This window comes from Sitophilus oryzae, unplaced genomic scaffold (genome assembly GCF_002938485.1).
Source record: "Sitophilus oryzae breed Bouriz unplaced genomic scaffold, Soryzae_2.0 scaffold_1242_pilon_pilon, whole genome shotgun sequence".
Lineage (NCBI taxonomy): Eukaryota > Metazoa > Arthropoda > Insecta > Coleoptera > Curculionidae > Sitophilus > Sitophilus oryzae.
Window position 1 is genome coordinate 360,293 of NW_022145885.1, and position 103,636 is coordinate 463,928.

The window sequence follows — 103,636 nt, forward strand, 5'->3', positions numbered from 1 at the left end:
TAAGCATTCTTTGTCCGTTGGGCAAATTTCTTTAAATCACTGCTGACAAGCTGGTCTTTGTTGGATTAATGCAGCAATGTTTACAAAAAAATAACTATTTTATTTTGTAGATTTTCTTACATTGGCGAAATGCCCATAGGACTTTTTTGAAGAGATGAATCTGTCACAGAGGTATATAATTTTTTACAGTCACAGTATGTGAAATATTGCAGAATATCTTTTGGCAGTATGAAGTCTAGGGTTGGCTCAACTCAATATGTATATACATACTTTTCTCTTGACTCTTGAGGTATGGGGTAAGTGTCCCACCCTGCCCTTAAGGCCAATTCTGAAGTATAAACTGTCTATTTAAATCAGTAATTTTTGTGCCTTTGTGGCGGGTTTATTTCTGGAAAAAAAATCTATGGTAATTAAATTTTGGAAAACCAAAAAGGTACATTTTTTGAAATTCTACGGTATTGGAATTCAAACGAAGTATGATCTGAGACTTGAATACTGGAGACTTCCATTGCCACTAGATGGTTACATTAAGAGAAAATGAAGATCGGAGGAAAAAAAGCGTTGATCAAAGAAGATGGCAGGAAAAAGATGGTATTGATTAATCGTTAAAATCAGTAATAATCCATTACAACGAAGGTATCTGTTTGATTTTAAGCGTGGTTCGAAGATCACAACATCAACGAAAAGGCAGATAAAATGGTTAAACAAGACTCATTAATGCAATTAATCTAACCCGAACTCTTCTTCGGTGCTGCAAAAACAAATACAAGATTGCCCAGAAACTAGTGTGTGGCCATTAATGGTGGGTGTCTCACTGTTGGAATTACATGTACATTTTCTTGGCAGTCGCTGGCAATCGTTGGCATCAGTCGACCGTAATCATATGGCAGACATAGGCAGTCTTATTCGCAGTCATTGACAGTCATTTGGCAGTGCATGCACATTTTTTACCCAAGTGAGACACCCTTCGGGGTAGCCTAATGACTCGAATGGTAGGTAAATTCTTCAGGACAGAATTAGACGATAGGTTATAGTAGAACACGCACCAAAATTTATACAGCTGATAAGCAAAAACAGGAAAACTGTAGTAGATCTAGTAACAGGGCATTGGAAGCTTAATAAGCATTAGTATTTCATCGGATTAACATAGGAAATTATGTGTAGCTTCTGTCATTTAGAAGAAGATATGCAAGACGTATTTTTTCAGTGCGATTCATAAAAACTTATACCGGGTGCGTCTCAAAAGTGGCTCACCCTTATAATTTTTTATTTTTTTAGATAAAAAACGAGATTTGGTATATTAGTATAAGACATAAATTAGGATTGATTGACGTATTCAGTTGTTTTTGGTCACTTCCTGTTTCACTTTCGGAAATTACTACAACTTTTGATTTTTAAATGCCACCCTCGATATAATTTTATTTTATTCGATAGAATGACATATTATCATATGTCAATTTTTGACATTTTCGCTGATAGAAAATGACACTCTGAATAGAATGACATATCATGTGTCAATTTTTGACATTTTCGCTTTAAAAAAAACGTATTTTAAATTTTAATCTAGAGAGCTAGGGCTGTGTTAATAATAGAAAAAGTAAGGAAAAATACATTTGATTTTCGTGTCTTGTTCTAGCCGATTGAAAGATAGCCAAATCGTATTTTTAATCATATCTGCTTTTTTTCAAATGGAACAAGGGTGGCTCATTAGCATATTTGGAAAAAGCATTTTTTACAAATGATTTGATACCACATACTTGGTATTTTGTGAGTCAAATTGTCGTTATGAACCGCATGTTACAATTTCAAATAAACCATATACGAAAATGTCACATACGATATGTCATTCTATTCAGGGTGTCATTTTTTATCGAATAAAGTAAAAAAAAATCCGAGAGTGTCATTTAAAAATAAGAAGTTATAGTCACTTCCGAAAGTGAGACAGGAAGTGCCCAAAAACAATTGAATACGTCACTCAATCCTAATTTATGTGTTATACTAACATACCAAATTTCGTTTTTTCATCTGAAAAAATAAAAAGTTATTAGTGCGTCTCAAAAGTGGCTCACCTCTGACTTTTTGTGACGCACCCGATACGGTCGATTTCCTCTTCCTACTTATTAAACTTTGTGAAAAGGATACTACTGGAGAATATAATTCTAGAGAACCATAAACAGATCTGTAAAGATCGCAGTGGAATTGAAGTAGAATAATATAATATTGGCCAATAACCATCTCACAATCTAAGGTGTTTTAAAATTGGTACAAATATCTCAATCATAAGTTAATTCAGAACGGGCGCCTGTCTTTCTTCCGGCTTCCTAACCTCAGGTGTTACTTCGACTTGCAGGACCCGCGAGAGGAGCACCTTACTGCGATCAAATCCTGCAACACGACCTGGCAACGTTGGCCGAGCAGGTGAAACAGTTTATCGTCGAACGCTAGCGAGAACCGCACGCTTTTTACGTGGGCAAAAATCGAAAAACGAAACGAAAATACGGGCATATGGTGGATTAATCGACGTTGCCGCGGTTGAAGGGTCGTCCCGTGACGTACCTCGGGGTTGCCTAGTAGGGTGCCACCCGGAAATATCACCTGCGGTACTGCCACCAGCCTTTTTTTCCTATCGGTACTCGGCTCGTACCGAAACCAGGTTAGGTTTTGTGTTTGTTGTGCGTCTGCTGAGAGTTGTGTATATTTGTAGAGCTGATTGTCGGAGGAGGCAGTGTTTCGGAGAAAATACAGTTTTTTTCGTAGCTATTTCTCTGCATGATCGTGCTAATAATTAGTATCAAGAAGTACGTGAGTTTACTGAAGGAAAAACTAGTCTATCTAATCACAAAAATACACATTGTATCATTTCTTTAAATAGAATATATAACTTTCGTTTCCAACTTAATTTTTGAAAAGATCGTTTAAATATAATTATTTATCTCTTTTGAGATATAACAAGAAATTTTGGAATGTATCTAAAGACCAAGTCATTATTCTTTCCTATCCCATCTAATCATAAAAACTGTATATCAGGTCACTTTAAATTGGAAAATGAACTTGTTTATAACTTAATTTTTATAATAGGGTAAGGTATAATCTGTTATTCAGTCGAGGTATTAATATAACTACAAAATTTATTTTATTATTTAATTTGTCTAGCTTGTAACTACCAATTTTTTTATTTAACTCATTAACAATTTTTTTTTCTAATCTTAGGAACTTTTCTTTATTATAAGCAAATAACACTAATAGAATTGACGTTGAAACGTTTAATGCTACACAATTGAAAATTACACTAATTACTACAAAACCGGAAGAGACTTTATTTTGAAAAACTCTGGACGCACTAACCATGCTAACCATCATCAATTTTATTGAAATTGAGTTTATAAATATAAATCATTTGATGATACTTACATGATTAGCAAAACGTGCATTCGAATTAAAAATAGGGTTTTGGTATATTATGAGAAATTGGTGTATTTTTAGGGTTCCGTACCCTAAAACGTATAGGGGTAAAAACCAAACCCTATTACTAAGACTTCGCTGTCTATCCGTCCGTCTATCACAAAGGTCTTATGAACCGTTATAGCTAGACAGTTGAAATTTTTACAGATAATGTATCTATGTTGCCGCTATAAGAACAAATTCTAAAAACAGAATTAAGTAAATGTTTATAAATAAAAAAGTACTTTCACTAAACATTATCTTTTAAGTAAGAATTTTACATAGAATCTTTCAAGCCCTCGGTGGCCGCGTGGTTAAAGCGTTCGGACTTTACGCTGCTATGACGTTGGAGCCGTAGTAAGGCAGGTTCGAATCCTAGTCAAGGCGACTTTTTTTAATCCTTTTTTTTTATTTTGTCATATTTATTTTTACTTTTTACATATTTATTATTGATTAATACAATTTTTAGTAATGTGTTTCTTCATTTTTTTAAATTACTTATACGCGTATTCAAAATTTCAGCTAAATCGGAAAAAAAGTTTATAATAATATAGTGTCTAATGTTGTATCGATAATGAATGGTACGGAACCCTTCGTGCGCCAGTCCGACTCGCACTTGACCAATTTTTTTAAATGAAACTTTGTTTAAAATTTTCATTTTAAAAAGATCAATAAACAAAATTTGCAGATCGGACCTTTGAACAATTTCTTTATGAAAAAAATGTCTATACCTATGTGGCGGATTCATCTTTTCAAAAACATCCTTATGGGTATTTCGCCATTGCACTGCAAGAAAATCTACAAAATAAAATAATTATTTTTTGTAAACACTTCTGCGTTAAACCTAAACGGACGCTGCTTGTCAGAAGTTATGTTGATAGTAATGCAAATTTGCCTAACAAAGAAAAAAAATATAATGCTCAACGTTTCGGAAAGTTATCTCTTTCCGTCGTCGGAAGCAAAAAAATACAAAGAATAAAGAAAAAAACTATTTAAAATATTGAAATTCAACTATTCGAGAACACTTTACTTTTTTAAAACAGATACGTCTACAAGAAACCGTTGACCTTCTGTTAAAATGACATTTTTAACTGATATTTAAACTTCAAAATTAACCAATTACTACCTGATAACAATTACTTAATAAGGTAAAACCAAAAAGCCCCAAACTTTCTGTATGATTATTTCTAAATTTTACGTATGTTATGTTTATTTATCTTGTTTCTATAAATATAATATAATATATATAATAATATAATATTTCTATAATATATATTATTGTTCTTTAAAATCAAAGAAGCGATTGCCATACATTACTAACATCTACAGATGCATGAGCAATACATTTATTTTTATTAGAATGAATTAAAAAAGCCTCTTAATACAGAAAGTTTGGTGCTAAAAATGTCAATTTAACAGAACGTCAACGGTTTCTTGTAGACGTATCTGTTTTAAAAAAGTAAAGTGTTTTCGAATAGTTGAATTTAAATATTTTAAATAGTTTTTTTCTTTATTCTTTGTATTTTTTTGCTTCCGACGACGGAAAGAGATAACTTTCCGAAACGTTAAGCATTATTTTTTTTTCTTTGCTAAGCAAATTTGTATTACTATAAACATAACTTCTGACAAGCAGCGTCCGTTTAGGTTTAACGCAGAAGTGTTTACAAAAAATAATTATTTTATTTTGTAGATTTTCTTGCAGTGCAGTGGCGAAATACCCATAAAGGATTTTTTTGGAAAGAATTTCTTTATGTATGCAAGATAAATTTTATATCTAAAAGTTTTAGATGGTTCAGATTATCATCAAATATATCTAGTTCAATACAAACTGTTTTAAATAGTAGTATTTCTCTAGTTTTAAATAGTAGTAATATTTTTTTACTGAGAAATATTAAAATATCTACTTATAACCAAATTAAATTAGTAATTAAGTAAAGGTGTCTAGACATCAAAAACTCTTGGAACTAAGTAGGTAATTTACCCAATCGCAGAAATTGAATATTTACGTCATTTCTTTAAATAGAGAAACTTGTTATTTAAATATGATAATATTTGGAATCTAAACCTGATTTTCAAACAAATGACATTGCTTGGGATTTACTTTTATTGTATTTATTCCTATATTTATAATATGAAATATGGAATTATTATATCATTATTTATTTATTTTAGTCTGGATTTAAGTAAATTACAGTAAACATTTTTTATATATCCTAGAAGTACTGCAATAATGCGGTATATTTATTTATTGATAATATCATTATTATAATAGGACCTCTTATATAAAGCAAATAAATTTGTGTTAATTGCTTAATAATTAGTCACTCTTAATTGATTTACTTATCTTGTGTTAAAGTTCAGGCCTCGGTTCGGGCACATAAAATTCTTTTTTTTCAATTTTATATAAATAAAGTTTTAATGAACCAACTTTAATAATATGTACCAGGCTGGTTAAATTTAGGATCATATCAGTAAATTGAGTTGTGCCTCAATATTGAAAATTCGTTTATTGGTGATTTTACAATAATCATCTATTAAAATAAAAGGGACAATACAATATATTATAATAATATGCCCAGCGAGATGATCGTTGACTGTCGGCAAATTGCATTTTCTATAATTTTTTGGATGTCGTTTGTCAAAATTTTAACTGATTCGTTGGACAGACTCTACCTAAGCTCAATATGATAAAAATCTGAATAAAAAATTCACTAAAATAGTGAATAAATTTGAAGTTAAAACAATAATTAATAAACAAAACTCAAGTATAACGAAATCTGTTCAATATATAATATGTATTATTTATAAAAATGTATCTTTTTCGGAATTATCACGTCACATATCTAATTTGAATATAAACTTTAATATCACTTATAACGTCTTGTCATGTTTTTTTTTCTTTTAATTGTAATCATTAACGTAACACTATTTTCTTTATCTATGTACTGTATACTGTTGTCTTACTGTTATTTACTTGGTATATAATATCATTTGTTTTTAAATATACGGATTTACTATTGTTTTGAAAATTAACTTGTCATTGAACCAGAATAATACTTTAACTTAAGCGTTAAGTAACTTAACGTTCCTAATTCATTCAGTTGTATTTAGTTATTTACTAAAAAGAAATAAATAAATTTTTTTTTCATAGAGAACTTTTTTATTTTTGGAGAGAGAACAGTCATTTAAAATGAAGTTTTGTTATGTAGTACCAAAATGTCATAATATGCTGTCATACTATACTTTTTAAATGGGACACTCTGTATATTAGAAGTGTATTAGACTACACATTTTTTTTCTGATTTCAAAAATATAGTAAGTCTCCGGAAGGCCTTTACAAGGGCAAACACTTTTTTGAACTAACCATCTGAGATGAGTGCATTCTTTTTAAATTTGTGGCTTGCTTCCCGTTTATACTTTTCCAAATTTCCATACCGTTTTATAAAAAAAATATTAATTTTGATTAACGTCATTTTTTTTGCTGATAAGTAATTAAAAATGTTGAAGGAGCATAAAATAATAAAAAATCAATACAATTTACTTCAGTGCTACAAAAAAGGTGATATTAGTTATCGGAAAAGGTGGTACTTTACCAACAGCAAAATATGACATTAGTAGATATTAATAATAACCAGCCCTCAAATGATGAAACGAAATTATGTTACTTAAATATTAAAAAAGTTTTTCATCTTGTAAAGACAATCCGGGGTCATACTGTATATCACACATTATGTGCACAAAAAATGTTGATTTTCGTGACGTATTTGCAGAATACTTATTGCTGCTAATCATCCAATTTAAAAAAAAACTTAGTTGCCAAAGAAAAATCTTATTAGCTTTAAATAGATTTGTAACGAGATTATTTTTTACTATATTTATATGAAAATATTGAGTTTTACATCATAAATTATATCTATGAACTTAAGAAAATCTTTAGTTAAAGTTCAGTAATATTTTTTTAAATACATATTTATATCATACTGTAATTTTTTGATGGATTATAAATATATATTTTCAAATTTTAATTACATTTTTCCATTTTGAAAAGAATGGCTTATTATTATTTCGATACAAAACTGTTTTATTATTGTTAATCTCATATGGAGGGAAATATTTCAGTATAAAAATTTTAGATTACGTCATTTTGACAGTTTTGAATATAATGACGTATTGTTTTTAAGTGTCAGATAGTTTGTTAAATCGATACTTATCAATATAAAGTCATTATTATTTTTAATCTAATCCAATATTTTTTCACTTTATGACTAATAATATTAGAAAAACAGTTCAATTATTATTTTTGTATCGATAGTTTCTTGTTAAGATAGTAAAATTCAATTGACACAATCTTATAAATTTATAGAGATGATAATATCAAAAATACATTGTTTTTTGGCAGATTAAGTTTAAAGATCTATCTTTATTCACCAGCATCTATCGAAGTTTACCAGCTTAATTTTATAAATATTTTTAAAGAAATTATGTTAAAGTTTGGTCTAAGCAATTTCGTATGCCCTGTATAAACATCCTAAATCCTGATTGAATAACAGACTATATGAGAAAATATGAACGTATTTGTATTTGGTGACCAGTTTTTTCACTCATATATAACGTAATACCAGTATGGAAGTTGATATATTCAATAGGACTGAGCCACACAAACTTTGGAACATGAATAACCAGTTATGGGAGGTTTTTGGCAAGCTGTATCTGCTTTAAAATGTATTGATTTTTACGTCCTTGTCTCGGTCCTTATACACATTGGAAGCTAAACAGCTAAAGTCCTACAAATATGGGAAAATTATGTTATAAACCAAGCAAAACAAGTTTCATTTGCCAATTTCGGGTAAACATACAAATGATATTTATATTACAGTTGGTGGTTGGAACCTTTGGTGTTCAACACGAAATAAAATACTAATTCACCACAATACACCAGTTAATCATGTTACCATTTACCATCATCAGTAGATGATTAAAACTGAGTTTTAACATGGTTAGCGAAACGCTCGTCCAGTGCAAAAGTAACAGTGTTTTGGTGTATTGTGGTGAATTAGTGTTTTATTTTGCTGATACAGTTATATTTTATATTGTTATCGAGATTTTTATATTAATAAAAAACAATATATTTTCTACTAGTTTACTAAATATTTCTTATTATGAGAAATTAATATATTTATGACGACATAATACCATATTGTTCATATGTTTAGTGTACAAAGTTGCATTAGAATTAAAAATAATACTCCAAACTCTATTTGTTCTTAATTTATTCTATTACCACGGATCTTGAATTGCCTTTCCAAAATGCAAAATAGTTCCAAGAGGTACTGTGTTTTATCATTTGGAACCGAGAGAGAACTAGCTAGAATGCACAAAGAACTGTATTTTTTTTTCGATTAATCTTGATGAACACAATCTCGAAACACTGCCTTTTTCCTTACAATTAGCGTCATGTAGGTTTTTAATTATATTTATTTACTCGGTGATGACTGTCAGTGATGGAAAAAGAACGTATATTTACCGTGGGAAGAAAATTCAATGAGTTTTTTGGATTTTTGTTTGTTAAGGTTTTTGCGGGATCTTTAATAATATAGTTTGTTTTTTGAATTTTGAGGTTAAAAAATAGATGGGAAGACTATAAAATGTATAGTGAAAGTAAAATACTTTTGTATTTGGTATTAAAATTATATTTTTTGGAAATATATGTATATTGCTTGTGGAAGTTACTATATCTATATATAATGCCTTCTTTGACATAAATAAACCTTAAAATGACTTGTTAGTCATCTACGTTTTCAGAGGTGGATGGAATTTCGGCAAATACGACGGTTAAAATGCCAGCGGATGTACAAAAAAACATCATGTCTTTAGATGAGGTTGTAAAATGCCATCAGAAGCACTATTGTACCTCGAGAGTTGCCTGTAAAAAGGAAATATTATGTGACGATAAATATTTGATCTCTTTAAGTTTTTTAGTGGTAGTTTACTTTGTGCTGAAATTATTTAAAATAAGAAAACTGTCGAATATGTTCTAATTTATTCATCACGCATATTGCTTTTTGTACTCGAAAATAACTGGATATATGTATGTTAAATCAATTTCTATATCTAACTTACGATGTTCTAACACGAGACCGTAATTATACCTTATAGAACTACAATTAACTATGCTTTACGACCGCTATGCTTTATTTATACATGTACATACTTACGTTTATCTGTATTATGTATATGTATAACGATCTAACGACTAATTAGAATCGAGAGTTTAACGACATGCTCCTAAATCTGGAATGGCCCCAGTATTATCTGAAATGATAAATGAGTCTGAAAGAACGGTAGAAAATAAAGCAAAGAAGGCTGTAGACGGGTCTGGTCTTTTCGGCTATCCGCTTTGTTTTTCAAATTCTGGTGACCTTCTCAAGGTTATTCGCGATGTGTTATTATGTAGGCTAACACGCAAAGGGTCATCCTATGTTGGGACTTAACTAAAAACTGTTTTAATGCTAATAGTAATAATTTTTGGGAGGGTATAAAACCAGTTATTAGAAAAATAAATACAAGACCAAAGAACTGTTTCTCTAAGTGAAGATCGGGTTATACGAATATTTTAAATTTTATCAAGACTGGTTTTGGTGTCCTTGAGAATTTGCCTGTTCAAATTAGACATCGCTGCCTTAAGGCCATTCTGGGTTTAATAGAATTCTTGGTCAGAACCAGGTCAGAAGATTTACATTCGAACTTGAAAATAGTTTATGCTTTTGCAATTTGATTTCTGGTGCGAATATCTACTTATTTTTTTATCAGTAAAGAGAATGTAATGGAGAAGCTACATACATATTCTTCAGTTCATTCACTTAATGGAGTTAAGGAATAATCTAAAGATTGAATTTCGAAGCAGTAAAGAAAAGAGGTTTAAATACAATTTCCCATACAATTTCATTTACATTTCCAGCTTTAACCAAAAAAGGATATACACATTATTTTATTTGGGAAATAAAAAATCTCGGAAAAAAGGTCTATCTAAACTAAATATATATTTTTTTATAAATTCTTGTTCGTTCTTTTGAACGTATGTAGCAAAGACAACTAAAATGTTGTCAGAAAGTGATGATAAAAAATAGTATCAGTATTTTGATATTGGTATGGTACCCTACTAGAACTTCAAGAAGCCACAAAAAGTTCAGAAGCATAAGAAATTAAAAGGCAGAAGACAGGAAAGTCGCAGTGAGGGATGTAAAGATAGATAATGTGATTTTAAAAATTTTCAAAGTTTTAAATAGTCAGTAACGTCAACATTACATATATGGTTGTAAATAAAAAGTATTTGTAAAATAAACTTTGATTGTTTTAAATAAGTTAAATTTTGACTATTTATTACAAAAAACAAAAATACAGTTAAGGTTTGTTTACTTTGTCTTTTGCGAAATGTGATTTTTGTTGTTAAAATTAAAGGGCGAATTTCTATTATGAGAATTTAGTATTAAGTGTTATTGTATTGTAGTGCTTACAAGTTATTTCTAGTAATTTTATCACAAAGGTCGAATCTTATCAACATTTGTTAGGTTGTTTAAATACTAGAGAAAATATTTGTTATATCTTATCATATATTGTAGATGATATGATTATGTTCTTTAGAGAATTTACAAAATTTTCGTGATTGTGCTTCTGGTAGTCGTCAATGACTATTTTGTTCCTGTTCCTTTCCTATGAGTGATTCCATATTCAAATTATGTCTGTTAATTTATACATAATAATTTAGACGATTTTTTAATGCTATATTTAAAAAAGAATGACAAAGAACTGTCATAATAACTGGTCACTAGAATCGTAAATAAAATTAAATATTACCCAATATAATTACAGCCCATATACCTAACGTATGAATAAGAGAGAAATAGTTATATCTCTAGCTAGGTATATTCTTTGTTTATATCTAAATTAAAATGTCATTTAAATTTCTTGACAGTTGTGTGAAAGGAACATTATTATATTAAAAAATGGCATCAAATTCCACGACACAATTATCACTTGGTAAATATTGTTAATCAAAAAAAAAAAACAAATCAGGGATAGTCTCAGAATATTACCGTAACCTTACAGATCTATTGTGTCCCCTTTTCTTCAGTTATAACGTATTAGAGAGACGGTTTTACAGAATGTGATTTAGGAGGGGAGTTAATCACCGCGACCTTATAGATCTATTGTGTGTTCCCCTTTCTTGCGTTATAACGAGTTATAATTCATCATACAGTCTCAGGGCTTTAACAAAAGCCAGTATCTGAGACGGCTCTACAGAGGCCAGCTCTCCATCCTCGACATCAGTTGTATCAAAGTTCATGGCACGAATGGTGGTCATCTCGGCGCACTCAGTGATAAGGTGTTCTGGTGTTTCCCCATTTTCCCCACAAAATCTGCAATCGCCGTTGTTTCTCAACTTCAGCCTACTGAGGTGTTCGTTGAGGAGACAGTGTCCTGTTAGAAACCTTATTTACTACTTGTCAAAGATTGGATGTTAAAGAATTTAGATACGTCAATTTGACTAACCTGCTTCAGTAGCGTATCGGATGTTTGTGTTATTAAATCATTATTTTAACTTATCTGTTTTAATTAGAATGACCGTGACAATCCGAAGATTGTTTTTACTTAAATCAAAGAAAACCTTTGATTTTTCCCGGTCGTAAGTGCTGAGGAACTTTTTCGAGTGTCTTAGACCGTTGGAGGACACCCATTCCAAGTTACGGATGGAGTCTTCCAGATTCTTCAGTTCCGCTTTCAGTTGGTTCCCGTTTGGAAAACAGAACGGTTCTGGTCCAGTTAGTAGAGTGTTCGCTACTTTCCTAGATAGATCATTTGCTTTTTCATTGCCTTCTATCTCTTGTTGAGCAGGCACCCAGAGTAGGAGGACTTTATTTTCTTTGCCTAATTTGTTGAGCTTCTCTAGGCATTCTTTGACTAACTTCGAATTGATGGTTACTGAGTTGATCGTGTTAAGTGCTGCTTAGGATAGGATGGCAATTTCCTGTTTTTGATAGTTCCTAACTAAGATAAATTGTACGCATCTGTCGATAGCGTAAATTTCTGCCTGAAGTATACTGGGGTAGGTGCCTATTGGTTCGGAGTATTTAGTTTTCGGCCCAAATACTTGTATCCCAGGGACAGGGATAGGAGTACTTGGTTTTGGAAGCATCATTTACAGAAGTTAGTTCTCCATCTCCGATATCAGTCGTACCAAACTTCATGGTTGTCGTCTCGCGGGTGTTTCCCCATGTTTCCCACAGAATTTATCTGCATTCGCAGTTGTTTCTTAGCTTCAACCTACTGACCTTTTCGTTGAGGTGAGATTGTTTTGTCACAAGCCCCGTGACAATCCGAAGATAGGTCGTACCTTAACCATAACCTTAACATTCTTCGAGTGTGGTAAAAAAATTCTTCGACCGTTGGAGGATTTCCATTACCTACAGGTTATGGATGGTATCTTCCAGATTCTTGAGTTCCGCTTTAAGTTGATTTCCACTTGGGAAGCAGAACAGCTCTGGTCTAGTTATTGAAGTGTTCGCTCCTTTTCTAGCTAGATCAGCTAGAAAGATAGCTCTGGGTGAGATGGCACCCAGAGTAGGCGGACTTATTTCTAAATGTTTAAATTAGCAATTTAATTTGTAGATCATAAGCTAGGGGGGACGGGGCTGGGGACCGGCTGGCAAATGCCCAGACTATATGGCTAGTCCGCTTCTGACCCTATTAATTAAATTAATGGTGTGGTTGTAAATAAAATAGTATTCAAAGCTTGCAGGGAAATGTTTATTAATATATCTCAAGATTTAGTTAATCTCTCAACAGTTACTACTACTCCCTTTGTAATATATTATTGACTAATCGATATAAGAGCATATTCTAAACATAATAATATTATATCGATTGGCAGACTGAATAGCAGGAAACGCATTTATTTTGCCGCTAATTTTCTAATTTAATCAGCAAAATGCAGTTACCGTTCTCCTTGGGAAACTAATTAATCGAATACTCTGACGCCTAACCGATAAGGTTGTTAATTACTCTTGCTCAAACATGTAATTACTGCACCCACGCCAATAAAATTCCTATTGTTTCAATCATTTTAATTCTATAGAGATGTGGAAGAAAAACACATTTAGGAAAAAAATTGATCCCAACTGCTTTTTAGTTTGGTAAAATTGGTCGGTAGTGAAAAATGTTGCGATCTGCCAAGGAGATTGTCGTTATTCGCAAGAAAGTTACTTTTTGTAAGTAAATTTTTGTATTTGTTTCTTAATTTTATGATCCGTTTTGAAGTGCTAACCTTCGTGAAAGTTTTGTCAATTTTGAATTTCCGTTTCTTGCTTTGAATTTATGTTACAAAAAAAGAACAACAAAATGTGAGAATTACAGTTGGGGGTTGAAAGCTTTGGTGTTACAACAGCAAAATAAAACACTAATTTATCACAAAATACCAAAACACTTTGCTTTTAAATACTGGATATATGTTAGCATCATCAGCACTATTAGCAGGTGATTAAAACTGAGTTTAAATCATCTGCTGATGTTGTTAAAACGGATAGCGAAACGCGCGTCCATTGTAAGTGTAATAAGCGTATTTTGGTGTATTGTGGTGAATTAGTGATTTATTTTGCTGCTGTGAGAACGTGATGATAATACACATATTTTAACTTTGGTACCACTCTAGAACTTAGAGAATCTGCAGAAAGAGCAGATGCTAAAGAAATGTGAGAAGATGGATGAGGGAAATTGAAGAGGGACGTTAATGTAGATTAGAGATGGGTAGAGGCGGTATTTTAAAAGAGTCGGGTTCGGAGTTGCATTAAGCTTCATGGACCTACATCCAGGGTCTAGTTCTGCTGGATCTATACCATTCTAACCTTTAATTTTAATTTAACTAAATTTTGTTTTTCATGAAGCAATCCGGGTTCAAAAATGTTGTAGTCCGTTAGGGAAATCTGATGTTTGCCTTCATTAGGTTTTCAGAATTTTTTTCAGAACGGGTTTCAGAAATTTAGGTAACGGAAACAGCTATCTGTTCTATTTATTTGGTAGAGGTACCTTAAGGTTAAAATTTATGGCTACGCAAGTAGCTTTTCTGGACAACTTTTAGGTAATGTTTATAATAATCGTGTCTGTTTCTTGACACAAAATGGAAACGGTATGCCACATATAGGAAACATTTTCAAAACATATATATTTTATATGGCGTTATTTATCCTTTATTTATTTTATTATTATATATTTATTCCATGTGTTTCCAATGTGGTGGCACTAGCCGAATCAAAACTTTAGAGGAAATGTTTCGAAACACTTCCTGCAGTTTGTGTCCAAAATGTTCTTGTTTTCAGCAGCTACTGTTTCTAAATGTGAAGAAACAAAATACCAAACCAAATAGTCTACGTCTGTGTGTGGATTTAAAAAGGAAAACAACCATCAACGATGTCGACCTCCGCCATACTTTTTTTGTCTTAAGATTTTTGTTTTCAGGTTTTTTCGCACAAAAAATGTTTGGAAAAAGCAAATTCATCGTTTAATTTAATAATGTACTTTCATATTTTTTTAATGCCTCTATATCATTATTTGTTGCTACAAAATATTTTCGTTTGAAATATATATTTTTATTTTTATTTCTATATGATAGTTCTGAAAATAAAAATATATAAATTAATGTAAGTAGAACGCGTTCTTATGAGTTTAAAAGCTCAACAACCGATAAAAACATAAATTTTTAGTTAAAAACACCTATCACTAGCCAACATGGCGGAATTTTAATTCATTATTTTATAAAATTGACATGGAGTCGGACTCAAATCATCTGCATTATATCATATTGTTGTCTAAAAAGAGAGAAACTCGTGTTTCGAAAATCTTTCTATTTAATTTCGATGAACGCAGCGAAAGTAAAGAGCGTTATCTGTGTAGAAATTTCCAACTAGTCACCTGTCAACAACGCGAAACTGTTTTGCAGTGTTTCTCAGCAGAGATTTTGTTTCGATTTTGTGGCTAAAAATGCTACTTGGGTACAGTCTTCCATCAAAACTGCCGCATAGAAATTATTTCATGCTAGAAGTAAAATGATCGGTATTTAACAGATAATATTTTAAGAAATAAATGGCATCTTTTTTAGAAAAAAAAATTAAATTTGAACGTAGTCTTTGTCTGCTGATTTCTTTGGCGAACCTTGTACAATTATAACATATTCCATAATTTCTTAAATTTACCAATAAAGGTAACACGAGACACAAATTTCAAATAATACAAAATAATTTAGAATACGGTTACGGTTCAGCGAAAGTCAACTTAAAAAACAGTAAATACAACTCAGCAGCAGTTACAATTCCCTCTTTATTCCGATATTCTCCAGTACTGATTTATTTCGCTGCATATTGCTATATTTTTTGGACGTGACCGGTTGGCTGTCAGCAATGCAGTTCCGCGAATAGAGGTCGATATTCAGCAGGATCTACATCCGTCAGTACCGGCATCGGAGAGGGGTCCGTGGATTCGTATTCATCCGGATATAATCATCTCTAATGTAGATAATGTCACATTTTCAAAATTGAGTGTTTCCACATCATTTAGGTCCGAAAAAACGTCATTAACATCAAACATCAAATATTTATAACGCTGCTATTAATATTTAATTAACGATATCGTCGCATACATGCATTTATAAGATATAGTCATCCAAAAAAAGGCATTCCTCACTAACCGCTTTCATATAAGCTCCTCCATTGCGTTTTTAACACCTTTTGGAAAGTTGTTTATTTCTCGTGGCCGGGCAATTGTCATACTTTCCACGCCTGCTTCGTTTGTATGGGCTTATTTATCGTGTACGAGCGGCAGCAGGTATTTAAATATATTCCTAATAAATTCATATCGGACTCATTAACGAGAAAACCCACGCGCCATTCGACGTCACCGCTTGTGTCACCGCGGCATTAAATATACTTTTGCAATGCATTCTCGCCTTTTTTGAGTCGGTCTTGTCTCCGATATTGCCTCATAAGTCATTTAAATTGGTTCGATTAGATAGTGTTTTAATGCTCTGTTAAGGGTAATATTTTCTGCTATAGTAACAACATAGTGACCGCCAAGTAGTTCTTGACAAATGGAAATAAAGTTTTATGGATTTATCGAAAAGTATTGTATGAAGAATATTTCAGAAACCATTAAAATAGGACTAAGGAAATAGTACATCAACAAAACTGGAGAGACTGCTGGAGGTTTCAATTTTCAATGTGGCTGACTTGAATTTTAGTTTATCAGCAGAGTTATCTCATTCATATACCGGGTGGTGTATCGTCGTTGGACACATAGGAAATCCTGTGCAAATTGTCCAAATATTTGGTCCCCTATTCATTTTACAGCTAAGTCGTGAATAGGTTTTTAAAGGTCTACGTATTCTATACACATGCCAAATTGAAACAATTTTGGGCAAGCTGATTTTAAGTAAATTAAGAAAAACTGCATCTATGTTCAAATTAAAACTGAACAACCTGCCAAAACAATGTCAAACCAGTAAAATATCAACATACCTTAAGTTGTCAACTTATGATTTTATTATTGTCAAAAGTCATTTCTTTTACTATCTACACTACTACGTTATAATACCCACGGTATACCGAAATACATATACCCCGAAATACATTTTTGTAATTTAAAAGTGGTTTGAATGAGGCAAAAATCTAATGTTTAGAAAATATAATTAGACATTGAGAGAATTATAGGATGACATCTTAAGGTAGGGCTAGTTGGGGTAATGGTAAACAGGTCCAATAACTTTTGAATTTGGAATGTAGGGAATAAGTCGACTGGCTACAGTGGCGCCCACATCTTCGATGTGTATTGACTTGATTAAATGAGTTTCTAGTACTATTTGTTTTGGTGCAAAAACATTTTGTTTGGAGAGTTGCTTTAAAACTTGTAAAACGTTTTATACCTTAGCGAAATTTTGTTTAAAAATTTCAATTTATGAATAATGTAAGATAATTTATATACATAGTAGTTTCATTTAGAGTTGTATTAGTAAAATTCATGTTACAATTTCAGATTAACTTTTACGGGAAATGAAGTATAGAGGTGTTTATAAATACCCCAGTAAAACAGGATTGCGGGGCAACTTGATTTTGGGGTAATAGTAAATACTGATAAACTCCAAGACAGATATGAAAAGGACCAAAAAAAGAGAAACGTTTAAAATGTATTGGTTAGCTTTGTAGGAAAGAGGATAATATATATTCGTTTTCCGGAAAAATACATGTTTTTGAAAAACCTCAATATTTTTTGTACACTTTTGATGAAACAGTACTACATAATTTGTCTTTATAATAAAATGTTTTATTTTGTTCCATGGGGAAAATTGTAAACATTTAATCACATTGATATACTTGCCAAACCCAACTAAAAACAAACTTGTATTGTATAGTTCTTGGTTCATTATTACCCCATTTAAAGAATATATTTACATTTACTCCAAAATAGGACAATATTTGATTTTCCTATGGGGTAAATGTAAACATTTTTTTTTGGAATCTATTGCAAATTTCTAGGTATCCATGAAAGCACCTATTAAGCAAAGTGTCTTAAAATATACCTTTTTAGAATTTTCAGTGCAAACGTCAATATTTCAAAGTTATACAAACCATAGATAAAAGAAAATAATCTACTATTAAGATAGATATGAAACTTAATAGTAAAATTTTGGGTCACAGCGCCCCTCCGTGTTTTTAGTAGAGACTACGTTTAACCCAGCGCCTTTGCCTTTTCTGCTGTAAATGTTTTTTATATTTATATTTGAATTCAAAAGATTTATTTTTAAAATTACACTGATATATTAGTAATCAGAGTAACTTTAATAAAACATAAGAATATACTATATATTTTACAGTTTATTAAAAATAAATTTTGACTACAAGGTAGAAAGTAAATCACAATATTTGATAAAACTTATAAGTATATCATTTTTACATTTAATAAATAATAAAACTATTTCTGACTATGATATTTAAAATTTAGATAGATAGAAAATTAAAAAACATACCGGTATTTGCAGACGCAGGCCCAAATTCAATAAAAACCAAAATTTTTCCTTTTTTTGGGCTTTTTTCACTGAACAGGTATTTTTTGATTTATCAGCAGTCATTGTCAAGTTGACAATATACAGGGTGTTTTCTAATTAGTCTAAAAAAATTGTGGTGTGATTCCTCATGTGTTCTTAAAACAATTTTTATATAACCATTGGGTCTAAAGTACTTCCTTTCTGATCTACAGGGTGTTAAAAATTTAAAAAAATCAATTTTTTGCTTATCATAAATGATACACCACTGCTTTTTTAAAGAAAATATATTTTTTTCTTGACTGGCCATCCTTTTTCAACAAAATTGATCTTTTGAGTTTTTCTTGTTCATCAAACGGTTGTCGAGAAACAAATAAATATACTTATTAAAAGCCCGCCTTAAGCCGTTTTCTAACGATTTTTTATTTTTGAGATTAATTAGGAAACACCCTGTATATGCATATCACAGGCAACCAAATAAACTAACCTCTAAAAATTATTTTTCCCGCCACTAGCGACATACCGTGTTTTTAGTGAGTACTAAATTATTTTATCAAAATTTCACCATATAAGTTTCCAGGCAATGATACAAACTTGGTTATACCTTGTTAAAATATTTTTGTGATTAAATCGTTTACCATTATCCCAACTAACCCTACGTTGGTACTTTCCTGGTTTTGCATTGTTAGGTACCTGTTCAGTTTTAATTTAAAAATAGATTCAGTTTTTCTTAAATTACTTAAAATCGACTTGTCCAAAATTGTTCAAATTTGGCATGTGTATTCAGCCATACGCAGATCTTTAAAAAACCTATTACGACTTAGCTGAAAAATTAATAGGGGAGCCAGTGTTTGACCAGTTCAAAATTTGCATGAGATTTCCTATGTTTCCAACAACTATGCACCACACGGTATAAAATAAGATTGTAAATGTTGTAATAATTAAAATTCATTATATTATACTGGAACATAACCATTGCCTGGAAACTTATATGGTGAAATTTTGATAAAATAATTTAGTACTCACTAAAAACACGGTACGTCGCTAGTGGTAGGAAAAATAATTTTTAGAGGTTACTAGTTTATTTGGTTGCCTGTGATATGCATATACAGGGTGTTTCCTAATTAATCTAAAAAATAAAAAATCTAAAAAATAAAAAATATAAAAAATAAAAAAAAATAATTTTTTTATCTCGGCAACCGTTTAATGAACAAGAAAAACTCAAAAGATCAATTTTGTTGAAAAAGGATGGCCAGTCAAAAAAAAATATTTTCTTTAAAAAAGCAGTAGTGTACCATTTATGTTAAGCAAAATATCGATTTTTTTTTATTTTTAACACGCCGTAGATTAGAAAGGAAGTACTTTAGACCCAATGGTTATATAAAAAATGTTTTAAGAACACATGAGGAATCACACCACAATTTTTTAGACTAATTAGAAAACACCCTGTATATTGTCAACTTGACAATGATTGTTGATAAATCAATAAATACCTTTTCTGTGAAAAAAGCCCGATATTCGCAGGAAAAATTTTGGTTTTTATTGAATTTGGGCCTGCGTCTGCAAATACCGGTATGTTTTTTAATATTCTATCTATTTAAATTTTAAATATCATAGTCAGAAATAGTTTTATTATTTATTAACTGTAAAAATAGTATACTTATAAGTTTTATCAAATATTGTGATTTACTTTCTACCGTGTAGTCAAAATTTATATTTAGTAAACTGTAAAATATATATATTCTTATGTTTTATTAAAGTTACGCTGATATACTAATATATCAGTGTAACTTTAAAACTAAATCCTTTGAAATCAAATATAAACATAAAAAATATTTACAGCAGGAAAGGCGAAGGCGCTGGGTTAAACGTAGTCTCTACTAAGAACACGGAGGGGCGCTTTGACCCAAAATTTTACTATTAAGTTTCATATCTATCTTAATAGAAGATTATTTTCTTTTATCTATGAACATAACTAAGTAAAATTCATAAAATCGACATGTTCTAATTATTTATTTTTGACAAATAGTAGAAAAAGGGGAAATAAAAACTAGATATGTTTTTATTTGTAAACTCCAAACAAATTTTTATAATTGATTTGTATCTACTGATAAATATACAGAATATGATGTGAAAAGAGTTCCCAACAAATTGGAGAAAACTGAAAATCACAAATACCTCAAAAATGATTTTGAACACTTTGTATAGGACTATTATTGGCTCAATTGATTCTAAGAATCGTCTAAAAGCCCTTTTAGTATGCCGTACTACCTCCCAAACACTATTTTTCATTCCCCTTCCAGGTTACGGATGGAGTCTTCGAGATTGTTGAGTTCCGCTTTAAGTGGGTTTCCACTTGGAAAGCATGTTCTGGTTCAGTTAGTGGTATGTTCGCTCCTTTTCTAGCTATATTGTTCGCTTTTTCATTACCTTCTATCCCTAGGTGGGCTCCCACCCAGAGTAGGAGGACTTTATTTTCATTGCCTAATTTGCTCAGCCCTTCTAGGCATTCTTTGACCAACTTCGAATTGATAGTTTACTGAGTTGATCCGTCTTAAGGCTTAGTTTCGTACTTTAATATTTCAAAAACCAAATAATATTAATTATGTTGTACTTAATGTTAGAACTAATTAATCTTTGTTTGCCTAATAACATTTTCTTTACTTAATAATTCATAAATATATCATTTATGAGAATGTTTAATACATTCTTCGTAACCCGAAATGAGCAATATATTTCTCGCACTTTTGTGTCTCTTTTTATTTATAGTTATTTCAAAATCGGTGTAGGTTTTTCTAGGTATGATAGCGCCATGAAAAATGACCATACATTAACCCATTTATGTAACCACAAACAACAATTCTCATTTTTATGCAGACTGATTATTTAACGAATGATTCATTGCCGAATTCCATGCAATTTTTATTTATATTGCTGCAATCAATTTTGTTTGTATAGACTTATCAATAAAACGGTTTTTGGGAAACTACGTACCTATACGTATTGTGAAATCGAATTAGGTATTTAATCAAATGGTACTTGAAACAATTATGACAACATATATCAAAAATAATATTTGACGTGATTGTTTTGATTATTTAGATACTGTTTATTTATACGATTTTATCTAATTTTCTTTAAATTATGTCAATCCGTTTGTTCCTTAAGCAATGATTCCCATATTTATACAAGGTGGTAAATTTAGAGGAACATATTCAAGAAACTGAAGTAACTAACCGGAAATATATTAGACCATAAATTATTAAAACATGTGGAATAATGTATTGGCATAATATATTATTCAACATCCACCAGAAAAAAATTGAGTTAAATATTATCAACTACTTATTGCCAAATTAAGGTTGATTCTCACTATACCTTCCGTTTCCGTTCTATATGCGTTCCGTATAAATTCATTGTATTCATACTATAAAACGTAGGAACGGCCCAGCTACGTCGAAACACCGGTTCCCATTAGAACACCGAAGTTAAGCGACGTAAGGCGATACTAGTGGACGGGTGACCGGTTCGAAATTCTGTATTGTGCTGTTGTCCAAAGGCACAAGTGTAAAATCTATTGACACACACTGCTCATTCACGCCGGTTCGAGGCTGGATGGGATCGGATATCTCGTGAGTAAGAGTCGATTTACACACTTGCCAAGTCGGTAGGCCATTGACCATGATATGGCCGAGGACCGCGGTTCGGATTCCGCGTAAACAAAGTAGGCCCAGTCCAGATTAGCCCTGGCAGCAAAAAGGAAACGTTAACTGAAATCTTTAGTTTTACTTTACTATAAAACGTAACCATGGAAACGGCACGGAAGCGGAACGCATATTGTCCTATTCATTTAAATGATACAATATTTTACGTAAACGGAAAGGAGCGGATACGGAATGTATAGTGAGAATAAACCTTTAAACGGAATTTAAAAGCGTAGATGTAGATATACACTTAATTCTTAGTTCAGTTTAGGATTGGCAACTTTCAGAATAAAAAATAGACAACAAGAGGGTAAAAAAGCGCCACGGGCGAGAAGTTTTTTGAAGCCTCGTTTCAAATGTCAAGAATTTACCCATAAGTTATGTCTACAAAACTATTTTTATTTCAAATCTAACAGTAAGTAATGTTTATCGTTTGTACAAATATTTATTCTTGTATGTAAAAAAAATTCTTTGCTGTAACGAATGGTAGTAGCAAAAGAGGACTTTTTCAATATGTGAGAGAAAAGATAAAACAGTATGACCACAAAGAGGACTGTTCTCTGGATTAGTGACCGGATTAGTTATTGACAAAGAAGCTATTTTTTTCTGTAAATTTATTATTCACTGGTTTTGGGTGTAAAGTAAAATCTGAATTATATTTAAATCTAGAATGCCACTTTATCTAAAGAAGAAAAGATTCGACCAATATTCATGCGAAACCTGGACACTTAAAACGGATAATAGAAGGAAACTGTAGGTCGCACAACGCTCGCTGGGAATAACCAAAAAAACCGTTAAACAATAGAGTGGATACGACAAAAGGCCCAGGTATTAGATGTCACCCACAGTAATCAAATCCCTCAAGTGGCAATAGGCAGAACACCTGGCACGAGGAATGAAGAGACCTAGAACAAGACCAAACCATGATATTAGGAAACTAGCAGGAATAAGCTAATAATTACTTGGGCCCGCATAGCCAACAATAGACAACAATGGACCTAACTACAAAGAGAGTATATTGTGAAGGAAACTACACGTAAATAAACATAGATAAAAATAAATCACATAGTTTTGTGATTTGTGCCTGGAAACATTCTACTCTTCTAGTCTTTTTATATTAAATTTTCTATTAATTTCTATGTCAATTTTTAGTAATTGACGTTTAGGAGTCGACTTCGCCGAAATTATGATCAATTGCCATACCCCAGCTGTCTCTGATACTTTTCTTTATCGTACGTTTTAATATTCATACCCTGCTGGTGCAAAGAACAATATAAATGACCGGTTGACAGACAGAGAGACAAAATTAAAAGCGGCAAACAGTGTTACCGTTTTTTTTACGTTTGTAGAACAATGTGTGTAGAAAAATATAAGCTATTTTAAAAACTTCCATGTATACTACTGAAATGAAGATAATATACCTAAACTAAATATAATCTATTACAGTTGTAGTAAAATGAGTAATGAATAGTAAAAAATAAAGTTCCAACCCTAGATAGATGCAATATTTTTCGTAAACGCCTACTTGTGCGGTTTGAAATTTTGATGCATAATCCGACAATACCGCATAGAAGAAATGTATGGAGCCGTTTTTTATCTCTTTTTAATACATTTGATTTTCCATTAAGTTGTCTACATTACTGTCTTACACGTTAAAATCCAGACCGCACAGTCTCGAAGACCAAATCGGTATAGGTAGATAATCTTCGTTATTATTGCTAAGTTGTCACTTCTTATCAATAGGTGACAACTTAATATTTTTCTGTTTATATCTGGTTTGTATATCTTGGGTTCTTGTTTTATTTTGGGTACTTGTACGTTTTGTTCAGTAAGATTTCGCTATTTATATTATTTATCTGAGGAAGAAACCAAATAATATATTTTGTAACAGGAAAACATTCCACTCTTGTGAAAAAGAACATTTTAGATTTTATGAATCCTTGGTATTATTCCCAAAGTCACTTGACCATTTCTTCCACGTACTATGTAATTTCTTTGCGGCATGTCCCACATCTTCTTTCGCTGATTGCGCCCGACCGACTTGCCGCGACGTTTCGTCACTTTGCCGGTGCCCGCCATCAGTGCCCCTCATTGTTCTTGCGGTTTAAAATCAAGTGGGCGCAGATCGCCTTGTACGTAATTGTTAATAAGGTCGAGCGAGAAATGGTACAAACGCACACAAACCATATGTTTTCGTGGAAGCCACTTGAAAGTAAAAGTGATTTTGATTTCGTGGTGCATAACACATATCTGACTTCGGAGGATGGTGTTAAATCTAGGGCGATAACCACTGATCTGAGGTTTAAAGCTTGGTTGTGGTATACTGTGGGATGGAAGTTGTGAAAGAAAGTTAACACAAAGATGCTTTAGAAATTACTTAATATTTAAAAGGTCCCATTTTCACATGTTTATTTAATTTAGCTTTTCGAAGTTTACATATTAAATTTTGCAATTACATACATATATATTTTATTATGTAAAGGAACAGAATAGTATAAATTGATGATTTAACAGGAGCGTTTTCTGTTTTTCAGTATGGTCAAGAACAAACGGTTTCATATAGCTCTATACTCGTATGAGCCGTTCACTGTACAACTCAATTAACTCCACTGTTTGAAAAAACTTAAATTGAAGTGTTAAATCAATTGGTATATTCACATAATTTTTTATATTTATACCATTTTCCCAACATCTGAGGTTGCCATTATTTCTCTAATGTTTGAAAAAATGTTATAAATATAAAAAGTATATTTACAACATATATAGTATGAGTGTACGAAGTGGTTTTACACTTAAGATTTGAATGGCAGTTATGAAATTTTAACATAAAACATTGTCAAAAAATGGTATTTAGTTTAGAAAAATAAAGTTTTTATACACAAATCTATTTTGAATGATTGGTATTTCGGGAAACATTTTTTACAAATATTAATCATTTAAAGTTATACCGTATGATACGAAAAAAAAACGGCGTCAAAGACGTCTGGGGAATAACAATCGATACTAATTTTGGCGAGGTCAATCTCTAGACGTCTTTTACTAAAAATTGACATTAAACTTGTCAAAATCAACACTAATTAAAGAAAGATTAAACAGGATAGAACGTTTCCAGACACACAAATTTATTTTCAAAAAAGTACATGCCAAGTCATGATGTCTAGGGCTTGACTTCGCCAAAATTATCATCGATTTTCATTCCCTAGCCGTCTTTGACGCCGTTTTTTTTTTCAATCGTATGATATTTAGGTGTACTCAATTGTCATTTTAAAGACAATTAACGTATTTTTTGGATCGTATGGTATTTATAATAATTAAATGAAATAGTTAGCATGTATGATGTATGTAACTCGTTGCTGTAAAAATAAAAATGTGAGCAAATACAATTTACAGAATAATAAAAATTCTTTTAAACATCTATATTTTAAAAGCATATTTTATTGCATATTTCTGAAAGAGCAAAGATATGAGATCTCAGATCTCAGACAGATAATATGAATAGACAAAACTGTACGCAGAACAAAGTTATCCAATATATATAAATCTGATTAAACAGAAATATGCTATTTGCTACTCAAATTTGCCACTTATTTATTAAACAGGTTTATTAATAAAGATCGTATTTGATTATAATAATTATAGTATTTTATTAAATTATAAGAGACACCAAACTTTTTTTAATTAAAGACTTAAGTATATGTATATTTGTTCTGTTGATATATGTATAATAGTGTCATGGGTTGAGTAAAATATCAAATGAATTGGATAACTATTTACATATCTAATATAGAGGGCGCTGATTCAAAAAATTCGGGAAGAAGTGGAAAAAATATTTGATTTATTCCATTTATTTATTATTTTTTACCAGTTTCTGTTTTAAATTTTTCGTTAATTATACAGGGTGAGTCTTAAATAAGTGCAAATATTTTTAGGGGTAATATATTTCGACCCCAGAAATACGATTATGATTTTTTTTTAATTTAGATTTTTTAAAATATATTTTTTTTTGTTTTTAGTTAAAAGTAATTTCTTGATAATATGGCAACATAGGTAGTATACTAAATTTACAAGAAAGAAAACCCAGAAAAGATCCAGTGGTTCTCAAAATTAAAGGAAAAAATCACTTTTTTCGGAACTTTATTTTGGATTTATTTGAAAAATGGTAAAGAAAAAATGTTTCTTTTATGGAGATCTCACAAGCCTGAAAATATTTGCACTTATTAAATACTCACCCTGTATAGAGGTATATAATATTGTCATTTTGAGAGGCCAGTAGACATACTTTCTTTTGGATAGAATGTGAATCATTGCCGTAAAAATAAAAGTGTTGACAAAATCATTTTACAAAATAATAAAAATGTTTTTAAACGCCTTACGCTAAAAGCCAACTTATTCCACATTTCTGAAAATGCAGAAATATGGAATTCTTGGTATTGTAAAGAAATATTTTTTGTCAAATAACAATTGCTGTATTTTTTTGCCAGTCGACAATCCGGGAAAAGAATGGTCTTAATTGCGTTACACATTTACTTAGCCAATACATTCTTTATTTCCAACTAATAACAAATACTGTTTTGATGACTACAAGAAGCCAAGAATTAAAGTATAAAGTTTTATGACAAGTATTGAATTACTTTATTAATTATTAAAATGTATTTTTTGTATGAAACGAATACATTTATTGGTTACTATGAAAACAGTACATATCTTATTGATGGTTGGTATATTGCTATTTCAGATATTCAATTGCTATAACGGTATCTTACAAAAACATAAAACGTGTTTATTCTGTTTCTTCGGTAAATACAAAGGCGTAGTTATGTAGTTAGTCTTTTATCTTTAGAGGTAATGTATGTCAAAGCTATACGATTAACGTATGTATTCTGTTTGATGATTTACGTTGCCGTAACGTCACAGTTTGTTGAGGAAAGTATTAGTTATTTTTAGTTTTATAATATATTCTAGATATACACACCTAGTTTTAACATTATTTTTTGAGTAAGTAAATATTAGCTTTACTTTTTAAAAATACCTGAGGGGTCATGGTAGTACTATTATAAGTGGAAAGAGATTTATGGTCTTTAGGTTTAAATATCCTCATATAATTTTAAATCTGTACATTTATGTGTGTGTATGTATAAATTTAAATATTTTACATCAGTTCGAAATGATATTGATATTAATTACGTAAAATACCATTGGCTATTCGTGTAAAAGTTTATGGTGTAATAACAATAATTATTAGAGCAGCTAGTTTTTCTAGGTGTTACAGACTTAAACATTGTATAGACAAAATAATATATATTAGAGAGTTAATAATGATTGGGAAATGGTTTCGATAAAAGGATAAAAATATAGGAACAAGTTAATATACCAACACGAATATACAGAATGATCATATATTATTGAATTTTTAATCATCAACATATTGTTAAAACAAGGAATTTTTGTTTGAATTTTGAGATATTGGGATAGGTTTTAATATTTTCATGGCATCATTAATTTATTATTCTTTAACACGAAAAAAAAATGTTGGGTATAATGCTACAATTGTAAAACCCTTTGTTGCAAACTGTAGTGGTATATGGGCCAGATACAAGTTGTAACAATATTTACTATTTTTTTGTAGTTAAAAAGTTGCTGAAGCAGTTGATAGTTTTGTAGAAGGTTTTAATATGGAAGTTTTTAGGGTCATAAACTGCATATCTAGTAATAATTCCTCAAAGATTGTAGTAAAATGTAATCTGCACGTCGGCAATATTTCCGTTCCATTGTAGTAAAAATGACATCTTCGATCTTCACCAGAACTACAAATTGAAGTGAAATCTAAATTGCTTATCGGCAATTCCTAAATACTTTTGTAGTAATAATTACTACAATACGCTCTTAACCAATACCATATATTGCAGAGAAAATGTTCGCATTTAGAAATTGATGCGTCGTAGACGACTTCAAATGATAGTCCCCTAATCTCAGTTTTCTTATACTGTTTACAGTCCCACTTATGAGTTTTATTTTTCCGAAATTCGGCTACAATTTTGTCATACTCCACTTTTCCGAGACCGGAACATGCCCTGTCGACCCAAGCACAACATGTAGCATCTAGCACACTCAATTGATGTTTAATTTGCCTTCACTGCACGATCACAAATTGCACACATACACACGTTCATTTTCTCTCTCCCCTGATGATGTCTTTATAAAATTGTCACAACCGGCCCGACAACGGTTTCAATTACTACACTAACCATAAGAAAATTTTACTACAACTATTCGTAGTACTACTTACTACTTACTTGCAACAAGCAGCAAGAGATGTGGCAATACCGTGAGGACTGCGCTACAGCTCAAAGGCTATGGCTATTGGTAGATAGCAAAATGTCAAAACAACTACTAGAGCACAAAAAGAACCTAGTCCGCATAATTGTAGGTGTCGTCACTGGAATCTGCCCCACGGGGGTAAACCTCATGAGATGGAATTTCCAACGACGACTACTTGAGATAATGCGGAGAGGAAGAAGAAACCATAGAGCACCTGCTATGCCACTATCCGGCACTGGAATACCGACGCTTTAAAACTTTAGGGCAAGGTTTTTTGGAGGGACTAGAGGAAGCAGCAGAGTCCAACATCGACATCGAGAACTTTGCAAAGAGCTGGAAGTGCTTTAACGCAAAGAAAGAATGAGAGGAAGGTTTGGTACAACAATACAGAGGTATCGCAATGGGCATTATCGGGGGATATCGGAAGTTTTGCAATTATTGTTGCAAGAGCTTCTATATAAGACTGATTGCTACAACAAAATCTGAATTTTTGGTTAAACTAAGTAATAGCAGATACCTACATTTATATCAGTTGATAATACATTTACAGTGCTACAATTTTGTATCAAAATTTTCAGTTCCATTTTTTCCGTGAAATTATTATTTTTAGTTTTTTAATCATCTCTCGATGATGCCAAATATGGTTAACGAAAGTGCTGCCCAGAGTTATTATCACTTGTATCACAATAATTCTGCTTAAAGTCTGAAATTAGCTTTTAAGGCTTAACTATTTGTATTTTTTTATTATGTAATAAATTTTAAAATTACAATATATTATTAATGATAAAAATAATTTTATATAACATGTAATACAAAGGATGCATAATACATAAGCACCAGACAAACAGATGAATATATTCAATGGGTACCACCTCCTGGCGCGAACCTATCGTACCATAAACAACACTAAAGTCTCACTTAAGGTTCTTAATCGAGCCATTTGCCAACAGCGACTCCTACTTGTAAATTCGAAATGCTAACAAAAATATGCTAACGCGAACCCAGTGCTTGACACCTACGGTACTCGGAGGAACCAACTATATTTGGCAGCATGTCGTACCAATTTAATGGGATATTGATGATTCTACGATACCCGAAGTATTGCAGTGGGAATTTAAGTTTGGTTTTTATAAAATGGTGCGACTAATTATGGAAAAATTGATTTAATTAGGTGTCACAGATTAAAATAGAAAAAAGAAATATATAAAAATGATAGTTTTAAAAATGTCTCTACCTTTGTGGCAGGTTTATTTCTTGAGAAAGGCTATGCGAATTGATAAAAAGTATTCTCATGAACTAACTTCCCTCTTTTCATTATTTTCATTACGTTTTTCATTCATATCACCATCGTCGCGCGTCGGCGTCGCCGTCGCCACCACCGTCTTCATCAACGTCGTTATCGCTTAAGTAATTTTCATTCCATTTCATTATAATCTCCCTTAAATATTCGCCTTTAAAATTAAATTAAGATCGTTAACTTCGGTCCACAAAGTCTTGACTTCTTCAAGCGAGTCCTCTCCTTTACTTTGGTGTTTTTTTTTCCAAATGCCAAGTGCTGTATTTTCTTCTGGATCTAAGTCAACATTATCTCCATCAAAATTTGAAATGTTTTTCCAGCATTTTCTTATAGTCTAAACTTCAAACCTGTTCCATGCTATCGATATATAATTTTTATCCTTAAAATTTCATTCGAATTAAAGCATCTTTTATTGTTAAATTTTTAAGAAGCATTGAAAGGTAAATTTGATGATAATACGTATACGATCACGTACACGATCTATAGTATAGTTTCAAAGAGCAACATTTTTGAAACACCTTGGGTTTTTTGCTTTGCCTAATCTCTCTCTCTCTCTCTCTCTTCAGTCCTTCCCCCTACGTGAGAGTATGTATTGTATTCCCCTCACTTCCTCGGACCAAGTTGTTCGACACTGTGGCATATGTGAGACTTCAGGTGGCCCACTATTAGGGTTTTGACTTTACCCACCTTTTAGGTGACCTTCCACGTGGTCGCCTTCTCTCTACCTTCCTCTCCACCATCAATCTCTCCAATGATGTGCCACTTCTGGCAATATGACCAAACTATCGCAAGATTGACTGATTTAATTTTGTGACCAGACGTGTCTCAATTTTTAGTTGTTCAATAATGGAAATGTTTGTTCGATGAGGCGTCCATGGTATTCGCAGCAGCCCTGTATATACCCACATCTCCAAGGAGTTTATATTCTTTGCCTAATATTAGAGCTCGTAATACTACTATATAACCATTGCATTTTCGCACCCATGTTTATAGGAACTTTTTTCATATTTTTTGAAGAGGAATCAATGAGTTTTCGACACTTTGACCAGTTAATGATATTAAAAAAAATTAAACGTTGCTATATTAGACTTGGAATAAGGCAAATTAATAAAAATGCGTCTATCTCACCAAGAAGATCGAAATCGATAAAATATTGAGAGACAACTTTTAATCAGCATTGAACAATCTACACAATTTTGCTAACAAGAGAAAATATAAGTCAGTGGCGTGGCGCACGTGTCTTGTTAGAAACATTCTAGTGATAACCCATATGCACGTCCCTGGTAAATATGTCGACACTTTTTTAGCATTAAATATGTCGCGCTTATAGTAACTTTTATCCTTAAAATTTTATTCGAATCGCTAAATGCACTTGGAAGAGAATTATAATAAATCGAAAAAAAAATAAGACCTTAGCCCCCTGTAATTACGCAACAAAGCTGAATCGTACCTATGTTGATATAAAAATTAAATCTTATTTTTATGTGAGGAATCTTCCAACGAGAGATGGTACGTGTTTTTTTTAAACACAATTTTTTACTTGTACTTAATGTTCGTAAAAACATTCATAGAGATAGAACATGAACATTAGTAGCTAATTGAAACATCAAAAAACCTCGTATAATCCTGAGCTCGCCACTGATCGGTAATCTCAGACGTATTGTTAACTTACGTAGGTGTAAAATTATCTCCAATAATGGTCAGTCTCCGAGTGAACGTATTGTGTATTAACCTACTTCTACCGCCATCTCTAACGCTAGTCTTCGTATTCTGAAGAAGGAATGAATCACACACAAATACAAACACAATTTAGCCAATTACACGATTATGGTAAAATGGAGATCGAAGAAAATTGATCACGTTTTTGTGCATTGTGATATAAATGCTTTGTTTCTGTATGGTTTAGTAAAGAATCTTGAAAATAGCTAAAATGTTTTTTTTGTTAGCCCTAGCAGCCAAAAGGAGAACTTAACTTAATTTATGTTTTAGTGGTCTTATACGTTAAGCATGTCAATACAAAAATTTTGTCACACGTACATACAGCCTTAATATTGCAAACCAATGTCGTATGTCTGAAGATTTGGAAAAAATAATAATTACGCATTCTTAATATGCAAGGTATACAGGGTTTGTCAGATAGTTAGTCCGATACCTGCAGGTAGGAGTTGTAAGGTTTTTCCTGAACCGACCAGAAAGTGAAATAAAAATAAATAAAAAACGAAGAAAGTTAAGAAAAAAATTATAACTTCCCTTAACACTCTAAATAATAATGTTTTAAGTTTTCTAAAGATCTTTTTCTTCCGATTTTAAACATATAATTTTGATTTAATCAAAAAACGAAACCGTTTAAAAATACTTAGTATATTTTTCCAGTGTATATTCTCTATATCATCATCATCATCATTTTCAGCTTATTCAATCATTTCAAGTATTTTTTATATATTTAGATACTCTCTTTGCAGTTGGGCCCATTGATGGTTGTTGGCTATGCGGGCACAAGTTATCCCTGCCAATTTCCTAATATCATTGTCCCATCTCAGGTTTGGTCTTCTTCTAGGTCTCTTAATTCCTCGTGAGTAACAGGCTGTAATTTTTGTGGCTCCATCTGTTGTCCATCCTTCTCACCAGGTGTCCTGCCCTCTCTGAATAACATCTATTACCTGGACTTTTGTCGTATCCATTCTATTCTCTTTTTCGTCCACTCATTTTGTCTTTTTGGTTATTCCCAGCATATTTCGTTCCATTGAGTGTCGTGCAACCTGCAGTTTTCTTATAATAAAACATATTTCCTCTCAGTGACACATCAACCGTATAAAATAACAGGCTAGACAGAAAATTTCTTGCTACGGAGCTTACAGAATTCCACTGTAAGTTTCGCTTGCAAAGGTCATAACTGGTATACATTGGTCGAATGTTTTCTTCTTTATATAAAGTGGCATTCAAGATTTGAGCTTCTTCCATAAGTACTGTATGCTAACTTAATTCTCTGTTGATTTTTGGTAGTAAAGATCCCGAGCTGTGTACTAGTTGTTCCAAATATATATATTCTTCTACTATTTCCTCTGCAAGAAATATACCTAGTCAAATGTCATGAATAAGCTAAAAATTTAATAATTGGGCTCAGTAGAAGATTGATCTTGGTCTCTTTTTGGACCTTGTTTTTTGGCGATAAAATTGTGGAAGACTATAATTAAATATCTTGGATACAATCAATTACCTGATCTAGCCATTTATATGTTTTATTTTAGAAGAATTTATGTTATATTATCTTTTTTTTAATTTAATATTATTCCTATTTCAAAGGAATCCAGTGTATCTTATTACAACAATCTCGACAACAACTAATCTCTTTGCCCACATTTCCGACATTTATACGTAAACGATACAACTTTTATTGGTGCTGCAACTTGATCTGTATCGTTCGCACCGCCTTCAGATACCTATCCTCTTGCACGATGGCATACTAAGATAAAAAGAAATTCATTCCGATTCTTGCTCCATCATCCGAATTGATTAATAAAGTTCAATCTATTAGGAGGATGACACAACCATTAATAGCTTGTTTTCATACGAAGAATTTTGAATGCTACTTAGAATAATCAATATTTTGGTATTTACAGTGGTATTTAATTTTTGGCATTGTATCATTTTCATCTTCCAAATGCTACTTTGTTTTTTTGTACAAAATAAAATTTTGTTATCTATGGGATGGACGGAGATCCTATATCTAGGTTATGGATTATTGAGATTTTCTATCTATAATTTTTGGTTAAGATTTTCTTTGCATTCCTTTCCTTTAAAAAAACTTTACATGCGTTTCTTTTCGATATCCTTTTGAAATTTTAATTGATTGTGTTCTTCACCTTGAGTCCTTGAGGTCAATTAATACCTAGTTTACTATCTATTATACTAGTATAGTAGTATATTAAATTTACTAGAAAGAAACAAAATAAAAACACTAAATCACCACAATACACCAAAACACTTTTACTTTTTACACTGGACGCGCGTTTCGCTAACCATGTTAGCATCATCAGCAGATGATTATAAAATTCAGTTTATAAACCAAAGCAAACCAAACCATGTTAGCATCATCAGCAGATGATTATAAAATTCAGTTTATAATCATCTGCTGATGATGCTAACATGGTTAGCGAAACGCGCGTCCAGTGTAAAAAATAAAAGTGTTTTGGTGTATTGTGGTGATTTAGTGTTTTTATTTTGCTGTGTAACACCAAAGGTTCCAACCCTCAACTGTATAAGAAAGAAACCCCAGAAAAGATCCAGTGGTTCTCATTTTTTTTTAATTTTGAAAGTACTCGGTTATTTTGGACTTCTTCGGTTTTGGATTTAAAAAACGGTAAAGAGAAAAAGTGTTTTTTTTTCTAGATCTACCAGCCCTGAAAATGTTTGCAGTTATTTAAGACTCGCCCTGTATAGTATATATAAATTTCTGTAAATTAACGAATCAGTCAGTAGCCTGTTCGATTATGTTCGAAATGTATACCAATCGAGCACTGCTGGGATAGCTTATTATTAAGAAGGTTCGTTTTGTTAAATTATTAAGTTTAATTTAGTATACCCACCTGGCCCCCCAGTATATTTTTTATATTTTACTAAAACTTAAATATTTGATTTGTTAAATTTAATATTTTCTTACATTTTAACCTTTTAACTATTTGCCTTAAGTATAGTTAAATATTTTGTTATGCTTTCGTAATCGATTATTTGGACTTAACATCTATTATGTCAACCTTTTATCACTACAATTTTTGACCTGTAAGGGCACTTTGGGTACCGATTTAAAACTTTTCCCCGTAACTGTATTTAAAAAGAGCATATGAATCTTTTAAATAAGTCAATTAAAATTTAAATATTTATTATGCGAATATAACCAAGACGGTCTCTAATACATTCTTTTATATACAGGGTGCCCCAGAAATAAGTGCAAGTATTTTAAGGGGCTCGATAAAAGAAACATATTTTCTCTTTATCGTTTTTCAAATAAGTCCAGAATAACGGAGTTATTTTACTTTGAAAATTTCTAAAAAAAAATATTTTTATAGGTAAAATTTTGAGAACCACTGGATCTTTTCTGGATTTTCTTTCTTGTAAATTTAATCTAATACCTATGTTGCCATATTATCAAGATGTTTATTAACTAAAAACTAAAAAAAAATCCAAAAAATTTCGAATTTTCAACATTTTTTTTTCGCAAAAAAAAAACATAGGCGTTTCTGGAGCTACTATACTACCAACTATACTACCAGTTAAAATACTTGCACTTATTTCTGGGACACCCTGTATAATAGTTTAAATACTAATTGGAAAAAAAACAATATGATTTTAAGCAAGTTTAAAGGTAGCTTGGAATATATTTCTTCATGTTACTGCACATAAGTAACTGCTGTGCCGAAAGGTACCAAATAATTTCTATTAAGATATAATATTATTTTTTTGGGTATTTGGGTTGTTTAAATGGTTGGTCCACTTTCTTAAAATATTTATTAGCTGTACTAATTTTAGTTTCCATTCAATTAATATACACGCAAATGCAATAAAAACGCAACGGTAAATGTTTTCGTCGTAAAAGTGTTATATTTTTTTACTTTTAGCCCTATTTTCATATTTTTTTAGCAAACTGTGTATATAAATCTATCAACTTTTTTCATAAGCTCAGTTTTTTATAAACTTTAGTATTTGGCTTATTATACAGCGTTAATTCAAGGGTTGTTTTTACCCTAACTTTAAAATACCAATATTGCAATAATTTTGTAACTTTTCTTAAAACATTATTTTTTTGATCAGAATCATGTCTCTTGAGCATTTTGTATTTTGACTCATATCAACGCATGCCTTGGTTAATTTTTAAGAGTGGAATGAACTTGCCACCAACAATTTCTAATTTTTTCAACTATCATTACTTTATGATGTTATTTTTTAATATCACTCGGTAACTGAGTAAAACACTATATTAATGTTGCGTGTGGACTCGACCTAACCTAACTATATGTCCCGCCCTCAGATGACCTGCATTAAAGAATAGACACCGTAATGATTCATTCGCACGTTCGAGAAAAATCGAGTTCCACTGGAATGGAGTAGTACATACGAGAACAATCGAAACCTTCTCTATGCACTTAACGATCTATGGATTATTCTAGAAATCTTTAGCTGTGGGTATAAAAGCCGGCGGCTGGGGCCTAGAGAGGGCAGTTATAAATAGACGAGTACAGTTGACGCGCTAAAATTCAAAATAAATTCTTAGTTATAAATCGTTTGTAAATAGTTCTTTAAGTCTTTATCGTTATTGTTTTTTTTTGTTAATTAGAGTTAAATAAATAGTGTTTAAATAAATTGTGACTTTCTATCCACACGGAACCGACGAAAAACGTAACATTAAAATTTAAAAAACTTTAAGAAGTAATTTTCTTCCTTTAAGAAGTATACATGCTTGGTTTTAATAAATACTAGTAATACTTGTGGTAACTATGTAACTACATTATTCTATGGTAATACTAACTGAACTAAGGATATTAAAAAGATAACTGTAATAACTAAGTAATGTAAGTAAATGTACATACAAACAAGAACTTGTAAAAAATACTCTAATACTGTATTGCCTCTCCCGGCTGCTATAACTGCCGATGCATGCATACTGTTCATACTGTTAATGAGACTGCAAATATATTGTGTTATGTTTTTCTATTCTTCTTCAAGGACCCAGCGAATATTCATAATTTCGGTCATCTTCATCAAGATCAATGACTTTTGCACAATCTTCGACACTAAGAACCATATTTACACTATATAACACAACAATGATCATCAAAGCCACCAAGTTATTATGAAGAATAACATTAAAAAGTAACGATATAATTGAAAAAATTGCGAAATGTTTGTGGCAAGTTCATTTTGCTCTTAAAAATTAACCAAGGCATGTGTGGACATGAGTCAAACAACAAAATATTCAGGAGACATGGTTCTGACTGAAAAGTAATGTTTAGGGAAATTTTCTCACGAAATTATTGCAGAGGGTATTTTAAAGATAGGGTAAAACCAATTCTTTGATTAACCCTGTATAATAAGTCAATTACTAAAGTTTATAATAAACTGGTGGCCGGCCGTAGCTCCAGCGTTAGTGTGTCGGTCTGGGGAGATATTACGAAGGTTTTTTAAGAGTTTTTTCCTCCGATTCTACGGATCTGATTTAAGTAACCAACATATTTATTAAAGTAAAGCACGTCGGCATTGCCTCTATACTCCCAATGCATGTGTGAGCAAAAGCGGAACATGCAGTCCTCGCCCGGTCAATAAAAGAGCTACCTACCTAGGGCAAACACCGGCTCCCCTGTTCACAGGGTTCGCTTAGGTGGTTGAGTACTTCGTCAGAAGAAGAACATACCATCTTATCATGTTATTTTATTTATTGTATATATTGTATATAGCACCTTTTTATTGTATTTAAGGAGACATTCTCAATAAATGCTTTGAAACTTGAAACTTGGTCTGCGGAGCGGAAGGTACTGGGTTCGATCCCCAGCCAGTACGGTCGCTTTATTTATTTAAATAAAAATATTTATTTATCTAAATAGAGCGACTAACGAGCCGCCACCTCAAGGAAGGCAATGGCAAAGCACCTTGAGTATATTTGCCTTGTACAGGGCGGGTCAAATTCGACGCTTTTAAATGGAAACACCCGTTTCTCTAGGAGATAGACGAAAACTAATATCGGTCTCTGGAGCTCAATTTTTGTCAAAAACATGATGGTGAAATCCGCACATCAATATCTGTTCCGTTTCGGAGTTACGGGGTGTTTTTCAAAAATGTGCATTTTTAACAAATCGCTGTAACTTTTTTGCTATGGAAAATTTTGTATTTCTATGAAAACATTTCCAAAGCACCTTTTTACGTAGAATTTAATGGTTTAAGTATAATTTTTTTTAAATTAATAATTTAAGAGTTATCAACAGAAAGAATGATTTTTTATTTGGGACACCCTCTATATTTTTAATTAACTGAAAAGAATTTAAAACTACCTTTCCAAAAATATAGCACACTTGATATTTTGTTATAATCCCCTTCGAAATACAGAATTTTTAAAAGTTCGCCACTTTTAACTAGTAGGCTTTGGACCCCTTATTGATGATATGCCCTTAATGGAACTCGAAAACATATTTTTCCAGCAAAACGACACACCGACTCTGAACGCTGAATTTTTGCAGCCAATTTCAAGAATAATTGGATAGCCAACCAAGATACCAGCCGTTGGCCGTCGAGGCCGCCTGACTTAGTGCCCATCGATCTTATTCCATGGATATATTTGCGGAAGAATAAAGGTTCATTATTCTTCCGTATAATCTAGACAAGAATTAAATATACTTAGCAGTTATAATCTTTCACCACCACTGAGTTTATGAATTCCGCGAGAAATGTTCAAAAACTGCCCCGTCTGTCCATAACAGAAGACGGTCGATATTTCGAACACCTGTAGCAAAATCTCATGTTTTGGTTTGCTATTTATTTTTATTGTATTAGATTTAGTTTAAATGTGTTGATGTTGGTTAAATATATTTTAAATTATTATAAAATTCTGCATCTCTCATAGCAAATATTATTTTCGTTTTAATTGATGCTCACAGCTGAATTTTTGCATTACAGCCGGTGCCGTTCAAAGCCTACTTATGTAAAGCGAGCGAATTTTTATATACGCTATATCTCGAAGAGGAATCGAGCAAAATATCAAGTGTGTTATATTTTTGAAAAGGTGATTTTAAATTCTTTTCAATAAATTAAAAATATACAGGGTGTCCCATATAAAAAATTAAATTTTCTGTTGATAATTCTTAAATTATTAATTTAAACAAAAATTATACTTAAACCATTAAATTCTACGTAAAAAGGTGTACCCCGTAACTCCGAAACGGTAACAAATATCGATATGCGGTTTTCACCATCATGTTTTTGACAAAAATTGAGCTCCAGACACCGATATTAGATTTTTTCTATATCCTATAGAAAAGGGTGTTTCCATTTAAAAGCGTCGAATTTGACCCACCCTGTACAGCCTCTCAAATAGTGCCGTTCGGATTCGGTAATAAACTGTAGGTCCCGTGTACTTGTGAAACACAGATGACACACATTACAAGTACATGCGAGAGGTAGCCGACGCTCTATATAGAGTATGGCACTGTAAGGAGAAGATAATAAACTGAGTTTACGAATTAAAGTTGATATACCTATTTATAAATAGTTTAAGAAAGTAAGACTAATAATAAGAAAATATATCATTTTAGTGTATGTACTTACATTATAAATTTTCTTATTTCACTTTGGACTATAGTTTATAAAGTATCAGCATCTTTTTGAAAAAAGTATGTGGGGTATCATACAGGGTCCGGCAATAGTGCGTCGGGCATCTGTAGCTCCTAGAATAAACAAGTCGAGAATTTTGTTTAAGTGCATACCTGAAGTATGTACCAGGATGTATTTCAGGAAAATATTTTAACTTCTATAGAGTGACTCAAAAAAGTGTGAGTGGACCTGGATGATTTTTTTTAAATGGAACACCCTGTATATTATTACATTTTTAGCTTCCTTTCCGATCACTTTACATAACCCTAAGATATGAATAAATAAATTTTGATAGTTTCAGAGATATTAAAAAATAAATAAAAAATATAGTTTTTTCAGCCCTTCTTAAAAAAATTACTAAAAATACAAGAACTTTTCTTCAAACAAAACTATATTAGGTATTTACTTTAGATGGTCTGTACTTACTTTGCTATAAATATGAAAATCGTAAATTATACGGGATGTTCAAAATTCTACGCCAAACTTTCTAAAATATAAAATAATTTTTCTTCGTTTTTTTAAATGGAACACCATGTATATTATTTTTTCAATATACAGAGAATTAAAAAATGAACATTTTTTGTATTTAGAGTATTTCAAAATTTTTAACGTTTTCGCAGATATTTGCGGTTTTATATTTCATATGGCATTTTCCACAGTAAATTTTTATCAAAGGCACCCAATAATTTTTCTTTCGTATTGAAACCATTGAAAGCGCTATATGAAATAATCCTGCGTGTATCTGCGAAATCGTTAACAATTTTGAAATACTCTAAATACAAAAAATGTTCATTTTTAAACTCTCCATCTAATAAAAAAATAATATACATGGTGTTTGGCGTAGAATATTGAACATTCTGCATGAATTACGATTATTATTATTTATAGCAAAGTAAGAACAGACTATCTAAAGTAAATACCTAATATCGTTTTGATTTCAGAATAGTTCTTGTATTTTTAATAATTTTTTTAAAGAAGGGCTGAAAAATATATATTTTTGATTTATTTTTTAATATCTCTGAAACTATGGAAATATATTTATTCATATCTTAGGGTTATGTAATGTGATCTGAAAGGAAGCCAAAAATGCAGTAATATACAGGGTGTTCCATTTAAAAAAATTATCCAGGTCCGCTCACACTTTTTTGAGCCACCTTATAGAAGTTAAAATATTTTCCTGAAATACATCCTGGTACATACTTTAGGTTTGCACTAAAACAAAATTCTCAAGTTTTTTATTCTAGGAGCTACAGATGCCCGACGCACTATTGCCGGACTCTGTATATTAGCCTAGTGCAGTAGCAAATGCTTGTTTCTATCACCTGCGATAAAAGAGCTGCCGTTCGCAACAACTTGTAACAAATCTTCGTTTTCAAGAAAGTTTCCGATATAGCATTATTATTTTCTTTCTTAAAAAACTTTTAACAATCGATAATTAAACCAGAATCGCCTTCGGTAATAAAAACCATATTCATATCGAAGTGTGGGCTACAACCAACACAAACCTTTTTGGGAGAGACGCCTGGTATATCAACATACTTTACGTCACTTGTCATTAATATTCATACCTCTTATATAAATCTTAAAATCGCGCCTTCTGGTTACTACAGCAACAGTTGCTGAAAAACAATAGAGAGAAAATTGATGTCAATCTGAAAATAGAATTACAGAATTAAATCAGTCATCGTAATGCATATTTCATCATTGTCAGTTGGTTATCAGTGTCTGTTCGATAAGTAGCATGTTTTCTTTTGACGATATCATTTAAATAAAGTGCAGTTGAGGCTATGAAGATTGATGACCGCCTGATGTGATTTATTCAATTGAAACGATAAAGATGCATAAAATATTTTATGCATTTTCAACTTTTTCATTTATTGTAATTTTTACTAAATTTCTCTATGATTTATTTGAATTTACTGGCACTAGACAATAAAAATAAATTAATACCAAAGTTAATAATTATTATTAAATTAATTAATTACTAAATTACAGTTTCATCAGTCAAATCGCTGAAAATATTATTTGCTGCTTTTTTATTGGATTACTACTGTTGTTACTAGTTATTTTATTTTTTTCCGTCATCACTGCGGTGGGTAATAATCTGGATCGGATCAGTTCAAGAGTATTAGGCTGCCTTCTTAGCCATTTCGTCAGCTTTTTTGTTACCACAATATTGTAGTATTAATTCAGTCCAACGTGATCTTATTTGCAAGGGGTTGCAGCGCTTGATGGTATTCCATGTAGAACCAGTAATTCTTGTTTCTGCAGTAGGAATCGGTCCTGTCAATTCTTGTGACATGTCCAGCTCGCATATCAGCATTTTCGAGGTCTACCAACTGGGCATGTTGTTTCTGGTTTTTGTGTTTTGGTCCACTTGGTAATTCTATCTGGACCTATCCTTTCTACGTGGTCTCTCCAATAGCGGCGGCTTGCTCTAATCCAGTACACACTATTCTTGAATGTATACACACTATTGAATTCTTTTTTGTACTTATAACTTCCTTGGAAGTTATAAGTACAATAAAGAACAAATTTATTGATTCTTCTAGCTTCGTTTAGCCTTATAAAGAGATTTATTTATCACTATATATTGCTGCTACTACTTGACTCCAACCATGATATACAACTATGAAATTTGGACCTAACTCCAGATGGTTCAAAGGTTTATGAAACGATGTATACCTAGATTAACAAAAAAATACAGAAGAGGATGGAGAGTGTGGAATGAGTGGGATGTGGGTTAATCACCGCGGCCTTGAAGATCTGTTGTGTCCCTCGTTATTGAGTTATAACTCATCATACAGTCCCAGGGCTTTTACAAAAGCTAGTATCTGGGCCGGTTTTACAGAGGGTAGTTCTCCATCTCCACTATCAGTGGTATCCAAGTTTATGGCACAAATGGTTGTCGTCTCGGCTCATTCAGTGATGAGATGTTCTGATGTTTTCCCATTTTCCTCACAGAATCTGCATTTCCCGTTTTTTCTTAGCTTCAAGCGACTGTGCTGTTCATTGAGTAGATAGTGTCCTGTTAAAAACCCCGTGACAATTCGAAAATTATTCTTACTTAAATCAAGAAAAATCTTTTTTGCAGGATTCCCATTCCAGGTTACGGATGGAGTCCTCCAAGTTCTTCAGTTCCGCTTTTAGTTGGTTTCAACTTGGAAAGCAGAACGGTGTTCTGGTCCAGTTAGTGGATTGTTCGCTTCTTTTCTAGCTACATCATTTGCTTTCTCATTACCTTCTATCCCTTGGTGAGTTGGCACCCAGTGGGAGTGGGAGAACTTTGTTTTCTTTGCCTAATTTGTTCAGCTCCTCTATGCATTCTTTGGCCAACTTCGAATTGATTAATACTGAGTTAATTGCTTTTAATGCTGCTTGACTATCAGATAAGATGGCTATTTCTTGTTTCCGATTGTTCCTATCTAACATAAGTTGTACGCATCTTTCGATAGCGAGATTTGTGCATGTAGGATGCTAAGGTAGGTGCCCATTGGTTCGGAGTATTTACCTCTCGTCCCAAATACTCCAATCCCTGTTCCTGCATTGGTTTTGGAAGCATCAGAAGCAACAGAAAATAATAGATGGTAACAAATAACAAATGAAGGTAACAAATGTGAACTACAGAATAACATTCAAATAGTATTGGACAATAAAAACTGAGGAAATATGTATTTTCAAAATTGCAATTGGTATCTAAGATATGAGAGGCGTAAAAATACCAGGAAGATGCCGCAATCAAATATTTACGATCTATATGACGTTGGAGAACAGGCCGGAAATAGATGTCATCGAGCAGTATAACAAGAACAAGAGGGCATCACTGTATTTATGTGTGGTGTAAAGCTCTATATCATGATGATGGTATTGTTGGTAGTTTAGTCCAAATTTGACAGCTATCGTCATCGTCCTCCGAACCAGCGTCGCGTCCCACGTGACCAGACTGCCCACCGATGACGCGCCTGTCCCATATGTGGTCAAGTCTTGCCGTTGTCGCCCCAAACACAACCACCGATAATGATGGCCATACCGTTTTATTTCTCTCGCTCCGACTATCGGTTCGAGCTATTCTCCGGCTTTAGTTAGTTGCCCGCCGATACTCGAACAGCGTCGTGGTAGAAGTGCGCGACCGCCGACGCCAAATTTGAAATTCCGCGTTGGTTTTTACCTTTCGTGCCATATAATTGACCGTTTTCCTCTTCTCTACGCGTCTTCGTCGCGGTTTTCTTGTTATCTATTGTAAGTGAAAGAGAGTTAGCGTTCTAACGGGAATTGCCGGCGATTGTCGGCTGTCAGTGAGCGGGAATTATCAGCAACGGGTTTGCGTGTTTACAGTCGCGGCCGGCCGTTGTTTTGTCCGGCCCGAGGGGTGTTCTTGGTGGCTGATGCTTTTTTTTGGTCTTGTTCTTTGATTTACAGCTACAGGCAAACTGATTGAGATTTATTGCTTATCGAAGTGCATGTACCGGATGAAGTTTTACTTGATATCACTTATAAAAAAAACAACAAAACGTCCAGTATATAGAAGGCTCCCCAAACAAAATCAAAAAAATTTCTCGCGGAATGCAGCTCTCCTTTTTTCCGACTACAGAATAACTCAGGTCAGTTACATGAAAACGTGTTCCTGCTTTACATTCTAAACACTTTTCTTGTGTAGGTATGAACTGAACCTAGTAGATACTGTACTTTAGACATCAATACCGTACCGAGAATAAACGAAAATAAGTAAAAATGAACCAACAAACCAAACCAAAATAAAACAAACCTAACCAAAGGAATCAAAACACGCCGAAAGCTAAAACCTGTCTGTTTACGAATTCCAATTGCCGAATACTTTTCAAATATTGCTATATTTTACAATATTTTATCAATAAATGAAATGGTACACTTCCCCAAGATGTTTTTTGCGTGTATATGTTTTGAAAAAATTCTAGAATGAAAAACAGAAACGTGTTTCTATGTAACTAGTTTCAGCTATTATAAAGTTGAAAAATTGAAAATGATGTATTTCCGCAGAAAAAAAAATTGAAATACTATTCAACAAGGGTTCCAAATACTCAATAAACAAATATTTCTTACTGTTTCAAATAAACGAAACTTGAGCCCATGTAACTTGTAAGAAAACCTACTACACCAAATAAGTCCTTGTTAATACATAACAATTATATGATCAATTCTTTAAAACTACTTCAAAAATATTTATGATAATAAAAAGTTAAAATTTAATATTTATGATCAAATGTATTTAATAGTTCACGTCATGTATTTGGTTACTATTATTATACCTGGTGTAATTTAATCTCTAGCATGAAGAGCAAATTAACACGTTGATATTTGTTTTATGTCTATTTAAAGCAAACTAAGTGTCATAGATCATATTGTCATACATATTGATAAGTGATGACAATAAAGACACTATTTCTCGACTATGTTACATTATTTCTGATTTAGTATGTTATTCATACGAATAATAATATATAATATGAATGTATAAATTGCAGTTTTTATTAAATATATTAATAAAGTACTTCTATATTTTAAAAATAAGCATTTATAAATAAATTTCCAGTTTTTTGAAACTTCAAATTTGTTTATTGTTAAAAACTAGAATTTATTTTTATCATATGGGAATTTATTCTGTATTACCACAATTTGATAAGCAGTAAACAATACACCATTATATTTATTTATAAAATATATAAAATAGTATGACACTATTACAGTCCATTAACATAGATTAATATAAAGTTATGATTAATAACATTTATTTTGTTTTGTAGGAATTTAATCTAGTATTTTCTTTTAAGTAAATTATTATTTATATAGAATGCAGAAGATTTTGCATTTTTGTATGGAATACTTCACGGTCTAAAATTATATATTTTTTAATATTTCTATTTAATCAATAGCGGCATTGGTGTAATTTTACCTTATACGTACATATTTTAATGTGAGGAGGAATAATTTCCTTATGCAAATTATCTCTCTGCTTTAATATGTTGAAAAGTTGATGAGTTTTTTTAACGAGTTCAGCTAATAGTGAAAAAATATAGAAGTCAATTAGCAATATTAATATTCTAGCCTTGAGAATATTATTTTTCCCCAAAAACAAACAAAATATTTGTGATAGGTATATTCCAAATTGCGTTTTAATCTCGGTTTTAATTTATTTTTTAGGTTTATGCGTCTTTCGTTTATTAATTTCTTATTTGCAATTGAACATCTTCTTACTTGTACAACACGTAAACAGTGATACTCATTCATAAAGAATTGACTAAACATATATTATGTTACAGTGAAAGTATTTATTTGATGGCACATTGGGGGTTATAATATACAGTGAAAAAAGAAAAGGATATATTATTGACTTCAATAGGGGCTTTCTAGGAATTCTTAGTGACAATTGATTTAAGATCGTGGAAAGATACATTGACCATATGTATTGCTTTATTTTGACCCATTTCAGCATTTCAAATAGTATATCTAAAAATATTATTGAACGAAAGGTCATACCGTTGATATGTTGAATAGAGAACCATTACGGCTTTAATTCTTTTTATCAATAAAACTTTTTTAATTAAAAATAGCACCTCTGTATGCTAATATTTTCATCTCTAATGACAACAATAATTAATGAAGCATCCTCAACTTTTCAACATCCGTGAGATGTGCATTCTGAAACCTTTCACATATGTTTTAAATAGTTTTTTGTCGTTTGTAATAAATTACTATCGACACATAAATAACTTTTGACATTTACGATTAAAGAACTGTAGAAAAATGTAGGTTACACTGTTTTTCATTACTAGACCAAAGATCCAGTGTTTACGTAACGGGTTTTTGGTGGTTATTGTTCCATTATTGTATAGCACAATGGCCAAAAACTTGAATGAAAATCGAATATAGCGATGTTGCCGAGTTTTTTCAGCAGAAAGTTAAATTCGTGTATTTTCAGAAAATTGTTATTTATATTATTTTCAATTTGTCACGGACATTACATAAAACACTTAATTATTCACTCAGTAGAGAGGAATATGGAATACCATTTTGGCTTAACAAAAACACAAAATGGTATTCCATATAATACCATTTTGTGTTTTTGTGTTATAGAAAAAAGGTATTGAAAATCAAAAACTTTTATTCTTAGTTTTTATCAGTCATACAGTTGAACATAATAACTGTTTTTATTGTTATTATTAACGTTACATAACTGTTTTTATTATTATTATTAACGTTACATAATTAAAGTATAAAATTTTCTCAAAAACAAAATCAACATAAAGGCTAATTATGAAAGAGGTACCCAAATAACCCAAATATGGACTACTCTCAGGGCTACTACAAAACTATAAATAATAATTTATTTTTATAAAACACTACAGGAACTTTGGTCAAATTTAAAATGTAACTTAAGTTACTTGTGCAAAGATTACGAAATCACGTGTCGAACTCTGCACCTGCGCAATCACCATGTATTCAGAGCCCGCACATGAAGCATTTGATCCATATCTCTCCTTGAGTATCTTTAGAAAATAGAACGTTACAGAACATATACTCTGCATTTTCTGAGTCAGGGTTCCTGTTCTATTACGGCATAAGTTTTACTGGTTGTGTCCAAATATATTTCTTTTTCATGGTCTGAATCTAATGGCCTTTTCCTATTCTATATTTAGGCCAGAGGCTGTCCATATTCGGAAATTTCAAACTAATCAAAACGTTTATCTGATATTTTACTAAACATATTCAGAGAGAAGTTCCGTAAAGTAAAGGTTAAGTAAGTCGAGTATTAGATATGATTAGCTCTACGAAAAAAAAACCTAAATGCTTAACTTTCTCTAAAGAGCCAGTAAAATGCAAACTGGTAGTAGAAAACAATTATTATTGAGCAAGTATCACAGTTTAGATACATAGGAATAGATAATGTCGTACGACCATGATCCAGAGAATGATCTGAGAAGCCAAATAAACAGAGCAACGGCCATGTCAGGATGTCTGATGCAAGTAGTGTGAACAAACCGCTTCATGCGAACAGACAGCAAAATTAAAATTTATAAGATATGCATCAGACCAATAATGACATATGGCATAGAAATCCGAGAGGAAACAAACAAAACCAAAAGCATGTTAAGAGTCGCCGAAATGAAGAACCTAAGAACCATAATAGGAAAGACTATAATAGAAGAGACAGAATTAGAAACACAAATATCAGACGACAATGTGGAACACAGGACGTAGTGAGATGGGGTAGGCAAAGAAAAAGTCAATGGTTCGTACATGTAAAACGCATGGAAGAAAACTGGATACCACCCATAGCTCTTGAAGGGCAACCCATGGGTGAGAGACAGCCGGGAAGACCTCCAAAAAGATGGAAAGACAGTTGGCAGTCGATCTCCCAAGAACTCCTACAGACGAAACCTTAAAACTAACAGATCGACTAGATCTGAAATATAAGTAGAAGAAGAAGAATACATTCAGATACAGAAAGATCTCTGAAACATTCAAACAAACATGTAATCAGTGCACAATGTCGTAATATATAATATTATTTGCAATTACATACAAGAAGTACTTTCTGATCCAAACTTTTCTCATATCCTATGACTGATAAAACAAAACCTACTCATGAGTATAATGATGGAAAAGAGATCACTGTCTTTTGCGATTATGCATATTCGTCTTCGAGAAATATTCCATTTTAGGGATACTATTCCATATTTGGTTGCTTTCCTCTGCCATATTAGAAAAAGAATTTAAAATAAAGACTCAGTATTATTTTATTATGAATTCGCGTATTTGATGATTGAGAAAGAGATAAATCTAAACTTGTAAGGAAAATAATTCCGTGTGATTGAAAAAAGGGCATCCAGTTGGCTTGGAAATAACGATTGATGACATTAATAACTATAACTTTACTTAAAAAATGACAATATTATTGTACTTTCCTTGGCAAAACCAGAATTGGCAACGCCGACATATAGTGACTATACAGAAAAGAAATTTATATTCAAGAATGAAGCTAATGTTTTTGTATAGCGATCAAACTATTCATCTCAGATGAATTTGTAGAATAAATAACCGTAACTAATGGATGAAAAAAAACTGCGATAGAGGTCAGCTGCGAGACGGAAATACTTACATTGTGATAATTTTAAGTAAGGGAACAACAGAAAATAAAACAAATTGAAGGCTTAGCTAAATACAAAATGACATTTTATTGTTTTGAGAAATCAGGTAAAAAGAAAGGTATAAAAAATAAAAATTACCATCGATTTCAGTCTTGATTATACATACAAGATAAAGTTATCTTCACAGTATTTCTTAGAAATCTGTTTTCTTGTAATAAAATATAGTTATGCTTTATTCATACTCCTGGCTATTTGTCTTCTATAATTTATTGCAATCTCTTAAGCACGAATGCATTTGTATTTGTCAAAATATGCATAAATTTGTTTCAAATTATTGTAAATTGGAAAACATAGAATGCTTGGTTAAAATATCGTGTGAATCAATAAAAACCACAATATAATAATATAGTAGTGTGTGGAAAAACAGTAAATATAGAAGTAACATTTTAATTCCTGCTGTACTATGTAAAAATGCATTTTATGTAGAGGGTGTCCCAATATTCTGTGGACATAGGACTATTACATATTTTTGGAATAAAAATAAGTTCATTGGAAACAATTTACCTCTAAACAATAGTGCTTCGTTTGTCCGTTAGAGGGCATCAAACTTTAAAAAAATCACAAACACATTTTTTAGTATATTTTAAGAACGGTTATCCGATTTAATTGAGATTTTGGAAGTCTATGTTCTGCTAAGTGCTTTAACATTTCGAGGGCTAAGAACCATAGAGTTCCAAGTGACATTTTTTTCAAAATTAACTTTTTGTAGGAATCTGTTCTATAGATAATTATCTTTAATTTCCTGCAAAAAATTCTTTAATAGGTTGGCGAATTATTGTTATTATTAAAATTACAATCATTTTTTTTACACAAGATTTCTTTTTTTAATAGAACCATAGAGTTTCAGTACAGCGCTTACGGTGCCACAAGATTCCAAGTACAGTAACAGCGTTTTCCAAAAAAACTAAAAAATACGTAATTCGAATTTTTTACAGCAGCTTTTTGGGTATTTTTTAGTGATTGATAACTCAAGCGAAAATTCGCTCGAGTACTCCATTATTGAAATAACCGACATCGCTCGATTATGAACGAGCGATGCAAGTAACGAGTTACGAGTGTCGAACGCAAGCGATCCTAGAATGAAATAAATTGAAATCCGATTTTAATGTGACATACTGGATAAAAAGCCGAGCGAAGTTTCTACATACATCGCAGGTAGCAAATTTATACGACGTTATCCGTTGCGTATCTGAGGGACAAAATTTTACAACCTGCGACAATGCTTTGAAATCAACTAAATCAAGCGATCAAGCGAATCGCTTGTCGCTTGCTATATACTTGCCATTCATCACCGAAAGAATATGTGCCCTGCGCACGCAACTTACTACTTGGCGCTTGGCATTAACGAGTACTTACAACAATAAGCGACGGACGAAAAACCGTATTTTTAAATACGAGCGATATTTCGCTCGAGCAATCGCTCGGTTATTGCAATCGCTTGAAACTCGAGTACTCGATTATTGAAATTAATCGGTTTTTTCCATCACTATTTTTTTAAAGACAAATCCCTATACAACGTTCCCAAATATATTTCATTTTGATTTCTGTTATCATAATGAATTTATCGAGTATCAAACTTTAAAATTCTAATTTCTCAGCCCTCGATTTGACTTTCACAAAAATTATGGAAAGTTATGGGAATAACATCGGAATAACAGTTCTTGGAATATCTTAAAAAATGTTTTTATTTTTTTAAAGTTTGATGCCCTCTAACGGACAAACGAAGACTTTTGTATAGAGGTAAATTGTGTATCCAATGAACTTATTATATTTCAAAAACTACATAGTAGTTCTATGTCCACGGAATATTGGGATACCCTGTATTATTTATAGTTTCTGATTTTTAATTTTTTGTTTTAGACCTGTTAAGTCTAGGTCTAATGTGACGTCTTTTTTTATTAGATTACACAGTGCTTTTAATATTATTTAAGTAGTTTTTAAAAATCGACTTTTTTCTGTAATCTATATATCTATCTCCTGGTAATATTGTATCATGTCCACTTTTAAAATCCACTTCTGAGAATCAGTGAACAAGGTTTGACGGTAGACCGTTTCCAAATCCATTCTGGTTTTTATTGCTAATGATAATTCATGACGTAATGTTGCAGTCATCCGCGTCGATCAAGGTGCGAAATTGTTTACATTTTTTATTAAAAAATCAATAACGACTGTAACATCTGTTCGACAATATACAGGTATTTGCATTAAAACGTGTAAGTGCTTAGGTATGATTCGTTAAACCATTTTATCTCTTTGTTTGAATATTATTATATAGCTCAATTTTATTGATGTATACATATAGTTTATGTATCTACATTTATACAGAGTGTACGAATTTTGTTATACAGTATGTCCCCGAATTGTCTTTACAAAGAGGAAAAACTTTATTTATTATTAAATTAATTTTGAAAAAATTACATTGTTTATAAAAAAACTGTTGGTTCTAAAATGTTTTAATCATGTTTATACTTTTCCAAATTTCCATACCGTTTTTAGAGAAAAAGAAAAAAAATTAAAATATAGTTGAATTTTTTTCAGTCCTAAAAATTAAAACGCATTTCTACGGTAAATGAAAATTCTAGAGACTCTGACTTGAGTGAGGATGATTTATAATTACATCTTATGTATTTTAATTATTGTAAATACTTAACATTAATTTCGATTTTCTAAAGGCGTGACATTATTTTTGTAGGTATGTTATATATGGTTTGTAACCTGTTACATTCTAAGATTACATTCATGTAACATTCACTAATATGTACGATAATTGAGCGTACTCGTATAATCCAGTGTTACTGAAAATTCCAAATCCAAAACCCAAATTTCCAAATCTTAAAACCCTAATACCCGACATTGGTGACCGCACCAGTGTTGAACCTGCGGTCAGTACCTAAATATTATCTACATATATAAAATGCTAATGTTTATCTGTGTCGTCTCTACTGAAGTAACGACTTGCTCTAGAAAGTTGCCTTTTTTTACTAAAAGATAGCTAATTGGCTCTTCTAAAATCTATCGTTGCCGGATTTTTTGTTTTTCATTTCATACATAGTTTACATTTAGTACATAGTTATTATAGAATTAATAGCTTTGTTTGGGTTCTTGTTATTACCGATTCTGAACCGTCCTAGAACTGTGATGCGTATATGCGCAGAGGGAAATATGAAGACATTATTTCATTTGCGCATGCGATGCAGAGTTCTAGGACGGTTCAGAATCGGTAATAACAAGAACCCGAAAAAAGCTAATGCATTAATAATGTATGCCTAAAGGAAAAGAATATAAAATTAAAATTACAATATGAAGTTTAATATATTAATAAAAAAGATCAAGTTAATACGACTGCGATCATCAAATAAGGTTAAGATTTCATCAGTAACACTTATGAATATTTATATCCATTTTAGATAATGATTCTTGTTAATTTTAGAGGTAACCTCATTTAATTTAATATAAAAGTAAAAAAACTATTAACCTAAAATATAGACCTATTTTTTTAAGTGATGTTATTTTCTTCGGAAAAGATGTTTTTTGTGGGGTATATGAATTAAAACTGAATAAATTTATATTCATTGAAGAAATTTTTGTTTTATAGAATATTTATGAAAATTTAATTTATCACTGTATATTAAGAATTTTGAAATAGAAAACATAAATTAAAATGAATGTGATTTTAATAACAAATATTTATTAACAAATTAATGTAATAAAATTATCATTTTTAGTCTATTATATTTTTATAAATAATTTATAATCGAAATAGTTTTAAAAATTCGGTTATTTAAAAGAACAATTTAGAAATTCCATATATTATCATAGAATTGACTATTTGTTTATAAACACTGCCGTCGAAGTTAATTTATTAATAATGATCATTCATTAATAATAAATTATCATTGAATTATCTAAGTATGATTTATTTTTTTAATATTTTTCTGTTTTAAAATATGTACTTCTAAAGTTACTACATAATATCTTATATTTTATTTTATTTTTCGTATTTTCATTTTAAGTATTTTACTAGTAGAACTAAAGTTCCCATTTTACGCTAGGCGCTCAAACAAGGGTAACAGAAACAACATTCTGACCACAATTTACTGAAAAGGAGAGGTCATCAAGCAAGTCACACAATTTAAATATTTGGGATGCAAGGATGGTTAATCAATCGTGGGATCCAGATCAGGAGATCAAATGCAGGATCGAACAAGCAAGATCAACTTTTCTGAAACTTCGAAGGTTTCTGAAAGATAGGAACTTGAACTTCGGCCTTAGATACAGAGTGGTGAAGTGCTATGTCTGGTCCGTTTTGTTATATGGTGTGGAAGCATGGACACTGAAGGTATAGCAACAATAAACCGAATTTGAAACCTTCGAAATGTGGACCAATGCTAAGAGTGGCCTGGGTCGATCGTGTGAGGAATGGAGATATTCTCAGAAGAGCTGGTTTAGAAGAACGTGAACTCTTCGAAATCATCAAGAAGAGGAAAATAACCCATTTGGGACACGTGGAGAACGTTATCAATTTCAGCGTCTGATTCTCCAGGGTAAAATAGATGGGGGCAAAAGGGGAATAGGCCGAAGGAAGGTATCCTGACTGAGAAATATTCGTCATTGGACAGGACTTTCAAGCACTCCAAGTCGCTGCAATTAACAGAACCATCTGATGAGGAAGAAAAAGATGAACGCCTACGCAGGAATCTGCGCTGCATGCGGCACCTTAAGAAGAAGAAGCTCAAATGTAGTGTCGAGTCGGCCGATTATTTAGTTGCAGAATTGAAGACAAAATATATATTCAAATAGCTGCCCGATCGGCTTCATAAGAATATATTGTTTTCACTTTTACAGACTCACTATGCGCTGATGCGTCGATTTGATTCGTTGACGCGTCCATATTGAGCACGATGCGGTTCGTCGATGCGATTCAATCACAAAAACCGTTATTCTGCCGAACTGTCGCACCACCCATCACGTCGACACATTGGCGCATCGACGAACCGCATCAGCGCATAGTGAGTATGGGTCTTTAGTGGCATTTTGAACTGGTTTATTATATTACTTAACAGACATATTTACTTTATCGAAGCAATTCTTTCCGTATAATTTAATATCTGTCTGCTCAATATATCGAGCATGCCGCAATAAATATTCCCTCAAACAAATAACTTTTTATGTAACTATCAGTAGGAGCTTCTGTAAGCAATAAATCTTTGTCAATAACGAAATTAATGAACGAATCGATTGCAATTTTAACTTTTTTTCGCTGCAAGCACGAACAGTAGTCCAAGGTAAATACATTAACCACTCGTGTTTTAATGAAAATAAATAAATCGTTATAGGTTATGACGATACGTTTTCACGTCAACACACCTTTTTGATCGACTGGTTTAATAACAATAATATAAAAATTAATAACTGGATATCGATATTATTTCGAGCGTTCTTCCATCACTGACAGTCGTTGCTGGTAAATTATTGTATTTATACGCAATTCGTCAAAAAGTTGATATAATATTAGTTTTGTAAACCACATTTTTAGATTTAGTTGTATTTTTTATTCTTTGAAAATAATCAAAATTAATTAGGATTTTAATTTACTGTTTATTTTTATCCTGATTTTGTATTATAATTTAGGTATTCTTGAAATATACCTAAGATGTCCCAAATTTGAGAGTGGCCATAAAGATCTCAGAAACTAAAGATAAGAAATATTAAAGAGATTAAATTATGGCAAAGTTTTGTAATTTTATGTTCAATAAAATTACGATTTGAAAATTTAAAAATTCTGAATACTTCCCGATGCACCTATCATTAATTATTATTTAGATCGAATAAAAAAACGAAATAAGTACATATTTTAAAATTCTTTTTATTTTTTCTTGGCTTTATTTGTAGAGATTATGGTTTCCAAACCTGGATCCTGAAATCCCGGGATCCCGGTGTATGTTTATCGCCGAAATCCCGATATTAAATCCCGGGATCCAAAAAATTAAAAGCTGTTTAGCCGAAAGCACTTTAAGATTAAGAACTTTCTAAGATCATATTTTATTTTTACAAAGCAGGACGTCAATATCTAAAAATTATATTTCCGTGTTTGCTATATTTTATTTTTTTGCAACAAGAATTGTATTTTTTTACTTTCTAAATAACTTAGTTACTTTGTTTTGTCTATTTTCATAAAACTAATTATTAGGCTTGTTCTATGGATACAGCTAACTACACCTAACTCTTGCTAGGATATTCTATTAATTTTAATTGGATTTTTTTTAACATTGTGAATGATAGTAATCTCATAACTATAAAGCTTCATTCAGAACCTCAAAATTAGTGGAATAAATCAATGGTTTCAATAAGCGTAGAAGTTTGTTCCTCTAATATCAATGTAAGCATTCACGTTAAAATTAGTGGTAGTATTAATCTTCAATTAGTGGAAAAAATTAACAAACTTTTAACTTTTCCACTAATTATACTTCAAAAGTTGCGAGGAATGTCATTTTGGCCTTTGATTACCATCCGCCAAGAGAAAGTGTGGTTAGAAATCAAAAGTTTATTGTTTTATAAGCTAAATATTATGATTTCTCTATGGATACAACTGATTACCGCAAGCTCTTGCTAGGATATTCGATTAATTTTAATTGTTTGTTAAACATTGTGAATGATCGTAATCTAAAAAGTATAAATTGTAATTGAAACCACACTAATTTATTCCCCTAATAGCGAGGTTCTGAATGAAGCTTAAAGTATAATTGAAACCACTAATTTTTAGTGCCGATTTTTCATAATATAACCTCCTTTATATCTCTTATGGTTCCGAAATCCCAATGGTCACTTTCGAAATTGGTACACCCTATTTTTTTAGTTTATGAATGAGTGTCTTTGAGTTGAGAGACAAAAAAGAACTCATCACATAAATAAAATAGTATTGAAATCTGATCCTTAGAAATAACTTACTCCGTGATAACTAAAACTAAACTAGGATCATTTTGATCAAATGACACTAGTTGCATTTCAGAATTCTTCTTGACAGTGGCAGATGATGTCATTGTATTTCTTGTATCATCATCATCATCTATTTTCTATGAATATTTCTGCCCGATGAGAGTTTCAGTTGAAAGATTTCAGGACATTAAAAAATCTGTTAAATTGTGCAATAATTTTTACTAAATATCACCTTTTTGACGAATACATATTATGTTAAAAAAATGTTGTAATTTTTGTATTTCTTTATTTTAGATGCTTCACTTTTCCCAAAGTAGAGCCTGTAGAAAATAGTAAAGCAATTGAAACATAACCTACGACAAACTGAAACCAGAAAACGATACATTCCTTCAAAGACTTGAGTTATATTTTTACTAACGAATATATTTTACTGTGTGATTGTCTGGCGAAGTCACACTAGTAATCTAACAAAAACCTAAAAAAGCAAATTAATAGAAGTTTTAACGAAAACACTAATACCTCCTCGTATAAAGTAGTGTCAGTTATAATCTAGTGCGCGATTATTCGATGTGTACACAGTGATGTCGACGCAAAATTACTACAAGGAAAAGCTAGGATTCGATCCTAGGGAGTCCATTTACAACGACGGACCTCCGGAAAAGTACAGGAGGACCGAGGAGGTTCCTCATGGGTACGAAGAGAACCTTACCAAATTTAAAGGTACTATATGGGATTTATTTATTGAGGCTACTTCAGGTACGGTGGTGGGATGATTTAAGTTTTAAGCATGGCAACTACACTCACCGGAACTAAGAACAGGTATTTTAAAATTTTGATATATTTTAAAGTTTACTATATTTTCTTCTGAGGGCCAATATTGATGATTTTTAAGCAATATAAAGCTAAATTATTGGACTTTGTAATGTTTCTTCCTAAATTAAGAATAATAGTTCACATCTGTCAATTATATGAGGAAAAGATATTTCGGTGAAGTTTGAAACATCCTATGGAATATAAATAGCAAGAAATTGCTCGATAGTTTGTTTTTTGGTTCATTTCAAAAGCTATATTTTTGTTGGCTATATTCGCTTTTGAAGAAGACACTAAGATTTTACAAAAAATATCTCCAAAAAAAATAAAGCTATTGAGAAAAGATGCATCTAGATGATAAAATGATTTCAAATTTCTTGCTTTATTAACATATTCCACAGGGTGTTCCAAACTTAAACCTATATAACAACATTTTGTCTTCCCTAGTATAATTGACAGATGGGACCTTTCATTTTTAATTTCCAAAGAGATATTAAAAAGTCAAGTAATTTAACCACAAATTGCTTAAAAGATCATCAAAATTGATCAACTAGAATACAATATATAAAACTTTAAAATACATCAACATTTTAGGGTGTCCGTTTTTCGTGCCGGTGAGTGTATATCGTTGATGTTGTTTTGGAGCTGTCGCTGACGTCTAACGGCTTAATGCGTGGTTTGTATTTTTGGATCGTATGGATTAATATGGATGAATCAAGAGTTTTTTATAAGGATTTTTTTTAAATTATTAATTCTTTTGACGTTTCAAAATATTACATATTATATTTTTGCTTAAAATATACTTAACAGTCAGTTGTTTTGAAATCAGGGATAGATGTGAAGTGTTTAAATATTTTTAATTGCTATCCAAAATATGCCCTATTTTTCTGATTTAAACAAAACCACTTTCTTAATTATATTTTGCTGTTTATTAATTTTGTAACTTGGACTGAGTATTTTACGAAAAATGTTGCTTGTAATATTGATAGATTATAATTTCGGGAGACAAATCATTTTAGTTGACGATTCATCCATTTTAACCAATGCATACGGTCTATTTTTTGCTTATTAATATCGATTTAGTTGGAGGACTTTTTTTATCACTTTCATCAAAATATTTTTTATACACCCTATAGATGCAGATTTTATTATTTATGTTAAAAGTCAAGCTAATTATTCATCAGAGAATACAAAATTCATAGAGAATCAGAATCATGTCATATTATCATGATTCTGATTCTCTGTTGATGATATGAGGATTGTTATTGATACCCCATTAAGAATTTACAGGGGGGATTCATATCATATGGTTCCTTTTATTTGTTGTTTTCGGTGAATTTTGTCTTGGCGATAGTTTAAACTTTAAATTTAATTAAAAATGATATAAAGAACATTAATCCGTTGCTGTCGGAAATTTGACATTTAAAGACAATAATGGAAGAAAATGGATTTCTTCGCTGAATTTTGAAAAAGGTATTTTAAACTGTTGCGTTTCTTTTTGTTAATTTTACATAATTATAACAATTTCAGCTAGGCCATCAGCCATCTCATTACTCATTAGGTACACTCAGTCTCACTAGGTACTCTCAGATACATTGGACTGATACTGGAGAGCAACAGGTTGAATTTTAAGCCATATTTAGTCAATAACAAAGTAAAAACAAACGCCAAAATATTTTTCTAAATCAATTATTGATAAAAAAAAAAATCCCAAAAGTTATGAACTTTTTCTATGACACTGTATTGGTCTAGCGGGATAAAAGGCATTCAGTTTTCTGTGGTATATTTTTTTAATTATTGATATTAATAATAATAGATATACTATTTTTTAGGCTATAAATCTTAATAAATAAGCCTCAAGTAAAAATTTATTTTGGTATATTTAAAGTAAAAAAAATCTTATCCCGACAAATATGTTGGGTCATCCGTTGTGATATTTGGATGAAGAATTGAATAGGATGTTTTTAGGGAAGGTCTAACCCCTAACTTTTTTAGCTACCTGTTTTGTGATAATAAGATTATATAAAATGTCTTAACTACCTTTCTTTTGTGTTTCCAAGAGTTTAAATAATTGCTTTATATTTTCATACTATAAATTGTATTTATCCAGTCGCGTTACTGCAATTAGAAAAAAAAAACATTACAGAACCATACAAGGAACATTGCAAATTACCAGTGTTACACCCTTGTAACTTGTAAATAGTTCCTAAGTGTAATTAGGCGACCGAACTTTTTTGTCGTTTGGTAACAAGGGAATGATAAAAGCGGTACTTGACTTTTGCCATCTGCATAAGTCAATCCGCTAATCTAGTGGATACGGTTTGTTCATCTTTAGTCGTTTACTGAATTAAATTGAAGATAATTCTTTCGCTCTGGTTAATGTAAATAAAATTTAGTGTACGGTTGTCGAAATGTTGGATCAAAACTGTACAGGATTAGTGTTTTAAATATTATGTCTATGGCATTCGTTTGGTAACAAGGGAATGATAAAAAGCGGTACTTGACTTGCCATCTGCATAAGTCAATCCGCTAATCTAGTGGATACGGTTTGTTCATCTTTAGTCGTTTACTGAATTAAATTGAAGATAATTCTTTCGCTCTGGTTAATGTAAATAAAATTTAGTGTACGGTTGTCGAAATGTTGGATCAAAACTTTACAGGATTAGTGTTTTAAATATTATGTCTATGGCTCTTATTTCTTCACTTTGAATAAAAATATTAAGGGGGAGTAAAATGCTATCCATGTACTCATGCAAGGTAGACAAATCATTTTAGTTGTAGTCGAAGGGTCCTAGGGTGGGGATCTTTGACATTTCTGTTTGACGATTTATGTGACACATTTGAATTTGATTTGAAATTTGTGGATTTGTCAGTCTTTACTGAGCTTATTTTATGTCATTTATTATTTATTCTATTTCTGATAGTTGTTTAAAGGTAGAACATCTAGAACGAAATTGTACCAGAACTTAAATTAACAGGGACACTATTGCTATTTATCGAAAAAGACTGTAAAAGAAGTTAGATACGTCAATTTGACTTACCTGCTTCAGTAGCGTATCGGATGTTTGTGTTAATAAATAATTACTATAATTCTCTATTTTTCTAATAATCTATTTTTATTAGAATTGTATATTTTTCTAACAAATTTAATGACTACCAACATTTATTCACAACCTAAAATACAACAACAAATTGAGTCTACTCTACATTATATTTTTACACGTTTTGAATAAAATTAGAACGGCACTAATAAACCGGAATTTAAGTCGGCCATTTTAGGAGCCCGTCGCGGTCGATCTAAGATTTTTTATATGCTTTTCCCTTAATCTTTTTATTCAGTTTTTACCAATTTCAAATAAACGTTACTTACGATTGATAGCGAAACAACCGTACGTATTCATGTCCACTTCAGTGCAAAACATATTGTTGTCATCGTGATGTAATGGAAAACGTTAAAAACACATCGTTCCATTACTAATTACATGCACTTCTTGTGCATAGTAGGGTACCGGTGGCTTTTAAGAATTCATCGATTACGAACGTTTTGGACCCCATCATCTGTGTTTTTCGGGTTGACGACATCTGGATGAAGATTTTTAAGTGGCGGCGATGACAGAATTACGCTCGAAATACAGAGCAAGGGAATTAATATCTGGGATTATGGGGATTTGTTTCGTTTGGAAAGTTTTTTTTTTTTTCATTGCCCGAGGAATGCGGTTCTTGGTGTATTTTCCCAGACAGTCTTAAGAATACAGTTAATCATGTTGAGCTTTAAGATAATGCCTGATTTATCTTTTTATAACAAGCTTAATTCTTTATGCCAATCAAGTTTAGTAATACAGGATAAACCACTGTCCCAAAAATGCTTCATGTTCATACAGGGTACTTTATTTTAAATGACCAATTTACACTTTTCCTATATTTTCTATTTGGAGAAAAGAAAAAAAAATTCAATGTAATTTTACACGAGGATGCTGCATACACAGTGCGTTATGTTTCCCAAACTATAAGTTCTATAGGGTTCATTTGTTGAACATGGGCAGTTCATAGTAGTATATTTATAGTTTACAATAATCACCAAAGCTACCTCATAATATTGAAAAATAACATCAAAAAGAAATGATAATTGAAGAAAATCCAAATCGTTGGGGGCAAGTTTATTTCGCTCTTAAAAATTATCCAAGTCATATATCGACATGCACCAAAAAGCAAAATGCTTAGGAGACATGGCTCTGGCTGAAAAATAATGTTTTAGAACAATTTGCTCACGAAATTATTACACAGGGTGTTCTATAGTTATGTAATTATTGTGTAATTTTAATGTAATTTTACGCGAGGATGCCGATTTTCTCCCTGAATTTTTTTAAAACGTCAAATTTACTAGATACGACGTTATCCTGATTTTTTAATGGTAACCATTACATATTTCATTATAATCCGGTAGACAATTTTAGCTAATTTCAAAAATGTATAGTTTAGTGTACTTTGCATTTACCGTTTTCCATATACAGGGGGTTGAAAATTGAAATATCCTAGAATCATTTTAAACGGCTCACTCAATGTATGTCACGAAGTACATAATACTATGTCACTATGGTACTATTTCCCTATTTCCTATTAATAATAGTAATAGGATTGGCGCGAGGATCGACACCTCGGCATAAAATTTTCTGATTGATCCTTCCTGAAAAATCTTTGTCTTGTTACTTAAATTGATGTCCTTGTAAATTTTCTTGTTTGATAATTTCCCAGATAATTTCATTCAATTCTTATCCTTTTAAAAGTATATCTTAGCAATGATAACGCAAATTTTAAAAATATTTGGTTAGATATACAGGGTGATTTTAATGTATTTTACCGAGTTTTTTTAATAAAATTGTGTATATTTTTCTATTCAGTGGATTTATCTTTTGTTTTCAAAATTATCATAAAGTTGTCATAACCATTTTAGTTTCTATTGGTATTTTTATAACTTTGAATACACTCATCATAATAACATGTAACAAAATAAGGGTAATAAGTTCCAATTCGTTAGGCAAGAAAATCTTATTTAACAGAAAGGCGAAGCGATAATTACCAAACGAGAAAGCACTATGGGATTCTATTTGTTTAAATTTTTTCGAGTCATAACTGTAAAGTCGAAAATGAATTCTTTTGTATGAGAAAGTACGCCTCTATTAAGCAATTTGTTTAAAATAATTATTTAAATGCATTGGTATGTTTATATTTTGGTAAATAGTTTAAAATAATGTGAACTAAAACTATTATTAATGTTTATTTACTGTATTGAATACTTAGTTTGTTGTAATTGACTCTATGCATATTGGACAGGATAAAAGAAATTCTAAATATTTTATTCTTTTATATAAGAGGCATCTGAGCTTCTCATATTGTATATCATGGTTAAGCTCCATACTCACTGAGCGCTGATGATTACGTAGGGATGTGACGTGTATTTGTGAGCACTGTGAGCAGTCCACATGTTTATCAAATATATTGATATTTTAATACAAATTTTGTGACGGTGAATCAAATTATTTATTATTTTATTTATTTTAAGCGTATAAAACTGTTTGTTACACTTAAAAAACTATTTGTTACACGCAAAAAGACATTTTTTACGTATAAAAAACTATTTGTTACACGTAACTTGTTGATTACAAATGAAAAAATGTTCGTACGCATTTTTTAGCAGAGCTATAGTTTGAAAAGCATTTAGAATCATCAATTTCGCACATAAAGCGGGTGTACGGCTGTTAATGCTTTTTGAAAAAACTGTTGTTTACAAAGATGGTATACTTGCCAAGTACGCAAACATTGGTATACTTGCCAAGTACGCAGATATTGGTGTACTTGCCAGATACACGAGTCGTCTGAGTCTGGCTCTACTCAAGCCCCATACTCACTATTCGCTGTTTCGGTTCGTCAGTGCGGCGATTCGGCGGTATGTCCGAATCTGGGCGATTTTGGGCGAACAATCAATAGAAATATCACGAACAGAATGGACGAATTTCCAAATCAATCAACGAACCGAATCAGCGAATAGCTCGATGAATAGCGAGTATGGGGCTTCAGTGGTTTGCAATGACTTTAAACTTTGGCAATGATTTTACGAGTTGTACGAATGTTATTAATCGAAATGATAAAAAAATAAAAATCTTTTTAATTAATTTAACATTTCTGAATTTCAGATGAGAGAGACGCAGTACAAAAGAAGACGTTCACGAAATGGGTCAACAAACATCTGAAAAAGGTAAGGTTCAGTTTTTTATCGCTTGTTTTCGTTGAAATTTAATAATTAATTAAAAAATGATACAACAGAAGGTCAGTGCAAGAAGTGAATTGTCAAAACATTTCATTTTAAGTAATGGCATGCCCATGGGAGTTAAAACATCCTTTAAGACTCATAGTTTCTATGATACGTATAGTATTTTAAGTATGAGTAATGGCTTTAATAATAGAATAATTTAAGCTATAAACATTAGCTAGTCAAGCTAAATAAACAAATACAAACATAGTAGTTATTACGTAAAAGCTTTACAATATTTGCAGTGATTTTTTGATTGATTCTTTTATTTTGCCATTATACTGAGTTATATAACGTAGACTTTATTATATATGACTACGTCATACTTCACAGAAATAATAAACTCTATTTGATAATTATTACAGAGTTTACTTATCTTTTTGATATTTTTTTTACAATATACGTGAAAAACCATTGATAGAACTTGATTGATATATATAACAGATTATTATAAATGATATTTATAAATAGCCTACCAAGAAATATAGGTATGTATGTAATAGTGAAATACATATAGGGACTATATGGGACTAATAGGGACTATTTTTAGAAAAAAATAATAAGGTCGAAAAAAAAAACGGAGTCAAAGACGGCTGGGAATGACAATCGATAATAATTTTGGCGAGTTCAAGTTCAAGCCCTAGACTTCATTTACTTGGCCCATACTCTTCTGTATTTTTTAATGCGCTTAGTGTCAGTTGGCCTTAATAATATAAGAAGGCCGTAATTTATTTTTATATTGAGTCAAAATGGTTTATAAATGGTGTAGTTTAAAATTCGAGGAAAAATATTTTCTGATTTGTATCTGGAAACGTTCTATCTTTTTCTAATTTTTCTATAATTAATGTTAATTTTTGTATAGTTTTAGGTCAATTTTTAGTAAATGACTTCTAGAGATTGACCTCTAAATATAAATTATTATCATCAATTGTCATTTTCCAGCAGTCTTTGACGCCCATTTTTCGATCATACGGTATTTTTATTCATACATCGTTTTATATTTTCTAGTTCAATAAAATCTTCTAAATGCGACCTGATTCATGGACACCCTGTATTTTCGTATGCAGAGATACACTGATAACACTGTTTTCTATAAATTTTCACATAAATTCTAAAGGCCATAATTTAAATGTCAAATTTGTCTTTCCGACTGCAAAGCAGATTCTCGAAATTCTTGTAAAGTCGCCACAAACACTTCCCAATGCAATTTTGTTCTATAAATATTGTCACTGTCCCTCTGAATCGTGGACCAGAACAATGTCATGCTGATTATTTTCGGTGCAGCGGAACTGGGTCATAGGAATTAATCAATGGTTTTAGATTAAATAGCAGCATATAACGACAGTATATAATTTATTTTCAAGCATAATCCGTTATTTACTATTAGTCTCTATAAAAATGGTATTATAAAATTGGTATTATTAATATTTTTAGCAAAATCATGAATTTTATAAAACTTGTAAAAAACTTCGTCAATTAAAGGGAAAGATTTAGTGCATTAGATTATCGGGGTTTTAATATTGGTAATGGATTTAAGGTGGATATTGAGGGTTATTGCATGGTCTGCGCGACCTATTTTTGCAATAATTTATTGATTATATCTATGAGAAAATTACTAGGTTCTTAAAGTAATATGAACTATAAATATTGTATTTATGCTGTATACAGGGTGGTCCGAACTGTATTCCGGAAACTTCGGCAGCATATACTGCAGATAAAAATAAGTAAAAAAGTTCATATAAATGTATGTCCTGAAATGCTCTTGCCTTCGGAGATACAGGTGTAGAAGTTTTGCTTTTTATTTCGATTTTTTTCTTTATAATTTCTGAAGTAACGTCATATTGGATGAAAATTGGAAAGTTTTTGACATAAGAAATTTGATTTTGAAGTTAATATGTTTCCTACTTGTAGAGGGCGCCATCTGCATATTTTTTAACTGGTTTGAAAATTAATAACTTTTCGTCTGTACCTGTATAAAACAACTGAGTAAAAAAATATAGATTTGCAACTTTTTTTACGTAAAAAGGTCTCTTTTTAAAAATCGCTACGAGTAATGGTTCTCGAGATATTTGAATGAAATTATCATCCAAGTCATCATTGACATAATTAAACATGTTGATCACATAGTTATTAGACAGAAATCATAAATTTGAAATGTTTTTTTTGCCAAAAGTTCAACAGAAACTGTTTTATAATATTTTTTTCGCAGAAAAATGTTTGATTCATTTAAAAAAATAAAAATCTCAAATCTATTATTTTAGTCAAATAACTACCTACTCAACGTGTTTACTTTTTGCCAATAATGACATGTATTGATTGAACGGTTGCTCGTAGCGATTTTTACCAAGAGACGCGTTTTACGTGGAAGGTCTTGGAAATGTATATTTTTTTACTCGCTAGTTTTATACAGGTAAGGTAGAAAAGTTATTACTTTTCAAAGCAGTTTAAACACATGTAGGTGGCGCCCCCTACAAATAGGAGTAATACTGACATCAAAATCAAATTTCTCATGCCAAAAAACACCCAGACACCAATTTCCATCGAAATATTGATGTTACTTCATAAATTATTTGAAAAAAATCGAAATAGAAATGAAACTTCTACACCCTGTATGTCCGAAATAAAGCATTTTAGGACATACATTTATACGAACTTTTTTACTTATTTTTATGTGCAGAATATGCTGCCGAAGTTTCCGGAATACAGTTCGGACCACCCTGTATATTAGCTACGAGGGTTGTCTTTTCTTTTATATTTAGAAACAGATTAAGGTGCGTATTCATTATCCGAACGAACGAACGAACGAACGAACGAACGACCGAACGAACGAACGAACGAATGAAAGTGCGGTATATTTGGACGGGGACCGAACGCATGCGGCCGTTCGTTCGTTCGTTCTCTCGACCATCCGTTTCGAGTCGGTACATCAAAGGCGTTCGCCAACAAATGCCTCCGGTCTTCTCGTGCGGTCCCCGTCCATACCACTAGCGAACATTCGTTCGTTCGTTCGTTCGTGCGGATAATGAATACGCACCTTTATGCGCCTGCTAACATATATCAAATGTCAAAATTAACTGTCATTAAAAGCTATATCTAAACTGAAGTTTATAAGTTCACGAGTCAGTCGAAATATGGAATTAAGCCGAGAAAATTTTCGCGCAATAATTTTTTACAATTTTCGAAGACAGTTGTTTCAATAAAAATGCTTTGCCGAGCTGGTGGAAGAACAGAAAGCAATTAGAGTCAATTGGTGTTAAAACGTTACACCGCGGCACCGCACCGGTTTAACGCAGGAAACTAAAAAAATATATACAGTAGTATCAGTGGCAATGGATCCTGGATTTACTCTTATGAACCCGAAAATAAACGTTAATCGGCTGTTTGGGTGTACTGAGATGAACCAAAACCAATGAGAGTTATTCGTTCTGGAAGTGTTTCCACAAAGAGTTTCAAAAAACCAACCCTCAACGACGAATGATCCTCCACCAAAAAATGCAAGTTCCCACAGAGCTCGAAAAACAATTAAGTTTTGAGAGCAAGAAAACATTGAATATTGGACCATATTCCATACAGTCCCGAGCTTATGAAGTCTTAAGGAGTTTTTTACTTTTCCAAAAATTAAGAATGACCTGCGTGGACAAAGGTTCCAGTCCCCAGAAGATGCAGTCAGCACCTTCAAAAAGTCATCTAACTATTTTTTTTCCACCTCTATATGTAAAATATAAAAGACAACCCTCGTAGTGCACTAGTTGATATGGTAAAGGCAGAAAAACTATTAAAACTGCAGTGGGTCTAACAAGGTATTGCAAGCTCAGTAGACATTTAAAGCTACATACATACATAACACATTTAAAGCTATGCGCAGAATGTGTTAATGCAAATCTGCGGTTTTTTTGTATTAGGTAACGATAATCCATTTGCAAAGAGCTATAGAGAAGTTTTTAAAGAGAATACGATTGGAGAACCTAGTGTAACCTAGAACGCTGACTAAAATATACGACACACCTGATAAGCAAAGACAGAAAACTCTGCAGTGACTCTACTAACAGGGCATTGCAATAGGCATTTAAATCTAACGGGATTAACAGACGAATCCATAGTCTGTCAATCAGAAGAAAAAACGGCAAAACACATTCTGTCAGTGCGAGTCAATAATATGGCAAATATACAAATATTTTTATTAGGAGATGAAAAGCCATTAACAAAGAGATGCAAAGTTCATACTCCAACTTATTAGACTTTGTGGAAATAATACGACTGCTGAATGTAACCTAGAAATCAGAATAGGGTCACAATTGATTTGTAAATTTCAAGAAATCTAATCTAAACTATATCGCTAGTATATGACTTGGCGAATATTTAAGAAACCCCTTAGGTATCTTATCTTATGTATCTTAGAAAATTTGCTTGAATTTTTTTTGACATTTACTTACTATATTTAACCAATTACATATCTTAACGAAAATAATAAAGTGTTATTTATAGATCTACACTAAAATTGTAAATATTTGCCTATGTGTGAAGATTTCTAAGTCGAAATTAATATTTATGTAAGAAAGGTCATTCCTTTAGTTTCCGTTATGACATCAGAATTATTTGTATGTTGTGGTATTTTTTAAAATTCTAATACCTGTTTTATTACCAGCATAAATAAACATAAACGTGGAACTACATTCCAATCTTAGGACAATGTTTGTCAGTAAACAAATTTTCTGTCCTATTTGTTGCAGAAAGGTAATGTGTAAACAAAACATATCAAATTTTAACGTAATTTTAATAATGGCTTGGTTAAATATCTGTAGAATATAATTATTACTAATAAAAATGTGACCACGTCGTCGGAGACGTTGTATACCTTTTAAGTTTTAATCATCTGAAGCTGATAATGGGCGAAAGAAAGTCCGATGTTAAATTGGCCTTAATCTTTCTCCACTTGTGACATATATTATTAACTCATACTCAGACAGCTTAATACGTGAGAACCCATCACTTGATTCGTCGTTTATGGCATCATTAGCCGTATCATATAACTTAATGCGTTAATTAACTATTTGACATTATTTAGTACCTTGTTCGTTTAGGGATTTTATCATATTATGTATTGATAAATTTAAACATCATATTATATTTTAACTATTGGTAGATATATGATAATTAACGGTACAACATAATAGTAAGGAATCTGACAAATTCCAAAGCTCTATGGAGCGATGTATGCTTGGAATAACCAAGGGGTACCACAAGAAGATAAAGTGGATAAAATCTAGATAACACACATATACAGAATGGTAAATAGAAAATGGTAGTCATCTAGCGAGCTGGACTGACGAAAGATGGACTACTAAAATTACACAGTTGTACCAAAAAGGCGTAAAAAGCCAGACACCCTAATCTAAGATGGCACTACGACAAACGTTACAAACAAAACAGTACACCAACTAAATACATGGGCGTAAATGGAAGAAGAATGTACAAGGGAGGCATTATCGTAATTAGTGGTAGATGAAAGTTGATGTATACGATAATCCAAAATAAGTCTTAGATTAATGTTCTATTCATAGAAAGAAAATAAAGTAGCTGTTTAAAGTTTTCGGAATCAGGATTGTACGTACAAGATTATGAAATAGGCAAATTTTGTTGTTAAATGCATTATTTTTGTGCCGTTACCGATCGGCACGAAAAACTGGCACCCTAAATTTTTGGTGAATATTTAATGCCAATTTTGATGATCTCTTAAGCAATATGTAGCATTATTATTAAACATTTTTTGACTTTTTAGTCTCCTTTTAAATTAAGAAATGAAGTCCTCATTGTGTTTATTATACATGAAAAAAAAAACCTTGTTTATTTTGGCGAAAATTTGAAACACCCTCTCGAATGGTCTACCAAAGTAAAGAATTTAAAACCACTTTATCAAGATGCACCTTTTCTCAATAGTTTTTTTATCGATTTTTATAGCTTTTTTTTGTTGGAGATGTATACGTTTTTGAAGATGACACTAGAGAGCAAAGGTTAATAATAATCTTCGCATTAAAGGCAGGCTTTTGCTTTTCGTCCTAATGAACATTATTTTTTTTTATTTTGTCCTTTACTCCTACGTGGAGCATAGGGCTTCAATAAACGCTCTCCAGAGGGTTCGGTTGTTGGCAATTGATTTGACATCTCGCCATGATCGGTTTACTGCAGTTTACTGCTGCGATCTGGAATATTTCTGAAGGTAAATTGTCGGAGCCAGAGGCCTTACCTTTCTTTAATGATCTAATGGCTTCTTTTAGCACTTCTAACCACAAACGATAACACATACGGAATAAATATGGCTACACCCACAAAAACTTCCTAACCAACCCACTATTCATTCTTTTTGTAATGTCACTGTCATTAAAAAGTAATATTATTGTTTTTGTTGATAGTTACACTAGCATATGGTTTCAAGTCCAAAAGTTGTATGGGCTATTGCTGCTTTAACTCAATATGATTTGGTAGAGATGGAAGATCAGCTTCTGGTCTTACAACCATAACATTAATAATATTTCTTTTCAAAGAAATTGTCATTACAAAAACAAGGAAACTATTTCATGGGTGCCTTGATACGGGCCAAAAGGAAAGGCATGATGATAAAATTGCTGTAAATCGTTAGCTTCCTCTACAAAAGCGAACAAAGCGAGAAAAATCAATAAACAAACTATAGAGAAAAGATGCATCTTGATAATAAAGTGAAACACAGTGAAAAACAAATAACTTAGCTACATCTTACTTAAAAAATCGGCCTACTAGAACAAAATAGTAATAAATATTGAAGTGTAAAAAACAAGTATCACTATTATTGATATTTGGAGAGTGATACATAACGCAATCCCTTTTATGGCGAGTTCAATTCATACAAACTTCTAGTAACATTGCCACTAAGGCCACTACTTGATCTCCGAAATAAGTTTACTGAATTCTAATCCAAATACGTTTCAAATGTTAATAAAGACGGCCCAATTCCTAAATAAGCTTCTATTAACGGTGATCTCCAGCCGAGTCTTTACACTCAATTAGTAGCAGAGGCCGACAGATCGGTTTTTTCTTCTTATTTGAAACCGAAGAAAAAACGCTCTCACTTCGCGCTCTAGAACGTGTTCTGCACAATTTACCCTGGCGGTTTGCCGTTACGTGCCGACTTCAATCTCGTAACACTAAATCTTCCATCTCGCCGATATTGAGTGACTCAAAATACCTTATATGGGCGGGCTGACTTATATCTGGTGTACCGCGGTAACGTGTAATATATTTTTTATGGTCTCTTTCGCTTAGAAAATATAAATTTTATTAAGACAATTACGAAAAAACTTGTGAAATAGAGAGATTATTATTCTGTACAGGGTGACTCAACGGAGAGCTGCTAAAAGGAAATTGGTTTCAACTATATCTGTTAGGGCTGACTGGGCAGTTTCCGAAAGTCGTGACACATAATAATATGTCGGATTAGTTAAAATCCAAAAATATTTTTCTACATAACATTACTAAAAGTATATTTTTAACATTGTTGTTCATAGTAGAATACTCGCATCGTATTTACTGCAGAACTGAAGAAGAACTGTTAAAAGATCTATATGTCCCCCTTTCTTGAGTTATAAGTCATCATAGAATCTCAGGGCTTTGACAAAAAGCAAGTATCTAAGACAGTTTTACAGAGATTAGTTCTCTGTGCGATATACATTTGTACCAAGTTTATGGCACGAATGGTTGTCGGCTCGGGCCACTCAGTGATGAGGTGATCTGGTGTTTCCTATTTTTTCCCACAGAATCTGCCGTTGTTTCATGATCTTAGTCTACTGAGGAGACAGTGTCCTGTGAAAAACCCGATGATAATCCTGTGATAATAATTATCGTTGATAATAATTATATATATATTTCTTCTATTTAGATAGTCTTTCAGGTTCTTGAGTTCCGCTTTAAGTTGGTTTCCACTTGAGAAGCAGAACGGCGCAGTGATCTCTCCTTTTCTAGCTAGATCGTTTGCTTTTACATTACCTTCTATGCCTTGGTGGACTGGTTCCATAGTAGGAAAACTTGATTTCCTTTCCCTAATTTGATAACAGGATATTGCAATAGGCATTTACATTTGCTGGGATTGACAGAAGAAGAAGCGGCAGAACATATTGTGTCAGTGCGACAACCTGACAAATGTGCAGTTCTTTTTACTAGACGATGGTAATAGGCAAAGAGCAATATGGAAGGTTTAGTCTTCAAGTTCTTAAATTTTTGTGAAAGGACAATATTGGAGAATATAATCTAGAGATCAGAAGACGACAATAGATCTGAAAAATTTGCAGCGGAATAATCCAAAAAGCTGTGTTCAAAAGTTTTTATAAAACCTAAAGGCGGCTCCATTATTCGCTTATTATTTGACAAATACAATTTATATTTGTATATTTGTTTAAATATCTGGGTATATTTCTTTGATATATCATCATCTTCACATTTGGGAGCCACAATAGGCCCTCGGTGGCCACAGTGGAAAGTCCCACCTGGGACCCACTCTAGTCAATACAATCTTCACATTTACCAAATTGTGTCATTACATATTTGAACCGGAAAGTACAAGATGAAGACTTTTAGTGGTTACTGCAGCGGCATTTCTTGGTGCTAGATTTAGTCTTTTTACGGTTATAAAAAAAAGATAAAGACATTCTAAGACAGGGCAGTCGATGGTAGATGTAGAATGTAGAATGCTTAGGAGGAGGGTTAATCACCGCGACTTTACAGATCTATTGTGCGTTCCCTCTCTTGAGTTATAACGAGTTATAACAGAACCCAGTATGGCTCCACAGAGGCCAGCGTTCCATCTCCGACATCAGTCGTAAATTCAAAGTTTATGGCACGCACCGTTGTTGTCTCGGCGCACCCAGTAATAAAGTGTTCTGGTGTTTTTCCCATTTTCCCACATAATCTGCATTCGCCAAGTTGTTTCTAAGCTTAAATCTACTGAGGTGTTCGTTGAGGAGACAGTGCCCTGTTAGAAACCCGTGATAATCCGAAGATTGTTCTTACTAAATCAAGGAAAATCTTTGATTTTTCGCGGTCGTCCGTTCTTAAAAAGCTTTTCTGAGTGTCTTAGACCGTTAGATGATTCCTATTCCAGGTTACGGATGGAGTCTTCTAAGTTCTGGAGTTCCGCTTCTAATGTTGATTTGCGCTTGAAAGCAGAACGGTTCTGGTCCAGTTAGTGGAGTGTTCTCGCTCCTTTCTAGCTAGATTCGTTTACTTTTCATTGCTTTCTATCTCTTTGGTCAACGGGCACCCATAGTATGAAGACTCTATTTTCTTTGCCGAATTTGTTCAGCGATGGTTAATTCTTTTATATTCTGTTCCAAACGTCGCGTCAGAGACTTCGTTGCTGATTTTTGAAGAGAGGATGAGACGCGTTCTAAATAACAACACGAAACGTGGCTATAGCGCACTGCTACTGTCTGATCACACCAAGTACGTGAATATATGGATAGAGAGGTCTTTGCTTGTTTTGCAAATATTTGCTTTCTATTTGTGTGGTCATTTACTGTCTCTCAAGCGGGATGTATTTCTATTTGCCAAATAGTATATCCTTTTGGGCGAATATTTCTTATTACACACCCAATACACATATTCGTGTCTATATACGCCAAATATATGTGAAAAATATCCGAATGTGTAGAGCCGCTTTAATCTAATCCATTTCAAGGATATTTATTGAATTACGACGCTTTTAAAGATGTTTGGTTGGAATTAGACAGCAAATTTATTTCTCCAAAAATTGTTTGGAATATAAAAATATATAAAGTTTGTAATATAAAAATTTACGTTGCGAACTATTTCACTCACCCAAACACATGTTCTTGATTTTTTCTGAAGAAATATTTTACTTGCTTGAATTTGTAATGATAATCTTTGGTAACGATTACAGACGAAAAGCATGTGATTTTTCAGTCAAACTAAGAATGACGTAAACATGTCGCCGGTAAAATATCAGCGGAAGTACTTTCAGAATTTTAATGGGATGGTATAGACCAAGGACATATTTTTTCGTATAGATAATTGACATTAGCGGTGAACACTTTTTCTTCGATGAGTAAGAACGGAAATGTTACAGTGCAATATCCTTAACCAACAAGATATTCCGTATAGCTAAGATAAAAGATTAGTTTAAAGAATTTAAATCAAACATAGAACCAAGAATAAGCTGAATATCTCACTCTACAAGATTGGTTTAAAAAAAAGAAACCAAGTAAAAAACTACAAAAAAGGTTCAACTTACTAGATGTGTATTAATCAGAATAAATACCGTATGGTGCATCGGAAAACGGGATATGGGAAATCCCATGTAAATTTTATTCAAAAGTTGTATTAGACTTGATTAGACTTTTTTGAAGGGGCGTTAAAGTTATACTTTTGTCTAGAATTTTGTTTCATTTGGAACAAGCATTAAAAAGTTATTTGCAAAAATCTACCTTCAAATTAGTAAAATTTATAATACGGCCCAGAGAAAGCTAAATTAAAATACCAGCAAAAATGTGACTTTGTCATTGTCAAATTCGATGTCACATTTTCTTTACAAGAATTTGAGGGTACCGTATAGAGTAATTTTGTATAAAATAATTATGGTTCCTACAGCTTCTTAAAAAATTAGGATGGTTAAATGGCATTTGGCTGGAAATAGTATTCCTGCTGTGTTTAGATATTATATTCGCAGCTCAGTCTCTGGAAAGCTTCTATCGAATAAATCAACAGTTTAGAGATAGCTCATGGGAGCGTGAAGACAAAAATAATGAACAGGAAGAAAACAATGACTTGGAGTGTAGTTTCGCCAAACGACTCCTTCCTGTGAAAAACACTCAAAGACAGTCTTTATCGACATGTGTACACACTATGTAGACAATGTATATGTTACCGTGAAGGTCCGAAATCAAGTCAATCTCAATATTAACCGGTTAATCTCAACCAAAGAACCACCAAAAAGAAAACCTAATCCAAACATTAACGTGTTAATGTCGACATTAACTGATATTAACTCCATTTCGGACTTTAACCAACATAATTATACCCTGTTCTATCTACATAATTTGTAGACATGATTAATATTATTCAAGAAAGGTTATCTTTTATCGTTCTGTCCATCTAAGAAACGCGATCTCTTCCAATGCAATCTAATTTTGGGTCTTTTTGTGCCGACATCCGCATGTCGGATATAATTAGTTATTTCTTTAATTTGCGGAGGTTTTAATGTAAACCCGAGCAAAGAGGGATTTGTTTACTCTAATTCTATAGACGTCGAAGATTAAAATGGACGATGCGTTTGTTTAGTTCTTCTGTCGTATATACTATACAATCCACACATGATTGCTTAAAAAGGGACAACTTGAAATGAAGGAATTTGCATTTACATTTGTTGCTTTAAATTGTCACTTTAAATTGAGTTATATAATGCCATTGTCACACCCAGTAATCGTTCTTAGTTATATTAAGACGCAAACCGTAAGTGATTCGAGAAAGTGATTATGGCAAGATTAAAAGCAGAAGCTAATAGAAAAGTTGAGAAAGACCCGTAATGTAATCTGACTCGTATTTATGTAATGAATAATATACTGGAGACATTAAGTCCTCCAAGCAAATATGTTTAGCACCGCGAATCACTGTTTCCGTATATAAATTTTTGTACATGGGTATACGTAAGTGCCTCATTTAAATGAACCTCCTCACATGCTATTCGCGAATTAAAAAGTCTTTAAGTTTGTTTTCGCAATTAGCCTGTAACGAAAACTACGTTACTGTTGGTTCCTAGTGACATTTAACTGAATGTTATAGCATCTCGAGATTAAACGGTATAAAAATTACTGGCTCTACGATATTAGTTTAAGTGCGATTAAGTAAATAAAGCGTGCTTATACAAACAATTTACCATCTAATCTTAGATTAATACCACACATAAAATATTGCTGAGCGAATGTCTATTTTTGCCTTAAGTGATTATCCAACTTGCCGCTAATACACTGAAACAGCGCAAGCCGCATACACACCAAACGAGACTAGGATCACCTCCCAGAGAATACGTCTTTAAATCTGAGTATTCTTATTATACTTATCATAGAATATTTGCTCGTGTCACACACAGGTCTATTTGAGTCCTATATGATAATTCAATAGCTGACTAACTAGGAAGAGAGCTTGTGTTCGCTCTTCCGTAGAATAGTATTCTATAAACTTAATTGTGTTTTTTAGGACATTGTGAATGATCCGTAAAATCTAAAAGTATAAAGTGTAATAAAACTTAAAAATCATTAAAAACCACTAAAATTTATTCCAACTAATTCTTAGGTATTATTAAAACAAAATAAAAAAAGTTTTATATAAATTTTATTATAAAAACAAAGTAAAACTGTATTATAATTAGGAATGTTAATTTAAGTAGTATTTTGTATTTAGATTTTTGATAAATGTTTTTTTTTTTTTTTTTTTTTATTTAATAAAATGTTCCATTTTTGGGTGAGGAGGGACCATAAAAATACGTCTAAGATTTTATAACAGGAAGCTATAATAAATAGTTGGTTGTGATGTTATTGGTAGTTAATACCTTGTAGACTTAATAACATCGAGTTTTTATTACTTAAGAAACGGCCCGAAATACTAGCATTAGAGGCATAAACATTTTTCAGATTTTACGGCTATGCTAATAGAGAATTACAGATCGACGACTGCTTCAGTGGAAACTGATTTTTAACCAGCTTCTTTTTTATATTCCGATATAACGTAGTAATAAATTAAAGATAATTTGATTGCTAGGTACTGCCAAACTAAAAATGTTTAAAAAATATATTTAGAAAGGAGTACAGGGTATCCCAGGCTGAGCGTGCATTAGAAGTTTCTAGAGAACTACAATAGATCAGTTATTTTGCACATCATTGTTTCACAACAGAGATCTATAAATTTAAAATATTTTCAATATGGCGACACTTCCCGGAAATAGAAGTTAGGTTAGGTTAGGTTGTGGGGTACCCCATTTTTTATTATATACTTATAGTCTACGTAAAATTTATGAATTTTGATGTCAAACACTCTATATCTAACATTAACGTTTTCAGAAAAACAAATATTTAAAATTTTTGGACGAAAAAGTGTTTATACAAATATATCTCGTATTTTTGTTCTTTAGTGATATCAAATAGTTCATATTATTAATGATATACCGAAAGAAAAACAGTTGGTTTGGAAGTACGATCGATGACATTTTTAACAAAAAAGTTATAATATGACATGGTCAGATATATTGTTTTACATCGCCTGAGGTTTACATCACTGAAGTCATAGGGTACTGGTTAAAACCAAGAAAATATACGCTTTAAAACTAAGTAAATAACTTGTTAAAAACATTTATTTTAGGTATAGAACATTAATAGTAAAAAGTAACGAATTGAAAAACCTTTTCACTAGTGAAATAAAAGTAGGTTTCCATTAGGTTAAAATTATTTATGATAATTTTTAGTCGCTCTATTCTATGACAGCCCCCCCCCCCACACTTTTAACAGGCAATTTTATTCCTCCAAAAATGTTAAATATATTTTTTCTCAAAAACGGTTAATGTTAGGTTAGGTATAAAGTGTTTGATTCAAGTATGTAATAAAAATGGGGCATCCGGCGGCATTTCCGGAAGTGCCCATATTGAAGCTATTTATAATCGATAGATCACGTTGTGAAACATTGGCGTAAAAAAATCTCCGATCCAAATATTATAGTTGTTCTCTAGATATTTCTAATGCACGCTCATCCTAGGACACCCTGTATAGCTATTACGTTCTGGATTGTTTATTTTTTCTGAAAATATATATTTGTCTATTTGCCACTACTGATATTTTATATTTTTATTCGAATGTTTATATTGCACTGTTACCAAACAAGCAAAATCAAAATCCCCACTATTTCAATAATTGTGGATCGCTCTCTACTAAAAATGTGCAACAGTTAAAAAAAACCTTTTCATATAAGTTGAAAATTATCGTTGAAATGTTTCATTTCACTACCTGACTTTGTGTCACATGCAGTTTAGATTCTAAGATAACCTCAGTCGTTTTCTTGAAAAGCTAAAGCGGGAAGTTTAACGAGAAGACCGTGTTTTTTCTTGTTTTATTGTCGGCGTTTCCTCAGCCTACTCCAGAAATAGTCGTTAGTTCGAAGCCGTTTCCTCCGCAACAACAAACAAACGCAACTTTGTAAATATCGCAGATGCGGGACCAGGTTGAAGGCGTGTATTCCCGGAATCTCAATAAAGCAAGCTGCAGAGAATTTTAATCTTATAAACATATATGAATATAAGTTTTACTGGCTAAAAGCCAGTTGGTCTCTAACAAGTAAAGTTTAGTATCAATATTATACTTAACCAAGACTGTTCATTACTTTTTGAGAGTAGCGGTTTTTCAATAAGTGCATATGTGCATAAGAACGCCCAAATTTAATGCCATTTCTTGAGAAAAAAAAATTTCATCACGTTTTTTTATTAATTCATTTTATTCCAAAATGCATTCATCATGGACTTGAAATTAATATAAAAACTTCGGCGAATTTAATAACTGGAGTAAGGGTTGATTTACTCGTATCCAATATCTGATGGCGCCAGTTTCACTGGTACGCCAGAACGGGCATGGCAGTAACACCGTGTGCATACTTTTTCGTGCCCAGTGATTGGTACAAAAAAGTGTTTACACGGTGCCACTACCATGCTAGTTTTGGCGTATCAGGGCCAGTGATACTGATGTCGGCAGCTACCGGATAACATGTAATTTTGACTATAAAGCTTCATTCAGAACCTCGCAATTAGTGGAATAAATTAATGGTTTCAATTAGCGTAGAAATGTGTTCCTTTAATTTCAATATAAGCATTTAGAACGTCAACATTAGTGGTAGACATTTTCAATTAGCAGAAAAATTTATCAAACTTTTGACTTTTCCACTAATTATACTTCAAAACAAAATTTGCGATAAATGTCATTTTGGCGTTTGATTATCGTCCGCCAGAAATTGTGGTTAGAAAAGTTCATTGTTTTATAAGCTAAATATTAGGCTTTCTCTATGGATACAACTGACTAACGCAAGTTGTTGCTAGGATATTCTATTAATTTTAATTGTGTTTTTTAAACATTATGAATGATCGTAAACTAAAAAGTATAAAGTGTAATTGAAACATGAAACCACTAATTTATTCCACTAATTGACGAGGTTCTGAATGAAGGTTTCGGCTAAACCTATCTATTTTTTTGGCCTGCAGTGATCTGCGAATACAAATTTTATTGCTTATCGCGATCAAGTCTGTAGCTCTTTTTTTTTCTAAGAAGCAGTTTTGTTTTTATTTAAAAATCTAATCAGCAGACCAAATTGCACAGATCAAAATATGGCAGTTTTGGTAGGGAGACGGAAGGCGGAGTGGACTAAATCCGCAGGTAAATCTTCTGGTGTATGGGGCCTATTGTGCTAAACCCATGCCTAACGCGTCAATTCCGCGTTTTGTTATCTTTTAAATTAGTTTGCATCTGCTGCATCGCGTGATCTATTTCCTCCTCGTCGGAATAATGAGTCTAGTTGATCAAACCTTTGCGCCAGCACTCTGTTCTCCACGACTTTAAAGACGTTCGATCTATTCAATAGCCCGTGTGCACATGTCATCCGTGCACTTTGCAGCACCAGGACAATCCGTCTTTTAAAATCCGTTTGATAAATCGTTATCATCATCCGATTGTGACTTTTAATTTCACGAACTACAAATATGACAGAGTGCTATATTTTATAGAAAGAAGGAACTATCGAAACGGAAATGGCCCACCCATCACAGTCCAAGTAGCACTGAAAACGATCAACTGAGCAACCATCAATTCGAAGTTGGTCCAAAGAATGCATAGAGAAGCTGAACAAATTCAGCAAAGAAAATAAAGTTCTCCCTACTTTGGGCTCCGCTCATCCAAAGAGATATAGAAGGCAATAAAAAATCAAACTATCTAGCTAGAATGGAAGATAACTCACTCGACTCACACTTGTGTCCGTAGAACCGTTCTGCTTTCTAGGTGGAAACCAACTTAAAGACTCAAGAACCCTGAAAGACCATTCATGTAACCTGAAGTAATCCTCCAACGGTGTAGACACTCGAAGAAATTTCTCAGGATTTACAACCGAGAAAAATCAAAGAGATTTGTCTTGATTTAAGTAAGAACAATCTTAGGATTATCACGGTTGTCTTACAGTACATTGTCTCCTCAATGAACACCTCAGTAGATTGAACCTAAGAAACAATGGTTAATGCAGATTCTGTGGGGAAAATCGAAAAATCAGAACACCTAATCACTGAGTGCGCCGAGACGATTGGTGCCATAAACTTTGGTAGGAGTAATATCGGAGATGGAGAACTAGCCTCTGTGAAGCCGTCTCAGATACTGGCTTTTGTTAAAGCTCTGAGACTGTGTGAAAAGTTATAACCCAAGAAAGGGGGACAGACAATAGATCTGTAAGTGATTAATCCCCCTTCAAAACATTCTACATTCTATGTTTATAGAAAATAAATTTTAGTTGACGTGTTTTTATTTATAATATAATTAAAAATAATACTCTAATTTACAGCCTTGGATTGACAATTTATGATTGGTAGCCTATAATATTCTTTTTTAGGCGTTGTTGCGGAACAATTTATTTTCTAAGGTTTTGTACATCTCATGTAATATTGAGCCATGCACCGTCACTACTCTATGATTGCTGTAGTGAGGTATTGGTTTGTTCTCTTGTTAGCATCGGATAGAGTTTGAGTATTTTTTCAGAAGGCAGTAGATTTTATATGGGCATGGTATGTTCAGTTAAAATAATTTGTACGTCACTTTGAACCAGAACCAAGAGAGATAGTGAAATTAATGGGAATGCGCCTATTGCAGCCTGTCGCAGTGAAACCTGTCATAATTGTTTTCTAATGAAAAGAAAACGATTACGGTCGCTTCCTTAATGAGCTTTTTATTTGCTATAGCGGGCATACATTATGATGTCACTGCACACACAGACAACTATAGAAATTCTTCATAACGATGAAATGCCGATTTATTTTATGTTTTTTTTCTACAAGATTTCAATACTCTAATCTTTAGACGTTTTCCATTTAAAAGCATATTTGGTACACAGGGTGTTTATTAAATAAGCGCAAGTATTTTAAGGAGTTGTTGATCTAGACAAAATAAACTAACATTTTATTTATTTATATTTTATTTTAACATTTTATACTTACCATTTGTTTTCTAATAAATTATATTATAATAAGAGTTATTTATCATTGAATTGAATATGCTTTCTAATTTGGTGATAAAAAAATCTGGAATACTTGCTAAGATTTTTAGTTTAAAAATAACTGTAAAAATGTGGTAGATTTGCGTCCTTATGTTATAGATAAAATGGCGTTCGCAGGTTTAGGACCAGGAAATACACAATCTTTTATTTAAAAAATTGCCGACATTTCGACTTGTATTTTCATCTTTATCAAGGCTTAAATATAGAGAAAAACCCTAACTAAAACTTAAACTATAAAAATTATTGTGTCTCAGAATTCTTATATCTAATTTTCTTTTTTAAATTTTTATATAATCAATATCAGCAGTAACACATTAGAAAATACCACAAATGTAAGCAAAAAAGCAAAATAAGGAAGATATTAAAAAAAACATAATTATAAATTCAAATATCCACATATCATCCACAGAATCAAATCCCTGAAATGGCAATAGGCAGGACAACTGGCAAGGACAGTCAACAGATGGATCACAAAATTACAGCACGGTATCCACGAGGAATTAAGAGATCTACAAGAAGACCGAACCTGAGATGGGACCATGATATTAGGAAATTAGCAGGGATAACTTGGGCCGACATAGCCAGAAATAGACAACAATGGGCTCAACTACAAAGAGAGTATGTGAGGGAGGCTACACCATAATTGGAAATTGTTGAATAAGCTGAAAATGATGATGATGAAGTAGGGTCTTTTCTCTGTATTTCAGCCTTGATAAAGACAAAAATACACGTCAAAATGTCGTGTCAAAAAGGTTGTGTATTTTCTTGTCCTAAACCTGCGAACTCCATTTCATTTAACTGTAAAAATTAATTTTTGTAATTTGTTCTATAGAAAATTATTGTGAACTTATTAACGCACTAACATGCAGAATGTTGGTAACACAGGAGGGTAAAATACTGAAAGTCCAACCTACCACTAAAAAACCACTACCAAACCTACAGCACTAAAAGATTTTTATATATGAAGGAAAATTGTTAATTTTGCAAAATGTATCCCCATTTACGTGTTTTAGTCTTCTTCTTCTGCTTCTCCTTCTTGTAATAGGGTGTAAAACAGTTATTTAAGCGTCTTGTGATCTGGATGTCCCACTTTCGTACCATCTTTTTGATGACCTGCCAAGGAGTCTGGGTGTGTTGGGTGTTTGTGTTCGCACCCATTTTGCTATTCTGTCATGGTCCATTCTTTAAGGGCTATAAACAAATATATACACACAACTTCATCTTTATTTGTACTACAATAAACAACAAATTTATTACCTTTTTTAAAAAAAAAAGAGAATTAAACACAAAGGATGTACAGTTTATAGTAATTATTAACTAAGGACTCATTATACTTTCATTGTAATGGTGTAAATTCTGTGGGTATATTAAACACAGAAATTAAAAGCACACCTGTCACTATTCAGAAATTCACTTGGTTTCAGCAATTTCACCACCAGTATAATGCTCATTTTACTACTAACCATAAAACAAGTAATTGATAAATCATTATTACTTGCAGTTTCGTTTATAGTTTGAAAACCTAAGACAAAAGGAGAATTCCAGAAATTATCGTAGATTCGTAGATTTCCAGGTTTTCATCTATATCACAAGTGGTTGTCCAGTTGTGCCAAGTCTCGGTCTAATGACACAAACACGTGCTAAAATCGAAAATGATTTTGGTATATCATATGCTGAATGAAGACTTTACGCAGAGGCATGCAAGAAACCGCAGCGGAACTACATGACAAAAACATAAGATGTTTAAAATGGTGATGGAAATTATGGGCGTTCGATGCCTTGTAGAAGAAGATGACTTATGGAAAGCAGAACAAAGCCAGGAACTGACCATGATGGCTGAAAGTGGGAAGATAAACAGGGCTTTAATTTTCTATTGCCACCTTTTTAATTATATAATGGCGAGAGTAGCAATTTCAAATCCTGGGGGCAAAGGACAGGAGTTTAAAAAGTCTATAGGTATTCAAAATGAGTCTCATTTATTGAGATCCCTCGAAAACCAATAGGACACTGTGCCGAGTTAAATAGATGCAAAGTTACATAAAAAGTAAATGCTGATCGTGCTAAATCTTTGTGAAGTTTAAAATTCCGAACATCCATTTCTTGAAAAATCGAAAACGTTTCGCAACGGCTAAGTTGTTGCTCTCTGGGTATCTCGTAACACTTTAAACTTATAAGCCTTTAAGAACAATTTTGACTTGACGATTTTAAGCTTAAAAAACGTTCGAAAAATAAATAAAACGACAATGCTTCAGAAAAGAAAACACTTAGTAGGGAGTATGAAAACGAGTCCAATATTCAAGATTACGTAGGTACTTCAAAAAGACGCTACTGTTTTTCATAATCTGCCTTGAATGACTAGACGATTGATTCGTATTAAAAAATGCATTCCAGTATGCATTGTTTAGATCTTTTGTGAAATACCGGATTTGATGCCAAAATTTCAAGGTAATTTTAGCAAAAAAAAACAAAAAACAAAACACTAAAAATTAACAATAAAAGATGCTAGCTAAGCTGTAATAAATGAATGTCAATTTGATAAGTATGTCTCAAAATGCATCATAAACCATGAGCTCTTAGATTTTTTGTGAATTTAGAAAACTATTAGTAATTAGTATATATTTAATAGTAGCTATTAAATTAAACATGAAAATAAAAAAAAAAAAAAAAAAAAAAAAAATTTACTTTATTATATAAGTTATATTATGTAGGCCGCTTGTTGTTTATAGAGGTTGAATTATGATTATCAGAGAAATATACCTTTCTGAAATACAAGAAAATTCCCAAATTATGCTATAGTAACCTGAGGTGTCTCACTGTAGGAATTAGATGTATAGATTTAGTTTTTCATCAGTATAGTCTTTCATTGCTTTCTGGCAACATTTTTTCTTGTGTTATTATACAAACTCTAAAGAACTAAAAATCAAAATGATGTTATTATTTATACTGTTTAGCACGTCAAATAAAAATTAACAAGATTTCTAACATTTCTAGTTTTTTTTACCTTAAAATTTTATATTAATTTTTATTTTTTTTTTGATCAGTTATTGTGTTATTTAGTATTTTTATCTATTATCGTCCAAATCCTTGTTAATAGGTAATTATTAAATAATACTGAGAGTATGTTTATGGTTGCTGACAAGTATCAGTGCTCCTATGTGACACCGATTGCTCGTATCTACCAGTTAGGAACTGCACTGCATCAACACATTAGAATCAGCAATAAAAAATAGCGCAAGCTATTGTTTTGCTAGTATGTTTTCTGGTTGGTTCATTTGCTTATTTTCGTTTTTTCTCGATACGATATTAACTACAGTCTAAATACAGTGAGTTCATTGTAAGCTAAGTCTTCACAAATTTACACAAGAAAAGTGCCTGTTAATAAATAAATACGTTTAGCAAGGTTTCCCGCACTTAAGCACCTTTTTTCGTCCTGTCCGATGAGGGATTGGAGTGCACTTTGATGCAGTGCAATTCCTAACTGGTAGAGACTAGCAATCGGTGTCACATAGGCACAGCAGCCCGCCCATTTAAGGTCTGAAATAATGTTACTTCAATGGTTTATCCAAGCCAATCTCGAAAATAACATAAAAACAAACAACCAAAATCCAAACCAAACCAAACCATTAACGTACCTAATTCGGACCTTTAACCTACGATAAATATATAACAGAAATAACCTATTTACAATATGTACCCTCAGCGTAAAATTCATCCTGTTTAACCCACAAACAAAAATCTAATTTTTCATTCATTACCTACTTCAAGTCTTATGCATGATTGCATCTTGTCGGTACTTATTCACTTATTAAAGAGTGGCACAATATCAGAACCACTAACAATAACAATTATATTAACCGACGATTGATTTTCTGACATTTATAATATAAACAACTCCGAGGTTACATTTATTTATTCCATTCAAATTATTTCTGTGAAGTATGATACGGTACATAACCCGCGTAGTGCCATTCGACCTGGTGTGGGTACTGATCCAGCGCAAGCGTACGGTGAAATGTCGTTCGAGATATTATATCAGATGTTATGGAATTCTGATCCAGCGGTTATTGAACGATATTTATGAACGTTGTCGGCTCTATGTCGCGCCGTCGAGTTTTAGCGTGATTATTATTTAGTTTTTATCTTTGTTGCCATTAGTTTTAAATGTTTTGTAAAACAAAAATAAAAAAAAAAAAAACTTTAATATATATATATATATCGTTCGTCCTACGACTATAATGTATCCATTATCGCCGTAAGGATATCTCCTTACGCGACTTAGTTATGAGCTCTCCTGATTTCTTAAGGTCGTATTTGAGCTTCCTGATGGCTGTGCTGCAGGTGGTTAAAGTTTTCCATCATCTACTGTTCGCTATAGACACAAAATGAAGGTAAATGTCTTTATAGTATTGAGGGTAAAACCCCTCATTTACCAGCCAAAGGCCCAATCCTCGCCTTGCAAGTTCATCATTGTTAGTTTCCTTCGATGTTTCTTTGGTCTGGAACCCAAATCAAGGTTATATCCCTACCTACGTAGGATAACTCGGTAAGCGTTTCAATACTTTTGATGATCTGCCCATAAGTGTCATCTCTGTCAGTGATTACTGCATTTCTCCCTCTACTAAGGTGCCTCCTCCCTCAATCATTTGGAGCCTTCCAAATAGCAAGTATCTCTGCCTGGAAAACAATCGATCTATCCGGAAGCCGATAAGACCTTGCGTTGTCAATACCCTTTCAGAAAACTCCCAAACCTACACCTGAATCCATCTTGGATCCATTAGTAAATAGCGCAGTATCAAATTCCTTTACTAGTTTGTGAGTTTCCCACTCCTTTTTGGTTGGAATTCTGAATGGAAAGTTGTTGCCAAGTTCCAACCTAGGTGTCAGATAATCTGATGGTCCAGCAATAATATCCTTCGGCAATCTTCCTAGAATACTGCTGTGACCGTAGTGTTTATCCGTCGACAACCAGTTTCTCTGAGCTATTTCTTACCAGGGATCCATATGTGAGAATTGGTCGTACTATGGCCAGTGTATTTAGTCATACTCGGTTGGAGTCTCCACTTTTTACCTATCATTTTTTACACGGTAATCGTAGGCCCTTTTATTCTTTCTTCTACGTTGATTGGCCAGTTTAGTTTCGTATCAAGGATTGTGGCTAAATACTCAACCTTGTGTGATAATGTTACCATAGTATCGTTGAGTTTTGGTAGCGCAAGAAAAGGCTTAGTTTATATATTCCTCCCTGTGGCATTCCTCTGTTCAAGTGTCTATTTATGCGACTGTTTTCTGCTTGACTAATTCTCGTCTAAAACATGTTTAGGATCCAATAATTAAGAGTTTCCTCTACCCCCGCCTCTCTCATGATTGCCTGGATAGATTCCACATTTACGTTGTTGAAAGCCCCTTCGATATCTAGAAAGGTGGCTAGTGTATATTGTTTGTAATTCAGTGATTTATCAATTGTGCAAACCAATTCATGTAGTGCAGTCTCTGTGGACCTATCTTTACTAGCCACTTGTAAAAATTTGATATTTTTGCATAGCTTCACAAAATAATCTAATTTTACACTAAGTTGTTTAGAGATATTTCATTATTGTTAGCAAACGATACTATCTTCACATTTAGCTTTCCGTTTATAAATAAAATTCAAACTATAAAAATACAATTTTATAGTAAAATTCCATGTTTTTTCGTTTCATCACCACTAAAAACAATGCTGTAATTGATAAAAAACAATGGCTTCTCTATGGCCTTTGCCAAATCCGTCTTACCTACCCTACCCTTTTCATTCACAGGTAAAACGTTATGTCTATAGACAGACGACCTTCAAGTGTCTTCCAGGCAAGACGTAAGATGATAAAACTTTATGTGTAGACGGAGCTTTAACTTATTATATTATACATCTAGACTCTGTATCATGAGTTAACAAGAAATATTTAAATGATCATAAAAACTATTGCAAAATTATAACAATTTTTGCAATAGTTCAAAATAATAACTATCTCAAGTACCATAAATTCCTAGAATATCTATTTAAATTAACCTTCTAAACAAGTCGTTTTATATCTTGCGACATAAAACATGCATTTTCAATCTAAAAAGCCTCGTTTGTATGTATCCCAACCAAAGACTATCCGACATGTAGCCTTGCCTCGGCGTGAATTATAGTAGTACAAGATTAAGTAATCACCTTAACTCAGCCGACTTAAACTCTGATTAATAAGCTAACACCTGCCTTAAATTATGTTTAAACTGTATTTTATTGTTTTTTATGCATCGCAGCATTGGAGATACTCCAAGGTAGGTCGTTGATTGCATCTTACACTGATAAAAATATTCTCCTAAATTAGATAGATTTTTTCGAAATTACCTTTAATTTCGTGTTTCGATAGCGGATATGACTTGAATTATTATCTTTTATTATACTATTTGTGGCCCCGGATAAATAATATAAAGAAGATCATATATGATAATATGATATTAATGCTTGCAGAATTTCATTAAATTATAAAGAATTTTTGGCTATACTTTTTTATTTATTCTTATTTAAACATTTATGGAATTGTTTCTGTGGTTTTATAGATTTTTTTTTCTGAGTTTGTAAATAATACTTATTTGTTTCTGTATCAATAATTTATTGTAATGCGGCCTAGACACATTCAACGGTTGGTTTACCAGTCGGGCCAACAAAAATTGGATGTTGCCTCCACACCAGAACTAGAATTATTGTTTTTCGGAACCGGGATTTCCTGGTTTTCTCGGTCCTAACTAATTTTTATTTAGTGATGGTGGAGTTCGTCAATCAGCAATCAAAGGCATGATTTTCAAAATTAAAATTAAAAAAAATAGTTTTTGATAAATGAATTTCAAAGCGTCATTTACTAGAAATTGACATAAAACTAACACTGTCAAAATTAACACTAATTATAGAAAGATTCGAAAAGGATAGAACGTTTCCAGACACACAAATCTCTTTTAAGAATATTGATTGAAGAATTTGTATAGGTATTGTTTTCAGGATTGTTTTATTAGGAGTAAAAATGATACTTTTTGTGGCGAGGCTGTAGGTTTGACATTGCAGGCGAGGCACATAAAGGCATTTTTAATCCGAATAGAACATGTTATTTTTTTCAAACGACACAATTTTTTTAAACAATTTCAAGCGTTTCAAATAATAAAAAAATATTTAAAAGATTTTTTTATGTAATACCTTGTAAATAATTATACAGTATGTTCCCGGCTTGTTTTTGTTCTTTACAAGAGGAAAAACTTTATATTATTGATGTTTTGAGAAAAATGCGTTCTTCATAAAAAATTTTGGTTGTTCTAAAATAGTTTATCCCGTTTATACCTTTCCAAATGTCCATACTGATTTAGAAATAATTAAGAAAAAACATGAAAATATAGTTGATTTTTTTCCTAAAATTCAACTATATTTTCACAGAAAATCCTAAAAATCAAAACGCGTTTCTATGGTAATATAATTTGGTTTTCATTTCTTGATATAGATTGTTATTTATAGAATTTTAGGCTGTATTCCGTTGCTGAACCAGGCGAACCAGACCGGTAAACTACGGTAAAGAGCGGTTCCTGAAAAACATCGGTTTGATACGGAACGGTTTGGTAAAATATTGGAAACGTCAAATGTTGACGTTTTCTAAATTTCAATACCTCTATTATAAAATTTATCTTTTATGCATTTTTAATGTACCTATTCTCTGCTTTTACCTTTGCTTCTTCTTTTCAATGGAGTTTAATATTGAAAAGTACTTTATTAATAAACTGTTAAACTCGTTAGACAGCTCAAGTGAATATTTGCTGGTCCAATATTAAAACAGATCAATAATAAATAAACAAATGTAATCAATATTTATATTTTTATAGCTTACAAAACATTCACGATTACTTGTTGTCTTGTTTTTCATGTTTTCTTTAAATGTTCCTGACTTTAAGAAACAATGGCTGCATGATAAGTTTAAATGGTCATAAAAAGTCATTCTATTTAGTTTATGAAATTTATTTACCTTTACTGCCTACCTCCATTACTTTTGGATGTATACACAAAATATTATTACAAATTTTAGAAATTAAATGAGAATTTCACTCGAACTCCCAATATTTGCTTGATTTCTGTCACATAAATGACATTGATTGACAAACAAAACCAGAAAAACCAGCCCTCTCGCGCTGTTTAGTTTGGTGACAGTTATATCCGAATTTTTCAGGAACCGTGTTCCGTAATAAGAAAACTTTTAGGAAACCGATAGAAACGGAACATAAAACCACAACCAAGGTAAGCAACGGAATACACCCTTAATTAACTTCATATTTTTTGCTATTTTAAAATGTCAACGCAGCACATAATTTATTATAGTTCAATACTACGGAAAGGGTGATCATAATTATCGCAAAATGAGATATAGCAAGAGCAAAATATATGACGTTAATCAAAATTAACTCTCGGTCTAAGGAAAACCAGAGACTACTTCTCTGAATTCACTTAGGCAATTCTCAGCGGGCGCATCCACGTCGCGGGGGTGGTCCCCCCGAAGTCGGTGGCTGAGTTCTGCTGGGGACCCAGTATTGCGGGGTATAACGCAATCCCCTTACCCTGGGACACGGGTGAAGACCACACCGGCGGTGAAGGCGCAGAAAACGCTTTTTAGATGGCGGATCCGGCGCAAGTGGCAGCCCTGCTTTTATGGAATGTATAAAAGCACAGAAGTGTCTGATTCAGATTGAGCGGATGCAAACAGTGTCTGTCCCAGAATAAGCGGCTGAATAAAACTCACTAACCCGCCTGGCAAGCATGGTGTTTTAATGCCATGCAACGAGCAACGAAATTGATTACATACTAACTACTGAGAAGAAGATCGTTAGGGATATAACAGTCCTAAACAGCTTTGCAACAGGCAGTGATCACAGGATGGTCAGAGCAAAAGTATCTATTGATAGTAATTTCGAAATGAAAAAGAAAATTAATAGCAACCACGAACAACTGGACATGAATAAACTTGCAGAGAATAAAACCACTTATAAAGAAATGCTAAAGGAACAGTTAGAACAAACCTTAAGAAGTGAAAATGGAACTGTAGACGAAATAAACGATACACTGACAAGAGCGATGAAAAAAGTAGGAAAAGAAGTCGCACAAAAGGGCAAAAAGAAAGAAAATTACATCTCAGAAGATATAAAATATATCTTGGATAAAAGGCGTAACCTGAACAGAGAAGGAAAAAGAACATCGATGGAATACACAAAAAAGATAAATAAAACCATAAGAAAAATGATAAAAGAAAATAAAAGAAAGAAACAAGATATACAAATTGATAGAGTAATAGAAAATAATAATGAAATGGGGGTCTAAAACCCACTCTAGGTAGATTCGAAATAAATAAAATAAAAGACAGGAACGGCATAGAAACTAACATTAAAGATGACATTATAAAAATCACAGAGATCTATACGGAACTATACGAAACAAATAGAACCGCCATTGGAGCACCGTAAAGAAACTCCAAACAAAATAAGAAACGTAAACTCAGAACTACAACCTGAAATAAGCAAATTGGAAATAAAGAAAGCATTGAAGAAATGAAAAACAACAAATCACCTGGAAAAAGACGGAATAACAACAGAAATGCTAAAGTACGGCGGAAAAGCTCTAGTTAATACTCTTTATATTCTCCTGAATAAAAATCCTCATAGAAAAAATAATCCCAAACGACTGGAAGATCACCAACCATCATCCTACATAAAAAAGGTATTGGGGCAGATCCACAAAAAACTATCGTCTATAACATCGCTTGTATTTATAGCTTTCACGATAATAACGGGCCAGACTAACAACAAAATTTGACGGATACCAAGCAAAAGAACAAGCAGGCTTCAGAAAAGGATACAGTACAGTTGACCACTTATTAACTATGAAAATACTAATAGAACGAGCCAATGAATACAACATCCCACTATAATCAAAATATAAATCGAAATTAGATTTTTACTTTTTAGCACTTTTCTCTAATTTTCTCTAAAACAATATGGAAATTTGGAAAAGGAAAAACTGAATTAACCATTTTAAAACAAGCAAAATTTTTTATGAAGAATGTATTTTACTCAAAATGACAATAACAAAATGTTTTTCCTTTTGTAAAGACAATCTGGGGACATACTGTATGTCGCGAGAGTATAGTTACACTCGTTGAATTTGACACTTTGTCAGTTTGATTTCGACCGCTAGCAAGTACGAAAAGATTTTCTCACGTAACAAAAAATATTTCTAATTATTGAGTTATTGGTCCCAAAAGTACCGATTTCGAGTCCCGGTTCTCTGATGGCTCAAAAGAACTGGGATTTCCGGTTCTGAACCCTACTCAACACTACGCTATTTCACAATAAATCTTGTTCAATCATCAGTTCAATTTTGCTACCCCTAAGCTCTTATAAAGACCACATGACTCTTATTTTATCAAAAAGTAAGGAATTACGTTTTGATTACCTTTTGCCTGTATATGTACTACGGTAAAAAAGTCGATCTTTTGTATGTCTATGGCCAACATAGGTGTGGAAGAAAAAATTGTTTCTATTTTTATGTAGAATGGTTTAACTTTCTATGCTTTTGATTTTAAGAGAATATTTTTTATTTGTGTACATCCTATCCGTTGTGGTTCGTGTGACTTTGTCGGTGCCTTTATTGTTCAACTGGGAAAATTATAATTGTGGAAAAATCTTCTTTTATGGAAATCCACCCGACGTCGGTCTCGCTCGATTTATGATTAGCTAATAATAATTGTAATTTGGCGTCGGGCATTCGTGTACAAAGAATTTCTTTATAAAGCCAATGAAGTATTTTATAACTATTCTTTTATCGTTCAATCTACAGCGTAATTCAGGTCACTGAGAAATAGAAGTTGAATGATTAATTTTCTAGATGCAGAAGAATTCATTAGAGCGAAACAAAATAGAGTGTCTTCCTGAACCCAACGCACTGCTTATTTTTAATAGAACCACTCTGTATATATTTTATCCTTTTTTGAATTTTAAGTCCTGCATAACGAATTAAGGAAGATTTCGACAGACGATATCCAAAAAATTACAGAAAATACGATTTGCATGTTGTTGTGAACATACATTTAATATGGTTATATGTATATGTATATTCGACAAATTGTATAAAATATTATTTTTACCCTTATTCTACGGCTATGCCTAAAGAATTTAAGGTACGAAAAATACCATCAACATTATTATTCTTCTCAGAAAGATGGGTGATGCAAAATAAACAGAACCATTACCTTAAGATGAAATTTGGAAGAAATAGTCATAAATAGTTGCATCATTTTTTAGTTTTCCCTTTGTAATTCGTTTTACTTTCAGACGCGATGTCTGGTTTCTATTTACTTAGAAATGGTCATGTTTGTCCCTTTGCAAACCTACCTGAAAATATTGATAGTAGGTACGCCCGTATGGATTTTTCGGAGAGGGCATTCTCTACTTAAAAAGCACGGTCACAGAGGACCGGGGACATTCATAAAAATTTTTTCATGGAGCAGTAATACTGCTAAATTTATATTTTGTATTAAAAGTTTAAAAATAAAAATATGTAACAACTTAGTAAAATTTAATTATAAAAAATAAAGAATAACATTCCCAACAGGTGGTGATACGAGTCAAATGAGAGAACTACAACATTTGGTGGCAGCGACTACAAGATTGGTGACGACGGTGGTCAATCCAGGATCCACGACATTGGTGGCAGCGGTAAAAACTACAAAAGGTTTCCTGAAGGTGCGCCAGACGCAGCGAAACCTACCAGTTTTTGGAAGAAGATAGAGCAGGCAGTTCTTGAAGGTGCGCAAGAAGCAGCAAGAAGCCCGACACGAGACATGAACATTGAGGGACACTGAGGAGCGCCAGACGCAGCAGCAAGTCTCCAGAAGCTTGTTTTCACCAGATGATGACTGAGGGTAAGTCTTTCATTTGTTTACTGTGTTAATGACGCTACTGTTTTTCTTCTGATTTTAGTTAGTTAGATTTAAAGTTAAAGACAATAATAATTCTGGGCTGCAAATAAAAAAAAAAAAAAAATATTGCTTAAAATTCGTAAATATTTTTTTTCTCTCTTCAAACTAAAAAGCCATCTATAAAATAAATAATAATTCTTAAACTAAAGTAATAAATCATTAATGAAATATAATAATAATGGCAGGAGGTAAAGACGCAACTGATGTTCTAGAATTTGGCAAATTATTTGATGGTCAAGGGTGACTCAAGTTAACTCAATTTTTTCTTAAAATTGTGATTCAATATTAAAAATTGTCAAAGTGGGATCAAAAAGAATTACTAGTAGATTTAATTTTTTGGTACTAAATTAAAAGGAAGGCACAGAGGTAACACAATATAAACAGTTTCAAAATTGGGAAGAACTAAAAAGATTTCTTAGTAGGCACTGCACGATAAAACACCACCATCGCATTTTCTAGCACAAATAATGAATATAAAAGAAAGCAACATTTTAGGGAAACTGTAAAAGAATATGGCGATAGATTACAAATTCTCTTTAATAAATATAAAGAAACGTGTCACTTAAATTATGCAAATAACGAAGCTACTGTTTTAATAGAAAATTTAAACTCCATTTTAGTCAATACTTTTAGAAAAGGACTCAACGATGAAAAAATTCAAATGCGTATTATTGCCGAAAATACTACATATTTAGATAAAGCTTTATCATTAGCAATTGAAATGGAACTTGAGAATAATGACAGGTTTAAAAACTCGCATTTTAAAAATATAGGTTTTGTAGAGCGTGGAAATAGACAATTAAATAATCATTCTTCTAATAATTCCTGTTTATTTTGTTTTAAAAATAATCATTTAACATCACAGTGTAGACAGCTTAGGCAATACGAACAAAATAGTAACTCATATAATAGAAATGTACCTAGCAATAATCAGACACGCCCACCGCAAAATTTTAATAGCAATAATAATTTTTCAAATAGACAAGACGTAAATACAGTACAATATAATCAAGGACGTTTCACTAATCGAAACTACAACAATCAAAATTTTAATCAGAACAACGACGTGCGTAATTATAATCGTAATTATGGTAACAATTATAACAGTAATAATCCTCGTTCAAATTACAATAATAGATATTCTCAGAATCCAAGAAATTTTAATAACTCACAAGTTCCTCAACGGCAGCAAAATGTTTCGATACCTCAACAATCTCAAAATTTTTCTAATTACAATAATGAATCCAGTACTACCAATTTTAATAGTTCAAATAATAGATCACCACAACAAATTCAAACTATAAATTCTCAGTCGTTAATCAATTCAGCAGATAATTATTTTTCAGAACCGAGCACATCTCAAAATTTTTCGGGAAACGAGAGCGAAGCCTTGGTCGCGAGCAGCCGATTAAGCGCTTCTTAAAATTAGATAATAGCTGTTCTATGAATTACACACTACCTGAGCATAAAAATAAAATTAAAATTGAGCAAAACTTAATTGACATACCGCATAAATCAGTATTATTTTCCGATAGTTACCAACAATTAGAGATAATTAAAATCCCTTCTTTAGATATAAAAGATAAAGAATTACATCTTTTATTAGATACAGGGGCAGATATATCTTTATTGAAAGAATGTATCTTATTACAAAATAATCTAAAATTAAATAAAACTTGCATTATAGAATTAAAAGGTATAAGTAAAGAACCTGTATTTACTAAAGGTGTTTGTAACATCCCAATTAAATTAAACAATAACAAAGCAATAACTCATCCTTTTCACATTGTGCCAGATAGTATACCGATTAAAAGTGATGGACTATTAGGACGCGATTTTTTGCAAAAGTATAAAGCCAAAATAAATTACGAAGACGGAGTCATTAATTTTGAAGACAATTTTTTTAAAATTTTGCCGTCAGAAGCAACTACAATAATTCCCGCGAGATGTCAAATTATTGTACCTGCTCTAGCTAATTTATCTTCGTCCGAAGGCATAGTAGTTTCAAAACAATTATCCGAACATTTATATCTAGGGTCAAGCCTAACAAAAGTCCAGAACTATAAATGTTTAGTTAGCATATTAAATATTTCTAATGAAGCTCAAACTATCCATACACCTAGAGTGAATGTCGAACCTATTTCTTTTAATGAGTACGAATTTATAGAAACATATAATTATGACATTATCGATCGTTTTGCTAAAATAAGAAAAGAAATTAATCTAGACCAATTAAATGAAGAAGAAACTAATTCAGTATTAGATATTTGTAGAGATTTTAACGATATTTTTTACTTAGAAGGCGATAAACTAACAAGCACCAACACAATAAAACACACTATACCGACAGAAAGTAATAAAGGTCCTATTAACGTAAAACCTTATAGATTGCCTTTCAAACATAAAGAAATAATTAATGAACAAACTGAGCAAATGTTAAAAGACGGGGTAATTTCCGCTTCGGACAGTCCTTGGAATAGTCCTTTACTAGTTGTTCCTAAGAAAAGCGACCCATTATCACCTAAATTTAGAGTATGCGTTGATTTTCGAAAGTTAAATGAAATTACCATTGGAAACGCATATCCTCTACCTAATATAGCAGAAATTTTAGACCAGTTAGGAAAATCTCATTATTTTACTACCTTAGATCTTACTAGTGGATTTCATCAGGTAGAAATGGACGAAAAAGATAAAAATAAAACCGCTTTTAGCACTAATACAGGACATTACGTTTATAACAGAATGCCTTTCGGTTTAAAAGGAGCTCCCGCCACATTTCAAAGACTCATGAACACAGTTTTAAGCGGTCTTAATGGTATGAAATGCTTTATTTATTTAGATGATATAGTAATTTATGCAAACAACTTAAATGAACATAACGATAGATTAATTGAAGTTTTTCAAAGATTTAGACAACATAATTTAAAACTTCAACCTTCGAAGTGTCAGTTTTTACGAAAAGAATGTTTATACTTAGGTCACATTATTACAGAAAACGGCATTAAACCAGATCCATCAAAAATTCAATGTGTAACAAACTTTCCGCAACCTAAAAATCCTAAAGATATAAAATCTTTTTTAGGGCTTGTAGGATATTATAGGAAATTTATCAAAAATTTCGCTAAAATTGCTAAACCTTTAACCGAATTATTAAAAAAAGATTCTGTTTTTAATTGGGGTATAAAATGCGAAAATTCTTTCCAAATTCTTAAAGATAGTATAACTTTTCCACCTGTTCTCCAATACCCAGATTTTACCAAAGAATTTATTATAACAACAGATGCGAGTAATTTCGCAGTAGGAGCAATTTTATCGCAGGGTAAGGTTAATCATGATCGTCCAATAGCGTTTGCTAGTAGAACTCTAAATAAAGCAGAACAAAATTATTCAACTTCAGAAAAAGAGCTAACTGCAATCGTCTGGGCAGTAAAACATTTCCGTCCATATATTTTTGGCACAAGATTTAAAATTGTTACAGATCACAAACCCCTACTCTATATATTTAATATCAAAGACCCTGGTTCTCGTTTGACGCGTTTTAGAATAAAACTTGAAGAATATGACTATGAAATAATTTATAAAGCTGGAAAGATTAATACAAATGCTGATGCATTGAGTAGAATAGTTAGCACAACAAATGTCAATTCTATTATTACCAATTATGATAATTTTAAAACACATCTCGAAAGCCATATAATTATTAATTCCAAAGTCAAAGAAAAAAACACAAATCTGTTTGAAACACCACAACTTATACCTATAGTTTTATTTTTGCCAAAATTATTCAACAAAAACGACTTTAAAATTCTAGAAAAAAATAAACAAATTAATACATTTTTAGAACATTACGATAACACAAATCCTTTAGACATGCCGTCAGTTTTTCAGTATCAACAAAATAATTGTAATATATTTCTATTAACAGACAACGAAAATACATTCAGTGATATTAATTATGAAAATATTTGGTCTTGCTTACTAACTTTACGAAATATTATATCCAACGAAAAAACCGAACTATCATTTATAAAATATCATTACAACTCATTAGTCAAATGGGAAATCGTTCTTCCTATGATAAGATATATTTTTAAAGACCTCTATTCAGAAATTACAATATTTAACAACAGTCTTATCAACCCCTCAGATGCTGAAAAAGTTGTATTATTAAATGAAAATCACAATTGTCCATTAGGAGGTCATCAAGGGTCATCCCGCACATATAAAAAATTATCTCAATTATATACATGGAAAGGTATGAAAAAAGACATAAAAGAGTTTATAAAAAAATGTGAACTTTGTCAAAAAAATAAACAGTCTCGAAAAACAAAAATGCCTATGGTAATTACGACCACGGCATCAAAACCGTTCGAAAAATGTTTTTTAGATATAGTTGGACCACTACCAGAAACCGAAAATGGTCACAAATACATATTGGCCAAGACATAAATATAGACTAGAACATCTCATTCATAAATACTCGTTGGTAGTGTATCAAACATTCCAATGTGTCAAACAAGGACAAGAAGAGACAGAGAAGTCTAAAATTTCCGACCCCGGCAACTAAGGCTCATTTGGTTGTTCTAATGGCCAGTGGCGTCGTTTTTGGAACGGGGCCCAATTAGTACAGTAAAAGTAAAAGTAATTGAAGTAAAATGTTTACTCCATATTAATATACTACATTAACACACTTTTTCGTTGGGTGAAGTTTTATTATAAGGTCCTAATATAATAATATAATTAATATCCACATATACTTATGTTGAAACATTAGTAGGTAGTTTTCGAAAATCGCTCCAACGTCGATTTTCAATTTAAACTTTGATTAATTCTATATATAAACTTTTCAGTTACTTTTGAATATTTACAGGGTGACTCAGGCTTCAGAAACAGTTCTATAAGCGGGTTTGTGGTTGATGACTTTTCTTTTCAATTTTTTTCAGAATATGGAGGCAATGGTAAAAGCACATTTGAACATTTTTGTAAACATAGGTGGCCAAGACGCATTTTTCAAACTAAAGTTGTAGATTTGCCATTAATTTCCATTCCAGAAATACCTAGGGTTGCCACCTGTCCTTTTTTGAAGGACAGTCCTTTTGGACTAACTTTTGACTTTTTGACTTAAAGTCATTTTTTATTACATATTTTTCCCTGAGAAAATTACCTACAGCAAACAGAAATATTATTTTTCGTCAGAATTTAATTAAGAGATGTTATAAAACTTATAAATAATTTTTCTTGTTTAAAAATAGGCAAGCATTATTTAGAACTTCCCATTTTAATCTCAAAATGATAATTTAGGTTTTTAGTTTTACCTTTTTTGATCTTAAAAGAACTTTTAAAATTAGTAATTAGTAACGATTTAGTTAGTTCATAATCGATAGCTTCCTGTAAAGTACTGGTAATAGATGTTTAATCTTGTATTATTAATAACTTCCTATACCCAAAAATATTGTGAGAAAATTGTGTTTTTTGAAAATATAAGACAATATTTGACTCTTTTCGGTCTTCTTCTTGTATTATGATGGCTCTGATACGAGACAATTACCTTTTAGTCTCTCCAATAGAAGGCATTTATCACTAAAAGTAAATCTGTGTGCTTTAAGTGTAAGGTTTCTGTCACTTTAATAAATAGAATATTACGTTTATTTACAAATCCATTACTTTTTAAAGGTAGCTTCATCAGACAATCAGAATTTTAGTTAAATGTCCCAATCTTCATGAACTGTATTAAGCATATGTATTGGTTTTGAATCACGAGAATCACCCTGTATGTTGACAAAAATGTTTAAATATGCGTTACAATGGTCCCCATCTTATATAAAAAATTAAAATAAATTACAAACCGAAAACGTAATAGGTAAAAGCTTTTTGGAGGCCTGGGTCACTCTGTATATAGGTATGTATAAAACTAGTAGTCTAAGAATTGTTTACAGTTGGTCCCATTCTAAAAAAAGGTAAACACACCATACAAAATAACTCTAGGAAGAAGTATTGTACGGTGGTAAAGTATTTAAGCTTGAAGGCCGAAGGGCAGAATATAATAATGCAATAAAATGTAAAAAGGGCGAGTAAACACCTTTGTTTATTTGTTGAGCAAAATTCCTTTAGAATATCGTATATAATGACCAAAATATGACGCAATTTTAAAGAAAAAAATGTCACTTTCACGGCTTATAATAAAGTTTCAAATGCAACGTTTATATTCAATTTATTTATGATCTACAACAGTTAAGTAATTGAGACAATTATAATTACCGGCTACTATGTTCTTGTTTTAATAGCTCAAAATTCAACAAATATAATTAAAAATTATTTTTAATTGTGAGAGGCTCCCTTGTGGAGACGCCTATGTACGGCGATTATGGCGCGGCGGAAACAATACCTACCTGTGAAAAAGACAAATTCAGGTGGTGAGCTTATTTTTCCACACATTTGACTTGCTGTCGTACCATATTGAAAATTCGCAGATTCAAAAGTACACGTTAAACAAAGCAAAAACTACTGAAAAACACTGAAAAGTTCACTTCGAACTTGATTCCGACTTCAAAACATACCGTAAGCTAAACTTAGTACGCTATAACGGACCAAGGGCAGTCGCGAGGGTGGTGGGACGGACGGCTCATTTCATTCTGGAAGATTAGCAGCGCGACGTTGCCAATAGTTCTAGACGTTTCAGCACATTAAACAGTAAACATGTCCTTTAATAGTAACGCATATATCCTCTGGTTAATAACATATTATTACGCATGCTTCCTTTAAATAAACTATTAATTTAATTACAAAATTGAGATTTATTATTGATATCCGGTGAAGGTTTTAAAGTCACCTTTTCTGCAAATCAAACTAAGTAGATAGGCGCAAATTTGAGATGTGGCAATGTCGCCTTCTCTATCTCAGTTGGTTTTTACAGTACGTAGTCAACCTCCGATTGTTTGATCGGGTTAAAATGTAAAATGTGATATCTGTTCTTCCTAAATCTATGATATTAACCTTTCAGGATGATTTAACAAAATATATAATTAATATACCTATGAGAAATCAAGAAGCTGTAACTGTAGCGCATCATTTTGTAACGATATTATATGTGCATTTACAGACCCACCTGACATGCTAGTCACAGATCAGGGGTCAAATTTTTTAAAGTGATATTTTTTAAAAGTACTTGCAAGTTTTAAAGATGAAAAAAGATCAAACAACAAGTTATCACCCAGAGTCAAACGGAGCACTAGAACGCTCTCATAAAGTTCTAGAAGAATATTTAAGACACTTCATTAAGACATCTCAAACGAGAGCTGGGATAATTGGATTCCCTATGCAGCATTTACATATAATACTACACCTCACGCTGCTACACAATTTTCTCCATTTGAACTTTTATTCGGACACTTATTTCCCTACATTACAACATCAGTTAAACAACCACCTAAAAAATTAATTATACTTATGATGATTTCATAAACAATCTTAAACAAAAATGCAACATTCTAATCAATTAGCTAAAAGCTTATTAAAATATATAAGAAACAGTTATACCAGAATATTCGAAATTGGTGACAAAGTGTTACTTTACGACGAATCAGTTCGACGTGGCAAGTAAACTTTCCGCCTTATGGATTGGTCCATATACCATTATAAAAATATCAGATGTAAATTATACAATTCAAAAAGGAAAAATAAACAAACTATTCACAAGCGCAAATAGATTAAAAATATTTTTATTATTAAAACTAAACATAATCAGTATATATAGATTATAAAAACTGAAATTAATAAATTTTAATTAGCTTATTATTAGTATATATTTTGTTTAGGGTTAATTTTATTTATAATAATTACCAAAACATCACAACAGTAGTCATAAAAGAATACAATATAACACTTATGACTTGAGCCCTGGAATACACTTGAGCACCTGGGCGAACTAAGGTTTTTAACAAAATGGAAACTAGTAACTTTTGTAGAATTAGAGAGAATATTAGTAATAAGTTATTATCATTAAAGAGATTACCGTAAAAGTATACTACAGATTTATGCAATAGTAAAGGAATGCTCAATATCACTATTATATTTATCAGTTATTTTTTTTGAAAAGTTCTAAATACACTTTCGAAAAAATTGAAAAAGAACTAGAAGTCTTACACGGGTAGTCGGTCATAGTCATTTATCAGAAAGTAGACAAAACGAGGTTGGTTCAATATTGTAGGAAAAGCAACTAAAGTTTTATTCGGCGTTTTAGATGAAGAAGATGCTAAAGCCACTATGAAATAAAATTTCACAAATGAATAAAGACGAAACTTCAGTCCTTCAACTTTAAAAAGAACTTAAGCAAAATTGTTCAATCAACAATAATTAATTTCAATAATACTACAACGGAACTTTAGATTTTGAAAATTTATTAAAAAATAATATAAAAAAGATTAGCGATGAATTAAGCAAAGTCAAAAGAAAATTTTCATTTCTATATATATAAAAACCGGCATAGAGAAGAGCGTGCTATTTTTAAAAAATATGATGCTAAATCCAATTCAATTAGAAATCATGACGATTACAAGAATCAACTATTTTAGTAGCAAGAAGGGAGTTTTACACCCCTCAATATTAACGCCATTAAGGTTAATTAACGAATTAAAAGATGTGTCCGAATCTCTACCTCATGGATTCATTTCTTACCAAGTAGATCCGCTCAATGCAAATCTCATTCTAAATGTTATCGAGTTGCAAGTTTATTTCGAAAACAAACGATTAATATATATTTATAAACATCCCAGCACTTTAATTGAAACAAATTTATTCTATATTTATAAAATATCACCCTTTCCAAAATTAATGTCAAATAATCAGTTTATATTGAGTCAACCCTCATCTAAATATATAGCAATTGACGAAAGCAAACAGCAAGTTTATTACACTGTCGAATAGAATTTAATACTTGTTTAAAAATTATAGAAAATAGAATTTATTTGCAAGCAACAAAAACCAGTTTCTCTTGCTCATTTGGCAGATAATTGCGAGATTAAATTATTGCAATTCACAAAATATCATACCTGATATCTGTGACAAACATTATAATCAGTCAGATAAGAGCAATTTTATTCAACTACAAACCAGTAACACTTGGTTATTTGCAGTTCCTCATCCAGAAACTCTTACGATATCATGTAATAATAAAAAAAAATCACGTAGATGTAATACTAAAAAATTGCGGTAGTGTCACTATGGAGGTAAACAATGTAAAGCTTATAGCGCATCATCAATGCTAATCCCTCATGGAAATACAGTCCAGTCCAATATTTCAAGTGATTCACCATTCGACATTAGTGATAATTGTTGCGAAAAGGATAAAGGAAGAAAAAAATAAACGATATTAGTGAAATATTTCTCAACGGGCTGATATAGGAAATTAACAAAGCACATCCCCGAACTTAATGTAGCGAGCCATAAGCTAGAAGATATTGAAAAGTTAGGTGATGAAATTCTAAAAGGAAACTTGTAAACAATTATACATTTCCAGCATCTGTAATTGCTATATCTTGCGCTCTTCTTGCTATTATTTTATTATTTATAAATTGTATACAAAATATTCTTTCAGACAGCCTGTTGCGGAATTATTCAAACTTATGCATTAGAGTTAATCAGTCGGAACCATCTTCTAGAAATAGTGATAGATATGTTGCTCATTATAATCGTAATATTAGCCAAAACTCTGAAAATGCTTAGGTAACTATGAAAACTTCGAAGAAGAGAATGTTAATTTACAGGCGCCCTCGCGCAGACCCGTGGGTATGTACCATCAAGGCGACCATTAAAAGAAAAATAATTTCCGCATTTGATACACATTTTAAATCTGCAATAGTTATAAAAAAAAATGTTAGTAGAAGTTAGAATGTAAGTTAGTTATAATTAGTAGTTAAGACTTGTATAATACTTTTTTATATATGTACTTTTATTCATTCCATCTGAGTTATACTAATTAATTATATAAACATTTGTTTTGAGATTTCATATCACTTTCCTCATGAAATCTCATTAAGGGGAGGTGTTGTGAACATACATTTAATATGGTTATATGTATATGTACCAATTCGACAAATTGTATAAAATATTATTTTTACCCTTATTCTACGTGACTATGCCTAAAAGAAGAATTTAAGGTACGAAAAATACCATCAACATTATTATTCTTCTCAAGAAAGATGGGTGATGCAAATAAACAGAACCATTACCTTAAGATGAAATTTGGAAGAAATAGTCATAAATAGTTGCATCATTTTTTAGTTTTCCTTTGTAATTCGTTTACTTTCAGACGCGATAATGGTTTCCTATTTACTTAAGAAATGGTCATGTTTGTCCCTTTACCGCCTACCTGAAAAGAAAATATTATTAAGAAATAGTAAGAGTACGCCCGTGGATTTTCGGAGAGGGCATTCTCATAAAAAGCTTACATTGATCACAGAAGGGACCGAGGACATTCATAAAAAGAATTTTTCATAGACGTAATACTGCTAAATTTATATTTTGTATTAAAAGTTTAAAAATAAAAAGTAATAACAACTTAGTAAGAATTTAATTATAAAAAAAATAAAGAATAACATTCCCAACAAGTGGTGATACGAGTCAAATAGAGAACTACAACATTTGGTGGCAGCGACTACAAGATTGGTGACGACGGTGGTCCAATCCAGGATCACGACAATGTGTATTAAACTGACAGACACAGCTGTCAAATGTCAGAGATATACTTCCGATTTCCGATAGACAGACTAAACACACAATGTCTCAACACATTTTGTATACCGAGAGGTGCCGCGGCGGCGGCATTTGAAACAGAGGAAATCCCATGCAAATTTTGAACTGTCCAAATATTGGCTCCCCTGTTGATTTTACAACGAATTTGTTAATATAGGTTTTTTAGAGGTCTGGTGTATATTGAATACACATGCCAAATTTGAACAGTTTTGAATAAGCCCTTTTTTTAACTAATTTAAAAAACATCTGTTTTTAAATTAAAACTGGACAGTTAACAGTGCAAAACCAGACAGTTGTCAATAGTCATCAACCTAAAATTTTGTCAATTTGTTGTGCTGTTTACACTACTACATTATAATACCTACAGCTAAAGTGTGTCCGAAATACATTTTTGTAACTTAAAACTTGTTTCAAATGCCAAAATTTGCTATTGATGAAATCATAGGTTGACAACTTTAGGTATGTTGGTATTTGTCTGGTTTTTGTTCAAAATTATTCAAAGATGGCACGTGTATTCAGCATACGCAGACCTTTAAAAACCTATTCACGACTTCACTGTAAAGCAGGGTTGGAAAAAATCATGATTGTTTAAAAAAAAATAAAAAAAATCAGATTTATTTGATTTAAATAAGATTTTTTTGATTTTAATTCAAAACAATATTTAAATAGGATTTCCAAATGACTAGGACTTATTTCCAATTAAAGTCCTATCCTAAATGGCTTAATCTTTATAACTCTGCACGATACCGATAACATTAACCATTCTACGGCGCGTTTGTCATTTTTCTACATCGGTCACCAATATATTCCGCAAAAAAAATCACTCGCTTCAGATCAAAAGGTTTTTTTTTCAAACATCTCAAAACTATTAACTTTTGTCATTTTAACTCCTAGGCATAAAAGTAAAGCCCTTTTACGCTTAAGCACAAAAGTACAAAAATATATTATTAAACTGATATTAAGTGTCAAATTCAACGAGTGTATAAATTGTTGCTCGATTACTGTTCCTATTATTTGCAATGTTTGAAATTGATTTAAAAAAAAAACATTTGTATTGTTTTAAAAGAAATACTATGTTCTATTCGTAGTAAAAATGTACTTTTTGTGCCTC

General features: G+C 31.9%; 1 long non-coding RNA gene across 2 annotated transcripts; it reads left to right on the plus strand.

Moving 5' to 3' along the window:
* The first annotated feature begins 2,441 nt into the window (after positions 1-2,441).
* LOC115874209 lies at positions 2,442-62,382 on the plus strand. Of its 2 annotated transcripts, none has more exons than XR_004048796.1 (3): positions 2,442-2,653; positions 55,609-56,034; positions 62,316-62,382. It is a non-coding gene; the product is annotated as an uncharacterized LOC115874209 (long non-coding RNA). The 2 variants fall into 2 exon arrangements; XR_004048795.1 differs by lacking the exon at positions 2,442-2,653 and adding an exon at positions 43,286-43,432.
* The last annotated feature ends 41,254 nt before the right edge of the window (positions 62,383-103,636 follow it).